Source organism: Lepeophtheirus salmonis, chromosome 12 (genome assembly GCF_016086655.4).
Source record: "Lepeophtheirus salmonis chromosome 12, UVic_Lsal_1.4, whole genome shotgun sequence".
Taxonomy (NCBI): Eukaryota; Metazoa; Arthropoda; class Copepoda; order Siphonostomatoida; family Caligidae; genus Lepeophtheirus; species Lepeophtheirus salmonis.
Genome location: NC_052142.2, coordinates 1884315 through 2028493, shown reverse-complemented (window position 1 = coordinate 2028493; position 144179 = coordinate 1884315). Strand labels below are relative to the sequence as shown.

The 144179-nt window shown below is 30.8% G+C and overlaps 4 protein-coding genes and 3 long non-coding RNA genes across 15 annotated transcripts; 3 read left to right on the top strand and 4 right to left on the bottom strand.

The window, feature by feature from the left end:
* Window positions 1-48: 48 nt before the first annotated feature.
* On the top strand, window positions 49-3239 carry LOC121126893 (cytochrome P450 307a1). Of its 5 annotated transcripts, XM_071891923.1 has the most exons (6): window positions 805-1165; window positions 1223-1297; window positions 1504-1700; window positions 1831-2377; window positions 2449-2518; window positions 2587-3239. In XM_071891923.1, the coding sequence occupies exons 1-6, from the start codon at window positions 952-954 to the stop codon at window positions 2633-2635; spliced, it is 1152 nt and encodes a 383-aa protein (XP_071748024.1). In that variant the 5' UTR covers window positions 805-951; the 3' UTR covers window positions 2636-3239. The 5 variants fall into 5 exon arrangements, with proteins under 5 accessions (XP_040578184.1, XP_071748024.1, XP_040578185.1 ...); XM_040722250.2 differs by adding an exon at window positions 49-271 and having other exon boundaries at window positions 989-1297; window positions 2449-3239; XM_040722251.2 differs by having other exon boundaries at window positions 812-1165; window positions 2449-3239.
* Window positions 3240-47754: 44515 nt separating this feature from the next.
* LOC121126726 (uncharacterized) lies at window positions 47755-96177 on the top strand. 5 transcript variants are annotated; one of them, XR_011782976.1, is made up of 8 exons: window positions 47755-47889; window positions 48144-48308; window positions 48377-48421; window positions 48575-48661; window positions 61001-61124; window positions 61396-77688; window positions 77742-77880; window positions 77947-78697. XR_011782976.1 is itself a non-coding variant. In XM_040722053.2 (6 exons), exons 1-5 carry the CDS (start codon window positions 47805-47807, stop codon window positions 49153-49155), a joined length of 393 nt encoding a protein of 130 aa, XP_040577987.1. In that variant the 5' UTR covers window positions 47755-47804; the 3' UTR covers window positions 49156-49190; window positions 61001-61385. The 5 variants fall into 5 exon arrangements, 2 of the variants coding, with proteins under 2 accessions (XP_040577987.1, XP_040577985.1); XR_005867118.2 differs by lacking the exons at window positions 77742-77880; window positions 77947-78697 and adding an exon at window positions 95072-96177 and having other exon boundaries at window positions 61396-64022; XR_011782975.1 differs by having other exon boundaries at window positions 61396-77880.
* Window positions 90514-95075, bottom strand: LOC139906874 (uncharacterized). The gene is made up of 2 exons (XR_011782980.1): window positions 91025-95075; window positions 90514-90959 (listed from the first exon to the last, which is right to left on the bottom strand). It is a non-coding gene; the product is annotated as an uncharacterized lncRNA (long non-coding RNA).
* A 1510-nt stretch (window positions 96178-97687) lies between the features above and the next one.
* On the bottom strand, window positions 97688-98790 carry LOC139906872 (uncharacterized). Its single transcript, XR_011782977.1, has 4 exons — window positions 98655-98790; window positions 98463-98602; window positions 98272-98399; window positions 97688-98054 (listed from the first exon to the last, which is right to left on the bottom strand). It is a non-coding gene; the product is annotated as an uncharacterized lncRNA (long non-coding RNA).
* A 2675-nt stretch (window positions 98791-101465) lies between these two features.
* Window positions 101466-103224, top strand: LOC121126759 (integrin linked kinase). Its single transcript, XM_040722086.2, has one exon. It carries the CDS (start codon window positions 101642-101644, stop codon window positions 102998-103000), a length of 1359 nt encoding a protein of 452 aa, XP_040578020.1. The 5' UTR covers window positions 101466-101641; the 3' UTR covers window positions 103001-103224.
* Window positions 103225-125604: 22380 nt separating this feature from the next.
* On the bottom strand, window positions 125605-126419 carry LOC139906680 (uncharacterized). Its single transcript, XR_011782412.1, has 2 exons — window positions 126287-126419; window positions 125605-126220 (listed from the first exon to the last, which is right to left on the bottom strand). It is a non-coding gene; the product is annotated as an uncharacterized lncRNA (long non-coding RNA).
* Window positions 126420-139370: 12951 nt separating this feature from the next.
* Window positions 139371-141525, bottom strand: LOC121126957 (growth/differentiation factor 8). The gene is made up of 2 exons (XM_040722317.2): window positions 141128-141525; window positions 139371-140515 (listed from the first exon to the last, which is right to left on the bottom strand). The coding sequence occupies exons 1-2, from the start codon at window positions 141486-141488 to the stop codon at window positions 139734-139736; spliced, it is 1143 nt and encodes a 380-aa protein (XP_040578251.1). The 5' UTR covers window positions 141489-141525; the 3' UTR covers window positions 139371-139733.
* Between the last annotated feature and the right edge of the window lie 2654 nt (window positions 141526-144179).

Sequence of the window (144179 nt, the reverse complement as noted above, 5' to 3'; positions counted from 1 at the left end):
AAGAAGTTTCACATTCCCAAATTCAAGTAAAGTGGTAAATGAAAAAATACAGTTTATTGGTAATTATTCTTCCCTTTACAAAGTACTTAATAATTATTATAGATTAATCTAGAATAACATTAAGTGAGGGTGTGATTGATTTCAACATTAATTAATAATTACACACCCTCACCATAAAATACTAATTTTTTTGTGTACTTCTTAGAGAATACTAGTACATAAAGTGTTAAGATAAACATTCCTACATAAATACAAATGCCATCTTCGATCAGTTAAGTTAAACTAAGTTAAAAAAAAATATTGTTTATCTTGTAATCTAAATATAACAATTATATTATTATATTAGGAGATTACAAGGGTCGTTATTCATATGAATTTATCTTGGAACATCAAAAATACTTTATATTTTGTAAATACTGTTTTTTTCTTTCTAACACATAATCTGCTGTAACAGAACAAGACACTACAATACATAATTATTTTTTTTCTGTAATCACATTTCTTCAATGAAGAAATAACTATTTTTATAAATGTACATAGCGTATTATAATGTATATACATAAATATACTAATATTGGGTAGGCTGTCTGGTGGAATATGAAATTATTTTTTTCATGACCTGACAATCACAGAGTGTACAACAAATATCAAAAATAATGAAAAAACCAAAATATATACTAATTTATAAATAGGTTATTAAATTATTACATATAAATTATTACAACATAAAATGATAATATGATTACTTTCTTTAAACTCATATATGTATGTATATTTGAAAATCATCTTTTTTTGGTAACTCATTGTTTAAAACTCGACTGGTTTTTCCAGTAATTTTATTGGAAATGTAGAAATTAGTAGCTTTTTGTATTTTCTATTGTTCTCTCCTTTTCATAAATCACACGCCTCAGATTTTACTATTCAATTTGTGTAGTTAAAAACAGGAGCCTCATGGAGTTGTACGGATTAATTTTTATTATTCTTCTAGTTTTGACTGTTATATACTACTTCTATAATGGCAAAAACAATAACATATATCCACCAGGACCTTTTGGATGGCCTCTCATTGGCTCTTTGCATCTTTTAAAAAATTATGAAAAAATTCCGTTCGAGGCATTCACAAAATTAAGAAAAATATATGGTGATATATTTTCAATAAGAATTGGTTCGTTTAACTGTGTAGTTGTAAACGGAAATGAATTAACTAAAGAAGTACTTTTAGCAAAAGCAGATCATTTCTCAGATAGACCTAATTTCCATAGATTTCGTAACATTTTTGGAGGAAACAAGAATAATTGTAAGTTGCAAATAACAATATTTCATAAAAAGGTATAGTCGTGGAAAATCAATTTCGATGGATTCTAAATTACTACATATTCTTTAAAAAATATATTTAATTTGTTTTTTAAACATAATATTAAATATTTTATTTTAGAAACATGCAGTTATGCTGCAATTATTAATATTTATAGAATTTTAAAAACGAAACATTTTATCTTCTAGCAGTAGCATTTTGTGATTCATCATTTCTTCAAGAGGAACGTCGCAAATTAATAAAAAAATTTACTATTCCAAAATCTCATTCTCTTTCTCTGGATCGACTTGACCGTTTGTGTCAAGAAGAACTGAATCATATGATTTTACAATTTAACATGTTCAAAAATTGGACAAACATTGATTTAAAATCTTGTATAAGTAAGGTATTGATTTTTGAATTTACTTTTTCTATAATAAAATATTGAATTTAATCAGCAATAAATTAATTATAGATTTTTAAATTTGTATAAACATACACAAAAATTAATAAATTAATTATATCTATTTCTATAGGCAACAGCTAATGTATTTATCCGATACTTCTGCAGTATACATTCATTTAGTTATGACGATAAATTATTCAATTCTTTTATTCAATCATATGACGCAATTTTTTGGGAAGTTAATAATGGCCGTCTTATGGACTTTTTTCCTTGGACATCGCTGTTTGCAGGTTTTGTTCAGCAACCTCTCAACTCTCATTGTAAATTCATTAGGAACTTTGTGGAAAATAAAATACTTTTAAATCAAAAATTTGACGACGATTTTTTAAATACATATCAAAGGATAGAAAAAAATAAAGAATTAATATTATTCGCCCTTGAAGACTTGATTGGGGGACATTCTGCAGTAACCAATGTTATTTTAAGAATTCTTGTTCATATATTGGAACATGGAGACATCAAAAAGGAATTACAAAAAGAGATACAGCCATTTCAAGCTTTGACTTTTAAGGAAACACGAAATATGGTCTTACTTAATGCATGTTTTTATGAAACAGTTCGACTAACTTGCTCACCAATCATACCTCACCGATCAAAAAGAGACACAAGCATAGGAAGTATGTATTTATACATATGTTTTAATATTCTTTTATTAAAGTGGATATTTATTTTTCTAAATTTATTCCAGACTATTGTGTTAAAAATGATACAGTCATTTTCATCAACAACCATTTCCTGAATTATTCACCCTCCCTATGGTATGAGCCATTAAATTATAATCCTAAACGGTTCATAGATACTGAAACTGGTTTTTTATCCATTCCAGCACATTTTCAGCCATTTTCTATTGGTCGTCGATCATGTGTTGGATATAAACTAACACAGCTTATTTGTACTTTTTCTGTAGCCCATATACTAAAAACACTTGATTTATCAATTAAAAATATGGAAATATCATTACCTCCAGGAATGTTGGCAACAAAACCTGGACCTGTTGTTTTTTGTTCAAAAATACTCGCTGATACTGAAATAATTTAACCTTATAATAAAATTCATAAAATTAAATTTATGAATCTTAACAAAATATTTAATGTTGCAAGTATTTACATATATATATTAATTAATCTAATACTAATGTACCATTCTTGTACATGTTGGCTGTCAAATATGTATAATAATTCAATATATATATAGTTTTACTGACCAATATTAATTTCTAAACAGAATAATCTATCTTTAATATTCGGAAAATAATGTACTTTAAAATTTGGATCGTTTTTCAAGAACCAACAACAGTGATAAGATAGAAAAGGACGAGATACAGTACAAGACCAACTTTAATACACAAATTAAGGTCCTATACTATTTTTGAAAATATATTATATAAATCGTGGTACGACATGTATTATCCTGTCTTGTTTAATACCTCAAATGTGAGTTGATAAATAAGGAACAACAAAATAAATGGAAATTTGAAAATGTGTATATTTTTATCTATGACAGAAAACAACGAGTTTAATATTGTCTATCATCAATATTTTGGTAAAAGATGGGCTTATATTGGTTTGGTCCCTATTATCGGTCCGTAAAAGTCCACAATTTTAAAACACCCTCTGTTATTATTTTAAATACCTCAGCTTACCAACTGAAGTAGTTTTGTAAAACTTTAAGTATCTTTCATCAACGAGAATAGTGTGCTATTATTCTTAATTTAGTTTTAATTAAATTGTTATAAGATCTTTTGTGGTGGAGATTTATTCATGATGACGTCACTGGCGAATATCTATGATAAATTCATTTGGCTATGTCAATTCTATAGGACGGGTTAACATCCAATTCCCACGCGTCCCAACATATATGAAAAGTCGTAAAAATTTTGGGACCGATACATTTTCACTAAAATCCCTTAAAAATTCTGATTTTTCCAATTTTTTTAAAAGGCTGATATACATAACATAAAAAAATATATAGTGCAATCAATCAAATCTCAGAGAGATTAAAGTTAAAGAAACATGTACAACTTACCTTGTGGAGTAAATGGTTTAAATTTTTATATGAATTACATTCGTTATTTTTACATTTAAATTTCAATATGGTAACACATGGTCACCACCATGGCCTCTGTTCTAGATCAAAAACTGGAACAGACAATTAGCACGAAATTTCCAGACACGAATTAGCAACTTTGAGTGGCGCTATCTTGTAGTAAGAGATTAAAAAAAAATATATAATATAAATCGGTTTGATTCATGACGTAATAGGTCCTTTATGTTATAATTTGGGATATAATAAAGACGGATGAAGCACGGGAAGTAAAATCACTTAATCTATTTTTTTTTATATGGGTAAACCTTCAATAAATATATTTGACATATATTTGATAATTGGCAATATTTTGAGAAAGCCAAAGTACAAAATGAAGTAACTTAAAATACATGGAGATTATGTTCTTAGAAGAAGTATAAGACTTGAATTAAAGAACACCTATAATTTAGAAAATAACTTATTAACGTTATACAAACCTATGAAAACCAATAATACATTCGCAAAGACTTCAGTTTAAAAATATAAATAGGATTTTTTTAATAAAAAAGAAAAATATATATATATATTCTCGGGGGTGGGAGGGGGGTGTTGGTTTTGATCCAAAAGTTATTATTATTTTTTTTTAACTCTAATTTATTCATGTAAAATACATATTACAAAAGAAATACTTCAATCATCCGACAATAAAAATGTTCATAGGATCACTATTTAAAAAAAAACTATAACGAAATAAATAAATAAAATGTTCAATACGCAAATTTCAACACTCTATTATATACTAGTATCCCATTCTCTTCAAAAGTGTCAACACCACACCACAAACAATATTATCCTATTGTTATCGATCCCGTCTCATTAAAAAAATCACCCCATGATTTGAGGCGGGGATTAAAATTCAGAGGCTCGTTCATACCCATATGATGTAAGAGAGGAACTAGGTTGTTTCCCACAAGTTAAAAATAAGATTCCTGTAATATCCCAAGCCCTTGGCTCCTCTAGTAGTTCTCCAGGACCCATAAATACGCTCATTTGAAAGTAGCTCCCAAATTTCTCTTTGAACCAACTTCTCAGCCTTAATAGCCATGTATCCACTACTCCCTAACATATGGAGCCATTTCAAATTAAGAGTCCTCCACGCTACCTCCACATCGAGAGATCAAAGCCCCAACCCCTCCATTTCCTTACTAAACTAACCAACCTATCTTGAGATAAATTGGTCCTCTTTTCATTCTAGATCCGGTCCCCTCTCTCTAAGGGGCGTATTTTTTCGTCATAGGGAGTGTACCTAAGAAAGTTGGTCACTTTGGGAAATATTATCCCTATCCCGTATTTTTATTCGCCCGAACTTATTCGAAATATGTTTTTTATGCTTTTTCACTCCTATCGAGATGGTTCCAAGAATTTTTCTTTTGTTTATTTGCATTGTGATTCCTCACTAGCAGTAGATATAGCTATTCCTAAGAGCGACGTTGACTCTGTGTATCTGAAGTTCGGAAACTGAAGAGAAAGGATCTCCGCCTTACTAATATGAATTTTCCGTCCAGATCGTTTACTCAATTTGTCTAAAACATTGATCAAGTTCCGAAACGATGTCTTTATGTTTGAAATGGCTCCTATAATAAGGATTGGCAAGTCATCAACTAGAGAAGTATTTTTCATATCCTATGACTATTTTTAAGACTCTTAATGTATTGGAATTGGTCATATTATATAGGGAATTGATTGGCAAGATGAATAACGGTGGAAAAAGAGGGTCACTCTGCTAATATCCTCTATCAATAGGATATTTGTTTTACAAAATTCAAAAAGGAGAACGGAAGGTCCTGGAGATTTTATTTATTTTTATATTCATCGATGTAATTGTATTTTTCAATTTCCCTCCTGAGTAATATTAGCTCATAGTATTGCGCTGAAAAGTTCAAGTAATAACCCTCTTGTAAGGATTTTTCTTTTCTCCATTGTCTACAAAAATTGTACAACGATTTCCCAGCACACTTTGTACAAGCATATAGTTTCGAGAGATACTATCCCGCTTCTTTTGCAAACAGCGCTGGATCATCTGCAAAGTCTCCGGAAGTAAAAAATTTAGAATTAAGATTAAATTTGAAAAAAATTTCAAACATCGGTAGCTATTCATACAAAATTATATTTATACAAATTAAAAAAAACTCTAATTAACTTATTGCTGATTTAATTCAATAATTTATTATAGAAAAAACAAATTCAAAAGTAACTTATTCAAGATTTTAAATAAATGTTTGTCCAATTTTTTAAGTTGTTAAATTGTAAAATCATATGATTCAGTTCTTTTTTTACACAAACGGTGAAGTCGAATCAGAGAAAGAGAATGAGATTTTGGAATAGTAAATTTTTTATTAATTTTCGACGTTCCTCTTGAAAAAAAGATTAATCACAAAATGCTACAGCTAGAGGATAAAATGTTTTGCATTTAAAATCCGCTTAACAATACATTCAATCTTCTATTTGTTCCAAATGTACTATTTCTCTTAGGTTTCCTATTTTCATACGCATTATTGGAGGGATCATAGTTTTTACCTATGAAATTGAATGGGTTCTTTGATATTAATTAAATCAATTCAAAAATTCATCGTATAATTTTACTGCGTACCAATCTTTTTAATTACACATAGCAATTAAAAAAAAAAGGTTCGGTGTACAAATTAACAGCTATTCTTAAGGCAACATTCGCTAATTTCAACTTATCGGAATAAGATACATCTGAAGAAATCTTTTTTTTTTTTTTTTTTTTTTTGGTAATAATGTTTTTTGTTTCCACATTATAGTATTCCTCCTCCAGAATATCTTTCAAATAAGCTGTGATGTTATGAATTGAATCAAAATTTTAACTTCCTTTGACATCTCAATATACTCAAACATAGACACTATATGATTTTAATGATTTTGATATGTATAAAAAATAAATCTCTTAATCTAAAACCAACCTTAATTAGATATCTGACCAACTTTTGAGCTGATTGGAGGAGTGAAGACCTTCTATATGTTCATTTACTAACTCCAATTATTTATGTACAGAGTATAGACGCCCGATTCGTGTATCTACCTTTCGCAATATGAAAGAGTGTATTTCAGGAACAAAAATTTATAGACTATATACTTTTTAGATTTTTTATCCGATAGGTCGCCTTCAACGTCCATATTTAAAAATCTCAGGAGCCCACACTTGAATGATAGTAATAAATAATTTGTGTTCTATGTATATTAAGGACACACCATGGCTTCTTCAAAAGAGTAGATTACAACATACTTGTGAACTTATGTGGGTTAAAAATAAATAACTATAAAAATATATACTTCATTTGAATATTATCTGAATACGAATACAAATTTAAATATAAACATATGATACAATCAATGATACAATGAATATGAATATATGACACACAATGATAAAATCTCCACATAATTGACTATATTAAAGGAAAAATATTTTACTTCTTATCATATTATAAATAAGTACAATATTACAAAGTAGCCATAAACTAATCACCTTAAAATGTCACTTTATCTCTTGAGATCTTCCTTCTCCTTCTTATTGCTATTCAGATGATTGGATTACTACAAATACTCCCTCCATGACGAAAAGACAACCTTATCTTTTCTTGGTTATTTGTTACTTTCGGCGTCTTTGTTTAATCATAATAATTAATTTCCATAAGAAAATTAAAATTAAAAGGAGTGAATAAACGTTGAATATCGTAGATCCAATAACCCAATACTTATTCTTCGTCAAATAAGATTCTTGTACCATTTGCTTGAGTTCCTTTAATGATATTTTTTCACTAGGTCCAGTTAATTCTGATAGTTTGTCCTTTAACACATCTCCAGTAATTGCATTTGTTTTAAGTAGCCAAATACTATTTAGTTGCAAAATGTCCATTACCGTTACAGATGAGTTGATCCATCATCTATTAACATCCATTAATCTCATTTCCTGAATTCAGGTCTTCCACTTACGTAAAATTCCCCAACCCGGACACTACAGTGGAAAGGTAATATCAGTTCCCAAGTTCCTTTCTTGACCATCAAGGAGTCTTTTTACAAACGACCTCCATTAGAATATGTGTATCGAATTGTTGCTCCTGGGTGTACAGTAATGAATAACTTGTTACTGTCTATTCTAGTTCCCAATGACTGCTTGTGAGCGTATACAATAAGCTCACAATGCTAGTTGGCAAGATCAATATTGGAGTTCATAAGTGTAGGTAAACATGCATCTTTTTCTATATATAATACATTCATTTGTGGACAAAAATGTACATCTGTAAAAATCATGCAATTGTCTAATTCGGTTCCTTCTATCTCCTTGTATATTTCCCTGTGTTCATCTATTACCATATGGTAATTAATAATATTTTTTTTGAGTATGCTACTCAAGTTAACTTTTTCTGACTATTTATAAACTCCCGATGGGTTTTCTTTGTTTTTCCCTTTCATTCTTTAAGAAAAAAAGTCAAAAAAAAAAAAATGAGGTCCAAAATATTGTCATCGTATTAAAGGAATTAAAGATACGTCTTAATTCGCGATAATTTAAGCTCGTCGAGAGCTACTTCCGCTATTGTTGATGAAGGGCAGACCTTGTCTTACTCCATGTTCTAATCTTATTCTACGTGTGTTTTCGATATCAATAATTGAATCAGCATATTATAACAGTTTATTTACAACGGAGAAGAACACAGCACGAAAGTTCCTCATAGCAAATTCTTCAATGATGAAGTTATACTCAATCGAATCAAAATGTTTTCTCCAAATCGAGACATATCAGCGCAGTATCTTCCTCATTTCTTTTCGCCTGACCAACTATAGATTGTAAGGACATGGTCACATCCTCCATTTGACCTCCGTCCCGAAAACCAAACTGAGTCTCATGGATAATTTTTTGTAAAATTGGTTTTATTCTTTCGGTTAAACATCCAGAATAAATTTTATATTCAGTTTCTAACAACGTATTGGGCCTCCAATTTTTTATTTTTGTTTTATTCTTTCCACCCTTAGGAAATAATATTCTGAGTCAACGTTTTTGCTCTCTTTTAAGGCCTTCCCAAAATATGGCCTGTTAAAAAGTATTGCTAGATATTTAGCTAGTTCTGGGAATTGCTTATAAAATTCGGCAATAAATCCACAAAGACCCGGTGATTTTTTAGACTTAAGTTTTTTGTCAATGTATCGCCAGATTTCAGTTGGTGTAAAAACATGTAAGAGACTCTCTTTGTCTTCGTTATAATTTTTTTTTTGTTGGATAATGTATATTTTCTTGGTTTTACTATGGATGTAAAAAGGTCTTCATAAAATTGCTTTTTAGGGTTAATATTCTGATTCAAACTTCGTGCTCTTATTTTGGATCCCTCATGTTTGTATTCGATTAGGCTATCTAGTTCGTTGCTCAATAAACCTCTTAGTCCTTTTTATTTTCAATAAGTTCTCTTAACTCTTTCTCTCTTTTTCTTCTCCTTGCATTAATTAGCATGCATTTAGCCGAGATATATAAACTATTCATTCTCTCTTTTATTCTCCAACCTGGGTCGATATCTTCCTTAACTTCATCTATCCTATATTTAATAGCCCGTTTTACATCCTCGATTTGAAGAAGTTTGGCATTCAGTTTCCACCGAGTAGGTCTCCTATGGATTCTATGCCCTGCTATTACAGATTCTAGGAAGAAGTGATCTGACAGCCCTTTTGAAGTCAATTTATTAAGTTTAAAATTATTATGTAATACTTCATCGGAAAGAAGAATTTGAATAATTCTGCTCTTTGATTTTCCGTCTGCATTTTGTTTGATAGATGTCGGCTTGTAGTTTCCATTTATATCTGCCAAATAATTTACGTCGCTAATGTCTTTCCACGGAACAAACTCTTTCGTTGGAAACCCCAAGAAGGAAAAGTGAAGTCTCGTACTGGTTTTTCTGCAGCATTAAAATCTCCTGCTATAATTACTTTTTCACTCATGGAGTCACATCCAAATTGTGCTAGTTTAGTTCTGAAGAATTTTTTTTTTCCAGAAGGTATATATATCGCTAATATTTTATAATGCAATTTCTGAAACCATACCTCAGCTGAAATATATTTTTCATTTTTATCCACGATCACTGACTTTGATGGCACATCATTTCTGACAAGGATTGTAACCCCCTTGCAGAGCAGTTGGATCCAGTTGTTATTGCCGTTGAAGAGTATTTATCATATTTTGATTAAATGAAAGACCACTCACATATATTGCGTATTCTTGTGTCATTTAAATACACTACCTCTGGTAGGTCGATGGCATTCAAGTATTTATATAGTTTTATGTTCTTTTTATTTGACGAAAGTCCGTTAATATTTGGCTGTAGTATTCTCAGGCTGCTATGATTTTTGCTTAACTCCATATTGATATTATGCACTTGGGTAGATGTTCTTCTGAGCTATTAGAGCTATTTTTCTTTGTGAAGATATATAATCTTTATTGATTTGAATTTTTCCATTATTAAGTTGATGTTTAAGTTGAAAAACTGGCCTTACTAATCGTTTATTAAACTGAATGCGGAGACAAGGACAATTCTTGTTCTTTATTGGAAACTGGTAGAAGTTTCATAATTTGTCCTGGGGAGATATCTAATTTCCTTTTTTTTCCTGATCTATCTTGAAGATCCTCTTCGTCAGATTTAATTATGATTAATTATTTTGGCGCTCATACACTGATTCTATAATAAAATTTTCGTTTGGTTTTATCTCTCCCAGCTCGGAAGGTGTGTTAACATCAATGTTACTTCCAGCATATTTTTCTACTTGTATCATGGCCTGATTTGGTTGACCTATTTCTTTCGGATTTTCTAGAGATACCTTTTCAATATTTTCTTTCTTCACACTTGTGTCCTCATATTCTGATATTATGACCTCGCTACTTCCCTCAGTCATACCCGTTGTTCCTTGCTCCATTACTGGATCTTGCTCGAGATTAAAATATACTGGAAAACTATTGCCACTTTTATCTACTCTATTGATCCTTCTGAATATTCAGAAGGTGACATAGACCGATTCATACATGTCATATAGAGATAACCGAATATATAACATTTTGAACATTGTTTCGTTATCCCACTGAAATGTATGGGTCTGATATGGTTTCCAAAAGGAAGGAACCATGGGATGTTTTCCAGTCTTTCTATGACTTTCACTCTGACGTGTGGTGTATTCGATGACACCCTTTCGAGCGTTTTTTTCGTCCAATCTTTAATTATTCTGTCGGTTGAGGCTTCCATTTTCTCTTCAATTTTCGGTCGCATTGTCCTATTGTCTATTGGGTGTTTTACATGGTCGTATGAAATCACTCCACTCACTTCCGTTACCCTTATTTGGAAGAGTATCGGGAATTTTTTGGCTTTCGTCATATAAAACCTTATGCCACTTATTACAAGGCAATCCCTGTTATATTAGTAATGCTCTTAAAGATTGCCCAAGGTCTCTATGTAATGGTTCCACCGGTTTTGTATGAGGTTGATATGCCTGAGTCTCCAATTCAAAAATTCCAACGTCATTACATACCTCCCTCATAAGTTTGCTTCTAAACTGTGGCCCCCTATCTGTGACTAATTTCATACCACAGCCATATCGTGATAATAAGTTGACAATAATTATTTGACAAATATTCTCCGCCGTAGCCTCACAGAGAGGAGAAGCTTCTGGATACCATGTATATCCATCCAGAAATGTCAACATTTATTTCAGATTTCTTATGTGACCACTATAAATAGGTCCTTTTAAATCCATGTAAAATACCTTAAACCTTCCTTGTATCGCAGTTTCACCCATCACCTCTGAAGGATTGTTTTCTTACCTTCATTCTAATAAAAATTTCACATCCTTTGATTTCTTTTTCAATATCTCGATCTATAATTGTCCAGTAGAAGTATCTTTAAGCCATAATTCTTTATTTAGAAATTCTAGGATGTGCATACAAGGGATGAATATGTATTGTAGTCATTACGGCTCTAATTAGATCTTTAGGTGAACAAATTCTTACCTCAGAATTGTCATCACTACTTAAATACATTTTATTATCAATTAAAACTAATTTATCGGATAAATAAATAAATTATTTTTGTCAACTGTAGTTAATTTATTAGGAAACTTATTTAATATGTCAGTCCCATATCTCGCCCCATAGTCATTTGCTGTTGCTGTTATAGCCCTCTACCGATCTCTATCTTTTCTTCTTGTTTCCATCAGAAGACCTTTGTTATTTAATTTCGTCCTAATTAAAGCATTTTCCCTTTTCTTCTTTGCCGTCTCTCGTGTTGTTCCTTGGGTCTTGATGTGATAAACTTTTAGTTTTGTCGAAAAGCTTGTATTTTTTTCTGAATAAAGTTACGGCAACTGGCAAAAAAAAAGAAGAAGCTGACAAAATGTATCTCCTAAAACTTCAAAGTGCTCATTTCTTTCTTCAATGTTCCATTGATTTTTTATAAGAGGTTCATATGTTGTACCAGAATTTCTTCAAAATAAGGGACAGGTCTAGTTGATGAACAAATATTTGGATACACAATACGTTCTTCTATGTTTATTCGTAAATCCCGAAACAATTTAACTTACAACTGAAAAAAATAATGTCAGTGTTTTTAATGAGACGAAAAATACTCAGATATTAACGATAATAGTCCCAAATTACTATAATCTCAGATTTTTCTGAAACAAGACAATCCAGATAAAAAGTGAGATGAGTTTTGGATTCTGCACTGAAAGATAAATTATGTTATTTATTTCATTGGTAGAAATTTCGTGTTCTCCAGTACTATTTATTCATATAATAGCAGTGTTGAATAAGCTATGCAGCATTGCTGATAAATATATCTAGAAAAGAGCACCACATTATTTTATAGTCTAGGATCGTCTTTTACTTTTTTCCTATGACAGAAGAGACTCACTGGTAATAAAATAATCAGAAGCGATAATAGAAGTGATATAATTACACCAAAATAAAGGAATTCAGGTTTGTTTGTGTGGACACCAAGGACACAAAAGGATTCAAATCAATGAATGACTTTTCTTAGAATAGGAGACAAAATTTAGAAAATTTTAGAAGGAATAAGCCTCAAAAACAATAAAGGAACCTTGGATGATGCATGATAACTTTCATTATTCTTCACTAAATATTTTCACTTATCAAAGTTTTCAGTTCATGTAGATTCCATACAAGATATTGATTCACTAATGTATATTTGAACCAATGGATGATCAAGTTACGGATTGGAATATTAAAGGACGTCTGCAGAATGAATTATACTTTCATTAAAGGAATTGGGATCCACTGAGTACAACACGAGAGATGAGATTTCTGAACATTAAGAATATCCAAATGTCATAAACTAAATTTGCCTGAGGGCATTTTTGTTGACTCTAAACGTCATAGTTTCAGTTCTATATCCTCTTTAGTACATTCAAGATTTTACCACTCACTGAGCAAGCTGTTCAACTTTCTCTAAATTCGATCTAGTCAAAGATTATCGTAAAATTGCATTTCCCTTTGATATCATATTAAAAATTATCAAAATTACCCCTTTTGGTCTCTGCAAATTCTTACGTATGCCTTTCTGTCTTAAAAAGGCGGCACATGCGTTCCAAATACTCATTGGGCATGATCTAAACGTGCTTAATTTTTTCTTTGGTTATCGAAATAACATCCTAGTCATAAGTTCATCAAAAAAAGTAACTTTTACAACAATTTTTCAAAATACTTTTCCAAAAGACTTAATGATCATGAGTTAGCCATTAATCGGTCTGAATGTAAATTTGGCACAATAACCATTGATTTTTTTGGTCATGATGTAAAATTATCAAGTATCACACCTCTTGCATCCAAGGTTGAAACAATTAAATCCTTTCCATTTCGATTCAATCTCCCCAAAGACCAAAAGTTCGTCGGTTTTTTTACCACTACATATTTTCAACTTCTAGTTGGAGTTCCTCAGACCAAAGCATCTCCCATCAAATACATAATTACAACTATTATGGAATTAAACGAATAATTTAGTCATGTAAAGTCAGTATCTATCCAAATTTATTTACCTACTTTACTTTTATCTCATATCCATATTGACGATCTAGTGGGTTCACTTCCCTCCTCTTACAGATATATATCTTACTATAATCATCGATCGTTTTCTCGTTGGCTAGAAGCCATTTCAATTTCCAAGATAGACACGACAACTTGCAATTGGGCATTGTGCTTACAGTAGAAATAAGGCCTTCAGTTGATTTCTCAAACTCCAACAACAAGTATCACTCTCATTAGGCTATAAGATAAATCACACTAAGGCATATCGTCCTCAGTATAATGTCTTTGTCGAACGTTTTCATCAGAATCTCAAATCTTCAATAAAAGAACGCTTTACTTAGTCGTAATGGGCATATCAACTTCCATAGACACTTCTAGGTATCTGTACAGCCCTAAAGAGGGCATTTCATATTTGTCAGCGGAAATCCCTACACCGTAACTCCTCAACGAAAAATGTTAATACGAACTTGTAAACAAGAAATGTTGCTATTACTTACTTTCTTTATCATTATTTGTGTTGTTAATACATTATTGTATTGTCATGTGCTATATATTAGGAATAGATCACTCCTCGTGATTCTTCATCTGGGGCGGGGGGCATATGAGACAACTTTTATTTATAAATGTTTGTGCACACCATATTGATGAAGAATAATATTTATATAATATTAACAGATAATAAAGTACGTTACAATATATTTAAAAAAAATAAAAATATATCCCTAAACTAGAACCAATTTAAAAAAAATCTTTAATAAGTAACTGACCGGTTGAATTGTCAAAGTTACTTTTTTTAACATAGTGTAGTTGAGTATATGAAGTTCACAAAAATACGATTTTTCCAAATTGCAAGTTACAATTATACCTAGAATATACAATTCTAGGTACAATTGTAACTTGTAGGCATTTTCGAAATAAAACAAAATTGTAATTGTAATTTGGTCAATTTGAGGAACGTTTTTGAAGGAGATCAGTTTAGTTGTCATGTTATTAGATTAGATTAGCTTCAAGGAGCTATAAGAAGAAGGAAAAGAAAATAAACACAAGCCCCCTTTCCCCCTGGTATCTAGAAAAAGACAAAGGCAAGTACTACTCGTTATTACTCTTTGTAATATACATTAATGAACCCATAAAATCGTGTTTACACTTTATACATTGAATGTAGTCTCCTTGGAAATCAAAAAAACTAAAGATTAGGACTTTCAACCCTTACTTTGAGTAGGTATCGAGGAAGAAACTGAACATTTCTTATCTTTTTGCCTTTCCATATTCACAGAAAAGCAGATCCAATGTTAAATCACTTAAAATTATATGATTTTATCGATGTAAATGCATATATTATAAATCTATATTAATAAGATAATGTTTGTCTTGATGTTAACGGTGCCTCATCTTTCAATTTTCGCTTAATATCTTAAAACTTCGTGACCACTAACTGTTTGTTCTAATAAATAACAATATTTCAGTAAGCGTGATTATCTTAAGCTCAGTTTTTTTATATTAAAAAAGTAAACGATAAAGACATATTTATATAGTCCTAAGAATTTCTTAGTGTATGAGCTTTTTTTGTTATAGGCAGCGACATAAAAAAAAATCTTTAGTTGTTATCATTACTTACCTTTTTATTTTTGTGGAGAAAACATTTTTATAATTTTAAAGTGTAACCACGAGTTTGAATGCATATCAATAACGAAGTACAACACTGAAGATTTGTTTTGAGGGTTACAATTGTAATTTCTTTATGGACTAGGAGCAAAATTGAGGATCGACAACGGATTAATTCCTACTTATGTCGTAAATTAAGTATTTCAAGGTATGGCAGCTGCTGTAATGGCGTCACATTAGTACTTTTTTTGTCGAACCCTCAACGGACTGCAGTTTTGTTTTATTACAGCAAGAAGAAAATATGATGTGTGCATATTATACTAATAAATGAATTGTTGAAGGTTATTAAAAATTAATTTGTATAATGACATTTGATTTACATTTACTTATTAATGAATGGATAAATTTAATCAATGCATCTAAATTACATAGTTCTGTAAAAAAATACTATTAAAATAATAATATACCTTGAAAATTTTTGTATAAAATTGTTCGAGGGATTCAAATTTATAATGAAAATTTTTTAAATCAAAATCATAGGTTAAAAATAAATTTTAAGGATTATATTTATTTCAAAGAATAATATAAGTTCTAAGCATCTAATCTAAGCATTTCTTATTTTAATACAAATAAAACTGTTTTTCTCAAAATAATTAAACTATAAAACATTAAAAAATAGTTTGTATGAAGGGCTAAGATATATACAGCTACATAAATTAACATATTTATTGATAAGTTTGGTCTTGACCTCCAATTCTCTTTTTTCTTTATATTTTCGTTTATAATATTATCAATAGATCCAAATGAAATAAATATCCAGCCAAAAAAAAAAAAAAAAAAAAAAAAAAAAAAAAAAAAAAAAGAAGCATATCATCTTTAAAAATTAATATAATAATATATAAATAATATTTATTAGAAAGTGTTAAATCACATTTGTATCCATACAATTCAAATGCGAGGATCAAATCACTTCATAATGGTAAGTCAAAATTAGTATCCACTATTAAATTTATATTTATCTCATTGTAAACTGAAATCGATTAGTTTTTATTTATTTAATCTATTAATATATTCCATAGTTGAGCATATACCAAATATTTAGAAGTGCTCATAACAAAAAAACTATTTCTCGTGTTCAAAAATCGAATATGAATATCTAAAATATTTTAACTTGTTAAATTTAAGTACAAACTATACATTATAACTTGTCAATATTACGTTTTAACAGATTGTAAAATTATTCTTTGATGTGGAAGCACCTATGACCTGAAACAATTAAATCAAAAATTGATATTTGCTCATTAAATTCAAAAACCTGATTACATTCGTACTTTAATGCAGCTTATCTTTGATTTCTTCTTTAATCTAAGATAAGCTGAAAGTTTTGTAGAAATAATCGTAAGAATTTACAAGCATGCTGGATCAGTTGTTTTTATTTCAATTTTTTTCTTCCTTTTTGTTATTATTTTTAAGGGTTTCTTGATATTGAAGTTCAACAGGGACATTTTAACACAACTTCACTCTTTATTTTTATGATATATTGTTCAACACTCGAGATTTTGATATGAAGCAGTCCTTATAAATAATAATCACTAAAAGGAAGAATAAAATCTCCCAAAACTATGGCGCACGCAATGTATGCCTCCATCCTAAGATGGATTAAAAATTCAAAAATGAATAGAATCGCCATAACTCATGGACAACGCACTCGGGATAAATTATTTACTCAATTTGCGTTGGGCGCACCCAGGTGATTTTTAGAGAAATAAATATACTTTATGATTATTGACTTCACACAAGATGCATAGGCTAGTTGGAGTAATTGTATATTTTATACTATTATGTCTTATAATATTATTATAATATTTATAATATTATGTTTACTTATACTTAGTCAGTGCAACTCCATCTAAAAATAATGACCCTGAAAAAGTATTCATCAACTATTATTAAATAACTTTCAAACTGCTTGGTACCTATAAAAGAGAATACGTAAATGTTAATGAAAAACATTGTTGTATTATTCCCTAGAAACTCAATGTTAGTTGAACATTTAATATTTATAAATGCATTTTTGGATTTTTTATATGTGTTTAATAGAAACAAAATTAAAAAAATTACATGTAAACTTTTTTATTCACATTTTTCAGACTTACGTTATTTGCTGTTTGGTTTACTTATCCATCTTTGTATTGTTAGTATGTAGTACTCCAACTTTTTTCGACGATAAAAAGGGGAATAAAAATGGAGTCAAATGCATTTTATTCTATGATAAACAATATGAAGTTCGTGAAAAAGTAATATACATAACGAAATGTGCAACAATGTATAAAAAGATATGCCAACCTGTGAGTACTATACAACTACAGAATGCGTATGTGAATGAGTGCAAGACTAATTACATCGAATCCTGCCATACTTCATATTCTGTTGTAAAAGAAATGTCATGTAAAAATTATCAAAAAGAGTACTGTGATCAGATTTCTTCAACACAACATCAACAAAACTGTGTTATAGCTTATGAAAAGAAATGTAATTCTTATGACGGAAAATGTATCTTAAAGCCAAAACATAAGTGCTCAACGATTCCTGTTCCTATCATAGTTAAAAATTGCAACAATTTCCCTAAGAAATATTGCCACACTCCAAATAAATCAATACCAAAAACTATTTGTAGACATATTCCAACACAAAATTGTGGAAAAATTCTTAAAAATATACCTAGAAAGGTGGAAAAAAAAATATGTTCTAAGGTGCCTTCTACAAATTGCTCTAAAGTTCCAAGAACCAAAACTTTTACTGTACCAGTAATTGTTCCTAGAAAAGTTTGTGAAAAAGTAGGTGAAAAAAAGAGTAAAAAGTATTAATTTAGCTTTGGTGAAGTATTTACAATATCTGGCTAGTGGATAATGTTATGATTAAAATTTTATTAGATATTTGATATATTAATCGTGTCATCGTTGAAATTTCTTATCATATAATTGTATTTTATGTACATATTGCATTAACTCATTAGGAATTTCAAGTTCCATGTTTCAATCACATGTAAATTTATTGTAATAAGTTAGTAATTTTATTATGTATTGCTACTTTTAATTATGATGAAATGCGTTTGAAAGAAATTGTAACTTTGAGGTCGCTTACCAAATATATCATGCGTATAAAAACAATTCATTTTTTAAGACCTTTGAATATTATAATTTTCAAAACTCAACAACTTTACTTGTCAAAATAAAAATATTTTGTTATATAAAATGTATTTTTGCTGAAGGGGGGGGAGGGGGGGGGGAAAGAAAATACCACGTTAATCATTTATGTGGTTCCAAAATTTAATCTATCATAAGATTTTCATTCATACGAACAAGACACATTTTAAATCAGAACACCTCATCATTTTGAAAGGAAAATTGATTGGGGTTTGAGGATTATAATATGCAAAGTTCTTAGAATATCTGTACACACAATTACTTGTACACACGTGATATATATGGTTACCCAGCTTTTACTCCTAGACTTATCACCCTACATTGTTCTCTAGGTTTTAAGATATTCATCTCGCAAAAGGAAAATTGATTATATTTTTCTAAAAATGAAGGGCATAATGATTCTAAGAAAATATTTAATCATATTACACTTTATAATGTAGATCATGTAAAATAATTACATATAAATAACCAAAAAAATTAAAAGGTCATTTCAACGTTTTCCATACAATTTTTCTTTTCAATTTAAATTCAAAGAACACAACAAGATTAAGTTATCTTAAGACACATAAAAAGGGAACATACAAATAGAATTTGACTTCACTCAGTGTTTCTTCTATAGCAGGTGGAGAAAACGTAAGGTGACTATATATGAGCTATAAGAGATCTTTTGCCTTTGTTTACAATTGTACTGGCTATTTTGATGACATACCAGTCATTTTAAGAAGGAATTCAAATTTTTGAAACAAGTTGTAAAAATACATCATTTAATAGTATTTTCTTTTTTTATCAGAAAATACTATTAGTCTAAATTTTTACCATCCCACCATTACGGTACTAAAATTATTTAAAACAAATAATTAAATGTTGTGTTTAATAAATAAATAAAACTAGGTCCGAACAAAATTTTCAAATAAATATAACTATCAATATAGCGAAGAAATCAATAATGTATAAAAAATAAGTGGATATAAATAAATATGATATACTCATGTGAAAAACATCAACCATCAATAAGATTTTTATTTGTCATTTATCTTGAATATAACAAATATGGATTTTAATTATCTTGCTAACATAACCGAATATGATGCCTCTTTTGCCTTGTAATTTTGAATATTCTCTCTAAAGATATACATATATATATATTAATACTAGGGAAATCAAGTTTCTAAAGTACTCCCACTTGCATATAGCATGGAATAGTTTGTAATAAAGACTAATAATAGTTCTTCAAGCAATAATAAGAATTATTTTGAAATCTCTGCTCGCCTGACAAGAATATCAATAACGAAATATCAATTGAATGTCCAAAATAAAATTAAATGAATCAATAAAAAAAAAAAAAAAAAAAAAAGAAGAGAACTCATACAAGTATGTATAGGGAATTTAAATTTAGAGGAATATCGTTCCTTCTAATGATTTTTATTTGTTCAATTAATAGTCAAACAATTGCATTATTACTTTGATACATTTTAACTATTGTATTCAGTAAATCAACCTATAATTAGGCTCGTATGGCACACATTTAGTAATTCATTTATTTTTTTAAGGATCCTAGATCCTCGAGAGAAATATATTCCAAAGAAACTAATAAGAAATTTAGCTGTTTAAAAGATAATTCTTTAGTCAATGATTTTGGGAATTGCAACGAAATTCAAATATACCAATAGAAATCTTTAAGAAGTTACTTATATTTTTTAGTACAATAGTGAATTAACAGCTCCCAATAACTATTTTTATGTAATATCTAAAATAGAATATGCTTTGCTGACAAAATATCGAGAGAAAAAAGGCACATTATCTTTCAGAGTCTAGTGTTTTCAATCACAAAATAGGCTAACAAGTAATATAAAAATCAATAATTAGGGGTGAGGGTTAAGTGTCCAGGTTATATAGGGATGCATAAAGACCATACAGCACAAACTCCATCTTATAAATTGAATTGATATCAATGTGATTGAGGTATGATATATCTGCATCATAAACATAAAGGAAACTTATGAATAAAATAGATTTATTAGTATATTAGACGAAGCAGAGTTGACTTAATAAAAAATAATTCCTAGACCGGTCTACTGTGTCAAATGTGGTCAATATATTTGATAGGAGAGCTTATTTTGTTACATCGTTAAATTTATTTATTTTAATTAGACGAAACGGAGAAAAGGACTCAAGAACTTCAATGCAGGAGCAGAGGATGGAGTATGAAAACTTTCTCTGTTCCTCAATAGATCTTTCAGTCAATTATTCTGTCGTTTTATGGAACTTCATAGTTCTTATATGTAGAAGTATACGATGATTGAAGAGAAGACCTGCATGATTTTATGTACTCTTGATTATAAAGGTAATGATTCACGAAGTCAGAAGTCACTATCACAGACTTTGATGTGAAGTGTATTTCCAAAATAAAGGATTCTTCCATTAAGGAAATGAGATCCAGCAAGAGGCGAGATCCCTTCAAAATAAAGTTCAGAACTTTTTATTCTCTTACGCCTTTTATTATTTCTCTATGAGTATCAGTAGTAAGTAAAACTGAACTAGGGTCCGTTGTGACGTCATCAACAAAGTAGACTGCTAACGTCAACCAGACTGCATGACAAGTTACTTATCGACACACCTTATATATAGTCACATTGAGAAGACATGTCAATCAATATTTCTCTTGCCATATGCATGATATTTATTAAATTGTTCCACTAAAATTGAAAAATTTAAATTCCTCTTGGGTGGCGGGGTCATTAAAATTAAAATCCCTTTTGCATTTTAAATCTAATGGAATTGAACATTCTGAATTCCTTTTTAATTCATAAATAAATGTACAAATATATTTTTAGTGTTTGGACAAGTTAGGAAAATATTTTTGGTTTGAAATTAAGAGATAATGCACATGATTAGCATGCAATACAGTTAAATAAAGTAAATCTGACAATCTCTTAAGATTTTTTTGATTTATTTTTCAAAAGGTTGACGATCTTCATCTGAAAACTCATTATTCTTGGTTGTTGTCTCAATTGAATTGATACAATAGAATATTTTCATCTTGAAATATTTGTTGATTAACGAAACGATATATCCATACGATATACCCATATCTATACGATCTAGAAATGATTTAATATAATGAATTTCCTTCTCAAAAGAATCTTTTTTTCTTTCCATAATGTAAAAAAATTCTGAAGAGCTCAGTTAAGAAGAATAAACTCACTCTTGAACATGTTTATTTTTCCACCTCCATAAATTTTGGGCAGCTTAAATAATAATCACCCGTGAAAGCTATATGTACTGCCTGAAGTGTTGCCCTAATGGATCTGAAGTTATATTACCTAAACAAACATATTTGAGTTCTTTAACGTCCAACAAGTATGTAGACAGTTCTATAGTGCTTGATGTTATATGCTTAGCAATCATAAACGTCTCATTGGTATGCCCCCTTTGGAAAAATGAAGGTGATGCGTTCATTGAGTCAACCAACTTAAAAATTCCAAATTGGTGACTTGGTTAATGGAATGGCTTTGTTTCCTCTCTTTGCTCTATAAATGATGATTCGAGATTTCTAACTGAAGTTACACTCCAAAATGGATTAATCATTTAAGAATGAAGATGTATGGCACAGATCTGGAGTTACAGATGATGTAAAAGTCAATTAATTGTGGAGAACCTGAAACAATGTGGAGCCAAATCTACTTTAACTTTTTTTTGATTTGTCAGCTTCAAATTACTAACATTTTTTACCTGGTAGCCGAACTTGAAGCAGTAGTTCTTGGAGCTGGATGTTTTTTTGTTTTTTTTTGTACTTTTGATTTGTATTACATGAACACTAAAAAACATAGAAGGAACTACATTTTTCTGTAAGATTTGACGAGAGAATAGTTGGTATTTTTCTATAGAGGTTTGAAACGGTTCACTCATATATTTAGTTCTTGTCTGTAATGTTTCCTATATAATCTTGAATTTTTATTCCGTTCCTAGGTCTAACTAAAATATCATTGAAAGATAAATAAGTAAATTCATATAAACATAAGAGTATTTTTAATAAATTATAATTTTGAACATTTGTAATTATCGACTTCAAGCCAGCAATTATTGTATAACGGAAAATTTAGTGATAATTATAGCAACAGCAAAATTGTCTTGACTAATTACAACCTCATCTCCCTTTTGAATCGCTAAATGGGGTCCAAGAAATTAGGAGGTTGTGTGGCGATCTATTGCTCTGAAAATATCAGCTGTTCATCCGTTTGAGCGATCTCAGAAGTCACCTTCCAAATATACAAAATCTAATTGGATAATCCTCATTTCTATGTATCGTTATTTGTATTATCTAAGCATAATGAAGATAAATTAATTTTGAATTATCTATCAATTCATTTTCATACAATCATTTGCATACCTACTATGGATTAGGTATCTTAGATATCCTCGTCTTCTACTGGTAGGCTGTATATAGCCGTCGTTCAAGATCTTTCCTTGTACAAAAAAAGTCAATGAAGCAATTTATTATTGGGGATATACTCTAAATCTGGCGCTCTCCTCCTTCAATTCTACTGTAAACCATCAACTGTTATATGGTTTTACTAATTCCAATCATTATCCAATCTAAATTTCCATCAATAAATCTATCATTTAAAAAAAATCCGTAGAGAATACTTCAATTTTACTAAGGGTGACTGTCTTTCAATGAATAAAATACAACGCAGGATTAACTCAGTCGCCATTTTGCATATTCCCACCACTCAAACAATGTTGAGACATCCTGGACATCAATAAGAAATACATACATTTAATTTATTAGTTACTATATATTGTGACAAGTGCATAAGATTAAGCATGATAAAAATGATAAAGAAATTAAACGACTTGTCTCTTCAAAACGACACTCTTAGGATCCCTTCAGACGGTTTCCAGTTGAAAATAATCTATCTGTTATATAAATAATAATTATTATTATTCGATAAAATATGATTAATAATGTGATTGAGCTACTATCAAATCATTTTCACTCCAATATATCAAGAAGAAGAGTGTGGATTCTAGTAACAATACAATTGGGTCGATTTTATAGGTTATTAAAAAAAATATATACATATTTTCCTTTAGATTGCTATAGTAATCAGACTTATACTTTGGAGGACACAATGTAACAGGCATTATTGCCAATTAGAATGCGGAATTCTGATTCAATTGTAATTAAATAAACAATTCTATTTACTTTCACGAACCTCAAATGATTGAAATGATGATAATTTCCATTCCTTGTTGTGTCAGATATTTCTTCTATTGGAATAATGAAAAGGGAACTCCGATTTCTGTTCCAGTTTTTTTGTGTTGCTTTGTCTATTACATCATATTATAAACCTATCCTGAGCTAATGCTCCAGTTTAGCACTTATGCAATTTGTTGCCTAGTAACTCTTCATTTACCAACAAAGCTCAAATGCTTCTTTCCAAATATGGATGTGGTCTCTCTACTCGATTAGTGTGTGGTTAATAAGCTTGAGTGTCGGGCTTCACGATACCTTATTCCAGACAATCATGTATTATAAGTTTTGATACTAACTGTCTTCTTTGATCTACGTCCTCTACTATAACAGGGAAATAGTTCTCGAACCAATACGTCAACTACTTTCTAATGTATTTCATAGCAAAAGCTTCTGGAAATTTTGTAAATGCATCGATGAAGGTTAACAGGTATCTTGGATCATTATAAATGTAAAATATATTGAAACGCTTTTCAATTGTGGTTGATGCAAGACCCACCTTTTAGCTGTCATAACTTTGTTTTGTTTTCCTTATCCTCCAACGTCTATTGTGATTTCTTTGTCCATAATAGACAAACGTAAATATTGCTTAGCCCCATAATCTTTTTAATCCCTATTCCAAGATGTACAGACAATACATGTAAATGAAAAGCTGCCATTTCAGCGACATTTAGTAAGCTTTGTTACACATATATTTATATTACCTGAGTCTTCCTTGATGTATTATTGTTAACGCTTAATTTTCAAATAACTTAATATTTGCACTTCAATTAGTTGTTGATGTCTTATCATTATTTTTATAAAACATTTACGGATTTCATCTAGATGTAGATTCTTTTTACTCATTTAAAAATCTATTAATTGTTTAATTTTCGAATTGTGATTTTTTATTGTCAATTTTTGAGAATACACTGTGTGGGGGTTCTACTGGCTATGACATTATATATTGAACATTTTTTATTTTTTTTATTTACTCCCAGTTGTCATTGCATCTACTCCGACGGCTTTTTATTTTTACCGTTTCTATTTCTTCTTTTATTCCTTAATGGTCAGGTTGTCGACTTAAGGCATCTGCGTTTTAATTCGAATTTAAAAGCTTGTAAACTATGTCGAATTTATATTCGGCTACTTTGTATTGCCATCTATGAAGCATGCCCGAAAGAACATTTGTTTTTATAAAACATTTCAGAGATTGATGATCAGTTCGTATCGTGAGTTTTCGTCGGAAAATAAAGTATTTTGATTGTTTTATCAAATTTTACTATTACATAGATTCTCTAACGTATTCCATTAGCAACTTTCGAGCTTTGTCAAAGGGTTTGAAGTGGTTCGTGGACTGTGACCACCGTCATTGAAGCAATACCAAATTCGATTGACTCCGATTACTTGACGTGTCAACAAGTAAGATATTGTCTGCGATATTTAAAATATAATTAAATAACCATCCATTACTTTAGTAGTGGGGGAAGCTCCTTCCCTCACTGACACCTCCAAAACGCTTCCTCGTGCTCACATAAGTCTATACCTCTGATTCTGATAATATTTGTTGAGGGTCTTTATCCCAACAAAAAACCACTATGTCTGACATTTTAAACTATAGCAAGCACGAGGGAGTGTTTAAGAGTCCCTCAAATTTTAATTTGATTATGTTGTATATTTATAAGTTGGAAGGGTAAGATAGAGGGGTAGAACATGGAGTCGAATATTTTTTCAAGAAAAAGAGGAATTCACTAATATATCGAACATGATCTTTTTCAATTATAGGCCTATATTAAGATGATTGCAAAGAGATCTGACTCTTATTTTTCATAGTTTTATAGTGTATGAGTAGGTTAAACTTTAAAAAAAATGGCAAAGTTAAACTTGAAGCATGGTGGGGATGTCATTTCAAATATTTTGCAATAATTATTAAAGGGTATTTTGTGCCTCAATATTATTATTTTTTAATCCTTGCACTTGTGAGTATTTTAAGAAAATTTTTTTAGAAATAAGTTGAGTCTGTGTGGAGCTATGTTGCACTGAATTTTGAGTATTCTTAGAAAAGGTCTAAACTTTGAAGGACTCCAAAACAATCCCTCGTGCTTGCATAAGTCTGAAATTTCCAACGAAGTGTTCTTTAATTAGGATACTCACTCTCACCCAAAATTTCCAAAATTGGTGAAGACTGGTTATGTCAAAAATTTACAAAAGTGTGAAAATTTGACATGGAATACCCCATATGGTTGTATTGATTAAAGTTTATTTTAAAAAATGAGCTGCCTATGATTTTATGATTTTTGAGGATGGAATATAACTTGTTTCTACTCTAGAAATGGGAATCTTCTATATTTCAAGAAACACTAGAAGAGTGTAAATATGAAAAATGGTTTAAATCTCCAAATTACGGAATACTTGATTTACTTCATGAAACTCTTAAAAAACTTTAATATTTCTATATTATAGATTTATTATTGATGTGATCTCTTAATTTTTTTCCTTTAGAGCTGCCCATATGATATATTGCACAATAAGTAATCAAAAATTTATAATTAACACTTTACCCGTAGCAATAGGCTAGTATGAAATTAATAAACTACAGTATTATAACGTATATTTATGATATTAAGTAAAATAGGTATTGGAAAAATTAAGAGAAAATAACTAAAAAAAACCGATTAGTTATTACAAAATTATTGATTACAAATTGTAATAGAAGTTATACACAAAAAATGAAACAAATCTTTAATAACAAATGATACGATATAGAGGTTGTTATAATTAAATATTACAAATGGATTCAACAAATCATTTAGAAATATGCTATCCTAAATTTGAAAAAGTATTTGATTAACTAATTTAATGAATTTGAATACATCAATAATTATGAACCCAGGTATTCACTCTAAGAAACTGATTTAAGACATACTATTTGCACACCATCCAAAGATAAGGTCCATTTAAGACCATTCAGGCGGTTGTTCTTTCCAATGTTCTTGCATTTATGAATAAATGTATTTTTTGGGAAAAAATTATTTGATAAATATTTTCTTTTATAAATCCATTATTTCAGCATTCCATTTCATAATTAGCATGTCCTTGATACAACTTATTGATAGACATGACCTTATTTTGGTATGAATGGCTCTCAACATGCTGAAAATCCTCTCTAAGTGACAATTTACAATAGGTGTGCTCCTTTCAATTGTCTCCTGAAAATGTGCTAGGTCTTGTAAATAGTTGTGCACAAGATTTTTTTCAGAAAATGTGTTCAATTAGGTATTGAAAGGCTCTAGCTTGATATAGATGTGTAAATGTTCAACAATGGTGAATGGTGAAGGCAAAAACTGTCCTTGTCGTAATGTTGTTTGTATGACCGGCAACAACCAACAAAAAAGTATATTTTACATCTGTTTGCAATTTCTACAAGATATCCTATACAAGAGAATTCAATGTGTGATAACTCGGTGCGAACCTGAAAAACCAATACGGTTAATGATTATGTTGCTCAGTATTTTAGTTTCCTTACTAAGATCGCACAGCTCAAACATTCAAGCGTTACAGAAAACATATATGGATCGACCTTTGGTAAGTGGTATTGAAGCAAAATTTCCGTGAGACACACGTACAACTTGCTCTACAGTTAGTTTGGAGGGCTATTGAAAGTTGGGTTCACCTTCTCTTACTGCTGTTTCCCCAAAGGTAAAAGGATATGGAAATATAATGCTTGAAATCAAAGGACAATGTACTGTTGATGTTACTGTAGGTACTGTTATCGTTAGAATGATCTAGTAATGGTGAAGACTGATTATTATCTATATCTACACAATTCTATTTATTATATCAATAAGTAATACACTATATACACAACACTATATTAAAAATAACTCCTCTCTTTCAAACTTGTATATTAAACTACTGAAACTCCAACAGCATACAAAGTGGAAAACAATCTCAAGCTAACTGTCGTTGATTCTTTTCTCCACAAACATCTTTTCGGATTGGACTGTAGTGGTACGTTTGGTTTGACACATCAATGTCCTTCCGTACTTTCAAGTTATCCGAGGGGCAATAGTGATAAGGTTTTAGTAATCATGAACAGGTCGAAACAATCCCCAGAATTCAAAATCAAATTTCAGCATGGCCAGTTATATATTTTCTAAACTTTGGAAAGTAAGTTTAGGATGTTGAATGAAAATGAAAGTGTCAATCCATCTCAAGTATAATTCCCCTTCAATTTTCAGTAACCTCAGATATTACCTTTCTTAAGACGACGATTTATAAAAGAAGAATTTGAATGTTTAGTAAAATATCCTAAACTCTAGTCTTAGTCCAATATTTCCTTTTTATTATAACCGTAATCGAAATTTGTCAATCAACGTTGTATAGCCCAAGATATATAGAGACGTTTCTTTCAACCTACCAATGCAGAAACGGCAAAATGACATCACAAAGGAAGTTTTAGTATTAAAATATGATTTGGATACAAAATAAATTTATAAATAGCTTTAAACAAAAGTTATTAATAAAAATTAATTATTATTGGTACTTTTCTCAATATCATTCTTTTAATTGAGCTAATAAGAACTAAATATCAATTTTTACATTAATCAGTAAAGAGTATTTTTCTTTCAATATTAAATTAATAAAAAGTGATATTATTGAACGAGTTTATAACCCGACTGAATGGATAAGTCCTGCATTTTTCGTCACCAAAGAAAGAGGCAAGGGAGTCCGATTAGTAGTTGACTATAAATGTCTGAACAGATATGTCAAACGTCCAATACATCTATTTCCGACAAGTGAAGATATAATGAGTTGTATCAAGCCTGATTCGAATTTTTTTGCTGAAATGGATTGTATTCATAATTATTTCCAAATAGAAACCATGTCTTCTGTGTCAATATCTGCTAGAGAAACATAAATTTTAAACATATAATGCAAAATGAAACATTATAATATTAACTTTTAATTGCTGGAAGATTGCATGGTCTGACTGGAGCTGCTCGATTTCAAGTCTGTAGTGCTTGGCGACACACTCAATGACACAGGTCTCCACTTCACTGTCATTAACAATTGCAATGAGATCCATTGTGATGTATGTATCGTCGGTGGCAAATCTGCTCCCAAGCTCTAATACAATCTTATTGATTGCAACATCGAAATGTGTTTCACGGAAGTAGGATTCAGTTGTTCCTTTCCACTTTATTCTCCTTGGAATCTTTGCCTCCTTGAATTCCAAATCAATTGAGTCCTCCTGGTCAAATACTGATTTAATCTCAGACGACTTCAACTCAGCAAGTTTCCAGATTGATTCAAAGATGTTCTCATTCTTAAGATCTTCAAGAGTCCTAATCACTAGGTTGACGTGTTTCCGGGCCTTTGTTAGGTCAACCTTTCTGCCTTGAAGTTAATCTGACAAGCTAGATGTGTGTCTGAGGAGTGTCTTCAACAGTTCAATGCCGAAAACAAATTCGTGACTAAAGATGCTGTTGAGCAGAGAAGTTGCTGTTGAACTCGACAATGTATCTTTATCTTTTCTCATTATTATGAGGGTCTTCATGATTTTGACCATCCCTAGAGCTACAGCGTGTACAGCATCGTAGCGGAGACTCCAGCGGGTAGCAGACTGGTTCTTCAGGGTCATCACCTTGGCGTGCTCCTCATCTTTACTTGTTATCTTCACCGACTTGTAGATTGCTGACCTCTTTGGTGACCCTTAAATGAAGTTGTATAAAATTTGTACTGCCCCCATTGTATTTCTCAACAGGGTTATATCTGAGAGAAGATCCTTGACTACAAGATTGAGGACATAGGCGTAGCAGTGGAGGTGGAGAAATACACCCAGGGTAAATGAATTTTATCCGGCACAAATGATGTTCAGCAAAAGACAACGTGGTTATTTGCCTACACTACCTAATGCTTATGAAAAAATCGATTCAAATTATGTATATGAGAAACGAAAGAAAAGAATAAATACCAGGAATTCAAACGGAGATCTACCGGAGTTCAGGATTGGGAACAATGTATTGGTACCAAGCCCTGTTTCCAAAACTTGGGTCACTGAAGAAATCAAAGACATCCGAGATCATGTGAGATCATATATATTGATTAAGAACGATCGTGAATTGATTCGAAATAAGAAGTTCCTAAGGCTAAAAAAATCAGGGATATTGCTTGACAATCCCAAAGAAGAAGGAGAAAACATAGAATGTTGAGAAGGAGTGACCGGAATAAAAAGAACTAACAGTAGTAAGCAGTAGCAATTGACTCGTTTTAGCATCTGTTTGCTAAATTACAAAAACATAATCTCAAACAAATTTATACAAATACAAATAAATACAAATTACATTCTTGTAGTAGAACTGCATCAGTGATTTCGTCCTTTTCCATCTGCACCGCCACTGTTGATGCTAACAAAGATTGTGGATTAATATTCTTTAAAGTCCGAAGAGGCTCTCCCAACATAAAAGAAAAAAAAAAGTGACATCTGAAGAAATTCATTCCCTGAAACCTGAAGCATTCGCTTTATCTGATAGTAATCAAGGGAAACGGCAAACTAGGACTACAGAATCTTCATTTCCAACTTTAGCCGGAGAAACTGTCTCAAATTTATCCACACAAACAAAAACTGAAGCTGTAAATAATGTAGAAAAAGAGGTGAGTATCGACAACAAAAAGGATAACCTGTTTTTGATTCAAAAACAAGATCGAATGGCCTCCAACAAACTGAAGGTCCTCCTGAAATCAGTTTTGAAGAGCCCAATTACATTTCAAGGGACGCAAGCCTGTTAAATAAGAAAAATATATTTAACATTCAAAAAGAACTTTCCTGACCGCCAAACAAAATTCAGAGGCTTAATCAAAATTTACACAGTCAAAAGTGGAGGCGAAAGGACTGGGAGTCCTCTCCCAATAGAAATTAAATGAAATAAGAAAACCAACGACCCTACATACGGAAGATACAAGTCATATTCCCCACCATAAGAAAAAACTAAGACATCTCCACATATTATTGGTGATATTTCATGTAATCCAAATAAAGAAGATATATCAAGGGACTAAACAAAATATAGTAAATCCCTAAAGTTAAAACAGATAAGAGATCTCTCTGAAACGGCACACTTCTCTTATTCACAAGAATAAAAGGGGTTTAGACAAAGCTGAGTGCGCTTTGTCGACTCTTGATGAAATCAATCATAATGTACAAACCCCTCCGGATCCTTTAGGACCTAACGCTCCGAATGCTCTAGACATACTGATGTCCTAATCAAAAAAGTCAAGCCCGAACTTCATGAAAGAAAAGGGTAAGAGACTTCAAAAAAATTCCCAGAGATTTGTAAGACCTTAATATATTCATATTAGAGTGTTAGTGATATTTACGTTAAAAATTTCCAAGCATAATGCCTTATAACGTTAGCCAATCAGTCCCATGCTAAGAAGATATTACAATACTTGAATACATTACATCTTCCTGGCGTATTAGCTTTAGTTTATCCTCGATTAGACAATGTCCCGCCTAATGTATTGCCAAACACTCACACGTCATTTCTGTGCAAAGTCGTGTTGTTATCCAAGGAATGGTTTAATCCAATTCAGTATACTCAGAGCCAATGGGTAATCATGTAAACAAGAGTTTTTTCCAAAATGGGAACTCTAGATCCTTTTTAGCGAAATAATAAACAGATGGATGCCAGGAGAGCTCGAAAAATTACTGTTTGGGGGATCTTAACATTACAAGAAATCCCTAAAGGGATGCGTTCAATTACAGCAGCTTTAGAAATATAAAAAATGCACAAGATCTAGGCAAAGCTATATAAAGTAATTTTCTGAACGATCTCGCCCAGAAACTACGACCTCAATACCCAGGCATGACTTTCTTCTCACGGGTGTCTTCAATAAATCCCATTAGAGTTTTACTTGATTATACGTTAGCTTCTCCTAACATCGGTATAAGTAGGATGGATTTTAAAGTCCTTCCTTCGTATCAATCCGAGAATTCCCCCATCTTAGCCAAATTTGCATCAGACTGCCCTAGAAAAAAATCTTTTTTGAAACTTAATATCTCTCTTCTCAAGTCTGAATAATTAAGAAAAAAGTGGGTATTAGCATAGATTATAATAAAGAAAGGCAGGATATGGGAATGTACTCATCTCTTCAAACTCTTAAAAAAATTGAGAACTCGACAAGACTTATTATGAAATTAGCAGGGGAAAAAAATAAATTCGGTCAAAGTGGAAAACGAAGTGTTCAGGGGGTCTGAAGAGGAAAGCAACAACAAACTCGAGAAAACAATAGAATAAAAATCAAGGGTGATATGATAAAAGCTGAGTTGGTGAAAAGCAACGTTTCTAGTACTGGCTATTTTAAACGGATATAAATACTCTCAGAGTAAAAAGATTACAAATGTTAAGTTTACCTGACAACTCAGTATCCAACAATCCAAAGATTGTCTCGCAACTGACGACCCAATTTTTTTGAGCATGTGTAAATGCTAAGACTGCAACAGAGATACCAAGTGCAGTTTTTGCAAAAGTTGGCGACAAAGTAATTCAAGCTATTGGTGGCAAGTTTTGTGTAAAAATAAAAACTCTAATTCAGGGAGAAAGACTGAGATAAATGTTGATGGAATACACGAGCCATTAAGTGTAATGGAATTTTAGAATACTTATGCAGTTATAAAATATAAACATATGTCCCCCGGGCTATCAAGACTCACTATCAAATTTTGTAAGACTTTCGATTCTTATTTAGCTCCGGTTAAAAATCAGACTTTAGCGTACTGTTCCAATAGTACTAATACATATTCAAGAAATCAAAGTATATATATATTTAAAAATAAGATTGAAAAGGGCCATAAAGCATAAACGAACGTTTGGGAGACCTATTTTGTGGCAAAAACATTGGGGAGGCGGGGCAATTTTTGACTTAAAAAAATCTGCTGTAGTGTCTTGCAAGGGCCGTAGTATAGTCTAGCTGGAACACATAGTTTCCCTCTGTGTAGTTAGACTTCAACCAGGGTAAGACCACCTAATTGATGACGTCCTGATTCTGCTTGGCCTCCATTTTCAGGCCTTTCAGGAACCAATACGGGGTATCCTCTTCCTGCCTGATGCTATGATTTCCAGCATCCTCAAGGAGGCTGGGAACTTAGTCTGGTTGACCAACGGTACATCAGCGATCACGTAGGCGAAGTAGCAGTAGTTCTTAAAGTTTCTTGACTAGTCCAATGTCCAGTTTTTGTTGTATTGATGCTGTACTGGGCGTGAATCAAATCTGCTATACTTTCCTTTTTGGCCTCCATCCTGACAATGAATTAATTGATTTTAGTCAATCGTAGCTCATTTGAACGCTAAGTTTATCCCGAATATTGTGTTAAAAAATCTTGATACCTAGTTCTCAAGTGAGGGCTTTTTGACACTATTGAAGTGAAATTCGCAATTTGCTGTCGTACAGTTTTTTTAGTACAACCTTATAACTGGAACGTGAAACGGAATGTGGAACAGAACGGGAATCATGGCTGAACAATGAACGCTGAACGAAGAAAAAAAAAGGAACGGAACACCACAATAGCAGAACGCTTACAAGTCTCATTATAATCAACATTCGTCATTTTTAGTAAAATTATTTATTACTATTATTTCAAAGGGGGCCCAACCATTGTTTCGAGCGGGACAACCGCCTTATTACTCTCCATAGTTACAGAATTGCATATATGTAATGTGATTGTAATATTTTAAGCATCCATTTAATCAAAACTATTTTTGTTAAATTTAATATATTGCAGAGACTTGGACTTATAGTTTCAAGACAATTTTTCTACCCGTGACTTCTATTATAGAGGTAGTAAAAAACTGGAATTGGATAAAAATTATTTGGGAATAGAAGGAGATTATTATAATAATATAGAACAAAATTTTATTTATTATTGATAACTAAAAACTGTACTAAAATGCTAGAAACATTTAATTACCTAAAGACTATGTTATTGATTCATTACAAATATGTTTAAATTTATTTATAGAAAAATCCCCAAAGATTTGAAACCATATCCACTGAAAAAATAAATATAATTTTCGATTAATATGTGTAATTCCTTGGTGAATCCTGATTGATCACAGATATACAAGTTGATTAATAAATAACTAATTTTGAATAGAATCAACTGTATTTTTTTATTATTATTTCCATAAATTTGTGTGGTAACTAATAATTCTACAATTAAATAGACATAGCTCATAAACAGAAAAAAATATACTTTATTTATATGGATTTTACCAAAAGTTTCATAGGTTAGATGGAGTAATCGTAATACTATAATATTTACTAATGCTTAATCAGTGCAACTCCATCTAACCAATAAATGGAACATTAAAAAAAAAAAAAAAAAAAAAAAAAAAAAAAAACTCTACAATTACTGATAAATCCATATTTATCGATATATCCATTTTATTATTTATTAACTACACGTTACTACTTAATTTACAAATAACATTTATTCGGAATCTGAAGATTTGAAAAATAGTAACAATAATTTAGATCGTTATTAAAGCCGTCCATAGGTTTTTTTATTTTGGCTGAAACGAAAAGTATGTCTACAAAATTGAGCTTAAAGTTATTTTAATGTATTGAGATGCTTAATTTCGATCAAATCACCCTCTCACAATCTACTGGTATTATAATCATAATATGGCAGCCTGTTTTTTATAATGTAAGTAGTAAATCAACAGCGATGATGTTATCCATTCATGACATAGAAGATCTTTGTTATAGATAACTTTGTACGCAGAATTGAAATGTGTACTGATGAATGAGGTCGTTAAGCATATTCGTCGACGTTATAATCAATGAAACCTATATAGTACAATCAATATAAAAAACTAAAAATTAAGATGCATTTTTGATAACATAATAGTATCTACCTAGATTTCATATTACCATTAATTATTTTGCATCTTTATTTTGATCCTCTTCATATTCCATAAGTAATTAATTAGTAATTCTAAGTAGTTAATACTAAATATAGTTAAATTTAGACTGATGAATATAATTATCCTTTTTAGACTGAATTTAAACTGATGAGCATAATTATACTTTTGAATTAATTACGTTAAGATCAATGGAGGATATAATATTGAATGAAATTTACTACATAATGAGCATGTACAAAAACGATCCAAAGTTGATACTTTAGTTTTGAAGGGCAAATTTATCAGTTAAATGATTTGTTATATAGTTATTTTTTCCTTTTACTTTAGAAAACATAAACATATATCTTCTTTAATTTTGAGTTGTATCCATCCTTTTTTAGGATTTCAAATATAAGCCAAAATGAAAGAGTTGTTTAAAATAACACATGATATTGATATAACATTACAACTACGACAAATATTATAGCTTTATATTAGTAAAAAGTTCATATGGATTCATCAAGTGGAATTTATCATTTAGTAATAATGTTTTTCACAATAGTATGTTGCGTGTATGGAGCATGTGCTCCTCCGGAGAGTATTAAAACATATTTACTTAATTCATAACAATTAATGATAAATTAACTTTGTTTACACATACTTTTATTAATAATAATGAATTCTTTATCTCTCAAGTCATCCATATCTTAATTTTTCCTTCTAGTCAAGGTTAATAAAAATACAAGATTATACCATAATCTTTTTTACAACTGATGTTAGACTACTATCACACTGTTTAATACTGGCCTCATAGTGTATGAGTTGTTGCGTGTTTTTAAATATCTGTCTTTCTTCCCAGAAGTCAGTTCGATACATCAAATAGAAAATTCTACCAAACCCGATAACATGACGGTTTAACCTAGTATTTCTATTAACCTTGCTTCTCTTAAAGTTTCTTGAATAATCTTTATTCTTCAGAATATTGTCAACGAATTTTTTATGGGATCGAATGCGCCATGCTGTTTATAGCCTGTACGTTCATTATAATACTCGCTAATACATTCGTATCAATATATATATATATATATGGTGAGTCAACAAGAAATAACGCTAGAAGGATTTTTTGAATTCTTATTTTTCTCCAACTGATATTGAGCCTGGCTAGGTATTACGATTAAAGATAACTGGTATCAGCTACAGGAACTTTTGTCCTCAACCTTCTTCCCATCATTCACCTTGCCAGGAATATGTATGAGAGAGAGGAGTAGCTCTATCATTTAAAAGAATAAGGGTTCAAGCTGCTTGAAAAAAGTATTTTAACAGTTTGAACTGCTCTCTCTGCTTCTCCATTTCCTGATACATGTCCAGGGTTACTTGTAAGATGAGAGAAACCATATTCATCGCCAAATTGTTTGAGTTCTCTATAAGAATAATAACTTATGTTATCAGACCTAACCTGGTCTAGAAAATTGCCCGTTTCATGCTGTCAATGACTTCTTTCGATGTTGTCATTCGAAGTCTAGCCACTTCCATCATGAATAATAGTACAATAATAGTTAGAAAATCTGTGATACGCAAAAGTTGATGCTAGAGCTTCTTTCTCGATTTGGGCATATATTTCCTCACCTTTTGAGGTACTTTTTGAAGTATACGCCACTGGTGCACATCTATCATCATGTATTTACAAGAGGACTCCTCCCTATAAAAAGAAAAGTCTACTGAGACCTTAGTTTCTATCGACAAGTCATATATCTTCGACACTGACTTACTCGTAAGACTATTCTTAATGTCCTCCAGCGCCTCCTTCTGCTCCGGTCTCCCTATAACATCCATTAATAGATTTAAGAAGGACATGTTTGTGTGGAGTCCTGGTCGCTAAGTCAGGCAAGGATTTCATGATCTGATTGACAGTTTATATCAACCTTCTCACTTCTATACTGTTTTCAGGAGCTTCATGATCGCTTCGACCTTATTTATAGCTTTCCACGCTATTAGCTACAACAATTTGACCAAAAAATCTTTCTGGCTTTGAGGGAATCAAACATTTTTCCTTATTTGAAGTGACTCCAGGAAAGTTACTCCAGCATCTTTCAACTTTCTTAAGGTAAGCACCAGTCTTTCATCGTGCACCTCTTGATTCTTCCAGGACATTATAATGTCATCCATATGGTAGACTGATCCTTGCTAGCTTCCCAAAATTCTATAGATTTCACTATGAAAGTTCTCAGAGCCTGACTTAATTTCGAAAGGTATCCTTCTGTACTGGAACCTCCCAAACAGTATTAAAAAATTATTACGGTTTCTTGATTCTTTTTACAAAAAAAAAGACACCTGACGAAATCCTATGTTGGCCTCCAATTTCGATTTTACTGCCTCGTCCATTAAGAAAATTGTATAACCAAAGGTGAAAATCGATTGTAGAATGGGCATGTTAAAAATCAAGGAACCGAAAATCAAACTGGTAATCCTAAGATTTTGAAGAATGTTCTGGAGGAGAGAAAGAATATTGTTCATGACGTTTCATTAGATCAGCTACAATCAGCTGTGACAAGAGTGGATGGAGAAAAGGACAATCAAGGACTTTGCTAGCATTACTCCAATGTCGATACCAATTCTACTCCGAGTCTAACAAGGACTTACAATCATAATTATATGTACAGCATATCCTTAGGGGTATGCTCCTTTTTTTATGTGCACACATGGACGTTCAAACAGGTTTTGAATATAATTGGATCTATTTAAGAAAGAATGTTCACTACTCAGGAATTAAGAAAATAATGATAACTACTACGAAAAAGAAAATTCATTCATCACTCTACCATCTACAAATTAATTGGCCAGCTAAATAAACACAAGCTTTGCATCATTGGTATAACCCACCACCCCTTTGCACTGCTAGATTCAGTTTGGTTAGATCGACACAATTCCTAACTCTGTACTTTTCTTTCGGAATCACTACCATAGGAGAACAATAGTCCTATGGCTCTAAATACGCCTAAATGATATCTAGTTAGACGAGCTTTTTTATTCTTGCTGTACTAGAAGTAGAAGTGGAATTGATATTCTCCTTGGTAGTGGTAGTGATAAGGGGAGTACGGGGTTTTTGAATGGCCAATGCACCCCACGAAAACCATTTCTAAAAAGGTACACAAAAAAGTCAATAAAAATAATAATGAAGTGACAATATAACGTTTTGATTCAATAACCATTTGATTAATTACAAAATTGAGAATACCTATACAGCGTACATTGTTCACTATATGTACTCTAGAGAAGTATGCCTTCATTAACAAGGGCAATCAAATAGTGAACCTGGGCTTCCTTTTTATATACATTTAAATAGAAGATATCAAACAAGATAAAGGATTGGTCAGGCTTGAATCTTCCAGAGAAGAGGTTGAATCTGTTTGCTTATGACTAGTTACAAATTAGGGGGGTTATTTTATTAATAATTATGTAAAATTTTGCCAATAATTTGGTCTTATTAAAAATATGATTGAATATTAAATACGAGCACATCCCTCCGAACAATAAATAAACCCGTTTTCTGAGGACTTTATATGTTAAGAGTACACAAATAAAGTGTTTAAAAGTTACTATCAATATCGACCATAACTTATAATAGAATAATGGAACGCTATTCGATCTCCAAACAACCTCGATTTGAGTGCATTCAAGATACGGATGATAGTGAAACTGTGTAAAAATATCCCTTATTATCAGCAGATACATCCACCACTTCAACATTGGAGAAGGATGGCGACCATGGATGGAATGAGGGAGTTGACAGTTTCATGGAAGATATGGATGGAAATACTAATGCAAATTCAAGTGGTAATATTTAATGATGTTAGTTCTCATTCAAGAGATGGTCCCCAACAAACTTTGCTTCTGTAGTATCCCTCAAGACAATATTGTACGCAAATGCGTTATTTAACCTAAGGTCGGTTTGTATGCCTTGTTGATTTTAACATCAGTACCATCTTATCCTAGTATAGGAATTATTCTGGATGGTACTGATTTCAAAATCAACACGCCATACAATGCTGAAGATAAGAGGTTAACATGGAGTTCCTACAAGAACTGCAACACACTAAACATAATGGTTGGAATTAGTCCAAGAGGTATTGTCTCATAAATATCATGCATAAATGTATTCCAGTTACGTAAGCTTTCCGGTCTGGGATAGTCTTCATTGTCCGATTCCTAAAATGAAAACGTCCTGAATAACGAAGTCTATATAGAATTACGATTGTACTAAAACTAACGTCGGCCTATATCTTCTTCTTGAATCGGTACTCCACCATACAATTTCCTCGAGCGTTTGAAGGGTTGTAGCTTTTTTGTACAGGATTGAGAAAAAGTAAGAATGACGGTTTAGAAGAGTACAGCCTATACGTTTTAATGTTAAGTGGGTTCCAATTCACATTCACTGCCGGATATTCACAATGTCTGTTTATGATTTCCCCTTATGTTAGTATGGCAAACTTTTTATTGTAAAGAACATTCTTCATCTTCGATCATACAATTCATGACAAGAATATATTGTCTTGAGCTGGGAAAGGCTGGAAAAGCTCATGGAAGAACCGAATTCTTAAATTTTTCCACCTTTACACAATGAAGCCAGATCATGAGTCCCGTCATTAATATCTACCACACAGTGAACAACATTGTGATAAATGTGGCCCTTTGTCACAGGGGCATAACCCATTTGTGCCTCGAAAATGGTTATTTCTATCATATTATAATAGACGCTCAATTAGAAGTAATTTTCTCCCATGAGTACTAGTACTTCATTTTACGAGTTCTCGCTTGAGTTCATTTATTGTCTTACTAGAATACCAGGTATACAACCGTAGGAACGACCGTTGGATTGGGGATCACCAGAGGAGTTCAAGGGGGTGTTCTGTACAAAACATCCGACCCAGACAATAGTTCTTGGGGTCGTGGCGTCCGACGGCAAGAAGATGCCTCACTTCTTTTTTAAAGCTGGGGAGAAAATCGACCAAGAGGCCAACTTTAATGTACTGAGGTCACCATACTGCCATGGCTCATCACCACCTACCCAGAGGACAACTATGTGTGGACCCAAGATGGTGCACCCTCACACACATCGGCTAATGGACAGAAGTTTTGCACTGAAAAACATGGCTGATTTTTGGCCCAAGGACATGTGGCCATCGTCTTCCCCGGATTTGAACCCGTTGGAGATTTTTGTGTGATGCACTTTGGAGAAGGAGACTAACCGGGCATCCCACCCGAACAGGGACTCCCTGAAGGCTGCCATTCTGAAGGAGTGGAACAACTTGTTCGAGAAGTTCATCATCGACTCCTACAATGCTTTCCGCTACCGCGGGGAGGCTGTGGTTGCTGTTGAGGGCTGCCATATTGAATTAAGATGTTCACAAAGGTCGTGTTTCAAAGTTTTGTAAAAAAAGTTTAAAAATTATTTTTCAAAAAATACAATTAATGACATTTTTCTAAAATCAGACATTCAGTCTCACCCCCCCTTGTACTTATGTAAATGTAATGTTCTGCAAACACCACCAACAGACGGAAGCAACGGATCGGAGTAAAGTCAATAAGAACACCTTTGGATTGGGGGTACAATCATACACTAAAACATATATTCAATAAGGGATTACATTTAAAAGGGGTACATACAATGACTATTAAAATATACCAACTTGTAAAACACAAAGTACATTTCTATCTATTTAAAACAAATCCCTATGTCATGATATAAAAGTAAATAAAAGACAATACATAACAGTAAATAAATAATTACTTGGAAAAAAATGAATAAATAATAGATTTTTAAATTGTCGTATATTTATTAAATCAATGTAATATTAAATTAAACCTATTGTTACATTTTCTTATTGTTGCTTTATTTGACCCATATAAAAAGTTTATTAGAAAAAATCTCAGTTTATAGTTAGCACCGACATAGTATTTCATAGCACCCAATGATATACTTCTTATCGCTGACACTTCTCATTAGAGTCATGTCACTGTATGGCTCTATATTTGATTCCATTTTGATCCATATTCACCTTCCAACCTCCCAAGTCCTTGAAACGTGGATTTGAATTTTGGAGGACTAATCAGATCTGTGGTCACTTCCTGAATAAACTTGACCACTCCTATTTTTTCCTGAATCTTCTTGTCTATTTTCTCTTAATATCTCCTGTCAATACATCAATCACAGGTAACATTTGAGGATCCGGTCAATTCAAAAACTTAGTGGAATTTCTTAAAATGTATTTATTGAAATGACGGTCATAAATACTTTTGGGTAAGACCGTTACATTGGCCCTAGTATCATATTGAAAATCAGGCGTTTTCCTCCTACAAGCCCTATTGTCCTTCAAGCACCGTAATGTTCTACTTGTTCTGAGAGGATGTTTCCGAATTCACATATTATCTTTTTGATTTCCTGATTGTTGGATCCTTCATAATATTTTATTCTTATTTCTGAATGAAGGTTCTTTTTTCACTTTTATATGATATAATTAAGAATGAACTATCAACATTAAGGACGGAATGAATTAAAAATTTGGAATTGAACAGGGGAAGAAAATGGATGGAACTGCAGAAGTTAAATTTTGAGTTCTTTTATTTTATTATTTTCAAGAAGCAAATGACGATACTTTGGATATTACTGGGTTATACTTCTACTTCTTTTTTTATTCTATTTTACAGGTACATATTTTTTTCTTTTTTCACATCAATATCACTGTTAATTGATAAATGGAGAAATGTGTGTTATGTTCATCTTAGCTTAATGAAATAAAAAAAATCATATTCAATTATATTTATAATTATTGAGCATTTAGATTTCTCTATGTATGTAAGTGTTTTAACTGATTCAATAAACCTGACCAATATAATAATTCATTCTTAAGATTTCGGGTTTGGGTCCAAAACTTTCATCTAAAAATACCATTTTTCCCTGTTCAATACAAGTTGCTGAAGTCTGGAAAATATAAAGTGAATGATGATCACATTAATTTATCTAAGAAATCATTTAATACATTTGCAAACTTATTTTGATTAGATATGATCAATCTTCTGATCAAATCAAAACCTTCAAATCCAAAGACAACTGTCCTATGTCGAAGAAATTATTCGCTGAGTGTGAAATGAGCAATTACTTTTACAATTCTGTTTGAACTAATTGAAAGACGGGAAGTTGGGAAATATCTAGGATATCTCAAGGATTTATTGCATTCAAATCAAGATAAAGTTCCTTCATTTTAAGTATTTCATTTATTGTATCTTCTGATACTGGAAATATTATTTTAAATATACATCTAGTAATAAATGTCACTACTTGATAAACTAAGAGAAAATGGACTCCCTCAAATGACAATGCAAGAAAAACTTATTGGTTTACACCTATATTTTGAGTAAAATATAAAGGTACATAACGCCACAAGGGTACCCCCAACATACTGTTTAAATTCATGAGTTTTAATTAAAAATAGGACTGTAATATTGGTGATAAATAGTTAAACTGATCTAGATCATCTTCATATTCCATATAAAATTTAATTGCTCATTTTAAATATAACTAAAGGGAAGAGTAAAGTCAGATCAAGTCTGAGTCCTCATTCTCTGGGGGTTTCCGGCTCAGAGTACAATTTCTCATGTTCCAAGTCCATGGAAAAATAAGTAATGTGTGGATCTACCTGTAGTCTCGACTAAGGTAGGATATCTTTTTCCAAAACTTATTCTATAAGCTTTGACAACACGAACTTATTTTGTGATTCCGTTGACTTTGCGATGACGAGGCCATCATATAAAAAGAATAAAAAATAATGATGACAGCTTTGGTAAACAAAAACATATCTTAAGCCAGTCAGCACTCTCCCTGAGTAAGTTGACAACTACTAAAATCCGGGCCCTCTTTTATAATAGCTTTTTGAACAACCCCGAGTATTTGTGAACCTATTTGATACTTATAACTCTGAACTTACCCATTAATTATAGAGAAATAACATATTTTTTAGTTCTCTTGAATATGGGTAGTATTAATCCATTTTTGGGCAGTTTACAGATCCTTGTAATTTTTCAAAAGCCATTAAAATGTCTTTTTTTTAATAAAATAAATATTCTCTAGTTAACAACTTCTTCAATCATCCCAAAAATGTTAGTTTAGAAGCACCTATGGTTTTTTGATAATGTTAAATTTACAACTAGTGGGATCATTTCATCAATTTTTAAAAACAAGTATGCATAAGAAACTATTGAATATAATAAATATCTTTAATATTAAATACGTTTACTTTTCGTCGAAAATCGAAGAACATTGCATTAAATTCCCAGTTTGCTTATTATTGAGAAAAATCCCCCACCATAGGTGTTGCATATAATGTTGCAAAATTATAATGCATTATTTCATGGTATAAAAGTGGTGCAGTGCAATTAGAATCTTTATTGTAAGTGTCCAGTAATAAGTATAAAGAAATTAAGAATGTATAAATATTTAAAAAAGTTACAATATATAAATTTACTTCTTTCGCTTCATCAAACATGTATATGTGAGATGTCCCGCTCCTTCAACGTCAGCAGAAAAATTCCAATCAAGAAAAGGACAGAGATTTGACAAACAGGTTTGACATAATTCCCTTCAATAAAGAGCTTCATCCTGTCGTGCTTTTCATCCATTAATTTTTTTTCCAAAAACACAAATTTCGAGAGAATCTATGGAAATTGTCACCATTTTCAAGGACTGATCCCTACGAAATATAACTTCTTGTAGAGTAAACCACATAGAGCATGAACCTCTCTTTTGACAGGATTCTTGAGGCCCCAATTTGCATTATCCCCCTTTTGCAATAATTACGAATTATCTCTTGTCCTTCCTTATCGACACAACGAAGTGTCAAGTAAGGATGACAAGGTCGAATATCGAAATAGGAAGCGGAAAAAATGTTGTCAGATATAATTTATAACGTTTGGAAACTTACTAATAATTGTGCGTAATCGTATAATACTGTATAATGCAGGGATAATAATAATATTGTTCTTCTCCGAGTTTGATCAACTTTCTTTATTTTTGTGACAACTCTGTTTTAATAAAATTAACAAATATCTGAGGCTATGAAATGAATATGACCAATTATATTCATAAGTCATAATGGGGGCAATGAGATTCACATTAATTAATAGAAGGATCTTAATTAAAGCTAATATTCTTATGTATCTCATATCATCGCTCAAATTTGAACAAAAATCAGTTAATGTAACAAATATGATAAACTATTTGGCCATTAATATGTATTCCGAAAGAAATAAAAGGGGAATTTATCAATGACTTGATTTCTATTCATGTGTCATTTGTAGTTGACTCACCACATGTATGTATATATTATAGAGATCGCAACATATCTTCTATGATATTCTACCCAACTTCCATATCTTAATTAACACAATATAAGGATAAGAGTGTCCCAAAGTCTTCAACCTCTTATATTTGTTTGGGAAAATTTTGGCGATGAAGTTATTCTACTTGCAATCTGATTGGTTGTTATGCAATCTGAGTTAAATCCCTCTCTTCTGATATAAAAACAAGACCATTAAAAATATTTTTATTAGTCAAGATGCATTATCTAAGAAAAGCAGTTGGGAGTCTTCATCGTACTAGCAAATCATCTCTCCAAATTTATTAGATCTTGACACCTTCAATCAGTCCCAGTTCTGTTAAATATAACCTTAAAAAGATTCGATAGACTGGAAACGTTGATGATAAACCAAGAATTGGAAGCCCAAGGTCCGCTCAGAAAGTAAATATCGTACGGAAAAATGGCAAAAATGGCTAAGGAGATCAATGTGTCAAGAAATTTGATGAATCAAATCATCCATAAGGACCAGGGATACTTTCTCTGAAGCTTAGTTATTGTGTGATTCTCACAGAAGATTCACTGATCAAACGGATGCAAAGAAGTAAAACATTATTAGAACTTTGCACACGCAGAGATAATATTGTCTTTTTGGATGAGAAGAAATGGACCTGGATCAAAAGTAAAAAAGTATAAACGACCGAATTTTGGCCTCACCGTCATCCTTAGACCTAAGACCAATTCCGAAACGGACTAATAGGCGATCCCTTTTGGTTTGGGCAGATATTTCAAGTAAAGGATATAAACTCCCTTTGGTTTTTATTCCCGAGGACCTCCGTATGGAGACAGGTGACTACATTTGATATGTTTTGGAGCCTGAGATCCTTTCGTTTGGAACCAATTCATCTAAAACGATTAAGGTGATCTTCCAGCAAGATAGAACTCCAATACATACATAAGAGTGGCTTAAAGCAAATATTCCTTTTTGATACAAATATATGTGCCCCCCTTCGAGTCCAGATCTGAACCCCCTCGAGTATTTTGTGTGAGGTTATGTTGAGTCGAATGTAAAAACTCGTCAATATTTAAATTTGGAAGATCTCCGTACCTCAATTAAGATAGAATGGGCGAAACTTCCGAAATCTATGGTGAGTGCAGCATGTGAAGCATTTCAATCACGTCTTAGGGAGGTAGTCAATAAAAGAGGTAGTTATATTGAATAATGTAGAAAAAATTGAATAAAATTTAGTAAATTTTCTAAAATATTTAGAAGTAGTGTTTTTCTCTACGATCAATCCACCACTCAAAATATAAAAATTAAAAAGGTTTACAACTTATAGTTACACCTGTACATACAGCCTCACAAACGACGTCCAAATGTGATAAGAGAATTTTAATTGAATGGAGTTGATAAATTCACGGGGAAAGGAAATAGTTTTTTGATATATGTCGATTGACACCCAGGACTGCCAGCGTTACAATGCTGCGGGAAAAGTGGTATTGCATAAATAGTAATGAAAAAGTGATTAGCCGGTATTTTGTTGACTTTGAGTAGTTAAGAGTTATATGGCATACACATTTAGCATCAATAGAATTTTAAAGTTTTTTCGATAAATGAGTAGTTGAGTAGTGATGTTTATCACCCTATGACCTTCAATCAAATAGTTTTTTTCAATACAGATGGGAAGAAGCTAAAATATATGGTCAAAAAATCAACATCAAACGGTCGAGTATATATGTTAATGTCCCTATCCAACAAAATCACCCTTTTTTTTATGCACAAGAGCAACATATACTCAACTTAGTACAGTTTAATCACCTGATTCTCAATATCCTCTTATTTTTTCTCTTATAGCCTTGAGCACTTCAGAAAGCGGCCATACATTTTTTCTTATTTTTGGCTATGTTTAAGGTTCAAACCTGTTTTAAGCCCTCAGTGTTGAAGATAGAGATAACTTGTGTTATTATATTTTAAAGCTGAATGTTAAGAACTTTTAAAATGTCTGCATCATACTTTTAACTCGAATTATCTTTATTTAAATTGGAAAATAGGTGCTTTTTTATTCAGAGGCACATAGCTTCAAGACAAATGGACTTAAAAAGTTCAAAAGTATCGCATTGGATAGCTGAAAATATGAACATTAATTCAAAAAAATGAGCCTCTTCAAAAATGCTTCACATCATTGTCAATTTGAGATAAGGCCATGACAATATTCAAGTCTTTTTTAAATTTGTTTCATAAGATAAGTCCATAAATATTCGTATGCCCCAACTACAAGAGATAGAAAAAAAGAGAGAGAAAAATAAATTACACAGAAACAAAAAGAGAGAAAAAGGAAAAAAAGAGAATATATATATTATTAAATTTGTTATAAAACTAAGCTTCATGTCTCAAACTGTATAAATAAATTATTTTAAGCTTCATGGACACAAGAGGACTCGTTGCATACCCGTAGTGAGTAAGGGATTCCAAAAATGGGACATTAAATGGAGTCTTCGCGGAAAATACCTTTTCTTTTTCTCTCTCTTGTAGTTGTGGCATACGAATATTTATGGAAAGAGTGTTTTCGGAGAGGTTTAAAAAAAAATAATTAAAGTTCATAATTTCAGCTATCCAATAAGATACTTTTAAGCTTTTCGAATCTATTTTTCTTGAGGCTATGAGCCTCTGAACAAAAAGCAACTATTTTCCACTTTAAACAAAGATAACTCGAGTTAAAAGTACGATGCAGACATTTTAAAAATTGTTTTAGAGTTTTTTAACATTCAGCTTTAAGATATATTAACATAATTTATCCCTATCTTCAACACAGAGGGCTTACAGCTTTGAACCACCTTAAAAATACCAAAAAAAAAAAGGAATATATATATTTGGCCTTTTGCTGAAGGCCACGAGACTATGAGAGAAAAAAATAATGCCATATTTGGAATTAGGGGATCAAACTCTATTAAATGGAGCATATACTGTTTTTGTACCATTTTTACTGTTGGACAGTGTGATTAATCGTGGACTAATGGAGATAAGGATCACACCGAGAGAGAACGGAGTTAGCACTGCAAGGTTAGAATTTAGAAACGATATGAGTTCAACTTTGCCAAGGATGACAAGGAAGTACGATAATAATTAGGATTTATCTGTAAAGAAGAGAAAATAGAATCAAAGTCGTGATCAAACAATTCAAAATTTGTATCATTGCCATAGTAATGGTCTCATTTGCTTGACTATGTTATTATATTTTAAGGACAAATCTTCATATTGTAGTAGTACCTAATTAACACATCTATATTATATATATTACAAGCAAAGCATTTATCTGAAATTGAACTGATCCCTTTATATGTAAAAACTTCAACACTGGAATGTTTTCATACATATATTTTAGGACAAGTAAATCTGGTTAAAAATAAAAAATATGGACAATTTTATGTATGCATACTTTATTTTAAAAATTTAACTTTCATCTGGAAGTTATCTGTCAAGCGAATACCATAAGTTTATCCATTATGAGCATACGCTTTTATTTCTTTCTAGGGAAAGTCCTTTCCATAAGGCTTTCTTTTAATTTTAAATTATTCTTTATGATATTAGTTTCTAAATAGACTCGGGGCTATCAACAACATCATTATGAACAAATTTGTAGTTTTTGGACTTTTATTATTTCTTTGTAAAACAGAAATCATAAGTAGTTTTCCTATTTTAAATGAAGATGGTAAATATATATTTATATATACTTATTCAATAATTTGATATTTTACCAGTAACATTTTAAGATTTTACTTCAAACTGCATTCATTTTTTTCTTTTTATATCCACTGAAAAAAAAAGTATATTAGAAAAGAATATGATACAATCGTAGCAATAACATTATTAAATTATCGATTTTCAATTCAATTAATATTTGGGGATTTGTTTTTTAAATAAAATAATTATAGAATTAATTCATACAATTTGGTATAATTTAAGACTCAAGCGAACCAAATTTGTTCAATTCATACGAAAACTACAAAAATTATGAAAAAAAAGTTATCGACTATATTCGTAATTTGGAATTAGAGATGAATGAATTAAATGGTTCTGACCAGTTATCCGATATGATGAATACTGATTACCACAACATTGATAAAAGGCGTAAGCATGATAACTAATAATCCATTAAAGTTATTTTAACAGTTATAATTATTGGAACACATATTTAGGAAGACGGAGGTATGGGTTCTGGATTACAGCAATCAATAAAATGGGTAAGTATTTTAAATATTATAGCATTGATTTTTTTTGTATAAATAAGGTAGTTATTAGTTAATATTCCCAAAAAAATATATAACTTAAAATGTGTCTAGACATTACAAATAGATAATAGTAAAAGTTTACAAAATTAATGATCATGATTACAGGAAATGGTGGTAAGAGGAGTTTGTTCAAAAGAAATGGTAAATTTATTCCAATTACAACATTGTCTTCCAAATTATTAAATCTTCCAAGTAAGGAGAAATAGCTTAAGATTTTATCACCATTGTAATATAATAAAATGATTTTTTATCAGTGTGTATTTTCTAACATGAGAGGCTAAGGGAATCATCCTTCCATTATAAACATTTTTTGAGTGGCAACATATATAAAAAAGATTGAATACATCAATCCTAAAAAAAAATACTTTTCTTTGAAAAATATTTACTCATGTCCAGTGTTATTAAATTTAAAAGATCAATATACATATTTATAACTATATATAAAAATCATATTGTTAGCGTTGAGCATAATATTATGATGTCCAATGATTTTATAATAAAGATTATATTACAGTGTTTATAATCTAAAAAAATAATATTTATTGATAGAGTTTTACAAAATATGACCAAAAACACTTACAAAAAAATTCCCTTTGCCAATCTCAGCAGTGTTTTTATTTTCTATAGTCATTATTTGATTCTTCATTTAATTACTTATATGTGTACTCACGAAAGACAAAGAGTAACCCTGACGGATTGTTTGGGAGCTTTAAGTGTAAAGGTAAGTTACTACATCCATCATACCTTTACAAACAATTTATTTCTAAGGCATTTGCGTATTATAATCTTCAAACCCCAGCAACTCTTCCTTCAAAGTGAAGAGGTTTTGTGATTTAAAATGTGTCTTGTTAGTAGGAAGAGCATCCCACGTCAAATGTACACGCTTTTTTGAAATTTATGAGAAGATCACCAATGACTTTGATAATTTTTTGTCAGGGTATTTAGAACAACATAAGAACAATATGTATGTCCAAAGTTTTAGAATTATGAGAGCTTGTTAGGGATTTCCTCAAAGTTTGACCCTTTTCGAGGGATTCTCGAACTTTAGCGGAACAAAACTCCGCTTAGATTCAACCGATTTCAAAAATGTTCACTTTACAATAATTAAAAGTGCAAATTCTATAATTGACTTAAATTAACTTTTGTAATTATAAAACTAAATTTTTTGCATACTCATAGGGTATGAAAAGGTTAAAAGTTTAACAAAAACGCAAAATCAAATTTGTAGCTGGGTTGGGCCTCCATTTTTAATATTTTGCACTAATTTTTTAGTTGTATTTTTTTCATGAATCCTATTTTTTTAAAGACATTAAACCAATTACTCTTGGGAGTATTTTGAAGCAAACATTTTTTAAGTCGGTTGACTTTGAGCGGAGTGATACTGACATCGAAGGAAAAAGACCTGGTGAGTCCATTCCTTGCATAAAATACTCAAAAACGACTAAACTCCTAGGAATATTACTGCCTAGTAAAGTTGGCCTCGGAAAATACTCGTAATGGGGGAGTTGATAATTTATAATGTCAAACTACGTGAAGAAGTCTGATCACTTTTTCCTAAAACCATTGTAAAGGATACAAATATGGAACTCAATAGTGGTCTCCTGTGTAGCTGCTAGGATTTCTTCCATATTCTGGTGATTCTGAAAATAAGATACGAGAAATTCAAAAAAATTACGTTCATGGCTGTAAGAAGTCCTACATAGCATGAAACGTTTACATATTTCAAATTTAGAGTGGCGCTCTTTTCGAATTGTATAGAATCAATATATAGGACTTTGCACTTTAGCTGGTTGATGATATTAAAATATTATCTAGATTTTTTGGCGACTTACATTAAAGAAAATTTCACCAGTACCACGGGTTTTTCGTTTGAGAAAATGATATTTATCGGACCAGGAAAGTTTTTTAGAATCTGGATAAGAAGAGTAGGTGATTGGAAAAAATGTAGCTCCATACAGGCCATAATTCAGTATGTGCTTCAACTTTTGGATTAAAATGCAAAAAATAAACTTAAATTTAAGAGATTACACGAGGGATCAATTATTAACAATGTAGGTTAAGGTATCGTTTGTAAAACAGGAAAAAGAAACAATACAGATTAGTGCCAAGACTTAAAGAATACACAGGAAGATTACCAATAAATTTGAACAACCTGTTTGTTGGGCCTCCAGTTCTTTTTTACATGCCTTAGAGGAATATACATGAACAAAACACAAGAAGAAATTAATGTTGATCTTAGGGGGGGAGTTTCCAATGAAATTAGTCGAGAATCGTTTCCTTCGTCTAGGTTGTCTGCCATTGGACGATATTCTCCAGAGCTCGATGATAATATTTTCTGTGAGGGAGGTTTTTAGGATATCAGTTTCCAAGGATGCATGCAGCACTACTTTCGACTCCACCCTTTTGAGTTCAGCTACAGAATAACTCCCCAAAGATCCGCAAATTTTAAAACATGGCTCAAAAAATTCTGGACAAGTACTATTACTCCATAAAAAAAATGTGAGTATGTTCTGAACATTTTAGGTGTGAAAATCTCCATGTAATATTGAAAAAATACATTTCGTCATTTCTTAAGCAAAAATTTTAGTGTCTTGCAGTGTAATGATTTCAAACATTCATAACTCTGTTTAACATTGTTATTTTAGAGTATAAAACTATTTTGTATCCTGAATTGATATTAGTTTGATCCTCGTTTGTGTAAAAACCAATGAATACAGATAACTAAAAATTATTTGGAAATTCAAGAAAAGACAATATAGGATTATACGATACATATATTTAAATATGATTATCTTTGTGAGGGGGGTGTATCTTCATGATTTGCATGAACATCAAGGTTATCAGTTTTGTACTCAGTTTTCTTCTTTTTTTTTCTCCTTGAGACATTCAAATATTATTTCTTCTATTGTTAGGATTTACTAGGATTAGTAGCTTTTGCTTTCACATTTTGTAGTTTTCTTAAGAACCAATTCGAATCTCCCTTAATGGAGCATCCTTTCAATTTTGTAACTCCATGAATATTTTTTTTTCTTTTACGTTGACAAAAGTTCACAAAAGAAAATTATTATTTTAACCTTATTGTTGCATTCTTCAATTTCCTGCAGTTTCTCTTGAGGGGAGTTTGTTCAATTATGATCCTCTCCTTAGAACCTTCAATTCAATTTTTTTTCCAACTCCATAAAGGCTTTTTTTTTTTGGGGGGGGCAGAATATTTGAACTTAGTATGACTCAATTTCAGAAATTTACAATGGCAGGATTTTTATTCGATAGTTTGTCTCCAAAGTCATTATTCAAAAATATAAGGAACCAATAATTGAATTATAGTAGGTGTCTAACCATTTCTAAAGATATCCTTAATCCATAGCCTCTAAAGTTTGAGTCCTCAGATTTCATTCGAGCTCATTTAATGTCCGTAAATATATATAGAGTCCATAGTGCTAAGACTTTTCTTGAGTTTACTGTATACTTACATTAGAGTCCAAATGAAGTCGCAAGACTTAGCTATGGAGTCCAAGTCAAGTATCAAGTCTTTGATTTTGAAATCAAGTTGAGTACCAAGTCTTCAAAATATGGACTCAAGACAATTCCAAGTTTTCACCTCTGTCAAAAACTGTTGAATATTAAATTATACATCTGTTTGGTTTTTGTACGGAAGTACAACTATATTTCAAACTATTATTATTTTATCATGAATCCCATACAATGTGGAGGTAAACTTGCACCTAAAACATAACAAAAATAGAGGAAATCACATTCTTATAAAAATCAATAATTTAGACATAATCAGGCAATGGCGTTCTAGTGATCTGAATTTCTATAAGATGCTCTGAACGTTTTTTGTAATAAAATTAATTTCTTCAATTGGTAAAATTTTACAAATTAATAATATTATAAAATTAAAAAAAACAAAAAAACACACACCTTAAGTGAAACCTATTAATATGCTCACATTCAAATAAAAAATGACTAACCGTTTCGCTTGATGTCTTACAAAATAAGGAAATTCGTTCTTCATTAGTCTTCTCATACACACTACCAAGAGAAAAGATAACTATTCTATATTTTATTCAAAATTGTGAATTATCCAGCAGAGGGTTTCCAAGGCCTTTTACTATCTCTTGAACTAAACATCTAACCTAAGCACAGTTTTGTTTAATTCGATTTGATTAAAAACAAGTTTTCTTGTTCTTATCTCACCTAGTAAAAATCTAAGATGTTTATTCTTAATCATGCTAAAAAAATTATAAACTTGCCCCTGAGTCCGGTTTGTCTTTTCCTTTATAACCTTTTTTTTTTTAAATTATCCCTCTTCCGAAAATCTTTAGACCACGTGATGGTGATCTATGACGTCCTACATAATATTGAATCCGCTTCTTGGGAAAAAAAAAAAAAAAAAATTACTGAAGACGCTAATATGATTTCAATATTTAGAGGACATATATAAATAATTTAGTAATATCAAGGATCAATATCATCAACTTTTCCCATGCCTTTATTGACTTTAGGACTGCCCCTTTTGCTCAAATTTGAACATTTAGTAAGTCATTTAAGTATGATGAAAACAGAATAAGATAATGAATTAATGTTTTAACTATTCATGACTATACAACATTGACAAATAAGTTAAGATTATGGTTATTATAAAAAGTCCTTATATGTCTAAGACTAAATTTTAGAATCGACTTCAAAACGCCGTCTTCCTTTTTTTAAATTTTCCTTTTACTTCTCTTCATTATTGTTTTGGAATTAATAAATATAATACATAAGTTTTATATATAAAAAAAAATTAAAAATTTGAATTTCGAGATAAACAGTGGTTGAACTGTTCGATACCTCAATTTTTGCAAGTCTTTTTTAAATATTTGTTTAAACTAAATTTACACCACCTGCATCATCGATCTTCTTTATTTAAATATCTCTTAATTCTTATTTCTGATGACTGGTGAGCAGAGAGAAAAATAATGCTATTCACAGGTATGCTAAAAAAAGAAACCGAAAATTAAAGTGGTAACTCTGGCAATTTGAAAGATGCTTTGAAGAAGAGCAGCTTAGCTGTCATACGTTTGACTATATTAGCTGTGAGCATCCCTGAGAGGGTTGGTAATGAAGGAAACACACATTTACTATGTATTTAATAATAACTTTTAGTAAGAAGATCTTCAAATTCGATCCTAAACTCTAGTATTTTTCAAACAATGAATTTTTATCCAAACGACTACTTCCCAACCAAATTTGTATGTACATGTATAGTTACAATATTAATTTATCATCTTACTCAATTACTCAAGATTGAATGATTTACCAAATATTCAAATGTGAGGAAAAGGTTCCAGTTTAGGATCATGTGAGTACTAAAATGATAATGCTCTCGAAAAAGGCATGGGGAAAGTTGACGATGTGGATCCTCCATATCCCAATTTATTAAACTGCCATATCTTCTATTTATTGAAATCATATTAGCTTCTTAATAACAAAAATTTTATGGGCAATAATTGGACTTAATATTATGTAGGACGTCACAAAACAATTTCATCGTCATCATCAAGACCCAAATAAAGACAATTTAAATTCTTTATACGTTTAAGTGTTATTTTAGTCATTACCGAAGTTTGATTAAAAGTGAAATAAAAATAAGGTCCAATTTAAAAATAAAAAGATAATTCATTTTATTACTTGTAGTCTTCCTTAATGTAAGATAAAATTATTATTTCCATTTATACGAAATATAATGCGTGTATTATAGGCAGTTTAATTTTTTTAAGTATTTATTCTTAGACTTATTGTATCTATAATTCCTATATAACTTATTTTCTTGACGCATAATTCTAAATTCTTTTAAATAAAAATTATTCATTAACAAAGTCAAATAAATATAACAGTTTGTTACTTTCATGATATAATTGTTGCATATAAATATTGATTTTATATTAGATATAACAAAATGTATCCATATTGATAGTCATCCAAATTTTGTAAAATTCATGAAAATATATACTGCAAAGATATTCCTTCTCGCTACGCCATCACAAAGTCAATGGAGTGCCAAAGTAAAGTTGTGTTATCAAAGACTAAGATAGAACCTGTTATAAATCCTAACCTTCTTGTCTTTAACGAAACTACGATCCATGACTGCAGTATTTGACATGTTGAAGTCAAAAGCTTACGTTTTTAACTCCGACTTCTGTAGCAAGAGATTTAACTTTTCTGTGTGAATGAAAATTAACACAGATTTTTTTTTTCAAGATTAAGGAAATTAAAAATATTTGTTCTGCCTTCATGATGTGTAATCTGTATGAATTAAACAAAGGCTAAGGGGTAAAATGTTTCTACAAAATAAACGTACGTGGATTGAGTTGCAGCCCACCAACGAGTACGATAATTTACAGTGCACACAATATACATAATAGTAATGCACCAATTGGGATTGTTAGATTCTTTAAGTCCCTCATCTTTTGAATATTGCAACTCGGTCCGATCCTGAAGTAGGAGAATCTTATTTTTTCCACTTTTTTTTCTCTCTCTTTTTAACCACAATGTATATGTGTGTGTTTACTAAAATGTAATCTTGAAAAAAACAAAAAAATATGTTCTTAAGATATTCCCATATTATTTATTTACTTTAAATGTATTACCCACCTTATAAATATACTTAGGTAAATTATGGGATTATGATTCGAATTTGCTGGCTATGATAAGATACTTAAGAATATTAAATATAGTTGAGAAACTTCAATTCATTAATGTTATTTTATTGTACCGTGCAATGAAATTTTAAATATAATTTATGATATTCATAGACTCAGATATTGATTAAAATGGAGTTATCATAAGAATAAAACAAGTTGATACAAAATAGCTTTACTCACCATGTAAGAATATGTTACGTTTTCTTTCTATATTCTTTATAACTAAGTCATACACTATTCACCACCATTTTTATTAAGTTTCTAAACACTATTAACGATGTTCCATGAAATTTCTTAAGTCGATATTCGACGTTTGCATCATCATGTGACACGAATGTGGACGAAGAGTAGCCAGAGATGGTTCTTTATTTTTACGTGATGGAGTGCAATTGCAAATTTAAGTCTCTAAAGACTTCTAAAAGAAAGGCATATCTTCTTTTACTTCCTATATGCTTATTAAAGAAAACTTGCAAGGAAGTTTCTTATTTAACTGTATCATTTTTTACATCCTTTCATATTTACTTTATTTTGTAACAACTTGACTTTAAAATCAAACTGGTAACTTTGGGTGGTGAATTTATTTCAATAATTTCATATATTTTTTTTGTGTTTTGTCACTGCTTTTCAGATGTGACAAAAAGATTTTTATTAGTATGGGCATATTAGTATTTATTGTAATGCATAATAATTGCTGTTCATTTTTTTGTCGCAAACCATCCCCAGTTTTTGCTGATGATGGAAGGTATGGAATGATTTATTAATCGGATAAAAGTATTTATGTTTTTTTTGCTTTCATGACTTAATCGAAGTAGTAAGGCTTTTACAAAAAATTTCTATTCAATATTTTCCTTTTAACCCTGTTTTATCTAATAGATAATGGTAAAAAAGACATTCTGATACCAAAATGATGTCTGTACCTTCAATATTAAGGAAGCTATGATCAATTTTCATCAGAATGTTATCCCTTTTTTTCCTACTGTTTATGTTTACCTATACCACAATCTGTGATTTAATATGATATTTCAATAAAAGCAACACAACTTCCGTAAATATCAAGAGAATTGATTTTTTTAAAAATAAGATAGTGTACTTTTATATTGCGTAGTACTATAGATTGAAAGTGTTTAATTTATGGACTTTATATCAACAGATTGGTTGAAAACTTTAGAAGATTCTAAAAAAAAATGTGTTTACATCCATCATACCTTTTATTTCATTAATTAAACCCTATTTGTGACTTTTAAGACCATCTTGAGATGATTTATTTTCTAACAAATAATGCAATTAAAAGAAGAACGTATTTAAAGAAAACTGGGTGAAAGATTAAGAATGTATCTACATTAAATTAAAATGACATCATTTTCATTTCTCCCATTTAAGTTCATTCTACTACAATTAATCAATTTTAAAATTCCTATTCCGATAAGATGATATCTTGTAGTATGAGAAATGCTTCAAGTTCTATTGATATACTACAGTGCAATATCAAATTTAATATTAAAATAGGACTTAGAAATGGTGATATTATAAGACCGACTCTCTTCATCATAGCAATAGAGTACCTATAGGAAAAATCGATACCGATAACTCAATAAAAGGATACATGGATCAACAATTGGCCATTAAATAATTACTCAATGCTGACAATCTAACAGTATTCTTATTAGGCGACCCACTTGCTCTAAGAAATTTATTTGCGACCCCCTGAAAGTGATGAAACCCCATAAAACGGTCTCTGCACTTTCCATTAATGCAGAAAAGTTATCTATCATAACGTCAGTCGATGACATTTTTAGGCAAAATTTACTAATTTTCAAATACACCACCTCTTCTAAATTTTTGGGCATATATATATCAAGAGAGTGTAATAAATAATATATTGAAGTTATAAATACAGTCTGGAGGTATGCCGAATTTTACAAAAAGTTCAGGCTTAATGTTCTAGGAAAAGCTATTAACTGGAACTTCAACATGTTCTCAAAAGTAATTACATCTTCTAGGTATTGTCCCTCTTACATATGAATGAAAAAAGCTATTGAAGATATTAGGGAACAGTTCTTCTCAAATGGAATAAATCCTTATATTTGATTGGAAAGGCTTGAATCTCCAATTAGCGAATGAAGAATGGGTGTATCTAACATTAAACACGCTGGTTGTTTCTTATCATTTATTGGTTCAGGAGACTGAGAAAATGTGAAGATGATTGGGCTTGAAGGATAAAAAAACACTGCAATAAAATCACAAGATTTCAATTTGTGGAAAGAATGATCATTGGACCTGAAGAACTTCTATCCACTTTACATCAGGATTATCCTTATCGGAAGGGTATTTCCTCCTCTTGAAGCTGATTCCTATCTGAGATATTTCCACTTTTATGTCGTTTAAATTTTAATGTCCACTTCAAGAGAAGAGACGAATTGATGAAATATTCTGGAACTACAAATAAAGGACAGATGGGGACCTTCCCAAACCATCATCCTTAAAATTTTGTCTCAGATAATAGTTTAAAATAAACATTTATGGGCCCACACATCCCCTTTTTCATTGTATTGGAGTCCCCCAACTCTCATTTTATTAGAAGGGAGCTAGAGAAAAAGAAGAAATCAACCCCTCCTGTGTTTTTGGTCTCAAAACAGCTTCATAGGCACGGTCGGGAAGATTCAGGTATCGAGAAAGTGGAATGGAAATTGGTAATGATGAATCCGTTCACTAATTCAAAGGAGAAAAAGATGAGGCATGGTCTTGCCACATCTACAGTATTTACAAATAAGCCTAAATCCGATGAAAGAGATAGGGGTTGCACATTTTGCAGGAATCTCACTGTGTTCTCTTTTCATCTCTTTAACGAATATGAACTCGAAGAATCTGTGAGAAAGTTATTGGAGAAAAAAATAAAGGATGAATACAGGCTGAAACTTTATAAAGAATACAGGCTAGTTCCTAGCCTCGCAGGACTCGATCCCATTTAGAAGTAGCCTCTATCCTTGCAAGGATTATATGGAAAATATACCAAAACAGAATGTTTGATAAAACTCTGAGGATCATTTTTATGAAAAAAAATTATTATGTTAAAACATCTTTAACTGAAAATAAAATAATTTTACGATTGTTGTGTTTGTGTGTATATTTTATTCTTACACTAAGATGATTAAATAAATAAAGGAAGGAAAAAAAGAAAAAGAAATTTGCTTTAATTGTATTGGGTTTTCCTTATATAACATATATATAAATCAAGAAGTGTGAAAATGTATTTACTGTAAATTATGTTTGAACATCTATTTACAAAAAAACATGGAAAAATTATACAATCAAATATATTTATAATACTTCAATTACTGTATATCCCAATTTTTTAAGGCTTATGTATGATAAAAATTGTTTGTATTTTGGCATGTAAAAAAAAACCCCGAAATTTAACATGATAACCCTGACAATTTGAAGATTGTTTAGTATAAGATTAGCTTACATGTCCCGAAGTTTCATTAGGTAAGTTTAAATCACTTTTGACGAGGGAAGAGGCAGAAAAGGAAATAAACAAGGAGATTGGCTAGAATTACACCGATTTCGATCCTCAATGCTACTCTGAGTCCAACAAGGGCTTACAATTATGACTCTAAAACAAATTCACAAGTTTTGAATGAACACACACGAGTTCACTTCTCTGGGGTTACATACTTATGACAACAGCTGAGGAAAAGAAAATTCATTATTTAGATTACCAATAACAAAAAAATCGGGCGAGCTAATAGTAATTATGATTTTCATCTATAAATATAACACATTGATATGAAAGTTATAGACTTAAAATCTAAACTTCCAAAATTTTCATCTTGACGACCTTATCGAATCCCTGAAATCACTTTACATTCATAGAAAAATCTGAAGGCTCAATAATGATAGAATCGATTGAACATTAGTTATCTTTTACAGTAAAGTAAGGATCGGTGACTCTCAAGGTAACCAATTTAATTGAGTTTATAGTGAAGCCCATCCTACATCGAAGAGAGGATTAAAGAAACAATATTACCCTATACGATCCAAAGAATCGTCATTTGCTTTTTTAAATTACTAAAATAAAGAAAGTCAAAGTTTAACTCAGTTAGGTTCCATTCATTTTCTTCCTCTCTTCAACTCTGTATTTTTACTTCATTCCGTTCTTAATATTGAAAGTTTTAGTTAATTAGTATCATATAGTAGAAACGCAAAGGTACTTTTCTTCCTAGAGGAACTGAACTTCTCATTACCCATTTATGGAGACATAAGAACCTCCCAATTCAATTTTTCTTATTTTTTCTCATTTCGTTAGAAAATAAGGAAAAACCCTTACTGTCAAAAAGAGTTTTTTGGAGTTAATAATCTGAAGAATTAATTTTCTTTTCCTTAGCTACGTTCTTATTATTTAACTCCTGACTAGTAAACTTCTTTCCTACTACTTTTATTCAAAAATTGAGTAAAATAGTTAACGTAATGAAAAGGGGAATAAAATTTAAACAATAAAGTAATTCGTGTCCTCAAGAATTAATCGATTTATTTTTGGTTACTCTATCTATTTTATGCCATCAAAACAATAATTAGAAAATAAATTTATTTTAATTCCTGATGTTATTAATTATATGATTGCTTTCATTCAATTTTCTCTATCACTTCAGTACTGATGGGTAAAAAAAGAAAAATTCACCTTAGTTGTTTAAAAAAAGGAGTGCATGTTCCATATAGAGCATTCTTGAGATTATCCTTACAAAGGTGACGCAAATTCTACTTAAGCTTTGAAAAAAACTTACAGTCCCAATATAGAAAAAACATATGGTATTACTAATTTAATTTCCATTGACATAGTGAAATGATTTAAATGTTATTATCACTTGATACTTATTACTTACTTTTTATTTTATACTATCTTTGATAAGCAAATTCTACATTTGTATCTTCGTATACTTAAAAATACAAGTTAAAAATAAAGTTGACCTAAGACAGCTTCCCTGCAGGTAAATTATCTCGATCATTAACATATTCTATCCAGCAGTCGAATCCTAGGAAGTTAAATTCTTTGATATTCATCTAAGCTGTCCTCCTGTTTTAAAGTGCAATGCTCAAAGAAAGATGTTCAATAACTGGCGAAATAGTTGAATCGACGTCACTATATGGTCAAAAACCCTTATTTTTTCCGCCTATCACTAAATTTTATAAGTGATAGAATAGAACTGGAGTAAATGATCTCATATCAGATCCGAAAGTTTCTTACTTCTTCATAAGATTGTATACTTTAAATTAACTTATTGTGTTGTTCAATTAATCTTCATTAATTATCACTTGATGTCACTTTCATACAGACTCATATTATAATTAAGAATGGAATTAAAGAACTTTTCATCTATAGTCAACATTTGACTGAATATGTATCCAGTCCTTCTGTCTTGTAGTCCTGGCGTCAGTGATGAATAATTATAAAAGGGTGAATGGCACATAATTGAAATAAAAAAATTGACATGGCAACTTCAATTTCAATATAATCGTATTTGAATTTAGACAAAATTGTGGTGATTGTAAAAACCAAGCCTGACAGAATGTCATAAAAATATGATAACTTTGAGATAACTATTATGAATATTCTAGAGAGATAAAAAAAACTTATATCTTGAATAGCTGAGATCAAATACAGAATATGTATTTTTATTTTTATTTTGTGGGACATCTTAATTTTTCCGACTGAGGGTTCCTTTTCTTATCCTAAAACTGTATTGAAATTCATAGTATACTTGGAAAAGAAAATTATTATATAAGGAAATACCTTATATTTATATATTGATTTCATGTTTAATATTCATATATTACTTTCTTTCGACAGATTTTGGATAAAATATTGGTACTTGATGATCAAAGTCTTCCAAAATGTAACTTTTTGTCTTCCAATTTCTGAGTATGTCTATCTTTGTTAGATACTCTAGACCTTAATGACAAATAATATAAATGTAGGTAGTTCTAAATTAGTTTTAAATATATGTTTCATTTTCAAAACTCTTTATTTTCGTCAATTTTAATCTGAATAACTTGAATAATATAATGTTATAGAATACTATATGTTAAATATTCATTAACTTAATACATATGAGTATTCAAATTATACAAAAATCATAAAAATAACTTTATAAATATAATATGTGTAACAAAATTATAAAAATATCTTTTGCTTTCAAGTTATTTGAATAAATAATTATAAACTAATAACTTTACCTTTCACAGATTGATTTATATATGTAGCACGTGGATTTCTTTGTCATACTATAAAATTAAGGAATAGGTTTAAGAGCAAGGGCTCTCAACACCTTTGTACCAGGGACAGATCTCCGTATAAACAAAATTTGGACCGGTATATATATTTTATGTGTATTAATCCCATACCCCTAAGTTTTTTTTAGATTCTATATTTTTTTAACTTCATATCATTCGTAATTTTTAGAAAATTCACCATATCCTGAGCATTTGACTACTCGAGGAATTATAGACTCATGGAAGACACAAACTTTTTTTTCTCGTTGTAGGATAGGAATAATAACTTTTTTTTTTCTAAATTAAAAATTATTTATTTATGACAACAACCTACTTTCGATGTAATTTAGGAAGAAGATCATTTGTTTTATTTTGTGGCCACTGTATAATAAAACACCGAAAAGTAATAAATAAGGATTTTATATTAGTCTAATTTTTAATGATAAAATGATGGTTTTATAATTCAATCGAAGATGCTATATAGAGCTTGGAGAAAGAGTATGAACAAATCCTGAACTTCATGGCAGTAAACAAGCTTACCAGATTAAGAGATTTTAGATATCCTAAAAATTGAAGATAAGATCGGGGGAGTGTTTGTACTTGAAAATTTGTTTTTCAAAAATTGAATTGCTTGGTCAACCTCAAGCCCATATTATCCTCAAAGTTATGGTATTGCAGAAGCAGTTGTGGAAATTTTGAAAAGTTTACTTGATAATAGCGCAACTCAAAGATTAAACTCCCATGAGTTTCGTGACGGTTTGTTAGAATACCGGAATACACCTTGTAGATATTCTCCAAATTAAGTGGTTTATGGCCAAAATTTAAGATCCTACATCCCTACGCTATTAAGAAACCGTTACACAATATAATAAAATCATTACATTAAAAAAGAGTCAAATCAAAAGTACATTATGATAGACGTAGAAACATTGAGTTAAGTCAAACTCTGTTGTAAGTGCCCTTTTTTATAGGTACCAGCAATAGTATAGTTGAAACAATATATATATTTATTTTAATGGACTTATATCAGATCTAGTGACGTCTTAGGTTAGAGGCATCATAACTTAGACTCATCTCGGAGCATAAGGAATTGGACTCAGAACCATGATAACTTCGACTTGGAAAAAATATTTGCTATGGATATCTATGCAAATGGTATGACAAGAATGATGTATTACACGCATTTGAAAGGATCAACTCGTATTTTGGTCATTTTAGTATTTATGTGTATTAAGTCATGAAGAACATCATTATCTTCTCCATTCTCGTATTTCAACAGTAATTTTAGTATTTATATTAATGAATAACACAAGTTTCAGTTAGGAATAGTATCTCACTGAAATGATCAAGCAATCAACTATAATTAAATATGTATATGTTTATTCATCATATATTTTAATAATAAAAATTAAATATTTTAAAGATATGAGCTATTTATTCAAGAGTTCATTAGGAAAATTTCTTTATTCGTCTTTTGCCAGGTGGATCATTGTCTGATCCATAATTGGTCATAGAGCTCACCACGCTTATCTTACTATTAAGATTGTTGTAATTGAAGTAATTGTTTCCCAACAAAATTGAATTAGAATTATTCCGAGATCAGTAAAAAAAAAATTCTTAGTTTCTTCTATATCCGAATTATTTTTTAAAAATCATTATCATTCCAAACAGGGAGTCATGTCATTAGGATTGACGTTTCTTTCTTAGTGATTTTATATATATTATTTTTTCAGTCACCTTGTCTTGCAACAATTTGATTTCTTTGATTTCCATATTGCCTATTGACTCTTATTATTCATAAAAACGAAGCTTGAAATTGAATTGGGAATTAGGATTCAATCTAAGCTTTATTTGGAGCTCTAGAAAACCTATGGAAACTACGTCGAGATAACGAATCCTTATCTAAATTAGAGCACAATGTTTTAACATTTTAATCAAAGTATATGCCTATAATTTATGCACATATACCGAATATGATATAGATATTTAATCTTAAATCTGGAAAGTATATTCAAATCTGATTACATATTAAAAAGTTCAACAATCAGCTTCTTCCCTTTAGCTGACGTTGAAATTAACATACACCTCATCGAGCTGCAGTTCATTCCTGCATATTGAAAATTTTAATATACTACTGCTTTGCTTTGCCAAACTGCCAATAAAATCCCTTGTGGTCTCTATTTATTTTTTTCTCTATGGCCCAGCCTTAAAGTTGGTTCACTTAAATGACTCATGGAAAAGATTAGTCATTCAGAAGACAAAGAGTATGTTTTTTTCCTTCTCTTTGCTGAATGGCTTAAAATTGTCAGCTCCCATAATGTCTATTTTAAAGATTTTGAATGCAATTTATGTGCTTTATTATGATTAATTTAGTTATTTATCATAATTAGCCGATACTTTTTAATTGCAAAATATTTTTCATAATGGTTACTTGTAGTGTAGTGCATTGTAATAATATATCAATTTCGAGTCAAAATTCTTCAGGCTTTTCGCCAATGAAAATGTTTGATTTTCCGAAAGACATCAATCGAAGGAAGTTGTTAATCAATTCCATCAAACGTGCAAATTGGAGTCCCACCGGAGACTCAAGAGTTTGCCAAGTAATATAATCACCTATTGTTTACTATTATGCGGAATGTTCATATATAATATTATTTAATATTTAAAAAGTAAATTAAGTTATTCTTTAACTTATATTTGTTTTTCAAAATTTAATTTTTTGATTAAATTCTTTACAAAAAATAATAAAGCAAAATATTAACAACTATTTTATAAAAAAATAATAACCATTTTTAATCATGATCATGAGATAATAACAACTCTATATCAGCCAGTGTATAGGTGTAGATGATAACTAAAGTTGATATGTTGTAGAGAAAAACGCGTGCAAGGAGAAAGGGGGAAGGGGGGAAACATATGGAATCTTTGATTAAAATACTGATGTGATTATCATCTGCCTGCTTTATTATGATTTTTGAGGGTATAACGAAAGTATTTATTAGCAAAATGTTTAATGAAGATATACTATGTATAATTGATTTAGACGTTTTTTATCCGTTACAATAGATTTTATAACGTTACACTCCATGAAATTGTAATTCATTATGAGCCTTATTCTCAAAATAATAGCTAATGAAACGACAGAGTAGAGTATTTCGAAATATATTTGAAGTTCCAAGTTTAAAAAAGAAGGCTTTAATTAAATATAATCTACAAAATAAAAAATATACCATCATAAATTTATGTTAAATATACAAAATTAAACAATTGGAATCATATAAATCATATAAAAAGATATTTTCCCAGTTATTTATACTTATATAACAACATACTATTATCATGAAGGATATACACAATCACTAATTATAATGCTACACCCAATGTAACTACCCCCGTTGTTGTGACCATTTAAGCAGTTGTTTTTGCCTTTTAAGAGTTTTCTGAACACTATTTCTTGGAGCCTATTAACCATAGCTAAGCCTTAAGTCATAAAAAAAGTAATATTTATTGACAATATATTATTGGAAAACCTAATTATCATACCCAAGTCTTTAAGTGAAGAAACTAGTCTCAGACAAACTAGTTGCAAACCATCCCAAGCTACTACCCCCGTTGTTGTGACCATTTAAGCAGTTGTTTTTGCTATTTAATGAGTGTGTATCATAATTCTTGATATGTTTAGCTAAAATGGAATAATATTTTAGGGTTAGATTTAAAAAAAATTGAATACTTACTGTTAGATAGTACTAAATTTAGAGTTCCATTTCGAAATTAGTAAATATTTTATACTTTTTACTGATAACTTGATCGTCATTTGGTGTGGATGACTCAAATTTTTTTTAAATGTTTTTCTATAAATGACATCAGTACCAACATCCTCGATTAATTTAATGATGGTTTCTCGGGAAGGGATAGGTTTACCCGTGTATTTGTCCATAAATTGTTTGAACTTAGATGATTAGCAATGGATAAGGTTATATTACATGCAATAAGCATCTTTGTGAGATCAGAGTTAAAGTTTGACTTGATGTATTCATCATTAACTTGATTTTTTCGATGAATATCCATGCTCTTGATATGAGATTCGGATAATGAGTGGCGTATAATTCTAGACAGGGGACTAAAGGCACATTTGTATCGAAAAATCCGACAAATTATCTGTTTCTCATCTGGTAAGTATTTTCCAAATTCCTGGGCCTCCATTTTCAGAAATCCAGACAGAAGGCGACGTTATTTTAGGGATTTTATTCAGTTCTCTATCGACTATCACCATCTAATATTATATGAATGTTGAATAATAAAGGCGGGAATGATAAAGTTCTTGATTGATAGAAGAAGATTTATATTATTTAATCAATGATGCCATAAGTATTTCTTCAATTTTTATTAAAGATGCATTCAATAACTTAGAAAAAGTGTCAAAATGGCTGTTCTTTTGGATGGCAGGGACAAACTATTTCATCTCAATTAGACAACTTCTTCAGGCAGAAAAAACACTTCAAAATTCAAAGTTGATAAAGTAACAATAGTGATGATTGATTTGTTCTGCAATGAGTCGCCATCCACATTCAAATGAGTTTGTTTGGATTTATTTTCAGAGCATCTTTTGCTGAGTGCTTTAAACATTTCTCACCTAATGCCAAGTGACTTTTGTGATCAAAAAACAAAAAAAATAGCCTTGTAGGTATTTTACTTAGATACCACAGGTATCTAGTAAATTATTTTGTTTTAATTGCTGATACTTCTTTGTAACTGTGGGATTTAATCTTTTCCATACGTAACAAGTCATTGGATGGTGCAGAAGCAACCATAGGGTCTACAAACAAATGACGTCTGTAACTTTATACAGCATTTTGCAAAACGCTGGATCTTTTGCATTAATTTGTATTATTTAATTTTTTTGTCAAAAAGACAAATTTAAAGTACAAAATTTTTTATATTGTACACGATGTCATCCTCCAGACTGATAAAATGTATTACAATTCTCAATGGCCTGCGCATCATTTTGATTAAATTCCCATAGAAGTTTTCTTTATATATTCAAAATATATTGTGTAGTGTATGGCAGTCTATCCCATGACCCCCTTACGGGTTGCAACAGGTTCTGGTGGTAGGGATAGGTCAGGGTACTATTACTTAAGAAGGGTTATTCCTCTAGGTGATTAACAAAACCAAATTCTCGGTTTCAGCAATAAGCCAATTGTCTTTTGAAAAAAACAAAACATCAAGATTTGTTCGCTAATGCTGTTAAATGTATGGGCTAAACTGGAGAGATGGTTTTGATTTCGAAAAAGTTATTTAAAATTTTTTCCAATCTTCAGCATCTACAGAGCTTCACTGGTGAGTAGTAACTGAAAAATTTCTGAATTGTGTCCAGGAAGGACATTTTGAAGGGTATCATTTACTAACTTGTACATATCTGAAGCTTTCGGTACATTTGCATCAACTCCACATTCATTAAATGATAAAGATGATATGCTTGGATTTCCAGATTTCCCAAAAGGGCATTTGCTACTAAGCAACCCTTGCTATGAACCTTTCTGTCAAGCCCCATCCAAAAAGGCCTATAAGATAATTTCGTCATAAATCAGTAGAACATAATTTTTTCTAAGAGTCGATGAGTCAGGGAGAGTGACACCAATATGATTTTCAAGAAAATTATTAAAAACATTATCCAGTTTGCTTAATGTGATGTCTCCTGATAAGAATACCATAGTTAAATCTTCCCAAAGAATATCGAACTTTCTGTTTGAGATTTCAGTTTTAAGCCTAATTAAATTTGTATTTGTGATTTTTTTCTCTTAAGTTGAAAGTTGTGTTTATTCTTGACGGTGAACAAATGTATTTGTAGGATGCATTTTTTGTTAGCTTCAATTTTTTTATACAAGAATGACACCAAATAGCTTTTGAGTCGCCAATGAAAACAAAAGGAGTGTCTATATTTTCATTAAAATCACCAATTCATTTAATTCGTAGAGATTTTGAAGTTAGAAATTTAAGTAATTTGAAAATTGATTAGACGCGCTATTTATATCATTTATTCAGGATTGAAGTTAGAGTAATTTGACGCAAATGTGCTTTTCCTATGGTACAAGATTCAAGAAGGAGTATTCAATAATCAATTTTGCGCTAAATTTTCCCTTCTTCTTATTGGCTATAATCGGACTCTCGCTTCCTCATGTATTCATAAACCTGATTGCATTATATACATAGTTTTCTCTCCAAAAAGATAAAGTGAGAAAGGTTAATAGAAATACTATTTAAACCTTGCAGCTTTTTTTTCTTCAATGTTACCATTGACTTATTGTACTATTTTTTATCCTAGTGGATACGTTTTTCTTACACATCGATTTTTCATTATTTCTGTAAATGGTTGTTTGGAATCTGTGAAATGCAAGCTCGTCTGGGAAAGTAGAGTATAAAGAAATAATGAGAAAAGGGATTCGATAAGAACCTTAGAAGTGTCTTACACCTTGAAATATTCTACAGGTTTCGCAGCAGAATTGACATTTTTTATTAGATTTTTTTTTATAAATTAATCGAAGGAATCAATAAAATAAAATAAAAAGATAATGGACAATTTACAAATAGACAATCTAATAATGTTTTTATTATTTTTCATATCAATACTGAAACAATTGTATTATAACTTTGTTACATTTTTTTTCTTTCTTCAATAAAACCACTTATATTAATAAACTATTATGGAAAACATTTGTTTATCATCTACAATTGATTATTTTGTGTGAAGATCTGAGGTTATCATTAGTATAATATTCTAGTATGGTGACAAGCAATTTAGTTATTTTGAAAAGGATTCCCGACTCAATAAGTTTTGGAATTGCAATGCAATTAAGATAATCCTGTAGAAGTCTACAGAAGTTAATAACTCAATTTTATAGAACATAATCACTTAACAGTTCACAAGAACTACTTATGCACATAATAATAGAATATAGTATAATTTAAAGACAGAGATATAGTGGAAGAGAGTTTAAAATAGTCTTCCCCTTGTTTCCCATCGATGAGAAACTTACAAGTAGGATGACATCATCAGTGAGGGCTGGTGTATTAAGAATGTATAATTGTTCACTTAGACACTGTAGTACAAATTCGATCATATATTAATGAAATTGATATGTGTGTGATAGAAACTAGTTGTTCTTGCCGTATAAAGGACTCTGAAGAACTCATATGAATGAAATAGTTTTTTTAGAGTAGGAGATGGAGCAGAATTGACTTAAGTGGGGTGGACTCAAGAATTTCAATAAAGGAGCTGTGGGTGGAGGATGAGAACTCTCTAATTTCCTTTTTGGCCCTATGATTGGATTATTCTGCCTCTTAATGAAAATCCTGAGTTTATATAAAAGTGCTAGAAGTAAGTGATGATTCCATAAAAATTCTGGACTAGTATTCTTGAGATGACAAGTAACCATCAGAAACTTTGATGCTCAGTAACATCTGTATAATGAAGGATCATTGCAATAAAAGAGATGAGATCCAACAAGTAAGCATAAAGAGGCTAGATCCCTTGCATGAGTAGAACCTGAAGTTGAAGAGAAGATCTGAGATTCCAACTTGCAAATATATACAAATGGTTAAATATGAATTGCTAGGAAGACAAAGAACGATTGGGTGCGGATCCATATATCCAAATTCTTCGTTGGAAAGATCTATTCAAATCATTATAAATTAAATGTCCTGAGACCCAGTTCCAACTTTTCTCTTTTCTCACCTTCCACATTAATCCCCATCTGAATCAATACTTCCCCAGCTAATAATTATGACTTTGCAGCCAATTAACCTTATTCAATATCAATCGAAAATCAGATATGTTATTATTTATTATATATATATATAGACAATAATTACTCTAAGTAATCATTGGGCCATCGTATCATATGGTACATTTTATTTTCAATCTTTATATATAAATTTGGGAGTGTAACGTATGGATATATCGTATTATTATTGTTCAACACCTAATACTAATACTTATCATGATTTAATAAAGGTATTGTTGCAGCCCTAATAACTAGGGAAAGGATTACTTGAAAGCACAACCAGAAAGCGGGAACTTTTCTTACTGTATTACTGAATTAAAACGCTTTCAGCTCCGTTTTATATGGATTGGGGTTGGGAGAAAAATAATTACTGATATAAAAAGAGAACTTTCTACATTTAAAATAGCATAGTCCAGAGGAAGTATTATAATTTAATTGAAAGTTATAGATTCATATTTGTTTTATTATGCATTTTAAAACAATTTACAACAAAAACATGTGATAACGTTTACTACAGAAGGAAACGTTAACACCACGACTTTTGAGTCTCTTAAAGTTAGGTAAGCACTGACTAGATCTCTTTAGTAATTGTCCCGCGTAAGAGGTTCGATATACATTTATCAAACACAACATTCCCTTTACAAACACTTTTTAGAATATATAACCACTGATGACAATCATGTGTATTTTTTTAGTTGGCCCATTTTTAATTGGTAATCCGAAGAATTAATTTATTTTCTATACCAGTGTCATTGTTATTTAATTCCTGAGTAAATTAAAATCCTTTCCTAAAAAAACCATTTACAAGGGACCCTCAACTACACTTTTTAAAAGATTTCACATATTGGCTTAATGAATGAGAAAGACTCAGAGATTTAGTAACAAGTCTGACCAAGGATACGTTTATAGCAGCGAAACAAATATCAGCTGTACTATATATAATGTCCCAAAATTAATGGATGAGGTCGATATCAACCATGTTTGATGGACTTACCTGTCTATGATATCTTTTATTTCTAACTTCTTATGTATTTTAAACTTTTTCAAATTTATAAAATAACCGGGCAATATTCAATGAAATAACTTCATCTAAAAAATCTCAACAAATATTTGTAAAAGTATTTTTGAACATGATCCTTATGTTTCAGGGATTGCCGAAGCAGATAGTATAGTATAATATGTAAAAATTTTAAGTGTATGGCAAACAATTGCATTTCTGATGTAAATGATAAAATTCACGAGAACAAATAAGTAATTGGATATCAATATAATAAACCAAAAGTAAAAAACGTAACAGTGCGTAAGCAGGAAGCCTTATATAATCATAATACTATACTCTAAATAATTTTTATTGTTTGTCAATGTTTAAACACAATAAAAATAATTTGTTATAATAAAAAGTGTATTTCGAATCTGAAGCAATAAGTTTATTTATTTATTTGAGTAAGTAAATATAATCTACAGCAAGGTAGGCAACTCTTCACGGACAAGGACGAATAATTATGTTGCTGAGTATAGGTTGATTTATTGTAAAATCAAGTCTAAGATGAGTCGTCATGTCACTAAGTAAATGATAAGTTCTCGTAGTACATAATTTAAGCAGAGTTATCATACTATAGAATCCAGGATAAGTTATCATATCCTCAAGTCCATGAAGAGTCTACATGGCACCAGGTTAATGAGTTCTCGTAGCACACAATTGAGGAAAATTTACCATAATCTAACGACTTCATTGTGTCAGATCGGTTCAAGTACTAGACTTGATTTCTATCAGAGGTTCTATCGACATGGATGATTCCAGTTCCAAAGATTTCTGAAGTACAATAACAATATACAAAGATTTTTCCACTCTGTAATTCGATATCAGTATAATAAATCAAGAGTAAAAAAACTTAACAGTGTGTAAGCAGGAAGCCTGATATAATCATAAAACTATGCTATAAGTAATTTTTATTGTTTGTTAATGTTTAATATATAATATAGAATCCAGGATCAGTTAACATATCCTCAAGTCCAAGAAGAGTCTACATGCCACCAGGTTAATGAGTTCTCGTAGCACATAATTGATGAAAATTTATCATAATCTAACGACTTCACTGTGTCAGATCAGTTTAAGTACTAGACTTGATGTCCATCAGAGGTTCTATCGATATGTATGATTCCAGATACTCACTTTTTATTTGTTTGTCTCCTATTTCGTAGATTGAAAGCTGAAGCTTCCCTTCCTTATCTAGGAATTCCTTGATACAGATGATTACATCTATTTACCCCAATGATAGACGATAATTCTTCTTTAAGAGCAGGGGTTGATTTTTTTTTTTTAGTGTTACACCAAAATAACTTGTAGTAAAATCAATCTACCCAAACTAGTGGGATGATGCTTATTCTTTTAACACTAATATGTGAAAGTCCTTTTTTATGGCTTAGAAATAACCCAAAAAGAAAATTCGCTCCCATTTTCCAAAAAAAAATGAAATTACCTAGTTGGGGGTAATTTATCCCTTTTTCCCGACCACTGTTTTAAAGAGAGATGTTAACACGCATGACTTATTCAATAATGAACAAAAAAGAACATATACGTCCACCTTTTTTTTCTACTCACTATACTGTTTTATCTTTACACAAATCCCTTCTTTAATGATAAGTAATTCATATTGACACATTTCTTGATCCTACTACCACCTTGAACTCTACAAAAGTTAAATTACTTGACAATTTATACACTTATATATAACTACCTAATTAAGTAATACGTTTCCATATCTAAGATTAGTTTATTGAATATTTTTGTTCGTAATAAGACTTAAAATAAAATAAAAAAGTATCAATAAATAATCAAACTATCTACACATATATTGTAGATAAATTAAAAATGCAGTTTTTTTAAAATTCAACGTGGTACTTTAAAAATAAAAAGTTGTAGTCCACAATGAAAGAGGAAAGAAAACACGGTTTGATGTTTTTTTCTTATAAATAATTATCCCATAATATTTGACAAAACAAAGCTCTTGATTGAGCATAATCGGGGAGAAAAAGTTCCAAGAGGTGAAAATAAGTTTTTGGAGAGTGAGAGAGTAAATCCAGGAAATTTGAAAATAAGATCACTCATAATTGATAAAGAGATAGTCCACCATAATGATTTTACTGACTATCTGTGATTGAGATAGTCTAAAGTAGTTTGCCCTCATAAGATGCTTTGGTGATAACAGAAGATAATTCCCAGCTTAAGAGGGAAATCAAGCCGAGATCTACAAAGACTGAAATATAATAGTATTAAAAATATAAATATTAAATATAATATTAATTACTTATTATACAATGATATACGACTAAGGTCAATTGAGATGAATAAAAAAAAAAGAGATGGGCCTTCATGAGCTAGTTAGTCCCGGTGAAAGTAACAATAGATACAGTAGATAAATAAAGAATACTTAACAAGAAGGAAAGATAAATTTTACTCCCAAATCTATGATTCACTGAAAAATATTCCTTCCTTTCTATTGATGGAGTTCCTTCCATTTCTTCAAGCCTCAACTAAGACCAAAGCTATCAGTTACTCACGTGCCAAAAGTCAATTAATCCTTCCGAAATAGACTCATAATTAGGGTTGTGGGAATTGTGTTTTGCGCAAGCGTGCCCTTAAATACAACTTCAACTATCTGGTTCCTCTGTTGTCTTTCGGACATAAACAAAACTTTATTTATAAATCATACTTGATGGTCGATGGGTAATTTTGAACATACTTATAAGATATCTCAATAATTTTTTTTAACATTAAAACTTATCTCAAAATTTACTACATATAGAAGCTTTCCTTCGCCAAAATATAGCTTTACTTGCTACTATTTAATCAAAATAATATTATCAAGATTAGCTATAATTTATTGTATGACACAAATAGTATTAAATATTAATTGTCATAATATAAAACTTCGGTTACGAATATCAATATACAAGGTGGATACAACAAATTGTAAATAGCATATTTGTAAAGTAAATCCAAACTATAATAATTGGTTGCATGAGGCTGTAGATGTTCATTCCTTACATGGGGACGTAAAATCATTTAGATAAACAAAAATCTGTCACGACAATCCAAGTCTAAGGGAGAAATAGTCTTAAATTTGGTCGAAATACTCATACATTGCGAGGAAAAAGTTGGGTATCATAATTTACAATGCCGCAAAGATAATGTGTGGGCCCTAAAATAAAAATCTTCTTAAGGGGCGTCTGGTATATTATTAATATATAATTTCCGTATATATAACGATATATAAATCCATATTATATTCTGTAAAATAATGTAAGACAAAATATATTGTACGAAAAATATAATATTCACCCAAAAATTGTTCATTGAAACTCTTCGTGTTCAAGCCTCCTAAAGTACACCTAATCATCGTTAGACCTGAGATACAAGTATATATCTTCTATTTGAAAGAGCATTCAAGGATGACGTATAACAAATTGACCGGAGTCCGTGAGTATAGAGGATCACAATTAAGATGTTTTGATGGTGCAAATAAAATATGTGAAGTATATATTAGTGGATAATAGTAGAAACGGCAAAGAATAATCAAAATAGTCTAAATGAATTAGTATCAAAGGGTGTTATCGCAAATACAAAGTCATGTAGATTCAATATATATCGAAGAAGTCAAAGCTGAAGGAGATCGTGGAACAGGAGCCAAGAAAAATTGTGTAGACAGTGTGGTTTCCAATGTCCTCATAAATAGGGAAGATTGCCTTGCAAAAAGAGTCGAACGCACAAGATGTGGTTCGAGAGGCCACTATGCAAGAGTATACAGGTGTCTAAAAGTAAACTCCATTGTGATCATCAACTCTGTTCGAAAATTTGAACTGAATAAATTACCCATTGATGCATTGCATGTACATGGAAATTACATCATTACAGGAATTGTACACATAACTTCTTGGTGACCACTGACCATAAAGGATGAATAGATAACTTTGTTGATGATTAGTACATTACTGAGGAAAAGTTGATTAGAAGATGCAAGGGTACCAACGTGTTTCATTCCTTTTTTTATATAATATCTTTCAACCAATCAAATTCGTTCTTTTTCAACAATTCCAATAACCCTACTCATATCCCATATCGGTGATACCTTACACCTACGTCCTTATAAAGTATAAACCGTACACTATTCTTTCTTCATTATTATATAATAATTATTTCATCCCTATTTTTCTTTTTTCTTTTTCTCCTTTCTATATAATTAATATGATCGAGTTACAATAGTAAAGTACGAACTGATAATATAAAAACATAAAGACACAGAGAATATTTCATATGGCAAAATCTTCTCGGAGAAGAAATATCAGCTGCAAATTTTTATTAAATTTCCGGTCAAGCCATAAAATATGTCCCACGGGTATTTAAAAATAAAAGAAACAGAAATTTAACGTAGTTATCCTGACAATTTGAAGAATATTTGGGCTGGAGAGCAGCTTACCTATGATGACGTTTAATTAAATCAGCTGCAACAACTGTTAGAGCAAGGAAATAAATGTAAGTCCCACTCTATATATATATATATATAGCAATGACTTTTAGGGTAGAGCTACTTCAATTCTATTCCTAGTCTAACACTTCTTACTTTTGGAGCAAACCCTCATTGTTCCTCTTCGTCTTTTATGAGCACACGCCCTAGTAGTTACTTAATACATAGATATTTTGTCTGAAAGAATTAAATAATAATGACAACAGGTTTGGAAAATCAAAGATTATGATCAGATTACCGACTAGCAAAAGGCACACATGCTTTTTAGAACAAGTTTTATGCATATTCATAAAAAGTGGAATTGAACAAGAAGAATATTCTTCCATCGTGGGATTCAGCTAGCTTTTGATTGTCAATAATTTTGAAATTATAGACTGATTTATCACTATATTTAAAATATACAGTAAATCATTTATTAGAATAAGATGATTTTAAAATATCAAAACAATAAACCTAAAACATTTAGTAATATTTTATACGTTCATTAAAATATAGTTTCCTACCTTTATTGAGTCACTCAATCCATATTTTGTCTAGCTATAGTATTGTGCCCCCCTAGAAAAAAAAACACAGTCATATTTTATTTTGAACTCCAATACTTGTGAGGTTTTCTCATTAAATAAGTAATACATCTCTTCTCTGTGATCATTTTTGAAAATTATCTGACACTCTCTGCCCTTCCCCGTTGGATAAGTCAAAATTTACTCCACGTTTTTGGAATTGGCACGTAGGTTCCTCAAGGACTTATTTTAAAATACTGGCTGCAACATTGAGTATAGTTTTTAGGTATTGAATATTCTGATGTAGGAGAAAATTTTTTTGTTGTATATAGAATCAAAATCTTTCAAATAGTTCAATTGAAAAAATATATTGTGTTCCTAAAATGTTGATTCACTGAAGTGCTTACGCAGAATTAAGCTCAAATTTATTTTCCTGTTTATTATTATTATTATAATTGAGTCCATATTTACTGCCATAGCTTCTTTTTTAAGGACCTTTTAAATCTCTCCTTTAAAAAAAAAAAAAAAAATCCAGCATTTTCTAAAGGACTCTAGGGAAAGAGCGGTTAAGGGGAGAATATACTATTCAATCTAAAAACAAGGAAGACTATGTTCCTAGCACTGACCTATAATTTCGTGTATTGTTGTGACGTAGTAGCCCTTATTCTTCTCTTTTCCTTGGAGGGAGACGGCTTGTTCAAACTGGCTGCATGCCTGTAGGAATATGTAGCAGCTTATAATTTTAGGCCAATCGAAATTGAGAACTACTAAATCCTATGTTCCTTGCCTAGAGTCCTTTAGTCTTTATCTAAAGCATTAAACCAAGTAGAAAAACGCGACCCTTAGCCTGAGGAGAAAGAATGGTGCAGCGTTAAAAATTTTTTCCCAAGATTTCGCTTTTCATTTTCCTGTCACCGAGCCTCACAAATATAAATTAACCTTCAATTTGGTTTTTGAACGTAATTCAAATCCAGTTTTTTCTTCAGTTCAGATAAAGATAAAAGACCATCATAATGGTGTAAAAGAGTTTCAGAGAGAGGATCAAAATTATTTGTAGTATTACCAGTAGTTCGTGATACATTTGATCGTATCATATTTTAATATGCATATGTTCATAATAGATCCAGTAAATACTAAATAGTGATGGATGAGATATCCAAGTTAATTCAAACTAAATGAAATCAGCATTTGTAGTAAACTAAAACTACTTAAGAAATAAACTATAATTGACAAATGTCGATTGTTTTATTTATTGTCATTTGAGATTGATGGGTTGTAGATCTTGTACATAGTATGCGGGTTCTTCATGAGACGATTCTCTCCGATAGCGATACATGTATGATGTGAGTATCTTCCCAGAAATAAAGGAATCTGATGAAACGGATCCAGTAATAATTTCTTTGAGTTCTAAGTTCGTCTTCAGTAAGGGATAAGACTAATAAATACATTATGAATGAGAAAGTTAACGAATCTGAAATTATAACATAAACTTTAAAGTAAATTATTTTTGATACTCATACAATGCAGCTCATTCTCACCTCAAAACACGAAAAGGTTTGAGGCATACTTGATACTTCAATTTGAGCTCCTTAAAAAAAAGTTCAGCGTTCTCATTAAGGTCCAAGTCAACCCATGATATCTTTCCTCTTATACTCAACAATTCAATTTCGGTCATCCGAACCTTCAATGAGCATATTCTAAGAAATAAAATATATTCCACATCATATGAACTCCTCCTAGTTATGTTTCCAAACACTAACTAAGGGTGATAATTTTGGTAAGAATAGAAAAACTTGCGAGGAGAAAAGAAGAAATACTTATGGCATCATTGATTAAATAATAAACATCTTCTTCTATCCATCAGGAACATTATCATTCCCGCCTTTATTATTCAATATTACTATAATAGTAGATGGTGATAGTCGATAGAGAACTGAATAGAATGCCTAAAATAACGTCGCCTTCTGTCTGGATTTATGAAAATGGAGGCCCAGGAATTTGGAAAATACTTACCGGATGAGAAACAGATGGTATTAGGATTTATCGATATAAATGTGCCTTTAGTCCCCTGTCTAGAATTACACGCCACTCATTATCCTCATATCATATCATATCTCAAGAGCATGGATATTCATCTAAAAAATCAAGTTAATGATGAATACATCAAGTCAGACTTGAACTCTGATCTCACAAAGATGCTTATTGCATGTAATATAACCTTATCCATTGCTAATGATCTATGTTAAAAAAATTTATGGAGAAATACACGGGCAAACCTATACCTTCCCGAGGAACCATCATTAAATTAATGGAGAATCTTGGTATTGATGTCATTTATAGAAATACATATAAAAATGTTTTGAGTCATCTACACCAAATGACGATCAAGTTATCAGTAAAAAGTATAAAACACATACTCTTTTCGAAATGGAACTCTGAATTTTGTACTGTCTAACAGTAAGTATTCAATTTTTTTTTAAATCTAACCCTAAAATATGATTCTATTTTAGCCAAAATTATCAAGAATTATCATACACAACTCATTTAATGGCAAAAAAAGTGCTTAAATGGTCACAACAACGGGAGTAGTAGCTTTGGATGGTTGGCAACTAGTTTGTCTGATACTAGTTTCTTCACTTAAAGACTTGGGTATGATAATTAGGTTTTCCCATATTAAAGTCAATAAATATTACTTTTTTATCACTTATGGTATAGCTATGGTTGATAAGCTACAAGAAATGGTGTTCAGAAAACTCATAAAAGGCAAAAACAACTGATCAAATGGTCACAACAACGCGGGTAGTTACATTGGGTGTAGCATTATAATTAGCAATTGTGTATATCTTTAATGATAATAGTATGTTGTTATATAAGCATAAATAACGGGGAAAATATTTTTTTTTGATGCTCTTAATGAGGAGTAATATCGCCGGACATTACTACATAATTAGCTTTTGCTCTAAATATATAAGATGGATGTATTTCTAACATTTTTTTATTAGTAAATTTATTGTCTAATTTTATGGTTTTGACATTTACTTTATTAGTAAATTTATTGTCTAATTTTATGATTTTGACATTTACTTTATTATTAATAATTTGTTAGATTTCATCGGTAGAGATATATCCATCCTGTGCTTTTTTTGTATATAGCAACTTCCACATGAAGAAGAGGGGTGATTATCTTTTTGATTAAACTCCACGTCTCGTTTGTGTTTTGCAACCTAAAGTTATGACATATTTAACTGGGTTCTGGTGTCAGAACAAGAAAATATTATTTAGATCAATCTATTATTTCAATATTCTGTATATATAAATTTATTGTTATTAGTTATATGATGTCAATTGTTTTATTTTGTATATTTAACATAAATGTATGATGTTATATTTATGATTATGTAGATTATATTTAATTAAAGCCTTCTTTTTTAAACTTGGAACTTCAAATATATTTCGAAATACTCTACTTTGTCGTTTTATTAGCTATTATTACTATCATTATACCCTCAAAAATCATAATAAAGCAGGCAGATGATAATCACATCAGTTTTTTAAACAATGACACCATATGTATTTTTTCCTCCCTTCTCCTTGCACGCGTTTTTCTCTACAATATTATCAACTTTAACAATAACTAAGAAAACAAAAAAAAAAATTATGGAAATTAGAAAAAAGTAGAAGGTGTGCATAAAATTGTAACGGCTTTCTTCGGGTCAATGTTCGATTCAGTGGGATTTACTCAAAAGTTTGAACAATATCATTAAAAGCATATTATATTCTGTTATTACATAACAAATAGTTATTATATTTGGAATGAAATCATCCTATACATATATTAAAAATAGAAAGACTTTCATAAAGAAAAAAAGAGGAAAATACAACAAGGAACATACGGAGAACTGTAGGTGGAGTATCATGACTTTTTGTGTTCAATCTTCTTAAAGTCAACTCCACTTCGTCCCTTCTCTAAAGTAAAGTTTTCGTTGATAAGAGTTGTTTAGTGTCCATTACAATTTCCTAACTCTGCTTGTCACACATTGGAATAATATTCTCGTGAATATTTAGGATTTCTTCGCTAATAAATAAAATTGAATATCATTAATAGATGTTAACCATAATAAATTGTTTTTTTAAGATAATAGTTTAAATTTAATTTAATTTTAATGTAATTGCTTCCATTATTGATTGGCCACATAATAAAAAAATTAGAAAATCAAATATATTTTTCTAAATTTAAATCCTCTATTTATGAGTTCTCCCTTTTTATATTTTTAAATCTTATTCATTCATTCGTCGTTATTTTGGACATGCAAATGTTATTTCATACTAGATATCCAATGGATTAATTGTAATAGATGAAGAGGACGAGCTAATTGAAACTATGTTGTCTCCGAACACGAACAAATATTAAAAATGAAATTGTAGAAATAAAAAAAATAAGAATTATACCTTGTAATTGGCGCATTATTTTAGTAATTGCCTTCAAAGAAGAATATAGATTTTTTTTTCTTTTGTACATAAATATGGCAACATGACACATAGTGTGAACTTTCACTTCCTCATAAATTTAAAATCAAATATAGATGAGGGTACATGATTATCTAACATTATTATATGTGATAAATCTGTCACCAGCTCAAAAGACGTTATATACTGGGCCGTGCAAAATTATTTACCGATGATGTAAATATACTTTTTTAAAGGTTTGGTGGCAACCAATCCGATTGTTTGTATTGTTACTGTTAAAATAAACAAAAATCCTTCCTGTGAGAGCGTAACAACTTCCACTCGTGAGAACATGTCCAATCAGGAAACAAAGAGGATCGAAATTGCAGCCCTCCTCCGAGCGGGAGTGCCTCATAACAACATTAAGGAACAGGGTGGGGCCTCGTTGAAGACAATCTACAATGTTTCCAAGCCCTTCGAGGCTGGGGGTGATCTCAAGCATTCCCCTGGGCCTGGCAGGAAGCCCACTGTCTCAACAAGGCAAGTAAAGGCAGTGTTCAAGAGGACTCTCAACAGGTCCATTGCCGACATGGCCAAAAAGATGGGAACGTCGAGATCAACTGTTTCAAGGGCATTGAAAAGGGCTGGAGGAAAGCCCCTGAGACGTACTGAACGCCCTCTGCTAACTGAACGTCAGCGAGAAGTCAGACTTGAGCGTGCCAGAAAATCTTGAATGACATCAAGAGCTCATCAGAACGCATCATCATTTTTTCCGATGAGAAAACTTTTACGGTCGATCCTGTTTTCAACAGGCAAAATGACCGTGTTGTGATCTTTGGAGATGTGCAAGATAAGCACCGCTATGTGGCAACAACAAAGCACCATGCTTCGGTGATGATGTTGGGGCTGGTGGCCTCCAACGGGAAGGCCATGAAGCCAAGGCCCTTTCGTGGATCAAATCCATAGTCAGCAACTCTCCTTGGGTTTTTCAACAAGATGGAGCACTCGCCCACGCTTCCAAGAAAGCTCAGGAGTGGCTCAAGGACAATATTAACTTTTGCCCCAAGGACTACTGGCCCCCTCTCAGAGCCCAGATCTGAACCCACTAGACTTCTTTATCTAGGCGCACGTGGAGACTAAGGCTTGCAAAAAACAACACAAGAATATAAATGCCTTAAAGGCTGCTGTCAACAAAGCCTGGGCCTCCATGGACGCCGATTACATCCATCAAGTCTGTGGCAGCTTCAGACGTCGCCTGACCAGTGTCATTGAGTCAAATGGTGGCTACATTGATTAAATTTGATCACAAACTATTTTAATATTCTAAAAATGTATGAATAATTGTTTCTCAAGTCATTCGAAATGTCATTATTGTCTGCGATATGTTCTGAACAAAAATCGGTAAATAATTCTGCACGGCCCGGTATTTATTACAAAAGTTATGCCCAGGTTGTAGGAGAGCTTGAATCGTCAGAAATGCTTCAGATTTAAAATCTTTTTGTTCATCCGTGATGAATTTGAGAGAAACATTTTTCTCTCGAAGGGACTTTCCCTAATCTGTGATGTTGGAGCTGGCTTCCAGTTGAGAGGATATTGAAAGTTAAAAAAACCACTGTTTTCTTACAGTCTGTTCTTCAGGGCTTCAGAGCTTTAGAGTTGGAAAGCAATTGGATAGGATAATTTCATTATCGTATATATTTTTTTAAATTTATTTTCCAAAGAAATTAACATTGAAAGAAAAATTCACTTTTTCTCCTCCAAATTAACTCCATAACTACATCTGTCGCGGCAAATCCATCATTTTAGCATAATATTGCAATTTGTATTATGCAAACCACGTATACAATTATTAATAATTACAAGTTTGAACTTGTCCAATTCTCTCCTTTTGTCTATTAGTGCCAAAAGAAAGATAGAGTTCTAACTTGGCCCCCTCTTAATGCACGCCACCAAGGGAGTTCTTCACTGTGAATAAATATATAATTTCTTCTTCTCAGTGAGTGCTATTTTGTTGCTATTGTAAAGAAGAAGTCTAATTTGCTTATTTGTATTCAATAAAATAGTATTATTCTCACTACAAACATTGTCGTATTTATTTATTGAGGTAATAGTATTTATCATATTCATTGTTGAGTGTTGCTGTTCATACACAAGGTTGCCGAAGTAGATTTCTGAATTATACAGTTCACTAGTCTTTACATGGTCCTTCGAGCTAGATCTTGAGAGAAATTTTTGAGATCTACATTTAAGGATTATTTTGGATTATCTGTTGGTTCTTTGTGAATAACAATTCTTTCATTCCAGTTGTTTTCTCAAGGGATTCGAAACTGATATTTAATCAACATGAATTAAGTGTGCAAGTCCAGCATACTGTGTCTGACTAATTTATTGGCTATCTTGCTTCCTGGAATGTTGATTACTGATTCTAACTCCCGAATTTCCTTTGTCTTTTCAAAAGAGCTAGAAACTCTAGTTGTGGTTTCAAGGGATTCGAATCTGATATTTTAACAACAGAATTAAGTCTGCAAGTCCGTCATCTTGTGTTTGAATAATTTATTGGGTTGTTTCCTTGAAGTTGGTCACCAACCTTGGTCCTAAATCCACTCTATAACTAGAACCAAAGTTCAACTTAGTTTGGACTTTTTTCTGCTCAATTTCGGTAGATCTCATTTGAATTTCGAATAATCGTAAATTTAAATTCAATATTCCTTTTTTTTATTTAGAAAAAAAAAGGATATATCAATGTCTCCACAGATCGAAGCCCCTTCTTATGGTTTTTCTTCTTGCGAGGACGCTCTCTTCGATTAACATTGAGGAGACTCTTGTCTCAGGTCCACACTGAGAGTTTTAAGGAGAATATTGAGAATCTCGTCAAAGAGAAGTTATCCTTTGCCGCATCTCGTTACTCCAAGTTTGAGAAGGTGTTCGCGGATTGCTAAATGGCCTGATTGAATATTGGATATCGAAGCTAATTACGATGTATGTTCAACAACAATTGTCTTTGAAAAGTTCAAGGACTGTTTAGAGGGACAACGCATCTCCTCGCTTATTAGGTCGCCTCGTATGAATTGCCGTAGAAGAGCTTGATTGAACATAGGGGAACAGTTTTAAATTAACCAAGGCATACCTTGATGAAGTTAAGGGGGGATTCCGATCCAAGACCGCCAAAAAACTTCTAAATCCGCCATGTACCAAGCCTAACAAATCCTTGAAAATGCTCAAACGCCGGGAGTTAACCCCGTTGATTTTTTACAGATAACTTATATAAATGAAATACTTCCTTTGAGAGCAGTGGCGGATTGGAAGGCTCTTATTCTTGCAAAAGAAGAGGAGCACGAAAGAAAAAGGGTACAAGAAGAATCTGACACTGCTTAAACCCGGGAGAAAAAGACTTTTCTGTTTGGCTGGAAGCTTATGCCATTCGGCATAAAAACCACCCTGAAAAGGAAGAAGTAAAATCCGTGTTTTGTGTTTCAGAATCCAGAGGAGGATTCATTTTTCATAGGGATAGTGACTCCACCGAGACTTGTGCAAAAAATTAGTGCTTTCTCCATCGGAATGGATGAGAGCTTGCATTAATCTTAAGAAATGCACCTTCTGTTTGGTTACGTTCAATGAGGAATATAGAAAGGAGTACTTGGATTCGTTTCCTTTGTGTAGGTATCCTTACAATGCCGTTGTATGGGACAAAAATCCTAATAGGAAAACAACGAATCTCAAAGTAATTCTTCAGAAAAGGAGGTTAGAGAGAGGTAGCAGATACAATAGCAGAGCTAAACGTCCTACTGTGACCGATGTACTTCAGGAGCTTCTTAAATCAAGGCAAGATACTAATAATTACCTAAAAAGTTTTACTACATCTCAAAAGGGAAAATATCCTTAAAAAGATGAAGAAAATTACAAAAATATTAATCGTAGAAATATAAATTAAATAAAAGACTCTTTATTTTTTGTTCCCTTCTGGAATTTGCTTGTTCCCTTCTGTGGAATCCAAACGGATTAAACGGATATTACGATCCAAAAACAACTATTTTTCATAAATATGAGATATCGCTATTGAGATACCTTTGTTTCAATTGTACCTAGATGGGTACATCATTTGGTTATACAATCTTGTATCCGAACCGATTCACCTATCTTCAGTACGGATAACTTCTTCACATCTTCTTTTTTTAAGTTGGATTTGGAACCTTACAAAGTTCTAGGCTTCTCTTTTGATGGAATTCAGGTAGCATAGGTATATACTTACTTTTAAGTTCTTCCATTATGTTTCTTAAGATAGGTTCTGGTTTAATGACTGCGCCATATGATATACGTGGATATGAGGATATGGAATTATTATATATACGTAATTGTAGATTAGGAGAACCCAGAAGGAATCTGATATTACTATATTATTAAAAAAAAAAATACACCCGAAACATTTATACATAGGGCACTAAACCTATAGTATGGATAATATGTTAAGAATTATTAATAATAATTTTAACAACGAACTTCTGGAAAATCTTACGTCAAACTCTGTTACTGGGGAATTTCCAATAGTAATTTTAATATTCGAAAATGTGCAAATGTATCTAAAAAGTGTCATCTTCTTCTGAATAAGAGAGATGAAATTAATATTAAAAACATAAATGCTTTGAGGAAAATAGATTATAATAAAAACTTCCGTCTTGAAAGAGCTCTACAAGTGATGTCAGTTAAATATAGTAAAATATCTGTGAATATCCCTAATTATAATGTATTTTGTGCTACTTTATGTTGTTGGGTTGTTAATCCTGTAAATGGAAAATCAAGTAAGGTTCGAATTTTACTTAATTAAGGAGCTAACCTATTAATGATTGAATCTGCTACAGCAAAATCTTTAAGATTAAAAGGAAATAATATCAATATTGATATTTCTATTTTAGGTGGAGCAATAAATTCATATAAAGAAAACCAAGGTGTTTTTTGGATTAGCAAATTTGAAGAATTTTACTTGTACTACAGCCATTGTCGCAATTACTTGTGAACGAATTATTAATTCCTTAAATTCAATTCAATTAAATGCTAAGAGATGGGATTACACTAAAGACATTAAATTCTCAGAAGAGTTACCTAGTACAGTTGTTAGAAATTTTCTAATTCTTTTTTAGGAACCCTATTATTCTGCAATAATGCTTCAGGAACAAAAGATGATTTTGCTACCTTCAGGAGAAACTGACATGATATTCCGTGTTGCGAAGTTGACTATTGACTATGTAATGATGGGTCCTTATTGGAGGAGATGGTATTTCAGACCGAATTACTATTGATAATAATGCTTTTTTGTATTCTGGAATTATTACTTAAATTAAAAAATATGAAGACCTTGAGCTTGATACTATTTATCGTTCTCTTGAGTTTAACTTAAATAAGTTTTGGAATGGGGAGAATGTGGATATAAATCTTAAAGAACCAATTACTGCAGAACTTACTTCATTGGAGCTCCAGGCTGATTTGCATTTGCAAAGAACTGCTGTCTTCGAAACTTCTATGGGTTATTGGTTCATAAATAGGCCATTGATTGATAGTGATCACATTGGTAGAGTTCTATCTGATAACTAGAGTAGAGCCATTGCGCTCATGTATTGAGTTCACGATAAGGTCAAACCTGAACATATGAACTTAGATGAAGAGGCTTATCAAGAGTGTCTTGATCTTTATTATGATGAGGAAGTTCTTCTAATGAAAGAATTACAAAACATCCCAGCTATAACCTGACATAAGACCTATTTTTCGTCTTCATAAGGATTCTACAAAATGTAGGATTGTGGTAAGTGCAACCTTACCTGATGTCAAAGATAAAATTAAATCTTTGAATAAGCTACTAATGCCAGGCTTCCAAAAATAATGGAACTTATTATAAAGGTTAATTACTAAAGTATTTTATCGCTGTTGGCATTAAAAAGATGTTCTTATCTATAAATCTTGCTAACCCCCCCTGATCAGGATATGTTCCATTCTATTTGGGGCAGGCCTGGAGATCAACACCGGTTGATGAGGTTCAAGGTCGTCATCTTTGGACTAGTTTCAGCCCCATATATTTCAATGTGGTGTCATAAAGATACTCCCAAGAGGGCATCAAAGAAATACCCAATATCTTCAGAAGTTAAAGATAAAATGACCTACATGGACGATATAAAAATTACCCAGAATTCCTCGAAAAGACCATCCAAACTACACTAGAAATATTAAAAAATCTAGAAATTGCAGGATTTTATGGCCATGAGATTGCATCTTCACATCCAGGTATTCTTTCAGAGTAAAACCAGTACAAATTGCTCCTGCAAGAGGTGATATTTCAGTTCTTGGTTTAATGTTGGACACATGTACACATGAATTTAAGTTTGATATTGCAAGCAAATTTGAAAGATTAAATCCTTATTTTGTTTCAATATCAAAAAACAAAATTTTTATCTGTAGCAAGTCAAGCCATGATACACAAGGTTATGTCTCCCATTTTTGTCATCATGCAATTTAAAATAATGCTTTCTTTATTATGGGAAGACAAGTTTAAGTGGGACAAAAACCTTAAGTCTACAGACACAAAAGCTACTAAAGAGGCCGTTAAGGTATTTACCATATGGGATGAACAGATCCCTTTGATCAAAGAGCTCCGTTTCCCGCGTTATAACGGGGGAAGTATCAAGGTTCTTGCTGTCTCTGGAGATGCCTCCAAAGTAGGAATGGTTGTCACCGCCTATCTCATTATAAAAATTGAGGAGGGCAAAAAACTGAGTCAACTTGTTTACTCGAAAAGCCCACTAATTCAAAAAGCTCTCTCCGAGAAAGGTAAGCTTGAAGACATGCTGAAGATTACTCGAGCAGAACTTGTTGCTCTTACTGTGGCTGTGACTATAGCAAATTATATTCAGAAGGCACTAAAGCCAATAGTCTATCCCCGTGACACAGTCATATTTACCGACTCCCTATTTAATCTGCAGGGGGTACAAAGAGGTAAAGGATGTTGTAAGCCATGCGAAGAACGTAGAGTTTTGCAAAGTACTTGACAATCTCTTCGCTGATCAAGTAAGGTTTTGTCTATGATTCCTCAATCCGGTAGATTTGCCTAGTAAAGAGTGCTATATGTGTCCATGGAGAAATATAGAAATTGACTATCTGGGCCCAAAAGATTGTAAACATCAATGCTATGTAGCATATGGAAATTGTTGCCATCATCCACCAAGGTTCAAAGTATGGATGGCTTTATTTACATGCCTTCATACGAGTGCTATCCACTTTGAGATAATTGAATCTCGTTGTACACGAGAGTTTATACAAAATCTCAGAAAATGCATTGGCCTATATGGCAAACCTGAAATTATCTACTGTGATAATTCTCGTAATTTTGTAACCTCAAATAAGCAACTACAAACACTTAAAAATATGGACTTTAATAAAGTTCAAGAGGAGAATTATTCAGGGGAATATATTGAATGGAAATTCAGTACCTCTGAGGCACCTTGGACCAATCAATTCACAGAACGTATGGAGGCTATATTCAAATAGCAATTAAAAGTGATTATTCAGAAGAAATTAACCCTTAAAGAGCTCCAAATGGTTATTTCTGAATTAATTGGGGCATAAATGATTGCCCACATGGAACAACTCTAAATGGGGAAGAAAGTATATCTCCGAACATGCTACAGTATGGTACAAATCTCCGGACCATTAACAAACCTTCACATAAGGTGATGGAAAACGTCCCGTTTTCTGACATCTGGATTACTAGAAAACTAATATTGAATTTGTTTTCGTCTATATGGCGAAAGGAATACCTACAAAAATTAAGTATCCCTTCAAAGTGGATTAAACAATCTACTCTACACCAAAAATTTCTAGCAAGGGGATGTTGTTCTCCTTAAAGCAGACACCCTAGAGAAAAATCAATGGAGAATTGTAAAAGTCGTAGAAATACACAGCAGTAACCAATGTGTTGATTCGACCGTCTGAATAAAACTACCTATGTCAGACAGGGTTATCATAAGATATGTTAGGATAGTAGTTTTGCTTGAGTCTTAGCCATTTCCAGCAGAGATGGACGATAATAGTAAAGAAGTAGGAAATCTGAACTCAGATAATGGATGTGTTGGAAGCGGATGGCAGATATTGAAGGTCACCAAAACGAAAGGATTGATCACTCCTAAAGGAGGGACTTACCCATCTTCCATCGGAGGTGAATACGTCCAGGACTCTGATAAAGGAAAACTAATTACACTGACTCAGGCAAGGAGGCAATAACTGCGACCTCTGAGTCTGTTCTCATTCCACTTCAGCGCTTAGAGGATGCTGAGGAGTACTCCACTGGCTACACTGAAGAGCTTTCAAGGAAAGACTCTGATAATAGGGAACCCCTTGAAGAGGCAGGAAAGAGAAGGCACCACCGAGGTTATTATAAAACCCTTAGTAAAGGAAAATTCTGAATAGGTTTTTTTCTCTTTAATACTTTCCGTATACAAGTATTACAAGGTAGCAAAAATGAATATGATGATGACAAAGAAGTACATTATATCAAGATCCTACTATTATACTTCGTTATTGGTGCCTTTATATTTTATCTCATAGTCAGTATGTTATTACCCTCAAATGCAAACAGCCTACTTAGAATAAATACTTATCCTTTAGTTAAAAACGCGGGATTACTAAAAAAGTAAGATCTATAAATTAAAACCTTAATTATATACCTTGAAATTTGAAACAAGTACTTTCAGGACGTCCAGTAATTATAAAAGTGTAATAAGATATTTTTTGAATCAATAGTCTTTTATTTATGTAACTATTTCAACCAAAAGTCACTGCCAGTCATGAAAACTTTTTTTCTGCTACTTCAAAAAAAGTTCAAAGCACGAAAAACTATTAAAAATATGGTTTTAAAAAGTGGACAACACTAACCACTAACAGTTTGCATGCTTCCTACAACATATCTTTGTTGATTTCCAGATCTGGAAGGCTTACAAGATTGGGGAGCAAGAAAAGTTATACTCACAGTTGTACATATGCCACCAGGCCAAATTATAAACTCTATACCTCTAACAAATAACTCAGTTCAAGGAAAAATAGACTGAATGGCTAAAAATATAGTATATAAATTGCGCAGCATTCTTGAATCTATTCAATTGTTATATACGGATTCATAAGATTTCCCGCCACAGGAACGAGTCGACTCTACTCTTTTGAGGCTTAGGTTGGTTTAGGTTTCTTCTTCGGTGAAAGTTTCAATCTGCCATCATTCCCATTGGAATTCGAGCATCTCTTATTGAGGATAAATCATCTCAGATCCCTTCTTTTGTCCTAATTCTTAGAGGACATGAAAGTATTTCTGTCATTAATGTGATCTAATATGAAAAGCACATCTAAATTAATAAGCCGAAAGTAATTATTGAAATAACTAATTTGATTGTATTTATTTTATCAATAAAACTAGCATTTTAACGGTCTAGGAACAATTATTAGTGTATTTAAGATCAGCAGAAATGGACTAAAAAATTGTATTTGTCTGTAATTGAAAAGTAAACTTGGCGCTAAATAGAAAAAAAAAACATTTTCACAAATGCCAATCTTTTAAAATATGTACAATACAGTTAAGAGCAATATAGGGTAGAAGAAGTCTGAAAGGGCCTAAAACCTTCCCATAGAGTTGGCCCCAGCCATACATACCTAAATTAACCAAATTAGATAATTACATAAGTGTCGAATAAGTTTTGTTAGACATGGTTCTGTCGTTATTAAATATGTATTTACATTTGTTCAATAAATAAATTAATTGATGGAATTAAAAATTGACTAAGGAATTTACATTAATGCATTTTAATTAAACTGGAGACAAATTCTCATTCTAAATTGAAATAATTGAATATATAAAGTTTTAATATTCATATTCTTTGATGAATATCAATAATGACCAAATTTATAACAATCGTGGTTAAAATGTCATTGTATCATACTAGAAAGGTACACATAAAAATTCGTTGAAAAAGCCTATAAGTCACTTCTTATGGTTCTCATAACTTGGCTTGATACATTGGAACTAGGAATTTACAGTCTTAGATAAACAACTTCGAGAATTAAAAACCTTTAGATAATTACGTAATGCAGCTTGTTTCGTTCTCTTTGGACAAGAAAGAGACGATCGTTCTATCTCCTTTTAGAAGATTTAACATGAATTGAGTAGATGCTAATATACTAAATATTCTACAGATTCAATTTTTTGTAGACTATAATTAGATATGGAAATTGCGCCAAACGTACAATCTGGCGAAAATTTTATATGATTTTAAACAAGACAGTGTTTAAAAAATTCATCAAATGCCCTACAAATAATTATGTATGCTACAAGACCCATAATGATATAATCTTTTTTCTGGCCTCTGTAAAAGAAATTAGTTGTTAAAAGCAGAAGATTTTCTCATCTTATTCTAACTTTCTACCCATAATTATCTAATTGAATTTCAAAACCCACAACTCCACTTATAAACTGCAATTCATGATATAAGACAGATACCACACAATTTGAGCCTTTCTTAAAAACTTCCTAAAATTATTTTAGAACAAGATTACAAAGACAAAAAACATTAGATAAAAATATACCTGCTCAGTTTCATAAAAAATGTATAAATTGGATGTTCATTTTCCTTCATTCTCAATAACAAAAAGTTTTACTTTATATAGAAAAATGAAATGTGTCTTTCCTATTTGAATTGATAGGTAAGGAATTGATTTAGCTGAACCAGCCATAATTTAATCAATGAATTCTCAGATATTCATTGCCTAAATAGATCTTCTTGTGAATAGATTTAAAACGATTATTTAAAGATGTGCTCAAGTCAAATCATGTTTTATTTTTTCCTTTGGATTATAACATATCTACAATTACACATATTACAACAGCTGTACGCCATTTTTTAAATCTGAATGTTTGTTCTCTGTCCACCTAATTAATCCAAGCAGCCAAGTAAATCCCTTGTCATCTGTATGTGTTTCTTTCTCTATGGGACAAACTTACACAGGATACCCCAACTCAGTATATTATATTCGCATGAAGGAGTGTTCTGATAAATGTGTTTTGGTCTTCTAAGGATTTCTCTGTATTAAGTAAAGAAAAACATCGTTATCGCATCTACTCTCTGTGTATTTTAAAAGAGACGTAAGTAGGCATGTTAATGAAGAAAACAAGCCTGATTCAGGAAGTTGAGACCATTGGACTTATGTTTCACGAAATAACTATAATGGAACAGAAACTATCAAACCATCAACTACAAATACTGAAATATTTATATATTTAATGATTATATATTTAAAAAATAAAAATAAGATATAAAATACCTACTATTGATTCAAAAGTTGATAAAGATAATTTTGTTATTCACCTTTTAGCAGCTGGATTGTTTTCTGTTGCATATTTTCTTTTCTCATGTACATTGTCATTCATAGAAGATGCCAAGTTTTTGACCATGTAATTAAAAGTTTTATTGGGGATTTATTTAAGAAAAAAAGAAGAAAAAATGACATTCTTTACAAAATTTGGAAAGTAATCAATATCAACCGTTAAATTCTTCAATATTATTAAATAAACACCTTATGAATATACACCGTGGATTTTGAAAAGAAAAAAAATAAACAATTAGTGGTTGCTTCCTGAAATATATCTTCTTTTAATTTTAGAGAAGAAAGAGTAGTCAAAAATACAAGATCTGATGTACAAATCAGTACTCCTATATCTTTTAAATCTGTTGAAAAATTAGAATTGTCTATTTGTTAAGAGAGATTAACAATCTTATCTTGTTTTAACAGATGTTTGCAATTCAAGCATTTGTTCCTCAATAAAAGTGAACGAGGAATATTCCCTGCACAGTAAAAATAATGTTCTTCATTTCTTCTAAATCATAAAAATTTAAGAAATCATCATCTTCCCACAAAGAAAGTCACTCCTAATGTCGTGCCTCTATTCCCAGGACGAAGGCACGACATTAGGAGTGACGTTTCTTTTTCAATGACTTGATTAACATTATTTATATGCTTCACTTTGTCTTGCATTAATTTTATTTCTTTTACTTCCACATTGTTAAATCTTATGAGATATTTTAACTGTATTTTTGTTTTTTCGACACGAAGAAATGACGAATGGAAAAACAGAAGTTAGCACCATTTAGCTGTCTGTACACTTAATTTTTTTTTATTTTTTTTTCATTTTTCATTTTGTCAGTCGAGATTACAAGTTATTAAACAAAACTATGCAAATTTGGAACGTTGTAACCTAAATTGTATCTTGCAACCTTTATTTGGATAAGAAACAGAAAAAAAAACCCTAAATATTTAGCCAATTCTTCCCAAATAAGGAAATATTATTCATTGATTGTTGGGAATTGTTCACAGCTTAAAAGGAGAATTTTAATTCAATCAATCAAAGTTCCAAATCATGATTAGGTAAATAGAAGTAGAACCCTCGACAGGTGACAATAAAATACAGTAAATATTTTTATGTTAGTTAGGTAAACATCTTTTAAATCCACTCTCAACCTCGAAAGTTAAAAGATTTTTTGAAAAAAACATATGGTAGCTACTGTTCTTCATTTTTTGCGCATTATTATTTATGAAATAGTTAGTAATTATTATATAGTTTAACTGATAATCCTATCAATGAGAGAGTATGAGAAGACAAGAATTATAAACGAGGTCCCTTGATTGATATAAATATACAAGTTCTATGTAATACGTTTTTGTAGCAATTTTTGATTTCATAATACGTAGAGTCAGCTGCTTTAAATCATACAAAAGTAAACTTATGAAAAGAAATGAGAACAACTGAGAGGAAAATACACAAAATCTTTCTTTATGTCAAAAAGCGTGTTACAGCTCGGTAAAGCCTTAAAACAAAGTAACGAAGCTCGACCGTCTTATTGAAGAGATACAATGGAGCAGCGTTTTAACATTTTCACAAGAATTCGTTTTTCATATGACGTCATTCAGTGAGTTTTCTTACTGACGTTAACTGGGACATAATAAAGTGGGCATGCATTCATATGAGCAAGATTTATTTCAGCAAGGGTCATCTTAGTAACATTCATTTGATTAAGTATTCATTTGGGTAAACTTCATTTGAGAAACGTTCATTTCAGTGACATTTTCATATAATAAATATTATGAAATATATTACGTCATTATTGAACGTCATCACTCATCACCCACCAGAGTGGTGTTCAAAATCAAATGAGAGAAATATTGACGGAGCAACTGAGGCTCTTATCCGATTTCGTCTCAACTCCGTAAGCTTATGTGAAGGGATGAATTTACAAAAAATATTGAGTGGGATGGTAATCAATTACTTCTATCGATGGGTTCTATCTAAGGATGTGAATTCTCCGATTATTTTCGTTTTCCAATGTTATGATAATAGTACACCTTTGATTTATGAGCCATTTTTGACTTGATTCAAAACTATATTACTTGTATTTAGTTCTTTTTAGGAAAAAGCTTCATTGAAGTTGGGACGAGTCTTTTTGGGTGCTCTTTCATCACTCTGCTTGCTTCTTTGAATACAGAAATATTCATCATTCTTCAGGGAAGAAATAAACTATAGATAGTCTCTATCGAAGGCTCTATTTTTTACCAATAAATACTACATTTGCCAATTTTCTATTAAGTATTATTTAATATGATACGAATGACCAATTAAATATCCAACTTTGCATGTCTATGTTTTCTTTTACAAAAGTACATAGATTACAATGCAACCTTCATAAACTAACATATTTTTAAGTGTGTTATTCTGGTTTTTCAATTTATTTTAAGTGTGTTGTAGAAATAAATCATTTGTATAGGTCCCGCCAAAATATACTGTCAGATAATTTATTCATCTTAAGTTACTATGACTAACAATGGGCAGATAATTTTTTTATAATCTTTTCAATTATTTTCGAGATATTACCTGTTTTTATCTTAAATTTATAGAAAATACCTTTGTCGTGAATTCAAGTATACATTTTTGCACTTTGTTGCCGGTATACCACATTCTCAATTTGATATTGATTTGGTATCCAAATAAAGGAATGCGTCATGCACATGTAAAACAGAACTTGTATCTAAAATCATGGTGAATAACTAAGAAGATAACAAATGATTTATTTACGTTTCATAATTTTAAGACCTAATGAAATTAACAGTCAATAAATTTCTTAAGGTTGTATTCTTCTTTTTTACAGAGGAATTACTCATTAAGGAGTCTTATAAATTCGAAAGAGACATGCATTTAAAATATTATATTATGTTTTGGCCAAAATATGATTTTTTTATTTGTCAAATGATGAATAATTGAATGATTTGCTTCATCAGGTGCGACCCCAGGATTTTATTTTGGGGGCTTAGTTTTTTGGAAAATATTTCTAGACTAAATTTTTGCCCCCAGATCTAAATTTGATAGAATGACTTTTCATTTTATAGAAAAGCAAGAAAATTATTATCTAAAGCTGACATGAATAAATACAATTTCTGATTATTTAGTCATAATGGTATTAACTTGTACTAGAACAAGCCAATTTTGAATGACCAATTGGAGATTTATACAGCTTATATAACATGGTTTATTCATGATTAAGTTACAATGATTTTAGCAGTCATCATTTTTGCCCATTTCAAGTTTATAACTATAAAGGATAATAAAAAAGGAAAGATCCAAAACTAATATAGTTTCATGTATCCCCACAGAAATTTTTGAGTGTGGGGTGTGGCCTGCGTGCTTCATGCAAGGAATACTAAAAACAACTGGAGGTGCCTTAAAATCGCGCTCACTTTTTTTCTACACGAGGAGGCTACACATTCTAACTTTGTTTTATAAATTATAATAAAGGAAATTAGGTTCACCAAAGTTATTTTTTTTTGTTTTTTTGTTATTACTTAATTAATAATGGTTAGAAGTGTTCTGTTCCTCGATGCAAACAGAGCTATGACTGCATACTAAGGATTCGAATGTGAGCTTTCACAAATTACCCACGAAGGACTCCAAATTCCTAACCGAATGGCTTTGGGCCATCCCAAGAGATACGATTTAATAGACACCAACAGTGAATTCAAGACTATTATTGAATCTTTAGATCAATCCCGTGATAAAGAAAAATCACTCCAACGAAGGTAAGCAATGCTCCCCAATACTATGAATATTGCTTGTGAATATCTGAGACAGCTCGTTTTTGGCTAAATTTCCTTTCAAATATTTTTAAAAGCACTGTTCAATGCTTGGTAATATCTGGACAACGAAATTATAGTATAATTCAGAAGCATTCCCTTCAAATTCTAAATTATGTACTTTAATATAATATTGCAATTTCTTCCCATGTAATTTTAATAATCAATAATACTTATAAATCATATATATTCACAGGTGGTTGAAAGCTGAAGCCATCCCATCAAAGTGGTCGAATCTGGGAAGCTACCTTTCTTCACTATCACCACCTCCAAGACCAACACAGGCATCAATAGAGTGCATTTGGAGAATGAAAGACAAGAAGCTCTGGAGTATGCAATGTTTATGGAAGAGATCGTTCTTTCGGCACAAGATCTCTATGACAAACTCTCTTCAGAATCATTGACCTCGGGGTTCTTGTAGCTTAAAACTCCAAAAGTTGCATTTGTCAAAATCATAAATTCAGATATGAAAGGGCTTGACATTACTGCTTACCTGGAGGTGGAAGAACACCTCTCCTTCAGAATTTTCTGTAACAACATCGACCTAAATAAGATCTTAGTATCACATTGCATAATTTTCTGAAAATAGAATTGACTTTGTAACTGAAGCCATCAACATTGCCGCTTTTCTGGGTTACACGGACGGTCTGACAGAGAAAGAACAATTTTAAAACATTTATGAACAGCTCCTTAATTTTTCTAACTCGGCAAAAATGGACCAAATTCCATTTTCCCATCTCGTTTTTATAATGGAGCAAATGTCTCATCTCTTCAAAAAAGCCTAAAGGTAGAAGATATTCTTCTGGACTCCATTTCGTTGGTTTGATTTGGCACATTGTTAGTTCTGGCCTCTACGAGCAAATATATACGTCCAATGCTCCGTCACTTCCGTCTCCGAGATATCTTAGGATCGTATCCAGTGTCATTACAGTAGAAAACAGTATTACCTTCATCCACGGCAATGTACTTAAAAGCACGAATAAGAAGATGTTTGAAGAGCAGAGAAAAAAATATAAAACTGAGGATCGACGATATTTATTTGGCCCAAAGAATAGAGTTTGTTAGAGGAAAATTTGTGGGAACTACAAATAATCAAACTTCTAAAACTGTCCTCACCTTGATAATCAAGTCAGCCTCGAGTAAGTACATGGACGTTGTTGCCCTCATCCCAATGGTAAACTTGACAACGTAGTTCCTAAACTTATAAACCGGTTTTACGATGTACAACAACAGGAATGGCCTGTTGAAGAAATAGTTAGCATGGTACATAAATCAATTTAAAATATCTGCTTCTAAAATAAAGTGAATTCTTCTCGTCTTATCAATCCGTTATGCCTATATCAACAAAAATAAGTTAGTGAATATACTTACTTGTACTTCAGTGAAAAATTGTTTATTGAAAAAATATCCAAAGGATACTACTGAAACGTAAATAGTTTCCTTATTTGACACAATTCAACTTGTTCAAGTCGATCCTTACAAGGCCAAAGAAAGAATACTTTCTAAAATCTTATCCCTGAAAGTAAATCAATATGATATGCAAATTGAGAACATTATGGGGAAATCTCCCTGCTATATAACTTTATCTATAGGATCTTCAACACCAGCAAGGAATAGTATTTATCTAGTCAGATATATATCACAATCATTATCCAAAAACTTGCTCTGTTTGCACATCTCTAAAAATATATAACTATGATATAACCTTAAATTAGGAAAATAACTAAAGTAAATACTCAACTACCGTTAGTTATTATAATACCTTCAACTAGAAATGAACTTCTTAGAAACTTAAGTAGAAGTGATATACATTCAAGTTTTTTAGCCATGATCAGAGATTCCTATTATGTCTACAGTTTTGTCTACACTATGGGTAGTCATATTCTAGAATTACTTTACTTTTAGTTGATAGTATTATTATAGTTTTTAATAGGTAAATAGTAATTGAGTATTTACCCTGTATTTTATCCAATATCCTATGAAAAACCATAAACAACTTGAAAATCTGGTGACTGTTTTTCTACCTATGTTCCTAAAGTATCGATAAACTTTTCAACGTTGTGGGGAAAAATTTGGCATTGCTTACTGAAGATAAAATATTTGCGATCATCACTTCAACAACAAAAGCATTGCCAAACTACATTCAAACTAACATTCGTACTAATGTACTTCCAATATTATATTTTTATCATTACATACGAAATAAAAACTATTTTTATACTTATGTAGAAAAAAATATATGCTAAATTAATGTCGAAAGTAATATAAATTTAGTTTTAATTTATCTGGGTATAAAATGAAATTATTAAATTAAAGGATAAATATAATTTAGAATAAGTTAAAAAATTGATTAATTTAAGATTGTGATAAATTGTTACGAGTCGGATTAATTTATCAATGTTCATAAATCATACTAGTCATTTCTCCTTTTTGTAGTTACAGGAAAAGGGAGAGTCAGCCTTCTTGTGTCAGCACGATATTTTTGTTTCCTTTCCTGTATTTCTGGTATTCCTTGATTATATCTTAAGTTGATAATATTGTAGAGAAAAACACATGCAAGGAGATGGGGCAAAAAAATACATATGGTATCATTGTTTAAAATACTTATGTGATTATCATCTGCCTGCTTTATTATGATTTTTGAGGGTATAACGAAAGTATTTATTAACAAAATGTTTAATCAAGATATACCATGAATAATTGACTTCGACGTTTTTTATCCGTTACAGTAGATTTTATAACATCACACTCCATGAAATTGTAATTCATTATACCCCTTATTCTCAGAATAATAGCTAATGGAACGACAAAGTAGAGTATTTCGAAATATATTTGAAGTTCCAAGTTAAAAAAAGAAGGCTTTAATTAAATATAATCTACATAATAAAAAATATACCATCATACATTTATGTTAAATATACAAAATAAAACAATTGGCATCATATAACTAATAACAATAAATTTATATATACAAAATATTGAAATAATAGATTGATCCAAATAATATTTTCTTGTTCTGACACCGGAATCCTGTTAAATATGTCATAACTTTAGGTTGCAAAACACAATCGAGACGTGGAGTTTAATCAAAAAGATAATCACCCCTCTTCTTCATGTGGAAGTTGCTATATACAATTTTGCACAGGATAGATATATCTCTACCGAGGAAATCTTACTAACTATTAATAATAAAGTAAATGTCAAAATCATAAAATTAGACAATAAATATACTAATATAAAAAAAATGTTACAAATAAATCCATCTTAAAGATTTAGAGCAAAAGCTAATTATGTAGTAATGTCTGGCGATATTACTCTTTATTAAGAGCAAAAAAAAAGATTTCCCCCCGTTATTTATGCTTGTATAACAACATACTATTATCATGAAGGATATACCCCATTGCTAATTATAATGCTACACCCAATGTAACTACCCCCGTTGTTGTGACCATTTAAGTAGTTGTTTTTGCCTTTTATGAGTTATCTGAACACCATTTCTTGGAGCCTATCAACCATAGCTAAGTCTTAAGTGATAAAACAAATAATATTGATCGACTATGTAATATTGGAAAGCCTAATTATCATACCCAAGTCTTTAAGTGAGGAAACTAGTCTCAGACAAACTAGTTGCGAACCATCCAAAGCTACTACCCCCGTTGTTGTGACCATTTAAGCAGTGTTTTTTGCTATTTAATGAGTTGTGTATCATAATTCAGAATATGTTTAGCTAAAATAGAATCGTATTTTATGGTTAGATTTAAAAAAAATTGAATACTTACTGTTAGGTAATACAAAATTCAGAGTTCCATTTGGAAATTAGTAAATATTTTATACTTTTTACTGATAACTTGATCGTCATTTGGTGTAGATGACTCAAAACATTTTTATATGTATTTCTATAAATGACATCAGTACCAAAATCCTCCATTAATTTAAAGATGGTTCCTCGGGAAGGGATAGGTTTAACCGTGTATTTCTCCATAAATTTTTTTGAACGCAGATGATTAGCAATGGATAAGGTTATCTTACATACAATAAGACTCTTTGTGAGATCAGAGTTAAAGTTTAACTTGATGTATTCATCATTAACTTGATTTTTTAGATGAATATCCATGCTCAGGATATGAGATGAGGATAATGAGTGGCGTGTAATTCTAGACGGGGACTAAAGCACATTTGTATCGACAAATCCGACAAACCATCTGTTTCTCATTCGGTAAGTATTTTCCAAATTCCTGGGCCTCCATTTTGAGAAATCCAGACAGAAGGCGACATTATTTTAGGCATTTTATTCAGTTCTCTATCGACTATCACCATCTAATATTATATTAATATTGAATAATAAAGGCGGGAATGATAATGTTCCTGATTGATAGAAGAAGATGTATATTATTTAATCAATGATGCCATAAGTAGTTCTTCTCTTCTCCTCGCACGTTTTTCTATTCTTACCAAAATTATCACCCTTAGTTAGTGTTTGGAAACATAACTAGTGCGAGGAGAAGAGAAGAAATGATTATGGCATCATTGATTAAATAACATACATCTTCTTCTATCAATCTAGAACGTTATCATTCCCGCCTTTATTATTCAATATTAATATAATATTAGATGGTGATAGTCGATAGAGAACTGAATAAAATGCCTAAAATAATGTCGCCTTCTGTCTGGATTTATCAAAATGGAGGCTCAGGTTTTGGAAAATACTTATCGAATGAGAAACAGATGGTTTGTCTGATTTGTCGATACAAATGTGCCTTAAGTCCCCGTCTAGAATTACACGCAACTAATTATCCTCATCTCATATCAAGAGCATGGATATTCTTCTAAAAAAATAAAGTTAATGATGAATACATAAAGTCAGACTTTAACTCTGATCTCACATAGATACTTATTGCTTATAATATAACCTTATCCATTAACTCTGATCTCACAAAGATGTTTATTGAATGTAATATAACCTTATCCATTGCTAATCATCTACGTTCAAAAAATTTATGGAGAAATACACGGGTAAACCTATCCCTTTCTGAGGAACCATCATTAAATTAATGGAGGATGTTGGTACTGATACATATAGAAATACATATAAAAACGTTTTGAGTCATCCACACCAAAGGACGATCAAGTTATCAGTAAAAAGTATAAAATATTTACTAATTTCGAAATGGAACTCTGAATTTTGTACTATGTAACAGTAAGTATTCAATTGTTTTTAAATCTAACCCTAAAATATGATTCTATTTTAGCCAAAATTATCAAGAATTATGATACTCAAATCATTCAATGGCAAAAAAAGTGCTTAAATGGTCACAACAACGGGAGTAGTAGCTTTGGATGGTTCGTAACTAGTTTTTCTGAGACTAGTTTCTTCATTTAAAGACTTGGGTATGATAATTAGGTTTTCCAATATTACATAGTCAATAAATATTACTTTTTTTATCACTTAAGGCTTAGCTATGGTTGATAGCCTCCAAGAAATGGTGTTCAGAAAACTCATAAAAGGCAAAAACAACTGCTTAAATGGTCACAACAACGGGGGTAGTTGCATTGGGTGTAGCATTATAATTACCAATTGTGTATATATGTTGTTATATAAGCATAAATAGCAGAGAAAAAAATCTTTTTTGATGCTCTTAATAAGGATTAATATCGCCAGACATTACTACATAATTAGCTTTTGCTCTAAATCTTTACGATGTCATGTTAGAAAACTACAATAAGTCAAGAATGGTTGCCTGAATTGTCTTATCAGTTAAATTTGACTGCATGGATTAACTTTTCTTTTTTTTAGATAAATATGAAATAAATGAAAGTGGGATTCTAAAAGCTGTTCTTACTAAGATTGGAAGAAGATATGGATTGAAATCTAACTTTATTTTATGATTTACTTTATTATTAATAATTATTAAAATCTCATCAGTAGAAATATATCTATCCTGTGCACAATTATATATGCAACTTGCACATAAGGAAAAAAAGGTGATGATCTTTTTGATTAAACTCCACGTCTGGCTTGTATTTTACAACCTCAAGTTATGACATATTGGAACTGAATTCCGATGTTAGAACAAGAAGATATTATTTGGATCAATCTATTATTTCAATATTCTGTATTTATAATTTATTGTTATTATTAGTTATATGATTCTAATTGTTTAATTTTGTATATTTAACTTAAATGTATGATGGTTTATTTTTTAGTATGTAGATTATATTTAATTTAAGCCTTCTATTTTAAATTTGGAACTTCAAATATATTTTCGAAATACTCTTATTTTGTCGTTTTATTAGTTATTTTTCTGAGAATATGGTTCACAATAAATTACTATTTCATGGAGTGTGACTTTTCCAAATCTACTGTAACGGATAAAAATCGTCTAAGTCAATTATACGTAGTATATCTTTATTAAACATTTTGCTAATAAATACTTTCGTTACACCCTCAAAAATCATAATAAAACAGGCAACTGATAAATACTGATGTGATTATCAGTGATAATCACATCAGTATTTTAAACAATGATACCATGTGTCTTTCTCCCCCCCTGTCTCCTCGCACGCGTTTTTCTCTACAATAATATCAACTATAATTATATCCCAGGTTAGAGAAGATGTGAAACACTTTCCTTTTTTCGCTTCGCTCCGCTTCGCTTCTCCTGTTTCTATGTGTTCATATTTATGTATGATAGGAATAATGTGTTCCCTTTTTTTTATATATTCAACCTAAATAATTACGTGTGATCGCTGAATTCTTTTACCCACAATGGAAGATATCTTTCATTGGATTCGCAAAGGGGATATATTTCAAGTTCGTATTTGGTTGAATGAACCTGAAAATGATTTGAACCAAGGGGATTCTCATCAATTTTCTCCTTTACATTGGGCTGCTAAAGGAGGACATTATAAGATTACTGAAAATCTTTTGTCTCGTGGAGGGCGAGTTAACGCTACGAATATGGGCGATGACACTCCACTTCACTTGGCTGTTGCCCATGGACATCGAGAAGTTGTAAAATTGCTCTTAAGTCAAAATATGGATGTGAATTTTGGTAATGAACATGGAAACACGGCTCTGCATTACGCATGCTTTTGGAATGAAGTGGCTATTGCTGAGGATTTGTTAGATGCTGGAGCTTTAGTTATACTACAAAACAAGTACGGAGAACTTCCTCTGGACAAGTGCCCTGGTTCAACAGGAAAACGGCTTAGTGAACACGCTAGTCGGAGCGGCCAAGATGTTACTCGTGTTGTTCCTTTTAAAGATCAATCTTGGTTGGGCTTAAAGACGCGCTCAAGGGATGCTACCCTTTCCAAGCATAAAGGCATAAATATCAATGAGCTTTATTTACATAATAAGATTGGAACATCGCCGAGAGGAGAAACTTGGATAGGTAAATGGCAAGGAAATGAGATTGTAGCAAAGATACTTTTACTTAGCAAATGTACTTCACGAATTGCAAGGGATTTTCAGGACGAGTATCCCAAGCTGCGCATATTTTCTCACCCTAATATATTGGGTATTATTGGTTGCTGTAATAATCCTCCTAATCTAGTTGTAATATCTCAATATCTTCCTCTGGGATCGCTGTTTAATGTATTACATGATACTCCAAATAAGGTTATTATTGACTCTAGTACTGCTTTATCATTCGCACTTGATATTGCTAAAGGTATGAGCTATTTACATTCTCTTGACAGAGAGTTACCTATGTATGTATTGAATTCAAGACACGTACTTATTGACAATAATGAGGAACTGTGTGCAAAAGTTCATATGGGGGATGCTCAATATTCTTTTCAAAACAAATCCAAAATATTTCATCCAGCTTGGATGTCTCCTGAATCTATGTCTGAGAGGTATCCTACAAATAATAGTATTTCTTCCAACATGTGGTCTTATTCAATTTTACTTTGGGAACTTTTTACGAGAGAGATACCTTTCGCTGAATATAGTCCAATGGAAATCGGCATGAAAATTTCCCTCGAAGGACTCAGAATATCTTTAAGTCGTGGGATATCTGAACACATGACCAAATTAATTAGTATTTGTATGAACGAGGATTCATGTAAGAGACCTACCTTTGACCAAGTTATGCCCATTTTACTAAAAATGAAAAAATAAATATTTTAACTAACAAAATTTTATTTAAGTGGTTGTTATCTAAATATGTGTTTTGAATAGATCAAATTTGAAAATATTACATCCTAATTGGTGACTTATAGTGAATACTTATGTTAAATAATGTGTCTAACCTAAATCATGCTACATTACCATGAATGATTGTTTCATTTTATTATATCTCATTTCAATGTCGGAATTAAATAAAGTTAATATTTTATATTTAACTAAACTGGGTTTTTCTAAAATGGAGGACGACTAAGGGGACATGATCTGAAACAAAACATTATTTAGTCTTCTGTAGAGGTTAAATTTTTATTTGAGTTTTGATCAGTATAATTAAGGTATTTTTTTTTACAATACATGACTTTATGTTTTCTAGCTTCAATTCAGAATCCACAATCCTATAAAATCTATCAATTCTTCTAAAATTCCTCATTTAGGGCTGTTGGCACGAGGGGGTGACAACCCTCATTGATTCCACATGGAAAACAATTACATCCTAAAAATATGTATCGATGAATTTAAGCCAAGGATGGAATTTATCTTAGAGCACAGAATCCAAAAAGGATCTCAATTTTTCTCTTACTTATCTGAATTTGGAAATATCTGTGGCCATAGTAATTCTACACTATTTTCGTTCAGAGTCATTTGTCACCATTAATCCTATCATCAAATTAAAAGTACAAGAAATAAAACTTCTATAAAAGTTCTTTTTATTATCATAAGATTTTTTTTATTCATCTTGTATCTTGTTCTGAACTCGAGATAGATTATTAGGTAGAACAATAATGAAAACGATCCTTTTCCATAGACCTTTATAACTAGACTTAGGATTTGTGAGGAATCGCTCAAAAACTGTTTATTTTCGAAAAAATCGCTCTTTGGCCCATTTTGTCAGAAATTGGCTCATTTTTCTGCTCTGGCATGAAATAAATAGAGAAAAATTGGATTCTATTTAGATTACACATCAAATTCTTTGATTATAATTTTGCAAGGAAAATCCACCTGCAAAAACCCTCCTTTATTGGGAAGGAAACCAATAGAAAAAATCATCTCTCTTTCTGGAGTGAATACTATGTATATGATGAAGTGAGGTTAATGATTACATGATTGGATATGTGACGGAGCCAGATTCCGACAAAAGCTAAAGAGTGGTAGGTAATTATTGGAACAAAATTACTGTTAAATAATCCCCTTAAATCTTGCAAAAAATGAGATACATTTTTGTGCCAAATTTCCCCTAACTCTAATTGGATGTTATGCAATTTAACTTGAATATGTTAGGAGTCATGGTTGAAGGCTACCATGTAATACACGGCCTATTTTGAAGAGATACAGAGAATTATATGCAAATTTAATCAAAAAGATGTCTTCGCCATTGAAAATTGCTTGCAAGTGCCTAAAGATTCAGCCCTAGAAAGATATTTGTTTTTCGCTAAAGCTAATTTGTCATTTTTACTAGAAGCTATTACAAATCTTAGAACAGAAGGGATATTCATTTATGATTCTCTGAATATATTTTTTGAAGCTGAAAAAAGATCAAAACAATTTCTGAAAAAAGGGAAATACTTTAGAGAAAAATAAGTTGTTTCATTCACAGAAATCATGATCTTCCATTTATGCAAAAGGTTGAATGTAATAACGGTAGTGGTGATGATGAGATGCCTCCGTATTACAAGACTCTTGAAGATGTCGCAAACTTCAAATTTGCTCCAACTACTAATGTGGACGTTAGACGGTCTTTAAGTATGTTTTAAACTAATAATACTGATCGAATGTAGAAACTAACGGAAGAAAATCTTTATAAAATCTTGATTTGTAGATATAATATATCAAAATGTATGGAATCAATTATGGTAAATTTATAACAACACCAATTACCTTTAATGATCCTTATAAAACTGTATTTTGCTTTAAATACATATTACTCAATTTTAATATGTTTGGGGTTCATTTGTAAAATTTTAGAGCCCTTTTTTACTCACTTTTACTAAATGTTCTTAGTCTACTAATAACTTATTTATCATTCATAAGGATTAGGAATATTATCTATATTAATTAAGCAAACCTCTCTTTCCGTAAGTATGAATGTATGTCTGGGATGAATAGTTTTAATTATATTTTAAATATTTAAATTTCCTACTGTCCGTGAATAGATCTCGTCATTGTTTCAATCCTGGAATCTTCTTTCTTAGTACAATACAGAATTCCGAACTTGACCATCTCTTTTGATGGATCATGAAGTCAGAAGTATCTTCATTCGATTATCTCTAATTTCCTTTTACCCTATTTCTAGGAGAAAATTTAAGTCCACTTCTTCTATTCTTAATGAATGAGACATGATCTTAGACCTCAGCAATTGTCAAATTAAAACAATATCTAAATTTTTAATTTGTCTCTCCATATACCCAAACGTTTCTGCGTGTAAGTTTAATATTTTTTAATTTAATGATAATAAATTATGTATTATATTCATTTTCTGATAATCTTAAGCCTATATTCCTCAACTTAAAATTAGGTAAGAAATTCATGCCTTAACAAAACATATTTTACTTTGTTATGTTTATATATGACATGGTTTATGATTTGACACCCGTTTCACTGCCAAAAGTGTGTAAAAAATATTTAGGGTAAAAAATAAGTATTGAGAATTGTTTAAGTAAAGTTGATAATTTTGGTAAGAATACAAAAGTGTGCAAGGAGAAGAGAAGAAATACTTATGGCCTCATTGATTAAATAATATACATCTTCTATCAAGAACGTTATCATTCCCGCCTTTATTATTCAATATTAATATAATATTAGATGCTGATAGTAGATAGAGAACTGAATAAAATCCCTAAAATAACGTCGCCTTCTGTCTGTATTTCTGGAAATGGAGACCCAGGTATTTGGAAAATACTTAGCCGATGAGAAACAGATGGCTTGTCGGATTTATGGATATAAATGTGCCTTTAGTTCCCTGTCTAGAGTTACACGCCACTCATTATCTTCATTTCATAACAAGAGTATGGGTATTCATCTATAAAATGAAGTTAACGATGAATACATCAAATCAGACTTTAACTTTGATCTCACAAAGATGCTTATTGCATGTAATATAACCTTATCCATTGCTAATCATCCTACGTTCAAAAAATTTATCGAGAAATTCTCGGGTTAACCCATCCCTTCCCGAGGGACCATCATAAAATTAATGGAGGATGTTGGTAATGATGTAATTGATATAAATACCCCCATTGTAAATTGTGAAGTTAAGATAATTTTCAGCATGTTTACAGTAATCCACACCAAATCACGAAATGGAACTCTCAATTTTGTACCATCTAAAAGTAAGCATTCATTTTTTTTAAAATCTAATCATAAAATAGGGTTCAATTTTTGCTAAAATTATCAAGAATTATAGTACACAACTCATTAAATGGCAAAAACAAGTGCATAAATGGTCACAGCAACGGGAGTAGTAGCTTTGGATGGTTCACAACTAGCTTGTCTGACATTAGTTTCTTCACTTAAAGACTTGGGTATGATAATTAGGTTTTCCAATATTACAAAATCAATAAATATTACTTTTTTATCACTTAAAGATTAGTTATGGTTGATAATCCCTGATAAATGGTGTTCAGAAAACTCATAAAAGGCAAAACAACCGCTTAAGTGGTCACAACAACGGTGGTAGTTACATTGGGTGTAGCATTATAATTAGCATTTGTGCGTATCCTTCGTGATAATAATATGTTGTTATACCAGCATAAATAACGGGGGGAAATCGTTTTTGATGCCTTTAATAAGGAGTAATATCGTCGGACATTACTACATAATTAGCTTTTGCACTAAATCTTTAGGATGGATTTAATTCTAACATTTTTTTATTAGTATATTTATTTTCTAATATGATAATTTTGGCATTTACTTTATTATTACTAAATATTTAGATCTCATCGATATCTATCCTGTCCTATACTATTGTATATAGCAACTTCCACATTACGGAAAAAGGGTGATGATTTTTTTCATTAAACTCTACGTCTGGCTTGTGTTTAGAAACCTAAAGTATTACACATATAACTGAATTCATGTGAAAACAAGAAAATATTATTTGGATCAATCTATTATTTCATTATTCTGTATTTATAATTTATTGTTATTATTAGTTATATGATGACAATTGTTTAATTTTGTATATTCACCATAAATGTATGATGGTTTATTTTTTAGTATGTAGATTATATTTAATTTGAGCCTTCTTTTTAATCTTGGAACTACAAATATATTTCGAAATACTCTACTTTGTCGTTTCATTAGTTATTATTCTGAGAATATGGTTCATAATGAATAACAATTTCATGGAGTGTGACGTTTTCAAATGTACTGTAACGGATAAAAAACGTCTAACTCAATTATACGTAGTATATCTTCATTAAACCTTTTGCTAATAAATACTTTCGTTATACCCTCAAAAATTATAATAAAGCAGGCATCTCATAATCACATCAGTATTTTAAACAATGATACCTTAAGTCTTTCTCTCCCCCCCTTCTCCTTGCACGCGTTTTTCTCCACAGAATTATCAACTTTATTAATAAGTCATTTCTAAAGTAAAAAACCGGTAGATTAGGATTCTTTATGTTTCAATCCTGTATTTTGTGTTGTTAAGACAAGAAATTTAAATTTGTGACCAATTTTGCCAAAAAGTTAATGTTTTTGCGTGGCAAAATTTTTGAAAACTCAATTTCGTAGACCTATAAAATCTGCAATGCTCATTTAAATGTTCATTATTGTACTGGAACATATAAAAAAATAAAAATATTACCCCTTCGCCCTAATTTTATTTACGAGTGAAAAAATACCGTCCGGCAATACAATTGATTGTACATAAAAATATTAGGAGCTATATACTTTAAAATTCTATCGTTTTTATGTTAAATAGTGTCCTTTAGATTGATGTGTTTGATTTTCTATTAACAGGTGTAATATTTCCGATTATTTTTTTTCCTAATTTACGCAATTAAAATTTTATACAAAATATCACATTGCGAGAGGCCATGACAAAATACGGAATGAGTGATATTCGTGAAAATTTCATCGATTATGTCTAGGATATAATTCTGTATGAAAATGATGCCAAATTTGAGTCAAAGTACTCAATATTTCTGTTGACTCTTTACTTAGCAACAGGCACTCCATTTTTGAGCAAAATATCTATATTTCGGAACGCTTCATAATGGGCAATCACCATAGGCACCTGAAGTGTGTGTGTGGGGGGGGGGGCAAAGGTGGCAGTTACGCACCCAATACAAAAAGTGGAAGGGCAAAATGAATTTTAAAACCCCCATAAAACCCCTCTCACACACAAAAAAAATAACATGTATAAGTTAAGACTTTTTAAATCTAACTTATACATTAATTCTAATATTTTGCTGCACCATTCTGTGCAAATAATATCATTTTGTATACGACAGATTTATAGTTTGCAGAAGACTAAGAGAACATTATAATAACATTCGAAATATTGGAATGAGTTTTATAACCTATCAGTACAGAGCATGATAGCCACAATGTTGTGTTTTGCCCACACAATTATGTTCTATGACAGTTCAATTTATTTTATTTCATTCAAACAAAATATTAAATAGTGCAAACATACGTAATTAAAGGTATTGATTAAAACATAAATACAACGAAGAAAAGAAATTATGTAATTATTTAAATACATAAAAGATAAAATCAGCCAACATATGAAATAAAAAAAAGATGAATGCTCGGCCGATTTCGAAAAGAATGGTATAATTCCTTTCCATGGCTTGAATGGGACTGAGATACTAATAAAAAAAATGGTGGTGCATTCTGCTACACTTGCAGAAAAGCTAAACTGCGAAATGTTCCCTGCATTGCCAAACGTAAAAAAAAATCAAAAAAAATCAGAAAAAATGTTTTCAGGAGCCGCAAAAATGCTACCTATAAATTCTTGAAACACGAAAAGAGTGAAAGCAATCGACTGTTGAGCGAAAAGATGAGCAAACTCTGGGAGAGTGAGAATGATGCAAGAAGACTAGACACCAATGTGCAAGAAGAAAGAAAACAAAACACCCAGTATCTACAACAATAAGCATAACGTTGAAGTACTTGGCAAAGCAAGGACATGCCATCAGAAGACACAGTGATCAAAACAGTTATTTCATGTAATTACTTCAAGTAAGTTGTGTATAAGTCAATGGATAGATAGCTCGAAAGGATGACCTCTAACACATCAAATCAAATACAGTAAGAAATTAATAACACAATGTATTTAATAGTAATGAGTCAGCTGTGGATACGTAAGGATGCATTTTTGGATGAAGTTTGGCAACGATCATTAGACTAAACACAAAAACATGACCAAAAATAACCAAACCAATCAAGAGAGTTTAGGTCTCCGCAGCCCTTCCAGAAAAATGAACCAACGTTTTTAATATTCCCAAGGATACGTACAAGTCAGTTTTGTTTGATGCATTAGAAAACGAGATCTTGGGTCTTTTTTTTTTTTTTTTTTTTCAACATTCTTTATTTGACTTATATACTGTATAGAACATACATATATATAAATAAACCGGAGAAATTGCGTAAAAAATTATATAAATAAACATTATAGTTTATACTTAATGCTCCAGGGTAGAATTTCAACTAAATATCAATCTTTGAAAAAACTACAGTAAACATGCAAATTATGATAAATATTCGTTAAAATCTTTTAAAACTCTTTTTAAAATACTTCCATGATTTTGTGAAGTTGATGGAAGGTACCGGATTTCTTCCCCTCCTAAATTCCATGACTCAAATCCAGATTTAGGAATTTTCATTGTGAGATAGACATAGCGGGCTGATGCTGGCAAGATGATACCTCTCAACTCATCTTCCCAAATAGGCTGATAGTTAGTCAGTCGGCTGGCGATGAGGGCTTTACAAGTAAGAATTGCAAAGTCCAGATCCGTTGTTACCTCAGAAGTTCCACCCTTCTTTTTTGAAATTCCAAAAAGAACAAGACCTTTAACATATTTTTCTTCCCCATTCGTCAGCCCTTTTAGATTTATACATACAAAATATTTTAGGATATAGATGGCAGGGCAGTCCACAAACGCATGAAGTGTGTTATTATATTATTTTCCACAGTCCAGGGCCTAGTTTATTTAATACAAACTGTGGACATTTGTAACTGCACGGTAAACTTTTAATCATCATTTATTTTCCTCAGAGAAGACACAATTTTTCTGTTCCAACCCATAAGGAGATCAAAACGCTGACTATGAAACTCCCAGAGTCCATTCATAGCTGCATCAAAATTTAAGAGGACCATCTTAACGTGCCACGGGCATGGCATTGAATAATATTTTGAAGAATTAAGAAGTGGAAATCTTATTCTATCATCGTTGAGCAATTCTTCCGAATTTAAATTATGAACAGTTAAAATATCTTGTGTGATTGCGCGTTCTTCTAAAATTGAAAGGACCTTTAAATTTCTAAAAAGAACTTTTTATTTACATTTTACCGAATTATATCAACGGTTGAGTCATTTCTAAATTCAGGGGTGAGCATCCAAATTATTCTCTGAGCTGAGCCCCAAACTGGAGAGATCAAAGATGTAATTTTGTTGGTAAGATTAGTCCCCATCATAAGCCAAATGTAAAGTTCTCGGTTCGTTATACTTCTTCTCTATTCTACTGCTGGATTTCTTGACTATTGCATTTGAAGAGAGTTGATCAAAAAATTTCGGGACAATACGAGATAGTTGGGCTACTCCACCACCTATATGGGATTTAGGTCTTTTCATGGCTTCGATATCATTCTTATAAAACAAACAATTAATCCATTTGTCCTTTTCTAAAATAACTTTTTCAGCTAGTAGTAGACTTGATGTAGCCTTATATAACATTAAGGGTATTACCAAATTGTTATAAAAGTCAACTCTTTTTTGAAGGTTGAATCTTTTCCAAAAAGAAATTCTTTTGTTAACGGTGGTACGAATATAGTTCCAGTTATCGTCATGAATACCACTGCTATTCCATTTGATACCCAAAATTTCCACCATTTTTCCAACTTTACAACTTCCGACTTTAAGATCCTCTTCAGGCTTCTAGGAGACCAAAGGTAAAATAGAGCTCTTATTTTTATTCACAGCTTGAATATTGTGTAACATATTGGAAATTTTCCTATTCTTCAAAAAACCTTTTTGTTCAATGCCAATTTTTTTGTCGAGAATTGGTTGCATCTGTTTAGCCAATACTCCAGAGAGAATCCTATATGATTAATTGAGAAACGTAATTGTTCTCCAATGGCTATAGGTTGTCCCATCTCCTTTTTTCGGAATCAATGCAATTCTTCATTTTGTTTGTGATTTGGGTAGTCGTCCAAACTTTTCCATAGAACGTCTAATTTTTAAAAAATACGGAACGACTTTATCGCTAAAATTCGAATAGACTTTACCCGAGACTCCATCTTTTTGATCAACTCTCTTCAAATGCAATAGTCATATTGACTGCAGTAGAAAATATTTAGCTACTGCACGGTAAAATAATGAGGTCCTATCCAAGTCACTCGAGCGTATAGTCAACCACATTGGAGTCAATCTGGATGAATTGGATCTTAGCTACGGGTTCTTCAAAATATTAAAGATATCACCGGTAGACTTACTCCGGTGTAAAAAATAACAGTGATGCAAAACATTGACTCGATTTCAGAGACCAACATGATCCCGGAGGTTGTGATACTCTGCAGACTCTATATTGTGTTTTTGGCTACAACACCGACAGCAGAACGCTCTTTCAGTCCACTAAGACGCCTCAAATTATATCTGAGAGGGGTTATGCCACAGTATAGGTTGAATTCACTATTAATTCTCAATATGTACAAGGATAGGGTAGACTTTATTGAAAATGAAGATCTGGTTCATGAGTTCAGTTCATGCGTTGACACAAAACAAAGAAACACATTTGCTCTTCTGTAGATAGTTTAAATGTTCGTCATTGTTCTAGTGTAGATCGAAAGTTTAAAAAGTTCTTTTGATTTTTTCAATCGTTTCACAAAGTGATGTTTTAGAAAACCATTTTCATTATGAGTATTATATTATAAAACTTTATTTTTGGTATTTTGTTACAGTAGGGATAATGATATATTATACAATTGCCAAGAACACTTCTAATGGTATATATTAGATGTAACAAACTTTTAAAAAAAATCACGATTACAGGTATTTATTTTAAATAAACTTTGCACGTGCACGTGTGTATGTGAATGCATGTCGTGTAACTACAGCTTATTCTCAGGTGAGTGCATATCGGTTTCATCCCATACCAAATGATATTATTAGCTTTTTTTTGCTGAAAATGTATACTGAAGATATTTTTTTTAAAAACATTGCATATTTTGTATTTTTGACTTTGGATCTGAATTCTACATAACATTTTGCTTTAAAAAAAATGTATTTTTTATAAGAATTCAAAACTTGATATTTTCACAATTTTGGTAGTGAAACAAGGGACGAATCTCAGACTATATCATATGCTACATTAAGGGACAGTTGTACCATCTAAACTTAAATTTAAGTTGAGCTTTAGAAGAAGTAAATAACTTTATTTTATTTACAAAAAAATCTTAGTGTTACTTAAATGTGATGATTTCACATAAACTATTTTTCATAAAGGTATCAATTTTTTTCTCCTAGCCAGAGAGTACTAGAGAATAGGAGAGCGTATGTTAATAACAATGAGGGAAATCCAGAGTGGAATGGACATGTTAATAAAAATAAACTGAAAATCAAAATGGTAACCCTGATAATTTGAATAATATTTTTGAGGAGATCAAAAATAATCTCATCAGGTTTCATTAGATCAGCCACAATCAGCTGTGACAACGGAGGAAGAAGAAAAGTACACTGGATATAAACAAGGGCATTTACCAGAATTACTCCGAGGTCGATCCCCAATTCTAGTTTGAGTCCAAAACGGACTAACAATTATAACTCCGCAACAAATCGTCCGGGTTACGCTCCGTCTTTTATGAGCACATACGAATGTTCAATCAGGTTTGGAATATAATTGAATCTATTTAAGAAAGGCTGTTCATTACTCAGGAATTAAATAATAGTGCCAACTGCTAAGGTAAAGAAAATTTATTATCAGACTACCAATTCAAAAAAACAAAACAAAAAAAAAACGGGCCATCTAAAACAATACACCTGATTTTCATCACTGGTAATAGCTATTATAAAGTAAAGACATCTTATACTTAAGGTTGATAATTTCAGTAAGGAAACAAAAGCGTACGAGGAGAAGGAATTAAATACTTATGGTATCACTGATTAATATAATAAACATTTTTCTCGATCAAGAATGTTATCAATTCCCGTCTTTATTATTCAATATTAATATAATATTAGATACTGATAGTTGATAGAGAACTGAATAAATCCCTAAAATAACGTTGCCTTTTGTCTGGATTTCTGGAAATGGAGGCCCAAGAATTAGGAAAATACTTACCGGACGAGAAACAGATGGCTTGTCGGATTTGTCGATATAAATGTGCCTTTAGTCCCCTGTCTAGAATTACACGCCACTCATTATCCTCATCTCATAACAAGAGTATGGATATTCATCTATAAAATCAAGTTAACGATGAACAGATCAAGTCATACTTTAACTCTGATCGCACAAAGATGCTTATTGTATGTAATATACTAATTGCTAATCATCCTACGTTCAAAAAATTTATAGAAATATCCACATTCTAAATTGTGAAGTTGAGAGAATTTTCAGCATGTTTAGAGTCATCCACACCAAATTACGATCAAAGTTATCAGTAAAAAGTCTAAAATATTTACTAATTTCGAAATGGAACTCTGAGTTTTGTACCATCTAAAAGTAAGCATTCATTTTTTTTTTTAAATTTAATCATAAAATATGGTTCAATTTTTGCTAAAATTATCAAGAATTATGATACACAACTTATTAAATGGCAAAAACAAGTGCATAAATGGTCACAACAACGGGGGTAGTAGCTTTGGATGGTTCCCAACTAGTTTTCTGACACAAGTTTCTTCACTTAAAGACTTCGGTATGATCATTCGGGTTTTCAAAATTACATAGTCAATAAATATAACTTATTTATCACTTAAGGATTAGCTATGGTTCATAAGCTCCAAGAAATGGTGATTAGATATACTTTTTAAGCACTACTGAATGTATGTAAAGACGGGTTTGATGTTCTCTAATTATATTTGGTCTTACGAGTATTCAAGATATATCATTGTCCATATTTGCAGTGCAGCACGAATTCAAACTTATTATTGGAATTGATATTTGTGAAAGTAACTATTCATACTAGTGATTCGTGCGTTATAGGCATTAAAGGCACTAAACGACTCTTAAAAAGGAAAGGGTTTACTTAAACTAGGAGTTTACTTTAGGAAGATTGAACACGAAGGATTTTAAGGAACGATTTTTGGGTGAATAATATATTTTTCGTACAATATATTTGTCTTACATAATTTTACAGAATATCATATGGATTTATATATAGTTATTTATACGGAAATTATATATTAATAATATACAAGACGTCCCTTAGGAGGATTTCTATTCTAGGGGCTCACACATTACCTTTGCGCCAGTGCATAATATGATACTCAACTTCTTTCTTGCGAAGTATGCGTATTTCGACCAAATTTAAGAGCATTTCTCCGTTAGAGTTGGATTGACGCGACAGATTTTTCTTTGTGTAAATGGCTTTACGTCCTCATGTAAAGAATGAACATCTACAGCGTCATACAACAAATTATTATAGTTTGGATTTAATTTACACATATGCTATTTACAATTTGTTAAATCCATAAATTTGTATATTGATATTCGTAACCGAAGTTTTATACTATGACAATTAATATTTAATACTATTTGTATCATACAATAAATTATAACTAATATTAAGACATTTTCTTGATAATATTATTTTGATTAAATAGTAGCAAGTAAAGCTATATTTTGGTGAAGGAAAGCTTCTATATGTAGTAAATTTTCAGATAAGTTGTAATGTTAAAAAATCATAATTGAGATATCTTATAAGTGATACGTATGTTCGAAATTACCTTTGGTCCATCAAGTATGATTTATGAAAAAAGGTTTGTTTATGGCCTGAAGAAAACAGAGGAACCAGATAGTTGAAGTAGTATTTGCGCGCGCACTTGCGCAAAACACGATTCCCACAATCCTACTTATACTTAAAGTTGATAAAATTGTACAGAAAAACGCGTGCAAGGAGAAGGGGAAAAAATACATATGGTATCATTGTTTAAAATACTGATGTGATTATCATCTGCCTGCTTTATTATGATTTTTGAGGGTATAACGAAAGTATTTATTATCAAAATGTTTGATGAAGATATACTACGTATAATTGACTTAGACGTTTTTGATCCGTTATAGTAGATTTTATAACGTCACACTCCATGAAATTGTAATTCATTATGAACCTTATTCTCAGAATAATAGCTAATGAAACGACAAAGTAGAGTATTTTGAAATATATTTGAAGCTCCAAGTTTAACAAAGAAGGCTTTAATTAAATATAATCTACATACTAAAAAATATACCATCATAGATTTATGTTAAATATACAAAATTAAAAAATTGGAATCATATAACTAATAACAATAAATTATATATACAGGTTATTGGAATAATAGATTGATCCAAATGATATTTTCTTATTCTGACATCGGAATGCAGTTAAAATATGTCATAACTTTAGGTTGCAAGACACAAGCGAGACGTGGAGTTTAATCAAAAAGATAATCACCCCTCTTCTTCATGTGGAAGTTGCTATATACAATTGTGCACAGGATAGATATATCTCTACCGATGAGAGCTAACTAATTATTAAAAAAAAAAGTAAATGTCTTAATCATAAAATTAGACAATAAATATACTAATGAAAAAATGTTAGAAATAAATCCATCTTAAAGATTTAGAGCAAAAACTAATTATGTAGTAATGTCCGACGATATTACTCCTTATTAAGAGCATCAAAAAAGATATTTTCCCCGTTATTTATGCTTATATAACAACATAGTATTATCATGAAGGATATACACAATTGCTAATTATAATGCTACCCCCAAGGTAACTACCCCCATTGTTGTGACCATTTAAGCATTTGTTTTTGCCTTTTATGAGTTTTCTGAATACCATTTCTCGGAGCCTATCAACCATAGCTAAGCCTAAAGGGATAAAAAAGTAAGATTTATTGACTATGTAATATTGGAAAACCAAATGATCATACCCAAGTCTTTAAGTGAAGAAACTAGTCTCAGAAAAACTAGTTGCGAACTATCCAAAGCTACTACCCCCGTTGTTGTGACAATTTATGCACTTGTTTTTGAGAAGTTAAGTTTCAAAAGTAAAGTCCAATATCTTCACATACGAGTCCAAGTCAAGTTGCGAGCTTTTGGGTACGTGAGTTAGTAAGTTTCAAGCCTTGAGCATTAAATTAATCTGAGCCTTGTTGATCTGACGACGGATTCTAGTCCAGTTACGAGTCTATCACATTGAGTCCTAGTCAAATCGGAAATTTCTTTTTTTTTAGTTCATATTGAGTTTTGGTCGATTTTTAGTCCGAATTTAATTTGAGTTAAGTGCAACCCGTGTGCGAGTCTCCAATTCTTATTATTGGGATGAATTATAATTAATTGATGATCTAATAAACTGCCCTAATAATTTTTCCCTTGAGTGAAATTAATACCTCATTGGGATACCTATATTTAATTTATCTAACATTACAAAATTTTATATCCAACTATTAATTTAAAATTTTATGATAATTAATCAATAAAAGACTAATTATATTAACAAGTTAAACTCGAAAAGTTAAAATTATATAATAAAGGTCGTCAATTGCTATACATAAATACAATAGCATGTCTTAAAAAGCACATATTTTAAATTATAATTTTTGTAAATTTAATAAGAGTTGCTTCCAATTTTGGGTTTAAACAATTTGATTTATTGGAATTCAATTATTATAACGAACTTCATCAAACATAAAATAATAAACAATAGTATCCCATAATCATGAAAGAGAGGATAAATGCAAATTTCATTAGACATTTGCTACCTGGATTATAGGATATTATTTTAACGTCAAAATCATAGGATAATAGTTGACAAATATGATGAGTTAAATAATTTTAAAACTAATTTTAGAATATAATCTGTAGTTGAGTCACTAGTTTTAGCTTTCGAGTCCAAGTCGAGATACAAGACTCAATTCTAAGTCACCACCTCGACTTAGCCATTTTCGGTGGATTTTTATAAACTTTAATTTACTAAACTCAGATACTAAACGCCACTTGTTATTATTCCTATACTTATTTAAAAAAGAGCCTCCTCCCAGGTCTTCGATACAGATAATTTAAATAAAATATTTCTGTAATATGAATCATAAAGCTTGATTATCAAACTTTTGTTGTATAATTTTTAAGAAAAACAATGTTTCACTTTTGCTCTCAAGAAAACTTCCTTCAATCAACTAATGAGGGTTAATATATACACGTAAGATATGTGTGATAACTAGTGATGTGCAAATAATGCATAAAAACGGAGGTAAACATGTAAATAAAAAGTTCAAAAATGCAAATAAAAATGCTGGAAAAGGCCAAAAATGCAGGAAAAGGCCAAAAATGCAAATAAATCTGGTAAAATAGGATGTATTCTGGTAAAAAACAAATATATTATAAAAATTTCTCAATCAAGCCGGTTATTGCTCCATTTAATTATCCTCTGGTGCAGGTAGGGATTGTCTTCTTAGAGTACTTGACCAAGACAAATGTCAACTCCCTGTTGTTCATCTTGGTAAGGGAGATATTTATAGATACCAAGACTTTCACTTTGTCAGTATTGAAGATGCTACCACTGTTATCGTTGGAAGGGATAATGTTGAACTTTTGTGTAGCTTTGTCTCCCTTGTTGTTTAAATCTACATTCTTTTTGTGGCCAGCGATCTGTCCATACGGTTCTAGGGCACACTTCTTGTTGGCTTTAGCGCTTGGAATGATATATTCTATGAAGGAGTAGTACCTCTTTCAATTCATTTTCCTAGTAGTCTTATTCTATTTGTTGTACAAGACAGTAATAACTTATAATATATAACATAATAGTTTATAATTCAGTTGCGTCTCCAACGTATTTACCTTTCATAGGTTTAAGTTAATTAGTTTAATAAAAAACACAATTTTATACGAACCGTAATTTATTTTCTACTAACTTAAATAGTTTTAGATAATCTGTTTTTGATGGAAGAGTCTTTATCAACGCATATCTTTCAGGTCAGACTTCTTTTTCGGATGAGGGGTTGGGATTTGTTGAAAATGAATTCACATTTTTGGACATAGTGCGAGGGAAATTATCTTGTATAATATTTAAATTTTGACATTTTTTCGGTCAAGATAGAAACCATTGACAATTTGACCAACCCTTATCATAGAAGAAACTTTTAATTTATCAACATAGATATTTCCAAAAAATGTTCTACATTAATCTACACTTTGACAATTTACTGTCGTTATGTTTTCTTTTATTCATAGCTTTAATTAAATTTTTAATCCAATCTTCCAAAATATTTCCATCCGCATCACTGAAATATCAACACCAGTATCTGGAACTGTTAAAGCTTTAGTTATAAAGTTGCTCCGTCGAGTACAATAATCCGATTTTTGCCTTTTTAATTTTTTTGGTGCATTTTACAATTTACAATCTATAACTTCAAAAACAAACAAAAAACTTTGGGACATGGAAAATCGATCTTGTTTTATGAAAAAAAAAAAATCAATTTGCTAGCAAAAACATAAAATTGTCCTCCAAAGGCCTGGAATCTGGTCTGATCAGAATGAAAGTTAATCTTAGATACGTAACTCCAAATTCTGAATAACTTTTATTCCATGTCTAAAGTCTGTATCTGTCTCTGTTTTTTGAAATAAATACTCTTCGTGTTTTTATTAGGGGACAAACAAACATCCATGATGAAAATACAGTTTAGAATGGGCAAAAAAAAAAAAAAAACCTGTGAATAAACATGGTACCCCTAAGAATTTGAAAAATGTTTTGAAGGAGAGAAAGAATAATGCTTATGACAGTTCAATAGATCAGCTTCAATCAGCTGTGACAAAGAAGGAAGGGGATAAAGATACAAAGAATATCATTTTCTACAACTACTCCGATGTTGAGCCCACACGAATGTTCAATGAAGTTAAGGATATAATTAAATCTATTTCGGAAATGATTTTCATAACTCAGGAATGAAATAATAATGACAACTGCTCAGGAAAAGAAAATTCCTTTTTTTATTACCAATTACAAATTAACGGGCCAGATAAAAAATATACCGGATCCTTCTGAACATTCTTCAAATTGGCATGGTTACCTTGTTGATTTCAGTCTCCTTTTAATTAACATTCCTATTCTACACTGGATTATTATCATTGATAATATTATATTATAGTAGAGATATAATAAATTATATATATAATACTGGTGACATATCAGTTTAAGATAATTAATCTTGCCATTTTATCATAGTAGAAACTTTTCCCTTTTTTTTTAATCTGCAATTTTTTCCTAAAATAGTAATAAACTTCCTTAATTATAGGAAGGTTCTTACAACTGCTTCCATGAATGACTCTAAAGGATTCCAATATAATTATAATATAACAGTTAAAAATCCCAAATAAAGTCGTAATAATCAAACTATATGGAAAATGCAGATATATTATATCTAATATCCATAAAGCCCTAAGCTGCTTGCATTTTGCCAAATAAATAATAAAACAATCCTATTATTTTGTTATATTTTTAAATATTTTCTTTTATAAAACAACTTATAATATACCCTAAAAAACTGTTATGGGAAACATAATTATAGTTGGTGAATAATTTATTTGTGTAGATAAACAAAATCTTCACGTGGGTAATGATCCAAGGCAGTGACAATCAATTACACAGAGGAACAATTATAGGGTCAAAACTTCTACTAATGAAATGAAGTCAATAATATAATTTATTTTTAAGTGCAGAATCCAAGACTGATCTCCCTTTCTACCTAGCACGTCGGGTTTTAGATATACATGAGATTATAGTAATTCGGCACTATTATTATTCATAGTCATTTTTTATCATTAAGATAATCACCAAATTGAAGTACGATGAATAAAACGGATGTAACATACTTATTTATGAATTTAAAAATGGTTTTATTGATTCTGTATCTTTTTCTTAACTCGACATATTCCTATTTTTAGGCTGAAAAATGACAAAAAAATAAACTTTTATTTAGACCCTTTAGTTTATTCATCATTCATAATGATAAGGAATAACATACCCTATATAATAGAAAAATACTCTATGTTTTATATAAAAAAACCCTATTTAAAAAAATATGTATATCCAAGGATTTTGGTTCGATTTTGAATTTTTTGAGTGATCCTATATTTTATGACAGTGTACAAGCAAATATGCAACATTATCTTAATAATGTTTACTGTATCAGTGTAACAATAATGACGTCGTACCTCGTAATAAATTATAATGATTAATGTCACAACAGACAATGTCGATTTATAATACCGCACTTGAATTGACAAATTTAATAAAGTAATTATTAATTATATTGTAAATATCCTACGGAATTGATCTCTTCATTGTTCCAATCCTGGAATCTTTTTCCTGAGGAAAGAGTCGACTTTACTCTCTTATAAAGCCTGGTAGTTTTCTGTGGATAAATTTTCATCCTGTCGTCGGCCGTGGAATACAGAGTTCTGAATAAGAGCATCTCTTGAGATGATCAAATTAGAAGTATCTTCCTTGGATTCCAAAAATAATTCTGAACAATTACAGTCCCGAATTACCATAATCTTAGATATTTATGAAACTTGGCGTGCTAGATAAAAAATGATCGACTAATACTTTTTTAAGGGCGGAAAATATTCTAAAGGAATCAGGAGTTAGGCTTAAATTGTCCAATACAGGATCCATAGTTAATCGTAACGACTATATAGATTATATACATAATCGTAAAGCACGAATATACCCTTCTTTTACTGGATGACCTTGTCTCCCAGATTTCGGAATACTCATTTTTCAGTTCATTCTACCTTAAAAGTACCTTCCATATTTCCATTTACAATCATTGATGTAAATGATACCAGTTCATATAATTATGTAAAGGTCTGACGAATTGAGAAACCTGTTTTCATAGAATGTTTGGACGTGTTTTTTCACAATCTATCTCGTACTTATATGTATATCAAAGATGTGGCAGTAATTTGATAAACTGAAAAGGAAAAAGAAGAAAATCTTAACTGTTTTGTGAAGGTAGCAGATAAAGTTCGAATGACATTCAATTTTGACAAGTGTTCTTTTAAAAATAAATTTATTAAATTGCTGGGATACCTGGTGGATAAGGATCGTCTAACACCTAATCCCGACGGTGAGAATGATTTATTGAACTTTCTGGAACCAAATAGTGCGGAGTGTATGGAAAGGATGTTGGGAATTCCAAGTTATTGTGTGAAGTGGATCCCTTATTTTGAAGAGAAAATACATTGTCTCAAGAATGCCCAAATTTTTCTCCAAACCATTGAATAATTTAGAAAGAAAATTTAGTTTCGTCGAAAAGGAACCTCTAGTTATCATTGAAATGGTACAAAGATACTCATACTTTCTTAGGACACAAAGGTGTATCCTTTTGACTGATCCAAAAAGTTTGCCTTTCATTTTTGATAAAGATAAGAGAAATAAGGTGAAGAATGGAAGGCTTTTACAGTGGAGAATGGAGTTACTACCCTTGTCTTATAATATCCAGTATATACCTAGGACTTTAAACGAAGTAGCTGATGCACTGTTCATACCTCATTGCTCCTTAAATGGAATTAAATAAACTTCATGGGTTATGCCGTTCAGGCTTTAAGAGATTTTAAAGACTAAGAACATGTCCTTTTTAGTAGCTAAATCCAGAACTTTGTCTTATTGTGCCGAGTTTGCATTACAGTAAAGTATTCTTTTATCGAAAAAATCTCCAGAACTTCTCATTCAAGCTTTGATACTAATACTTGCTACTATCTGCAGACGAATAGAGTAGGTTTCTTTTTGCCGTGCCATGTAAGGATATTTCAACCAGTTCAATCTTCTTTTTTCTTATTACATGATTACTTTATTCTCTGTACATTCATAGCATATATCTACATATACATTACAAAAAACCCATAGCAATTTCATCAGGGAAAAATATTAATTAATTTATATATCAATAGTGACATTCATTTGTTATGCATGGTTAAAGAAACGGTTGGGGTAATTAAAAGAGATAATAACATCTTAACGAAAATCTGCTAAATAATTAAATTAAAAACAAAACTATCAGACAATTTCATCTCCATTCATATCAAACCTTTCTAGCCACTTCGTGGGATCTTAAGAGGAGTCTGTCCAGATTAGTAGATAAGTAATAGTTCTTACTTCTTACTGCGTATATTATAAATAGCACTTCAGTAATTAAGTATTCTATTTTGAAGTTAAATCTATGTGTAGGTGATGACATTACAAACCAATTCCCAATATTCATTTCTTAATTGTAGTATTCTCTCAAAAACTCAGTGGTCATGTGGACAATGTTAACCACTTTTTGGGCAGTCCCAAAATAGATGCCTTGAAGTCTTTAAACTGGCCTTACAGAATTTTCAATATCTCTGTATCTTCGAGCCTCGATTTATTTGTAAAAAGGGTTGAAGTAATCCTCTTGTAGCGGATGTACTTTTCTATTTAGTCCGTGAAAGGGTGGCAATATATATATATATTTAGTTTTTCTGTACTTCTGCCGACAGTTTACTAATCGAAGGAAGTGTTTACACACCAAATCAACCGGGGATCAACCAATTTGGCTTTTGATGGCTTTCTTGTATACCCTTGGAATAAATATAGTTTCCAACGCCATTTACCACGGATTTGGGAGCTATAAGACTTTTTGTATAATATGGCTTAATACATTTTTAATATTCAAAAAGGTCCTTGCAGTGGCACTTCTTACGAAATTTATTGCGCTCAGAGAGTTGCGTTTTCTGGAGGGAAGATATCCGGGTGAGTGATAGTGGAAAAGTGGTCCACAGTCGCATGTGGAATGATATGCTTTTGGGAACTCTTTTTAGAAAAGTTGTTAAATCCAAGAGAGTTACAATTTATATAGTGATAAAATAAAAGAAGTAATCGATACACTACCCCTGAAACTTGAAAAAATGTAAAAAAAGAATGCTTCTCAGAGAGTTTATTGTCATCTTCTCAACACCGAACAATTTTTTTTCGGAATGTTTGACCCAACACACCTGTTTAAGTCTATGTCTAATAATTGTATGATGCCTGCATCTTTTCTTTTGCCTCAGTTTCGCTATCAAGATATGGAATGCCACCAATTCAGTCATATAAAAGAACTTTACCACATCGAAATTAGAAAATGAACAAAAATTGTTCACTTGTTAACGGAAAAATCTCTTGCACCCACAATTTTAGAGAGGATATCAGTCCAACTAGCCAATTCAGTTTCACAAAAATACAATCGCCCGATTGGAATGGTATTCCGATCATGGTTTCCCTCATTTGAGTATGACTGACTCCTTGCTACGTTTAAGTGGAACTGAAAAATGTTAAAGAACCAAGCGCTGATAAGGGACCCTGCTATCCTTCAAGAGAAGTTATATATCATGATGACTCCTCCCCAATAACACCTTCTTCTCTTTGAGCCATACTTGCAAATAAATTCCTGCGCTGGCTTTTCATCTAATCGATGTTTGGGACTTTGATTTCGTATTAAAAGGAAAGTGGTAATCATACAACATAGAAAAGAGATTTGGCCGATATAGTATGATGGCAGGTCATTTGCTACATCTCTATAAGACGACTCATAAAACCAGAAATAGCTCTACGCTTGAGAGCTTTTTTAATGTATAACAAGGCTGATAAAACCTCATTGATTAATGAGTTGTCTGGAAACTTTGAAGAAGCAAGTTAGTTTGAATCTGAAAGGGACTTTAATTTTGCATTAGAAATATGTGAGGCACTATCTTCTAAAGAATTTGACTTTGCCACTAAGATACTGTACTCAATACTCATCTTTTATACATTGGAGGCTTCATTGCTCGATCGGTTAAAAAAATATTTTGATATAGTTGACAAATTTTGACAATACTCTCACGATGAAGAAGGAGATAAAGTAAGTCTAATAGAAAGGATAAATACAAGAGGACTGGTTACTCCTTTGAATCTCATTTTCTTAACAATTTAATATGTCATCAACTTTTTATTATGCATAATGAAAAACTTTGATCTTAGGGAAAATTTTGCAATGTTTCTTCTTCGATCAGGATATTCGGCACTGCTACATTTATGAGAATCAAGTCCGATAAAAGAGCAAGTCTTCTCCATGATAATAAATGTGAATCTGGACATAAATTCGAAAAGTTATATTTGTTATTGCGACTAAAGTTTTAATGCGAATATAAAAATTTTGTTAAGTCCAAAAATGATAAAGTTTGTCTTAAATCTAGAGAAAAACAAAAGAGAGGCAAATTTTCATTTCAGCACTTTAATAAGTGTTTTTTTTATTTTTTATTTTCTTGATAACCCTTAAATTGACATATATAATTGTTTAAAATTATTTTAATTAACACATCTTTGTTGATCCTTATCATACGTTCATAAAGATAAATGTTTAATAGTTAATATAGAACAATATTCCTCTTATCTCTTTTTACTAATAGAAATGTAGAAAGGAAAAACTCCGGACCAAAGTTGATAATCCTTTAAATAAAAACGCGTGCAAGTAGAAGGGGGGGGGGATAGACTAATTGTATCATTCTTTAAAATACTATTGTGATTATCAGCTACCTGTTTTATAATGATTTTGAGGGTATAACGAATATATTTTTTAGAAAATGTTTAATAAATATTTTACTAACGTATAATTGACTTAGACGTTTTTTATCCATTACATTAGATTTGAAAATGTCCTAGTTCATTATGAGAGATATTCTCAGAATAACAACTAATGAAACGACAAAGTAGAGTATTTCGAAATATAATTGAAGTTCCAAGTTTTTAATAAAAGGCTTAAATTAAATATATTCTACATACTAAAAAATAAACCATCATACATTTATGTTAAATATAAACAAAATTAAACAATTAGAATCATATAACTAATAATAACAATAAATTATAAATACAGAATATTTAAATAATACATTGATTTAAATAATATTTTCTCGTTCTGACATCGGAATTCAGTTAAATATGTCATAATTTTAGATTGCAAAATACAAAACAAACGTGGATTTTAATCTACAAGATCATCACTCCTTTTGCCTTATGTGGAAGTTACTATATACAATTGTCCACAGAATAGATATATCTCTACCGATGAGATATGAATAATTATTAATAATGAAGTAATTGTCAAAATTATAAAATTACACATTAAATATTCTAATAAAAAAATGTTTGAATAAATCCATCTTTTCTTCCAATGTAAATACGAACAGCTTTTAGAATTCTACTTTAAATGTATTTCATGTTTATCAAAAAAAAAAAGTTAGTCTATACAGTCAAATTTTTAACTTCAATTACTTATTTTAGATATAAAAATAAGACTCATTTATTACTGATAACACAATTCAGGCAACCATTCTTGACTTAATGTAGTTTTCTAACATGACATCGTAAAGATTTAGAGCAAAAGCTAATTATGTTGTAATGTCCGGTGAGATTACTCCTTATTAAAAGTATCAAAAAAGATTTTACCCCGTTATTTATGCTTGTATACTATTATCATGAAGGATACGCACAACTACTAATTATAATGCTACACCCAATGCAACTACCTCCGTTGTTGTGACCATTTAAGAAGTTGTTTTTGCCTTTTATGAGTTTTCTGAACACCATTTCTTGGATCTTATGAACCATAGCAAATCATTCAGTGATAAAAAAGTAAAATTTATTGACTATGTAATATTGGAAAACCAAATGATCATACCCAAGTCTTTAAGTGAAGAAACTAATGTCAGACAAGCTAGTTGCGAACCATCCAAAGCTACTACTCCCGTTGTTGTGACCATTTATGCACTTGTTTTTGCCATTTAATGAGTTGTGTACCATAATTCTTGATAATTTTAGCAAAAATAGAACCATATTTTATGGTTAGATTTTTAAAAAAATGAATGCTTACTTTTAGATGGTAGTGTCAGAAAACTAGTTGCGAACCATCCAAAGCTACTACCCCCCCCCCCTTGTTGTGACCATTTAAGCAGTCGTTTTTGTCATTCAATGACTTGTGTGTCATAGTTCTTGATAAATAAAGCAGTTATTGATCGCTCTTGATTATATTTTGTCTCATCGACAGCAACAAAAATAATCTTCCTTTATACTTTTTCTTTGATTTTGGAGATGAGATCGTTACCCACAACCCTGGAATAAATATAAATAAAATACATTATTGTAATTATAACTTTATATATATCCATATATTACATAGAAACCCATACAAAATACAAAAAATACAACAATGTACTTACTATTTTATTTTTTCCCCCTGATTCATTATTTTTTGGCTGTCTTTGTTTTTTTTGCAAATGAAGCTTGTATTCATAATTTTTTGAAAATAGACCAGACAATTTATAAGCAAAAAAATACAAAAAGTTAAAAATTCATGGCTTTGGCACACTTGCTGTGGACTATCCATGTCACATGGTCTTGGCCCATCAGCATGTCTTTCAGTTGTTAGGATTGAACTGCCTGGTGGTACGGTAGATGATTATAAATATACATATTTGGTCCACTGTAAAATAATTATGCAAAGTATTCAGCCACTTCAGTGAAAACTTTAATTTTAATGAGATTATGCTGATAGATGTTTAACAAACTTGACTACAATTCGAAAACCTAAGAGTGAATGAGGGAAGTCTTTAAATACACTGCGTTATCACTTACATTCCCTAAATACAATCGCTGCAAGTGTTCAGGTAGCCTTAAAGAATTTATAACAGACGACGAAAAAGTTTTTGAAATTATAACATGGCTAGCAACTTGATATAAAAGTTAAAATATAAACATGGTAAGCGAAATCCTAAGGTATTTTGTATTTTTCTTATCCAAAATTATATCCCAAAAATTTATTGCCAATCGTCTTAATGGTATCTTCCGTAATATAGGAAAGTTATTTGAATATAAACAAGAATTCAGGTCATATTTGAAAAGTGAGACATACTATTGAGGATTACGAAACACTATAGGAGATATTAACAATCCTTATTGTTTAAATCAACTTTATGTACTGGGAAGTATTTGAAGGGTAAATGGACGAAAATTATACTTCCTATTAAAACCAACGTTGTTTTATAGATGCTATCCAAGTCGTAAAAGTCGTAGTCGTTAAATAAAAGGGGGCTTTATTAGATTTTCAATCCTTATCTACTACTGAAATTATGAATATTTTTTTTGTTTTTTCCTAAAAGAAACTAAGAAAATAGGGGAAACGTTTATTTAAGGATTTCTTTTCTAGAAATAATGTAATTCGACTAAATTATGCAACGTAGCAAAAAAAAGTTAATTTTTGAAAATTAAAAGAAAAAAATCAAGCACCCCTCCCCAAATATAATCCTGCGAATACCTTTTTTTTTTTAAATTGAAGAGTTGTTGATCATTTTGGTATTTAGTTTTTTAAAAGGAGGTGTTAATGTTTGGACTTCACTACTTTTAGTAGTACACATGGTTTATCGAAAGAAGAAATTTGAAGTTGATCACTTTCATGGAATGAAATTTTGGATGGAGAAATGTACAATGGAAAAAATACTGTCTCATTGCATTTTATTTCAAATTTATCCATAAGAGTTTGATTTTTAACATCTGTAAATTTCAATTACGCCCTAGTTACAATTTACCTGATATTACTATAAAAATTAAAATCATCATCTATAGAATATATGGAGGAAAAAGATTCGTTCAATTTCGTCACATTTTGAATTCCTTATATTCTTCAGATGTCATATATATCTGAGGCCATCAGAAGAAATCAACTCCTAAAAATTATATGTGAAAAGGAGAAAAAGGGGTTTTTATATTTCTAGCTTATTTTATTTAATAAGAAAAGAAAAGACATTTACTGTAACATGAAATTTCACCACTTTCAGACATAAGTTCTAAAAACTGCAAAGAAAACCGTGTTACTTAGAATATCTAATTCAATTTGAATGCATTTTTTAGAAGTATAATCCTTCAGAGGCGCCGCAATGGTCTCTTAAAGATGGCATAAATTATATTATAAGGATGAATTAAAATTTATGTTAGTAAGATAAGGTTCTTAACCGGCTAATCTGAAAGGAAGTTACTTTCTGTATTGTTATATTTTAAATCCTTCGACCCCATTATTATAATATTGATATAAATAATATATCTTCTTCATGAATTCCGTAATTTGTTCTTCATCTATTAACGATATCTCTGAAATTTGGAGGATGAAGACATCACATTTTGTGATGCGGATGTAGAAGAAGGACGTAAAATTGCAAAATATCTCGAAAATGGTTGTTCCTGTTCTCTAGGGCCATTGGATCCATTAGGAAACAAAACTTCTTATTTTAATTGGTTTGATTATGAATGTGTTTCTTTTAGTGGAGATAAATGCCTAGAAATGTCTTGTATTTCTCCGTTGAGTCATGAAGCCTATGTGTTTGGACATTTTGGTGCCCTGGATAGGGAAGATGAAAAGATTACATTCCAAATTAGTGGACGGAGAGTTTTGTCTGACAACTTTTCTTTCTTCATAGCTATGGGTAAAATTAGAGTTCAGAGACTTTACACTCATTATTTGAAAAATTGGTTCACTTCTAAGCAACATAAATTGAATGGAAATCTTTGTAATAAAAGAAGGTATTAAAACATTTTTCAAGAACCGAATGAAAAATTATTGTATTTTTGTATTGGAAGACTTGCATCTCATTATAATCTTAAAGCAATATTTGGATAAAATCACGGAATTCTAAACATATGGAATGCTCACAATTTTTTTTACTCTCCCACATGAGTCCATTCGTCATAATATCCAATTTCAGAGACATATGAATATCTTCTGATACAGAAATAATGAAAGTTATTGTGGAAGAGTCATAAGCGAGTATTGTGTAAATCATCTTTCAAAAGAACCTAGTAAAGTAATAGACAAATATGCATTTTACTAAAAAATTTATTGATATGATGTTAGCCTAATATTTTTTTTTGTTTTGTGAAATTACTTTCCCTGAACTTTTATTTCGTTTTAGATTTATATCATCATTAAGTTTTTTTTTGATAAGTTTTTTGTCATTATATTAAATAATTGAATACAAATCTGATTAAATAAATGCCTATTCAAACATTTATGGTCTCCCTGAATATTTTTATTATCAATTAAAATTAAACAAATATGAGAAAATACACTTCTTATATTTTTACACTGAAAAAAGATGGCTTTCATATTTTCTGTCTTCATGATGAGGTTGTAGACATTATAAATTTGGAGTACTAGAGAAAGCTTAAGGTCACTTGGTGTATAAAGTCCTCTTTGGTTTATTTGCTCTAGTGGTTTAGTTTTGCCATTATTCTCCATTGATTCATCAAAAGTTACACAGGAAAGCCCCTTTGAATACACAAGCTGGTCATTACAATAGGTGCACTTAAGTCTACAGGACTAAAATTTGAATACATATCTGGAAATAAAGAATGAAGTAGAATTCTCATTAAAATCCAAATCCATACATAACGATTCTTCTTCCAAGTAAGATAGTATTTCACTTATGGCGGTATTCTTTTCTGGATGAATTTTCTGAATATTATCTCTATGAATACTTCGTATTTCATTCATGTCTAAGCCATCGAATTTAGCAAGCGAGGATATTCTAATTTTTTTTCTGCGTCCAAAACTTGACGTACCGACACGAAGTAGTTCGAACCTGAAAGTTGACGATACCAGCTAAATCTAGCTTCCATAAAATCCCTCTTAACTTGCCCGAGGAAGACATATTCTAATTAACATTCGGTCAGTAAGTACATGGCCATACTTGCTGCTGCATCAGTGGTTTTACTCACAGGAGTAAAAGTTTCCATAGTGAGACCCATCTTATTCTCTCTTTCCACTGTTTAAACCATTGATTAAAGTCTTTAAGGTAAATAAAATTTTCATATCCCAAAGTGAGAGGTTCCTTTGAAATGTCTTTCTTTTTTACTCATGCAAATTGGTTTTTATAGTTCACGATGTTCCAATATGTTCGTTTCCAAAAAAAGCTTCCTGTACTTGAATGATAGCTGCAATTTATTTTATATCCTAGTAGATGAAGTGGCTTTGGACGTTAATCTTATATATTTGTGCGTTGACAGATATTTTGGAAGATTTCGAAATATACACGGAACTGCTAAAGGATTCAAATAATGCTTCCCAAGTTGGTTATTCTGTAGCTTGTGTTTCCGAAACTCCTCTGTTTGTCAGCACTCTCGCTCACGAAATCCTCCTCTTCAAAGGGGAGTGAGCACACTCTTGAATACTTAGAAGTTGCCAAGGTATCTTTAGATTGCCGTTGAATTGCTCTCAGCCAGGCACCTTTAGAGGATTCATCTTGAGGGAATGAATTGAGTGAAGTAAAGGAGTTGGATGGAATATGATATCCAGAATGGTACTTAGGAAAACAACATTTGTTGGGCATGATGAGTGATGAAAAACAAATAACATTGCAAACGACGGAAATTCCAAATAAAAAGAAAACTCTAATAAAGTTAATATCAATGTAACAATTATTAATTAATAAATACTTTAGTTTGAAAGCTTGTAATGATAGAATAATTAAAAACAATTATTAGTCCAATACATTTCCAAGATCCTAAGCCAATATACTTAAAATCAACGGTTTTACTCAAAGTATTTTAACTTTTAAGTTGCTAATTGAGAGAAACAATATCAATAATTAGAAATGATAAAGTGTCTGCTTCTTTCAAGCTAAACTCAAATTTCAACTGATGTGTGAGTTCCTTCTCCTTTTATATGCCTAAGCAGCCGAACCCGTATCAATTCTTTATATTTAAGGAAGGGATCAAATAATAAATAAATTCTAAACTCATCCTGTACTCATTTTATTCTTTTTTCCCCTTGCGTGAGCATTCCATGGATAAAGGATACGATAAATATTGCAGTATCTTCATTTTCAAGAATTGGTCTCATTATTCAGAGAATCTATGCAAAAAATCCTTTGCTTGATTAGGCATTCAATATTAACGACAGTATTAAGGAGCACATGCAACATGTCCAAAGTGAACGCAGAGATTACAATAGCAGGGTTGAATACGCTAAAAAAGAATCATGAATCTCTTACGTTATTAACTATGGACTTATGAAGCTAAATCAGTTCATTATTCGTCAATTCAAATAGGAAAGACACATTTCATTTCTCTATATAAAGTTAATCTTTTTGCTAATGAGAATTAAGGAAAATGAACATCCAATAAATATATTTTTGATGAGACTCAGCAACATTTTTATTTAATGCTTTCAGTCGATGTAATCTTGTTTATAATAATAATTAGGAAAGGCTCAAATTGTGTGGTGGCATCTCTATTATATCATGAATTATAGCGTATAATTGTTGTTTTGTGTCTTGAAAATCAATATGATAACCGAAGGTAAGGATGTTAGAATAAAAGAGAAAGTTCTACGAAATTAACAATTAATTTCCATTCCAGAGGCCAGGATAAAAATGATATCATTAGGGCTTTTGTAGTATACCTGTTCATTTGTGGTGCATTTGATGAAGTTTCTATACACTTTCTTGTTGAAAATAATTCAAATTTTCGCCAGACCACAGCTTTGGAGTAATTTTCAAATCTTATTATAATCAACAAAAAATTGTATGTGTGGAAGATTTAGTTAAAGAACCATCCCATATTCACTTTCAAATCTACTTCTCCTGGAGTTTTACACGTAATAGAATGGTGTGATAGTTCACAAACTTTTTTTGTGAACTTATTAAAATATGGAATTTTGTTATGTGAATTGCTTCTCTTAATTTCTGAAGAGTATATTATAAAGAAAAAAAACTTATCGGAGGAAAGAATTGAATATCTTATGAAAAATGTTGTTCCTATGATTTCTCGTAATGAAAAGAAGCAACTTTTTTTTTTTAATCTATGAAAATTAAGAATTAATAAATATTCCTTTTACTCAAAAAAAAAAACGATTTCTTATATACGTTGACTCCTACATCCGTCACTTTATCAAAAGATTCTTCATCATTATTATCTTCAACATTAAATTATTTAGAAGAAGATACTCTATCAACATTATCGGCTAATTTATTACAAGGTATCGCTGAACATTAAGTTGCTTAATTTTATAAATTTGTAATCCATGCCTTTTCTATTATCAGACTCAGCATAGTATTTTGATGTACAAGTAACTTATCAACCCATTTTGATCCAGAACAAGGATTCTCACATAAATATGCAACTGATGGTTTTAATTCAGAAAAAGAAAGAAAGTGTGTTTTTCATGCAAAGGGTGTGATTTGCACAGTATATATTTGAAGAAGAAGATTAAAAAATGTGATAATAATAAACCTAACATTAATGTATTTGTACTTTTGTTTTGTTTTTAAATTTACTTGTAATTTTTTAATAATCCAAGAATATACCTATAAAGAAATGGGAATAAGTAATGTTTATTGATTATTTAATCTAGGTCAATATAGTTTTATACCAAAAGGGTGGTTAAACTTCAAATATATTGTCATACTAAAATAAATATATGGAAATTAAGATAATCATTTAATAAAAAATATTGAAAAAATATATTACTTAAATTTTCTAATAGTTCACAAGACATAATTTTGTAAATCTAAAACTAGCAGGCCAACTATTTAATTTATATGATGACTCATGTTATAGTTGGGTCGAATGGTGTGAAATTCATTGCTAACGTATGAATCATTATCAGTAATAACCATCATCTATTACAAGAAAACATAAAGATTAGTTAAAACTGGATTACAGTATAACATCACTAAAAGTAGATCAGAATATATTCTATTATTATTTTTATTATAAAGTATAAAACCATTTATTCCAGATATTTCTAAAGTTTGAAATAAAATATGTTCTGACTTCATAATGCATGTTTAAGTAATAATGTGAATTTAGCAGGTTAGTAATTTTTATTTTAAAAACTAAAAGCAATAAAGCATGAACTAGTCATGTATATCTTTAAGATATAGAGGGACGGAGAGTTCACATTCTGAAACTACCAGTTCTCCATTAGGCAGCATTCATATCTGTTTTTTTTCAACTATTTAAAAATGTAAATTTTCAATAAAAAGATAACAATAATAATGTCAATTAATTATACTCAGAGAGCTAAGTATATATTTCACTTGTAATATAATTTAAGATTGACATACTTGAAATAATATGATTAAAAAAGTAAACATTTGAAATGTAATAGTAGTTAAATATGCTAGGTCATATATATTCCTCTGATACACTTTAGCCAGAATTATCATTTTTTTTTCCTTAAAAAAATTCTCTAAAGCTAAAAATAATATATTATAATCTTGGGAAACAGGAGGCTCAGACGATAATATCTATCAGATCTTTGCAGTTTCGAGTACGGATTATTTTTATTCAAAAGCAAACGATCCCGGAAGAAACGGCAATAACTAATACTGAGAAGAAAAAGTAAGTAGCTATATGAAATATGAATATCTCTTAACAACTTGGAAACAAATTTTGGACAAGATAACAGATACTCTCTATGCAGGCACATTCATATTCTATTAATTCAAAACAAAATGACTTGCACAAATTTAATTGACGAATTTGATCCATTTTGGTGAAATATGATAATTTTTGCTGTTTTATTCAACTCACATCTATTTCTAACAAGACTTGTTATTCCTCGCATTTATAATGAAGAAACCTCCCATTATGTTCCGATGCACCAACCATTATAGCTACATTATTTTTAGTGGTATATTTTGATAATAATAAACCCAAATTTGAACACTCTACAGAGGTTTAATTAAAATATTTATATATTAGAAATTGTAGAGCATTATACAAAGAATATTAAACTGACAACGACTTAATTTTACGAAAAACAATCGTATATAGCTTTCTTGTAATTGCCTCGCATATGTATAGAATGTTTCCATTTTGTAAATTTTTAGAGGAATTTGGAAATGTATCGAAATGTTGAAGAATAAATAATTAATTAATTCCGGTGTTAGTGTATGAACAAATATTTGCAGTGTTTCGTTTTTCTTATATTATATATTTTTCAAGATTTTTTAATATCTATAGAAATAAGTAAATAGTAATTAATTACAAACATATATTTAATCTCTACGGAAATCAAACTCCTAGGGTCTTGGGTTGGGACAACTGGATGCCAGAAAGACACTCAGAGATTCTTAAGACTATTGAACGATCCTGCACCCTCTTCAGGAACTTGAATCTGAACGTTTGGGACAACATCATAGTATGGGCATATGTGTTGTTCCAAGAGTGATCTTTTAAGAGTAACACCATTCACTGAGAAAAACTTTCAAAAAATAACCCTTATTAAAGATTCATTAATCAAAATGGACAATAAAAAGAATATTTCCTATGTCAGACTCCATGCTCCATTGAGGAGCGAAGGACTATCCTTTATGGACCTAGGGGAAATGTGGAAGGTTTTAAACCTTCGTTGGGTCAGAAAGATGTGGAAATGCAAGGAGTCCTGGTTCTATATCTTTGATAATTTTGTGAAAGAAAGGCAAGGCCACTTTATGGAGAATCCTTGCGCAGGTTACCAAAAGGTATTGCAAACTCTGGAATGCTTCTCCAACCGAATGTGAAATTTATGTAGAGCAAGCATACATGCATCAATGGATGCTGAATTTTCACTCGGATGGGAAATGCCAGTTTGTGAGCAACTTAGCTTCCCAGAAGTAAGAACACTCTTAGCTGAGATTGCCGCAGACGTTGATTTTTCGAGCTTCCTCATGAACAATATGGCTAAGCAATACTTCAAAACTATTCTTGGACCCTTATAGAGTTGTCCAAAGACCTTTTCTACCTTTCAGAATGAGAACCTGGAGTTCTACCGCTCAAGAAATTCAAAGGTGTACCCCAACAAAATGTATAAAACCGTTAATAGACTATTTAGTCAGAAGAGGCATAGTAAAAAGTCCATACAATAGTATCAAACCTATTCAAAATAAAAATATGTCGTCCGTTGAAAAGTGATTTAAGTATTGACTTGTTTCTGGAACTTTGGAAGAGGAGAAAAAAATATTCACGATCAAAGAAGTCAGTGTATCTTCTTCAAGAAGGAATGTGAAACCACTGACCATTTTTTTTTGGAATTGTGCTTATCTAAAGGAACTATATGGCGGGATCTCCTACAAATTACTTCGGAATTTTGGAGCTACAGTCGGTAGAGATGAGATCCTTGCGCACTACTATGGGTAAGGGAGAAAATAAGGTTAATGCCATAATTAACCAAAACTCAGCAGATGATTTACCCGAAAAGATTAGCAGCAAAATCAGATACCAATGGCATCATCCCAGCAATCAAATTATTAATCAAAGTTTTAAAAGAGATAACTTAGTTTGTGTTTTGTTTTGATTTTATCTTCGGTTGTTGTTATTTTGTTTTCGGTTTTGTGTATGTAAAAGTATTCTTTTTTTATTTATGATAACTGCATCCATTTTTGTATAAATATTGTTGAGACTAGTTTCTTCTCTAATGGTTTTACCATTTCAATTTTCGGAGCGTAACCCTGAAGATTTATTACGGAGTTATAATTGTAAGTTTTCGTTGGACTTAGAGTAGAATTGGGGATTAAAATCGGAGTAATTCTAGCAAATGTCCTATTTTATATTATTTTTTCCTTCCTCTCTTGTCACAGCTGATCAAATGAAACGTAATGAGCATTATTCTTTCTTTCATATAAAACATTCTTCAAATTGTTAGGGTTACCATGTTGATTGTCGGTTTACTTTACACCGTATTAACACCTTTGTTTGTAACCATCACCACTTCTAGAAGACGCTTTCTTGCTCTCAGGATGCGTTTAATGTCAAAATATAAAGACACCATGAATTTCCTTGATTCCTTCTGGGATCTATTTGAGAACTAACACATGGATTTGAAGGTGTCTCAAATTTCTTAGTGGCCAGTAATGAGACAAATTGTTTCTTAATTTGTAAATCCTTCGATTATTTGTCTATTATTTTCTAATTACATATTTAATTTTGTAAGTAATTAAGTATTTGATTCAGTTTTACTTTATTCATTTATATAAGCTTAGGGGTTTACGTTATTAGTTCATATTGTTCTCTTTAGATGGCACGAATAATGGCCAAACTCTCCTTTTCTTACGTCCTGAATATATCCGTCACCCTAGGGCCAAGATTAGAGAATTTCAATTTTAATCAGAATTGTTAAAGTTAGGATGATTTGGTGGGATAAACTTTATCCCACACGACTTATGAATAAAGGGAGAATAATTATGGATTATAAAAGTAAATACATGTCGACTATTAATCTGCCTTTTTTTCTTCCTATAATGTTAATTATAACAACGAGGAGGTTACCCAATTATAGCAGGTCCTACTCGAGAAATTTATTTAACTTATTGGATAAAACAAGGATTTCTTTATATAATATATATATATGTAGCTAGTAGTTGTTCTTAGCCATATACAAAAATTGTTTTTTTATGTCTCGTAGCCTGGTAAATTTCTGACTGCAAAATATGGCTAATATTTTGCAAGTGCAATATTGACAAATCAGCTGAAACATTTTTTTTATATTTTTTCTAATGAATAGAGAAAAGCCTAAAGTATACCGTATCATACATTATTTAACCGAATTTATCTGTAAGTTGATGAAAAAATAATTAAAAAGTCGATTCTCAATATATTGAAACTATTATCACAAAAAAAAAAAAAATGAGAATTAATATACAATTAATACACAAATATTTTTTTTTTTATAGAAAAAAAAAAAAAGAAAAACCTCTAAAAGTAAGTATGCCAATTTTATTGTAGCACCTTCTAGGTTTCTAAGCTACCTAATTATTGCAATTTAGCAATTGTAAATAGGAAATATTACTAATATTGATATAAGTATAAATATATCATACTAAAGGAGCACACAACAGTTCGTGTAATCTTATGCAACACCAGCGCCATCAAGTAATCGATCCAGATTACAGACCAGTGATTAAAATCCAGTGTAGAATGGGCATGTTAAAAAAAATTGGAGGAAAGAAAGAATAATGTTCATGACTTTTTGTTAGATCGGCTACAATCACCTGTGACAAGGGAGGAAGAATAAGAGATATAAACAAGGACATTTGCTAAAATTACTCCGATGTCGATCTCTAATTATACTCTCAGCCAAACAAAGACTTACAACTATTACTCCGGAACAAACCCTCAGGGTTACACTCCGACTTTTGTGAGCACACATGAATGTTGTTTCAGGTTTTGAGTATAATTGAATCTACTTAGAAAAAGATGTTAACTACTCATGAATTAAATAATAATGTCAACTGCTAATGAAAAAAAATTCAATCTTCAGATTACCCATTACAAAAAACGGGCAAGAAAATACGGATTTTCATCACTGATACAGACTGTCAATCCACCTTGATGATATTATTTATTTTTTAGTCTACACATTCCCTTTCTTTTCTGTGCATCCTCCCTATTTCTCGTTTTCATATGTTTTTCCTTTTTTGCTTGAAGGAGGATAATCAGAGGAAAATACTTGAATGATTGAAAAAATGTACACTAATAACACCCAAGCAGACTATCATTGTTACTCTCAGTCTTTAATGAGCACACGCACTAGATACTACTTTTATGTCCGGTGCTCAAGGTTCAAATTATAATTATAATGACCTTAAAAAATAAGAATGCCTTTTCAGATTGCTAACTAAAAATAACCGTTCCTACTATCTAGTACACATTTTATACACTTTTGCCATATCGTATCTTCTCTTGGACCCCTTCCCTTCATTTTAGTTTTAGTATCAATAAAGCTTAGCATATAGCATATATGAATAACTGTTTTGAGATTAGAAAAGGAAAAACGGTTGTTGCATGGCTCTTTTTTTCTTTTTTTTCATCAATTGCCATATCATTGTTGTAATAACCACTTCCTCCAATAATAAAACAAAGAATATCTAGTTTGCCACCCAGCATATTAAAATTTTGAATATAATTTGGAAAATGCTTTTAAAAAATTTACCCTACATCTGGATTGAAATTAATGAGATTTTCATCTACCCATCGTTCTTAGGAGTTCCCGTCTTACCATTTAGATATCTTAACCATACGCATTCTGATCTTTTCTTCATGTTCTGTTCAAGGGATCTCGTCTCTTTTTGCCTCACTCGGTGAATGTCATCTCCTTTAATGGAAGAATTGTTAATTGTGCAGATGTCCTTACAAATCAAGGTCTGGGATAGTGACTTTTGACTTAGTGAATGTTGGTTTTATGTTTAAGAATAAATAAATTGCCTCAAATCTTCTACAAAATCATTGTATACATCTATAGGAACTAAGGAGCTCCATAAAAGGACATAATAATCCACTGAAAGACACTGTTAGTAATAGAAAGTTTCCATGTTCCTTCATTGAAATTATTGAGTCAATTCATCCTTAAGTCAACTCTGCTTTGTCTTTTACACTAACAAAATTATTTCATTTATGAACGTTATTCAGTGTCCTTTATGTATACAACACAAAAGTCACTCATCTCAATCACATTGATTTTAACTAAATTAATTTTTTTATGGAGTTTGGGATGTACAGTCTATATGGATAATTATATAACTTGATCTCTTCAGTCTTTCTGCTTATTACTTTTGAGTCTCTTTTATCATTGGATTACAACTGAAAGATGACTTTAGACTCTTAAAGAATGTGTTTCTCTTTTATCGATATTTTTGTATGTAAAGCATGTTCTATTCTGCAAATTAGCATATTTATTTCTGTATATAAATGTCTCCAGCAATTTTTCAATATGTATAATTTACATTTGTTGCTAATAATTTGCTGAATCTATTTATTTAATTTAATATTAGTAACTTCTATATTGTATCATTTTTCACTTTTAATTTGCCTAAGTTTCTACATAAAACTTTTAGTAAAATTTCGAATTAATACTTTTTATAATAATTTATCGTTTTTTTTTGTTTTTTTTAATTTACCCATACTTATTGAACTCACAATCACAAATATTTAAAAAATCCAAATATACAAAGTTTATTATTTTAATCATTAGAGAAACATACAAATAAAATTGTTGATTCTTTACTTTATAATATTTAGCTGAAAAATATCAAAATTTACATAAATGTTTATCAAATTAACAATAGTGATAACATATTTGTTATTTTTGTGTATAATAAAACAAATTTAAATTTGTGCTCATCTAACAAAAACGGTTCAATACTTCATCAATAATAATAATAATTTTAATAATTGTAAGTTTAACATATGATAGATATTTTTCATTAGGTAAACGTTCAAATTTATGTTTTTGTAGAAAAAAAAAAGAGGTAGGTGTATATATATATATATATATATATGGTGTATTTATTTTATGCGCATCCACACCGATCAACTTTCATATTTGGTATCTTTCCTAAAATAACATTTTCATTTTCGTCGATATACATAAGAGGAACGGGAGAAATTTTTTTGGGCGTGCAACATGGACTTAGCCCAGCTTGAGACTTCTGATTTTGCATCATTAGATGTGTATGAGTGTATTCAGGTGTTACACCAATATTACAGTCCCCTGCACAGTAGTTGGCCTCATATTTAGAAGGAAAAATAATGAATTCCCAACCATATTCTTTATGAAAATCTACTTCTAGTGGCCATAAGCAACAATTGGTTGATGAAGCATCTGTTTCCTCGTTACAAACTTTACTTATTGTACGTTTTTTTCTTGTATTTGTAGATGATTCCATAAGATCCAATTTTAGATATGGTTCCGGTTCAGTGGATACATTCAACTTGATACCAGAATTGGAATAAATTTCCACAACAAATCCGAAGTTTAATTCAGGATATTTTAACCAATACATACATACGTCAAAAACTTTGAGATCCACCCATCCTCCTTTATTAAGTTTAAGATTAACTTTAATAGATCTTGCCAAGGATAGTTCATTAGTGTTATTATGGAGAGAAACGTAATAAAGATGTATTGACGCTTTAAGATCATTTGGAGTAGGAGCAGATGGCAAGTGAATGTACAAGTCAGCTCTAGATAACTCATGCCAATTTGGTCTCATCTGTTCTGAATGAAGATTGAAAAAAAGGAACTTTCCATTTGTTGCTAAAGACGGAACTTGAGATGGAAAATCTGGAGGAACTATTGAAAATACATAGTTGTTTATCAACTTTTACAAAGGTTAATGATTAATAAGCATAATAATCCAAAGTGTTCCCTATAGGTCTGATCTTTTAACCTTTTACTAATTGATTATTTTACCCATGGGATGAGAGAAAAAAAATCTTTGAAAGTGAAGAATTTGTTAAAAATACAATGCTTTAAGAATTCAAAAATATAGAGGTCAATTAAAGGTTCCATAATTTTGAAAAAGAAAAGAAAAGAGGAATAACTATTTTATGTCCCATTGATATTTCAAACTAGAATATTCAAAGAAACTAATTTTATAGTTTCATTAATAAGTTTTTTTATAATTGGTTTTATTTATTCAAATATTTTATGACAAGGCCAACCTTTTTAAAAGTTAAAAATGGATTATTTTCAGCTTCTTTTAAATAAAATACCTGAGCTCTTTACACAAAATTAAGTAACCAATTAAAAGTAAAAATATATTTTTTGTGACCATAATTTTGATTGATCAAATATACTTTTAAACATAATTTTAATATTTTTCAAAGCTATATAATTAGTTGCTGCTGAAGCGGAAAAGTATTTTATTAAGAATGAAATGGAAAGTATTTTAAATGAATTTACCTTGTGATGCCAAAATATTTATAATTTGCATTTGGAAATGATCATCTTCTTCATTATCAATTATGATTCCGGAAAACATTGTATTGTAAGGGTCATCTCTTTGTAATTGTTCAACATATTGGTTATGATGTTTATATCGCTTCATAAATTGTTTGATGCGTGATTGCGATAATGAAGTTCCATTTGGAGGCGAACTTAAGCCTAAACGATCCAATATTTCGCTTTTAACCATTTGAAGTTTTATTTTTTTTAGCACTTCACGATCTTTGCATGCAGAAGAACATTTTGTTATGGTTTCACTAGAAACAATAATAAGGAGACAATTACAGTATGCAATCAGAAACAAGGTCAGTCCATTCATCCTTGTGGTTAAACCCAAGCTCCTTGAGAAAATAGCTAAATTTATTTTTATATGTCTTCATGGAAAATATATAGATAGGTGGAGTTTGTTTAAAAAAATCGTCGACCAATTAGACTTGCAATTGAAATATTGACTCCACCCTTTTTATTTTAACCTCGGTAAACTCAATGAAATCTAAGAAAAACTCAATGTCGTTTTAAAGATTAGGAAAAAAATTAAAAATACGTTACATTATTGAAATTTATTAAATTTTATAATGTCTGAATATATTCATGGAATTCCTTTATTATTCAAAATCCTTTCAATACATTATGTTATTAGAATAAATACATGCAAATTGAGAATCTTAATTTAAAGACATATAAGTTTAAAATAAATAAGTTAAAAAAGAAAATTTTAAATAAATAAACGAAGGACATGCGTGTTTAAAATAATGTAGATTATTTTAAATTATATTAAATTTCTGATTTTTTAAATATCAAATATGTGCATTATTAAAAGATTTTTAACTACTACAACAATATTTAAAAGGAGGCTTATAAAATGAACATCCATATAAGTTTCAGGATATCTCTAATAATGAAACTAATATACTCAATCTTGATTCCAAAATAATTGGATTCAGATGAACTTAATCAATAAAAGATAATATGTAATCGTTTTATATGAAAATTGAATTTTTACTATATGATGATACATTAATCTGTTTTCTATTAATCTAAACTACTTAAGCTACATAATATTATAATAGTACTTCAGATATATCTAGTCCTTAATAATGACATCAATAATAAAGTAGGAAATGAAATAATAAAAAATATAATAAATAAAAGTAATAAAGTTATTGTTCAATAATTAAATGATGGATGTGAATCCATGTAAATTGTTTTTCATCTTTAAAAAAAAGTCATTTATAATTATATAAATCCTTATTTTCTGAAATATGTTTAACTAATATACCTTCAATGACTTTTTTCTCTATATATACAACCAATGAGAAATCTATTAGACCAATGCAATACACTATCCAAAATTATAACTTTCATCAAAATGTTGTAATTTTAATAGTATTTAACATAGTGTCAAGACTAATTGTCAGAGGAAAAAATGAAAAGTGATTAAATGGAAAAAAATGAGTGTCAAAGAATTTTTTTAGAGCCATTTCTGACGTGATTAAATATATATTTACATTTATTCAATTATTAAATTAATTGACAAAGGAATTGATATTAACATTTGTTTTACAAATTAATAAAGATTCTTATTCTAAATTGAAATGGATGAATATATACAGCTATAATATTTATCTTATTTGACTAATACCACTGAAGACCATTATTATAAATGTAGTTATATATCCAAATGTTATTGGATCATACTAGAAAAAAAAACATAAAATTGATTCAACGAGCCTATAAGTCACTCGTTATGTTTATCATAACTTAGATTACTATCCATTGGTAGTATGAATTCACAGTCCTAGATATACACATTCGAGGATTTGAGTAAATACGTAATGTAGCATGTTTCGTTCTCTTTGGACAAGGTATATGAAGGGAAAAAGACCATTGTTCTATTGCAATTTCTGATTGCTCCAACTATACTAAGCTTTACAGTTTCCTCGTGGTCTTCAACGATCCGACCTTTGACTGCCTCCCCGAATCTACTCTTGTTTGTCTTCCCCCAGCCAACCACCTCTTTTTTCTGACACATCTTTGGTCATAACGAAGTGGAAATCAGTGTTCTGGCCTAAAATTATGGCAACGATTGTTTATCAATCCCTGAGTCTTGTCCAATATGAATAATCCAAATCTAATGATATTATAATTGATAACGGAGAATTAAGTATTTAGCAATTCTACTATTCGAACCGTTGTTGCTTTTGCGTATTTTTCTTTTATCTTATAATAATATATATTATATTGGTGATATGTATTATATCAGTTTAAATAATCCTGCCATTTCTTCCAATGATATTTTTTCCTTTACATTTTTTGCTAAAATCCTTTGATAGATACGAAGTGGGATTTGTATTTATTTTCTTCCTCCTCCTCTTCTAGCTATTAATGGCTAACTAAATAAAATATCAAGACAGCAAATTTATCAAACATTTTACAAATTGTCAGAACTACCATATGATTTTTCTAAGTTTTTTTTTACTTAAAGGTAATGCTTATTTATAACAACTCTGATCATTATAGCTGAAGAAATTATTTAAATATCTTTCTAACCTAAAAAAATTGAATTGTTTGAATTTTTACTTGAGTATCTTCTCGATACTATGAATGACTATTTTTTCTCCTAAAAAATACAATTATTCAAAATAAAGCATTCACAAAATGAATGACTATTTCCATTCCTCTTATACCGTTTGATGTAATGAAATTGTAGAAGCCCTTATAATATTTATTTCTTTGTGGGTTGTGAAACAGGGGGTTTAAAAGATATCTGCATAATATGACATTAAAATTTCGAGAAAAAAATGGGTCAAATTGATTTCATCCTTTTGTGATATGATAATTGTATTTTCCTTTTTTTTTCTTAAATTATATTAATAAATTAATTGTTGACTGTATTACTATGAGAAACAAGTACTTATATTGTGAATATTAATAGTGCAACTACTCGTTTGGAAGGGTAAATACAGGATAACTCAAAAAAGTTCTTCATTAAAATAGATGAAAGATATTT

What these genes read in the sequence shown, in the direction of transcription:
- LOC121126893 (XM_040722249.2), top strand. Translation starts at nt 952, where the DNA reads ATGGAGTTGTACGGATTAATTTTTATTATTCTTCTAGTTTTGACTGTT. An exon ending in TAAAATCTTGTATAAGTAAG is followed by an intron (nt 1,701 to 1,830) that starts GTATTGATTTTT and finishes CTATTTCTATAG; the next exon opens with GCAACAGCTAATGTATTTAT. An exon ending in AAGAGACACAAGCATAGGAA is followed by an intron (nt 2,378 to 2,448) that starts GTATGTATTTAT and finishes AATTTATTCCAG; the next exon opens with ACTATTGTGTTAAAAATGAT.
- LOC121126726 (XM_040722051.2), top strand. Translation starts at nt 47,805, where the DNA reads ATGAACAAATTTGTAGTTTTTGGACTTTTATTATTTCTTTGTAAAACA. An exon ending in CCACAACATTGATAAAAGGC is followed by an intron (nt 48,309 to 48,376) that starts GTAAGCATGATA and finishes ACACATATTTAG; the next exon opens with GAAGACGGAGGTATGGGTTC. An exon ending in TACAGCAATCAATAAAATGG is followed by an intron (nt 48,422 to 48,574) that starts GTAAGTATTTTA and finishes TCATGATTACAG; the next exon opens with GAAATGGTGGTAAGAGGAGT.
- LOC121126759 (XM_040722086.2), top strand. Translation starts at nt 101,642, where the DNA reads ATGGAAGATATCTTTCATTGGATTCGCAAAGGGGATATATTTCAAGTT.
- LOC121126957 (XM_040722317.2), bottom strand. Translation starts at nt 141,488, where the DNA reads ATGAATGGACTGACCTTGTTTCTGATTGCATACTGTAATTGTCTCCTT. An exon ending in AAATATTTTGGCATCACAAG is followed by an intron (nt 140,516 to 141,127) that starts GTAAATTCATTT and finishes TATTTTCAATAG; the next exon opens with TTCCTCCAGATTTTCCATCT.